This window comes from Mytilus galloprovincialis, chromosome 14 (assembly GCF_965363235.1).
Source record: "Mytilus galloprovincialis chromosome 14, xbMytGall1.hap1.1, whole genome shotgun sequence".
Taxonomy (NCBI): Eukaryota; Metazoa; Mollusca; class Bivalvia; order Mytilida; family Mytilidae; genus Mytilus; species Mytilus galloprovincialis.
In genome coordinates, this window is record NC_134851.1 from 71,056,797 (window position 1) to 71,168,079 (window position 111,283).

Genomic DNA, 111,283 nt, shown 5'->3' on the forward strand with positions numbered 1-111,283 from the left:
GGTGGACGTTTAATTTTGTCCTCGATGGTATCACCAACCCAGTATTAAACACGTGTGTGTAGACATGAAATATCATTGATATAAATGTGATCTGTTTATGTACAACAATTGTTTAAAAATGGTAAATTATTTAATACTATAAGATTTTCAAGCCCCGCGAATAGATTGCTTTAGTCGTATTTGGCATGTAATTTTCGGATTTTTTAATTTTAAAGCTTTTTAGCTTCGTATGGTAATGTTTTGGTTCAAGCGCCACATATGAGATTTGTGTTTGTGAATCGCGCGTCCGGCATACTAAACTATAAGCCTGGTATCTTAAATGAGTTTTTAATCCAAACTTCTGGTTGACATTATAGTTTGTGATCCCCAACCATAGAACTAATAACCATTGAACAAGTGAAAAAAATATGAGTTTTCACAACCCACATCGCAATACCCTTACAGATCTCCGAGACCGTTATACACTCTCCTAGTAGTAGTATGTCTGATAACACTCGGATCGTTTTACTGGATTGTGTGCACTAGCAAATGAGTTTTAGTCTAAAGCGGTAATTTTGATCTAAACAGGATCTGCAAAGACAGAACAAAAATTTAATTATACCCCACGCACCGTGTTGCGGAGGGTATAATGTTTTTGACCCGTCCGTCCGTCCGTCAGTCCGTCCTGTTTCTTGTCATCGCAACTCCTCTCAACCCACACATCAGAATTTCACGAAACCTTTTCAGATAATAAGGACATACTATGTAGTTGTGCATATCGACGAAAAATTGCGATTCAATTTTTTTTCTAGGAGTTACGCCCCTTTGAACTTATTGACTTTAATGTACTACTGCAACAGTTTGTCATCGCAACTCCTCTCTAACCACACAACAGAATTTCACGAAACCTTTTCAGATAATAAGGACATACTATGTAGTTGTGCATATCGACGGAAAATTGCGATTCAATTTTTTTTCTAGGAGTTACGCCCCTTTGAATTTATTTACTTTAATGTACTACTGCAGCAGTTTGTCATCGCAACTCCACTAAAACCACACAACAGAATTTCACGAAACCTTTTCAGATAATAAGGACATATTATGTATTTGTGCATATCGACGGGAAATTGCGATTCAATTATTTTTCTAGGAGTTACGCCTCTTTGAACTTGTTTACTTTAATGTACTACTGCAACAGTTGTGATCGCAACTCCTCTCAAACCACACAACAGAATTTCACGAAACCTTTTCAGATAATAAGGACATACTATGTAGTTGTGCATATCGACGGGAAATTGCGATTCAATTTCTTTTTCTAGGAGTTACACCCCTTTGAACTCATTTGCTTCAATGTACTTCTGCAACAGTTTGTCATCTCAACTCTTCTGAAACCACACAACAGAATTTCATGACAATACTATGCAGATGTGCATGATGGGCATATTGACTAGAAATTACTAGTCATTATTTTTTCTTATACATTTTTTTTACACTTATTTAATTTCTCCAATGCCAATTTGGGGACGTAGGGTATGTGAGCGTGCTCACTTAGGTTCTTTAATTTAGTCATGTTCAATTTTAAGTCAATTTAAAGTACCCTTGCAGTCAGTTAAGTTCTGTTCAGTATACGTAGCATATCAGTACTGAATTTACAGCAGTGGATAAGTCTTAAATGACTGAAAAACTGAAAAGGACATAACATCTCAAAGTTTAGTAGTTTTTTAAGTGCTGTGCAGGTCAAAATGACCGTGTTAGATCAAAATTGGTTTACCAGTGCAGAAATGATAAATTTAGGTTGCATTCAAAGGAAACGAGTCAAATCAAACAAATCCTTACCATAGAAAGAAAAGCAACACAGTCCCCAAGAAAAACCAGGCAAATGTGCAAATGAGATATTCCAAAATGCTAAGCAGTTTTTTCTGCAATAGTAACAAAATACAATGGCAAAACTAAAATACTTAATTGTCTTCACGACAAAAATTACTCAGCGATATTAATCTTTGACAGGGCTAATCCGAAATCAAATTTCCCAATAAACTTTTCCGGAGAGAACTTAAACCTTACTTAAAGAGGTTAGTCATGTTTAGAATACGACTCCGAATTATACTACTGTTTATAAAAATTACAATATCAATACCAATTGAGTCACTATTTGCACGCAGATATACCTTTTTTTTTAGCAAGGTCAATTTTAGGTCGATGGAGTGGTACTGATATTCGGTTAAGAGATAAGAATGAAATCCCCGATCTTACTTGATGCATTTCAAAGGCAATTTCAGAAGAGATATTCTTTTTAAAAATCAGCTGATTTTATCTATCCTATTTATGCGGATAAAACATGTTTTTGAATAATTAAAAAGTGCAGAAGCGACCAAGGGTACTTTTAACAATAAATATTAGCAACCTTCCACCAGCACCTGCATATGGTGTATAAAAAAGTAAAATAACAAAAATACCGAACTTCAAAGAAATTTCATATTCCTGGCTTGTTACAGGCATATATCCCCCAGTAGACACGATACTCCAGAGCGTGTATTTCGTAATATAAATTCCTTTTTAGAAGCCTGATTGATGCTAATAAGGAAGATTTTGAACCAAGAGTTCCAAGTGGTGAAGATGAAATCACCCTTTCTAAACTTTTATGCACGCCATCACTAGTTGGTTGACTGTTATTGAATAAATGTTTCATATACGGGTTTGTACCTACATGAGCATCACGATGAGTGCAACATGTGCAACAATATCATTACCCATCTGTATCACTTGAAATTACTTCCAGGGTTTGGTGGGGTTGCAGTTGTTAATTCTTTAGTTTTTTGTGTGATGTGTTGTGTCCTGTTGTTTGTCTTTTTGTCGTTTGTTGTTTTAATTTGTAATGACATTGTGAGAGTGATTCGACTTATGAGTTTGAATATTTTATTGGTTTCTTGTATCTCCCTTTTTCACTAATCGAACACCTTGGTAAAACAAAACTGACGAAAAGACGAAAACATTATATAAAAAAGCTAAATTGGCAGTTCAGAGCTAGATACGTACAAATACGAGGATGTTTTAACGTTTCAAAATCGATTGAAAAAAGACGGGATTGTAATTCTTTGGTATTCTATAAAGATCAACTTAAAATATTCAACGTCTGGAATACATTCAACTTAAGGTGGATCCCTACAGATATAGCAAATTTTTTTTCACCATTGAATTTTTCTTAAAATTTGCATACATATACTATGCAATGGCCTCTATGAAAATTTGAGTTAAAAATAGTATGTCACCAGACTCGTTTCCATGGTAACGGTCACCAAAGTTGGTACATCACGTGTATGCATAAATACATACCTGATGTAGAAACTCTGGATTTTTTTCAAGCCTTTGAAAGTATTTTGAAGGGTTTGTTCTTCATTTATTACAACATTATTATTTAAAATGTAAATAAAACACAAATAATGGCAGTTTTATTCATTTTCATTGATTTCGTCTCTAATTTCATCAACACTGCTCCACAAAAAAAACACAGATTTTGTTAAAAATTTCTATTTTTCTTAAATTTCCAAAAAAATGGTCCATTGAATATTTTTTTAAATTTGACATAAGATGGTCATAACAATGAGCTTTAAAAAGAAATAAAAAAAAATATGGGTCACCAGACTATTTTTTGCACAAAAAATGTTTTTGTGACCCCTAACGAAACAGTGATCAACAGCAGTTTTTTGTATATCTTTCATCATCGGTGATCAAAGTGTGACATATGTTGTCATATCCTTTGTTAAACTAACACAGAATAATACAGTTTCACAAGGCAATCAAATGAGAACAATTGTTTGGTTTCTATGAACAACGGTTACCATGGCAACAGGACATGAAGTTGGAAAATTCAAGTTTTTGCATTGTTCTGATGTGCAAGATTAACAACCTAACAGACAATGGCCGATCAAATACCATGATTTCAGACCAACAACACATGGCTTCTATGTAAATGTAAACAAATATTATGATACATTGTAATGCAGCTTATATTAGCATTACTGTGGTCTTAAATGAGCAAAATAAATTACTCAGAAGTTAGCGAAAATCACCAAATATATTTTTTTTAAATTATCGATTCATAGGTAACAGTCATGCAAGTAAATGGATTAAAAAAGACTTTGTCACCTTTTCCACAATTAATGATTTAAGTTTGATGAAGCATAATGATAATACATTATATATTTCAGTTGTCATAGTAACATAACCAAAAAATGATGAAATTATAACTTTTTCAAAGGTTTTTCAACTTTCTTTATTTTGAATGCCTCAATAATCAAGCAAACATATAACTGTTATATTTACAAATGTGTAAATAGTTTACTCCTCTGATTCAGTCAAGTACTTATTGATAGTCATAGCATTATTAGAGTTCACTGTGTTCTCAGTCAAAATTATCAATCCTTCCATATTGAATAGTACATGTTGCTCCCAGTCAGATATAGCATATTACTATTAGTGGCAATTCTTTTCTTTCAAAATCTTTGTTTTCTGGTTATCTGTTTGCCTCTCTAATTTCTTATTCATACTTTCCCAAATTTTCTACATAAATTTTCCAGGGGAACATTTTGTTGCTGCATTTACCTGAAAGTTTAATTTATTTATTTGTAATGAAAAGGTGTAATATATACTAATAAACTACTAAATCTATATAATATTTCAGTGAGTGCAAAATTAATCCAATCATGCATTACAACATCAATTTAAAAAGATTATATTATACCTGACTAACAAAGGTACTCATTAAGAGTTTTATAATATGATATATGGCCAGGTTTTTGAAGTGATTGCAATAATTAGGTCAGCTGATGGGTATGCATTTTATATTGCTTTTGCATATGATGGCCATCCTTTTTAGTGGTTTTTGTTTTGTGAACAATGGCAATTTGGAATGCAATAATTGACAATATAAATGATATAGGGAGCATTATAGGGTCCAATGCAAATAAATTCAAGGTATACATGTATATTTAATAGGTGTGACCTTTACCATATATGTGTACCTTAAATCAAAACAGTTGAACTGTTCTTTTTGGTAAAAATTTACATATATACAGCATGTGACCAAGTTTGAAATAAACATAAGTTATCTACATCACATAGTTATCTTCATTGTCAGAATTGTGGCACATAAGAACCAGTGGCAGTCTTGATAATATACTTTGTATTTAAATTATAAAATAAAGTACAAATCAATAGTGTAAAATGTGGATCACTGTGACCTTCTTTTGCCTGGAAGCTGAGTTACTTACTGAGACTGAGAGTGTATATATAAGTTTGCATGATCTGACACCTTTTAGTTGCTGAGATATACATTTGTTGTATATGAAATTGGATGTTTAATGTAACCAAAGTCAGTGAAGTGGAAAATGTAGGTCAGTGACATCTGTGTACAAGTTTACATGATCCTACATTTTATAGTTGAGTCTACTAAATATATTGTCCAAAAAGAAATGTTATAAATGCCTGCAAAACACCATTATCAGATTAAAAAGTCTCAAATGGAACCTAAGTTTTTTTTCAAAGGTAACTACATGTAATTATCCTAAAATGTATGTATTTACCATTGACAGTCATCCTTCATTTTTCTACAAAACTGCTGCTAATAACTTGCTGTTAAATGATGACCATGAGACCTACAATTGATAACAAATATAACAAAAATTAAATAAGTAAATTAATATAATCAAATAATATAGAATTCATAAAAAGTGAGAGTTTTATATTACTTTTTATCAATGTTGGTTGTTCAATATCAAAATAGTGAAAATAATGATAAAAAAAGCCATATTCCATATAATAACAAGAGCATTGCTAAGTATGGCATCCTCTCACCATAGAAGACTGTTGCTTTCACATGGGTGTTTAGAATCTACAATGTCCACTTTCACCTTGACATTTGGGAATATCTTTTCTATTAATAAAGTTAAAGTCTAAATTCTTTAAATTTACCTGTATTACTTTCATAGTTTCAACCAGTACCAAACATTTGCAATTCTGCAACATAACTAGCTTCAACCTAATGAAAAAAAGTGATAACAAATATATATAAATGAAAGTGCATGCAGTGTTCAAATACTATAGCTAAAACATATTACATTTAAAATTAACTGGAAACTCAGGCTGTTAACAATGAAATTTGTAATAATAATATGTATAAAGGCTTTCAAAACCAAATAGGTTTCATTAAATTTGTTGAAATTATACATTAATATAGATTTCATTTAATAAATTATACATATGTAACTAATTCTAGTTCAATATTTTTGTTGAAACAAATTCTGTCATGTTCTATACATGAAAGTCTTCAAGTATATATAACAATGCTTTACCACAAAATTGATTTGAAATATTGACCCTAAACTTGAAATTATTACCAAGATCTGTTAATTCATTTTTATGACTGCTTAAGTGCAAATATGAATATAATTATGGTCCTCATTATACTTTATATCTACTTAGGAAAATTTATGAATTATATGACTAAAGGTTTAATTACCTTCCAATTATTCATTAAATTAACCATGTTTAAAACTGTTTCTTCTTTTGAATTTATTTACAGGATTCTTTTGCAACTGCAAATATTTTCTTTCCAGTTTAATTCTCCTTTTTCTTTAAGTATGGCTGATGAATTCACAGACAGTACATTCAATCCATTAAGGAAATTGTTGAAATGTGTGGCACAAATTCCTGCATGTATCATTCCTGAAAAATATGATATGAAATGTCAGTCTGCACATGTATTGGTTAATTAGATAAACTATAAACTATTTAGACTTGAGTTCATAATTTTATTTGGAATATACAATTGATTTTTTCAATTTATATTTATATAATATGATTGTGAATTCATGTTTACCTTAATTTTATTCTTATAGATCACAGACTCACATTTATTTCTAATAATGTGGGATGAGGGTGGGTGCCCCCCTTCTTAATTTTCTTTTTTGCCTTCATGCATTATCCTGCATTCTACACATCATTCTAAATATGTAAGGTGTCCGACCACTTGGTCTCTGATCACATGCAAAAGATGACTTAATATGAAAATTCTGATTATAAAATAAAGAAAACTAATATTTTGAGTTTGTAAAACATTATTTTTGTGAATGAATCATTGTGACTGCAATTGTTTACTTTTTCAATTCTAATTTTATTTATGGTTATATAATTGCTACCAAATAAGTATTTACAAAATAATCCTCTCCTTTTGGATGCAAAACTAAAGCCCCTTATGTATAGATGTCTTTGTGTACATTGCAAAAATGATAAATAACTTCCAGGGGCAAAATTCCAGAAAAATTACTAAGTCCAGCTTCATAAAAAATTTGGGCAGCACTTCCCCTCAAAATAAAGCTTTTTACCCTCAAACCACATAAACCCCAGACCATAATAGAGGGGAATTAAAGAAAGAAAAAGAGAGGTGTGGGGCAGGTTCATTTATTCAAGACATGAAACCATACACCTTCTCCAACCAGTAAAATGTGTAAAGTCTAAAGAGAATATATAATAAAGAGAAAATTGAACTCTCTTACCATGTGCAGCTTTTGAATTGATAACAAATCCACCAGTCCCATTTTCCCCCTCGTTTCTACACTGTCACACATGATACGCAGGTTACATGCACTGCAGCTACAACGATATGGTATGGACAAAATGCTCCACGGCCTCCACCTCCTGGTCCAAGCCTTGAAGGTCGTATTTCCGTTCTCAGACAGTATCCGCAGGGGACAGTTTTGCATCTTAACGAACATATTCTGCGCTAGGTGATCATCAGAGCTAGCCGTCGACCTTCTTTCCAGGTTCCGTCAAACGAAACATCACTGTCTGTGATCGGACGCCGAATTTCTCCAACTCTCAAAAACTTATATCATATGATATTATAAGTTGAGAATCATTTAAGACTGTGTGAACTTTCAGGCTGAAGCTATTCATATTCTTTATTTTTAAAGAACGCATGCATTTATCCTTTCTTCTGAGCGATGAGCTGTAACTTGGAAGTTGTTTACACACGTTGACAACAGACGACATCGGAACTGTTACCGTGACCTAGATATACAGGCGATATATCCTAAATTTTTAAACGGGAACCAGTTTTACATCAGTAAAATGTTGTTATCTCCCTTAGTATCGGAAGTCACCTTAATCATTTGAAACCTATGTTTAAAATCATACTGATAATTAACAACTCTGTATCAGGAAAATCATAATAGATGACGCAAAATCTTGAAAATATTATTAACTTGTAGGTACATATGTAAACATCATTTGTGAGCTTTATTGGAATTATGTTACATAGAAATAATGAGTTTGTTAACAATAAGAAAGCTGCAATCAAATGTGTTGACATACAATTTAGCTTTCAAAAGACTACCTATGTCTGGCTTATATATTGATATAATACAAGATGTGAGGCACATATAACTGTATATGTTACCTATGATGCAAGATGGGTTCCACATAGTCACTTCGAATTATCAGTGAGAGGACGTAACCTTTGTAGCAGAACTGGAATGGGAAAGGATGAAATTAGCTTCTTTATACAAATCAACCTCATAAGAAAATACAACAAGGGGAAAACTACGAGCTTTAATATTCTTGCCGTTATGAGCATGCATAAGAAACCACAGAATCATATACTAGTACTACAAAGTACAATACTCAATGAACTTGAACTTGTACAACAGGTTTAACCATGAAACACATATGAATATACATCCAGCTTGAAATAAAATATAGTAGATATTGTAAAAAAACCACCGATGACGCAAACAATGTTAGGAACTTTATTCTGAAATGAATTAGCACAAGGACATCATGATGATTGTTATACAAGTCAGATTTATATATATCGATGAAGTCAAAACGAGAAAAATTGCTCTAATATAATTTCAAAATCATACATGAAGGACACCAAGGTTACGTGTGTCATGATTTGTATAAGAATATAGTTTGAATATTCAATCTTTAAAGTCATGTGATTTCATAAATTGAATCATGACAACAACAAAAAACATGTATGATTGCCAATCAAACAATTTTCAACCAAAGATAAAAAAAAATCAAGGATGTTTCAAGCTACAGATTACTGTAGAGTCTTCAGCAATAATCCAATGTATTCTTTACCGAAATTTACAAAATGACCAAGAAATATTGTGACGATATAAAATACGAAAAGATTTTCTCTCGTTGAAAAGTAATTATCCTCTGTCTCATTCAATTTGACGGAGACAATCTGTGTGTGTGTGTTTTGTTGGGAAATCGTGCTATAAAGACTACATCCTGTTTTCAGCATTTAAATATTGTGCTATAAATATTACTTTCTTTTTCAGCAAGACATATTCTGCGGCCATTTGTTGTAGAAAAGATTCTTCCTGTTATTAAAAAGGACTGGGTAGCATTGTGTGTCAAAATTGGATTTAACAAAAATACCTTATCACTAGCAAAACATAAAAGAGTGATTAATCCATTTTGGCAAATCCTTAGGTATTGGACAGAAACAGTTGAAACATCGCGTGCAGATCCTTCAAAGATACTTTACAAAGGTCTTAGTAAAGTAAATAAAAGTCTGAAGAAAGACCTATTGGAATGGATTGTACGTGATTCAGAAAAATACAACATACAAGGTATGGCAGATTGCTTAAAAAATTTACTTAACATATTACAAAATATAATAGATTACTAATACAATTTAAAAAGTTCTTATAGATTGCACTTTGTAATTACACGCCTCTTTGGGGAGATACATAATATTCATAGATATTTGTTTAGAATTACCTTGGGTTGAGCTCAGGTGCTTCGGAAGGGTAAGCATATCCTGTTCCACATGTTTTTTTATTTTGGAATTTGATAAGGAACTTTCCGTTTTGAATTTATTTGGTGTTCGGTATTTTTGTCATTTTATATTTTTAGTATTTGATGCATCGGACACAATAAAACCCAACCTCTTCCAACCTTTCAGATCTTGGAAAAAAAAAGAGAGCCTCGTATTTTTTTTTTGTTGGTGACTACCATCACAATCTAAATGTGGAATACAAAAATTTCCCTCTTTTGGGCATTCGTTCAAGTCCAACGATTAAAAGTTTTGTTGATAGGATGCATGTTGAAGGTTTTTTTTTTCTCTCAATGTAATATTTGAATTTTAATACAATTTCAATTGGCAATATAAAGTATTATGACCTTTTCATGGCAAATTCTAATGATAAAAATGAGAGGATATGTTAAAATGAAAATATTTGTTGGAATGGTACATTTGTTCATGGTTATAGAATAAAATTCGTTAATTTCTTAGTTTCCTTTAATTAATATCTTGTTTTAAGCGTAGCAGAAACTGAAATGATTTACATGTAGGTATATGAACTGTTTAAATATATATTTGTATTGGTCAAATTATCATTTAACGTTACATTTTTTTTTTATTCTTTTGTAGAAATAAAGGAATATTTAGAGGATAAGGAAATATGTGATTTCAAACAATTCAAATCGCAGCTTACAGAGTTTCAATTTTCAGAAGATGGTAAGACTTGAAAATTAAAAAGTTCTTAAAACAAACCTTGAAAACTAATACTGCACAAATGTGTGATACAGTCTGAAATATTAATTGTATATTCAATGATTTTCAGATTGTAACAGCAGATTTAAAAACTAGTAAAACCATATGTGTTGCCTATATCTACGTCATTTGGTCGCTGGTTGATGGGTGTCTAATTGACAATCATATCATATCTTAATTTTTATCATAATATGCATATGTCCATGCCAGTACCGAGGCACTTGCTTGTGATATCATACATCCCATCGGTAAAAGTATCAACCTAATTAATATAGTAATAAAATGTACTCGTACTACATGTATCAGATTGTTATTTTGCTAAATTTTGTAGTATGCGTGTTCGTTTTAAGTGCTATTTCGATGATTCAGGCCATTTTTCAACATTTTTGTTGCCATCACTTGGTGTCTGTCGTCTGTTTACTTGCATACAGATAATCTCCAATTAAAACTATTTTCCAAAAACTTAACCGAACGTGGCCAAGATCCTTTATGAAGAATCTTGTTTCAAATGACCCCCTCCTGCCAACAAACATGGCAGACAATGACCAGAATAAAACATATATTAAAATCGTTTGTTGAATCCTTATTGTAGAAATATTTTTTTAATGACGATTTTTCCCCATTTTGTTCCAATTTTTGCCTATCATTTTGAAAGCTGTGATACATGTAGATAGATAAACAATTTAAATAGCAAGCATTATCAGACAAGATCTGCAAATACGCTGTAATAACCGAAATTGTCAGTCGACTCGTTATTGGGGTTATTGCCCTTGAATAATAACTTTTGCCATTATCTATGCAGTTTAACCTATTATCTTGAAAACTATAATAGAAAAAAGAAACTTTAAATAGGAAACATGCAGAGCAGGATAAGATTTTAAAATAGGTCAATTTGACTGAAATGGTCAGTAACATTTGAATAGAGTTATTCAGCTTAATGTTAATCTTTACTAAAACGTTGCTATTGGTGGAGATGCAGATGAGGGACAATGCTTTGAAGAGCCTTTAGTTTACAGTTGGCTTGTGTTGTCACGCTACTGTTACTGATTATGGGGGTGTTTGATCACTAACAGAGAAACATGTAAACCACTTCACATCCTTTAATTTCTTGTCGCCTATTGCCACAGATCAAATACCACTGACTATTTGGAAGATGGGAAAAGCAGCAGAAGAACTGTACAGAGAAGTTCTACAAAGCGGTGTCGAAAATAGATACATGATACGTTTACCTGTTGTTGGACCATTTGGTGTAGGGAAAACGTGCTTAACCAGAAAATTGTTAAGAAAACAAATATCAGATGTCACAAGCACGAATGGCATAGAAATCATGACTCAAAAATGTAGAGTATGTTTAACAGATGATACTTGGATTTTTTCTCAAGGTAAGCATTTAATTCAATTCAATTAAAATTTGTGTTGCCATAAAACTACAAATTTATAGTATGTGACACAATATAACAACAATGAAAATAAAAAATAACAACAAGATCATTAATATACACAATAAAAGTAAATATGGCATTTAAATTTATAAAGTGGATATTTTTTTTAATGATTTAATTGTAATTCTTGTCTGACGTCCTGCAAACGTTATGAGTACACACCCGTGCTAAAATATGAAAATATTGCCTGGGCTGTTCCGAGCATACTCCCACATCATAAGTTTTTTTTTATGAATGAGGTACCAGACGTCATAGAACGATGATGCCGTTACAAAATAAGCATTTTACGGGAAAAACACGTTTGTGAAACCGAATATAATCACAACAAGGAAACGTAAACAAACGGTGCTGAAATGTGGTATAAGCCATTTTTGTTATACATATAAGACATATAAGTAAATCATCATCCAAAACTATCTAAATACGTTATTATAAATAGTTTAAGCATGTCACTATTTCACTTGCTCCGTTCTGTAACGCCAATTTAATACTGCGTTTATTTATGGGAACGGCAAATATTTGCCTAAACCTAGAGCGCTGCGATCCAAAAGAAGTGCCGTATTTGTTCTATTAGAATCGAAATAATCCATTGGGCTTGAATATCTCTTGAACACTTGTCATAAAGAGCCAACCCGTGGTGAAATCGCGATATATTCAAGCCCCCATGAATTACTTCTTTTATAGTACCCTTCACAGTATGTCGTGATAAATTCTGGACTGAATTTTTAGTTATTTACAAAGGATAGAACATATTACTTAATTTTATTGTCGGAATATGGATTTATTTTAATTCAGTTTTATTCGTAAACAACAGGTTTATAATTTAATATGAATTTTTCTGACATTCAAGTGCAATAACTGTAGTCGACTAGGGCGTTTGTCATGTTGCTTTAAACGTCTGGTATCTTTGAAAGGCCAAAGCCATAGCTGCTAGGCGTGACGTTGATGTGCAGGTTTTCAGACTAGTAGTTAGTGATCTTGTGGTAGCATTAAATATTATATTTTTCGGTACATTAACTGTTAATTTAACTTCAAATTATCAAACACGTTTAAGAATTTAGTAATCATGGTTTTAAATGCTCTTTAATTTCAAAATTTATTTTATCGATTCGATCGTCACTGATGAGTCGTATGCAGAGGAAACCCGCATCTGGCATATTAATTATTAAAGCATTGAACCTGATATATTTGATGAGTTTTTCCATTGTTATTGTTGTTCGGATATTAGTAAACCGAGTGTCATTTGTAAATTAACAGTATTCATTATGTTTTCCCAACCCTTTATTACTAGTACGGTATATAAAAATAGAAAACATTTTATAGATATTCGCTTTGATGTAAACCAAGGAAGACAATCAAGATTAGCAAAGAACCTATTGGTCCCTCCTTTAAAAGGAAAAACACACTCAAATACAACAGCAGATCTGGCACATATACCTGACCCTTTTGTCTCAGTAAAAGACGATAAGGTAGCAAACACCTATTCCGATGATCAAATAGATGAAATTACTAAACAATCTCCAGATGAAGAGATGATTGAGGAATTAATGAGAAAAACAAATCTTTCGACTTTGACTGCTGTTAGCGAAAAATGTGAAAACACAAAAAAAATTAACGCTAAACTGCAAGATAATGCTGTAAATCCTGCTCAGGTTCAAAAGGCTGATTTATATTCTGACCTGAATGGTTGGTCCGAATCTGAAGCGTCTTTAGAGGACTTCGCTGAAGTGGCACTTCTAGACTTCGCTGGTCAGTACGAATTCTACGCAACACACCAAGCCTTTTTAAATAAACATGCTATTTATTTGTTGGTTATTGATGTTAGTAAGAACATGAAAGGATTGATGACATGTGAAGTTGTAGATGAGAATTTCCTTGATTTGTCCGAGATTCCATTTGAGGACATAGGAGGTAAATGTTAATTAATATTTATGGAAGTCCTTGTAAACCTATGATAATGACTGCCTCTTTATAACCAGACTTTAAATGGTGTTGGTAAACTGTTCTACCTCTGCCAGTTAACACATGATTGGTACCAAGGTTGAAATGCTTTTGTGAGTGGACAATGTGGTCTATCATCCTCTCAGCTTTTAATCTATTTAATTTATTATTCTGAATGTCTTACCATTATTGTCTTTTACAGATGAATTTTATTTAAGAGTACTTTCTATAACGTCACGTACATAACAACGTTTCAGGTATTAGGAAAGCGAAACAAGATGTTTTATTATTTTTATTTTGACAGTCAAATACATTGTAATATAATCTAAGCCAAAAGGTAGAACTTTATCATCGTCTTTTATAACTTGATGTAAATTCAATTCATTGTTCTTTAAAATCATCAAATTTTGATTGGTCTGGACGGGGTGACATTCCAAAAAAATTGTCACCAGCTTAGCCATGTCATATTGAAAATAAACACCGTCGTATAAGCCAATCAAAATATGGCATTTTAGCGTGAAGTATAATAATAACTAGTTGTCCTTTATTAATTTATGTATCATTGTCATTTTGCTAAGTTTCTTTTATTAATATCTATTTTGACATTGGATTCGGACTTCTTTTAAACTAATTTTTACTGTGCGTATAGCTGTGTGTTTCTTTTTCAACATTGACTAGTGGTATAGGAGGGTGTGTTGAGATCTCACAAAACATGTTTAACCCCGCCATATTTTTGCGCCTGTCGCAGGTGATGAGGCTCTGACCTTTGTTTGGTTTATTCATAAGTTATGTCCTTATAAGTAACGTTTAATGTTTACATGCCTAACATAATTGTGCTATGCTTTCGTTTGATCACAGTAGTACAGGACATGTCATTTCTGTTCCAAATTGAATTCAATTATGTGTTTATATAAAAGCTTAAAAACTAATTATTTCATGTATATGTTAGTGATGTTGGTATCGTAAGCTTGAAGTATTTCATTTATATATATGATGGTCTTTTAACAGAATATATAAACTTTTGGATGGATGCTATCCATTGTTATGGTGATGAAGAACAGGAAATCGACAACACAAAAGAAGCGCTTCCCTCTATTATTGTCGTTGGAACATGTTGTGACAAATTACAGGTATATTATACATAACTTTAGTTTCGACAATTTAAATAAAATATGACATTGCTGGACCATATTGATATTATAGGTCGTTGTATATGTTCTAAACAACTTAAAAAGAAAATTAAAGTGAGAGGTTTAGCGCTATAAAACCCGGTTCAACCAACCATTTTCTACATTTGAAAATGCCTGTACCACGTCAGGAACATGACAGTTGTTGTCCTTTCGTTTGATGTGTTTTATCATTTGATTTTGCCATTTGATTTGGGACTTTCCGTTTTGAATTTTCCGCGGAGTTCAGTATTTTGGGGATTTTACTTTTTTTTAAGTTTAGTTTATGGGAACCACGAATAACTAGTCAAAAACATACGGTACGTAGTTGTACTAACATTTTCATATATCATGCCCACATAGATTGTGTGGTTTCTCAGTCATGTTTCATTGTCTTTGAACGATTTAACATGATAATGTATTGCCATTTGAATATCAACATTGGGATTTTATTATCATGATAAAATAAGGCGAGTCATATTTCTGTGTCAGCTGCCCCTTTATTAAAGTTGGTAAATAATTAAATATACTGCGTTTGAAATACATTATACATCAGTAAGTTATGATTTCATTTTGCGTGATATCATGTGTGTTATTAAGTGGTTAGCACAGACAACTTTGAATCTTTCCCACTTTAAGTTAATGCGTTGCCCTTGGTTTGGTGAATTCCCACTTATGTTAGCAACATCAGTATGTGACTATTGAATAGCGGTACACTACTGTTGTCTTTATTGATGTTTTAACTACACTATTTGTAGATTGATAAGGAAACAAGGAAATGGGAAATTCAGAAACAATTTGATGAAATACTAGGAGACCATCCAAAACGAAAGCATATAAAAGATTTTATCATGCTGTCAAACACTACTTCCTCTGAAACCGACTTTGACGTCCTTCGAAACCGTATTGTACAACTAGCTTCAAAAGTTGAAACATGGGGACAACAACTTCCGACTCGTTGGATAAAGTATGAACAAGTCCTGGATCAACACAGAAAAAACCAAGATAAAGTCATGACATATCAGGACATGAAATCTCTAGGGAAATCAGTTGGACTTGAAATCAAAGACATGAACGAAGTGAATTTGTTTCTTAGATATCAACATGAAATAGGAAATCTCATTTACTTTGATGACATTCCAGATTTAATTATTTTGCAACCTCAGTGGTTAGTTGATGTGTTGAAATGTCTTGTGTCAGCGAGGAAGTTCCAGATCCAAAGAAACATTGTTTACAACTCTGACTGGAAAGAGTTAGAAACAACAGGTAAATTGACAGAAGATTTGATTACACAAGCATTTAGAGGAGAAGAAGAGGGGACAGGTTTTTTTAAATACCGTAGTCACATTCTACAAATAATGGAAAAGTTTGATATAATTGTGAAACCTAACATGGCTGAGGAAGAATCTGTATCAGCATTAGAAGAAAATGACGTAATCAACAAATCACAAATACCAACAGTTAGTTATTATGTGCCATGTCTCATCAAATCGAAACCCATTAGAAATATAGTGGACAGTTTCAAAGTAGATGGGAAGGATTTTAACAGGACATCTTGGATATGTATGAATTTTGATTTTCTTCCTCCAGCGTTTTTCAACCATTTTCTTGTAAATTACATACGCCGTTATCAGATAAGTCTAGAACCATCAAAACATAGAAGTAGACCAGCACTGTACCGCGGCATGGGGGTCTTTAATCTCGATTCATCAGGCCGAACTAAGCTGGCAGTTTGTGTTAGCAAACACGTGATACTCCTTCAGATCTGGAAATGGGGCAAGTATTCCCAGATCTCATTCAAAGGTATCTGGGAACATGCAGAAGCCTGCATAACTGGCATAAAAGGGAGATACAAAATGAATGTATCGTACACTGTGAAAATGAAGTGTTGTAATGGAAGCTACGACAACTTAAATGGAATGATGGAAATGACAAAGTTAGAGTCTGACGAAGAATATTTTTGTGATGAGCACGCAGTACTACACAATTCAAAAGACTTGTTAGACTCTTGGTTTAAGGTATATATACATAATGTATTTACATTCCAAACATGGTTACATTATTAGATGTTTTGATTTTGTAATGCGTGTGGTTTTTAACGACTTTAACTACCTATAAGGATCTTGTACGGTCGGAAAATTTTAATTTTGTATACAGTTTATGTAATGTTTATGAAAGAACAGCATTTAAAAAATATTAAGTTGTGCAATAATCATTTCAAAGATTCTATCCTTCCATTAAACTCTTTAATTTGTGGTCATTTCGTGTCCTGTAATGTAATTCGCTTGTATTTTGTAGGAAGAATTGAATCCTGAAATGTTGAATTATGTGAGACTAGCAAAATCAGTTACAGACTTGATGCCGGAAATGATGGCAGAGCAATTAAAATCTGATGGATTCGATTTCGTAGGAAATACTAGCTTGACATCTCGATCTCTGTTCACCTCTTTCCAACTACAAAACAAATATATACCAACTACTGGAAAGTGGGCAAGTTCAAACTGTCCAAATGAAGACACGGAAATAAGTATTGGCGATGATGTTCAACGTTGGCGTTTTGTTCTCACTGAACTCAAGAATCATTCCAAAATAAGCGAAGAATCTTTCGTTGCTCTTGCAAATGTCTTGGCAAATGTGTTCATCAGATTTGAGAAAAAAATCGAAAAGTACTCATTCGTTAGAAAGTATGAGAAGATAATGACTGAAATGTTTGAAGCAAAAGATTATGATTTCTATCTCCAGAAGGTAAAAAATGGTAAGTATACTCCTAGCTTTAGCTTTCTACAGAAGGTAAACAATGGTAAGTATACTCCTAACTTTAGCTTTCTACAGAAGGTAAACAATGGTAAGTATATTCCTACCTTTAGCTTTCTACAGAAGGTAAACAATGGTAAGTATATTCCTATCTTTAGCTTTCTACAGAAGGTAAACAATGGTAAGTATATTCCTATCTTTACCTTTTAATTAACAACATAGATTGAATTGTTCACGTAGGCGAAATGCGCGTCTGGCTTATCAAATTATAATCCTGGTACCTTTGATAACTACTTCAATATTTATTACATTTATATTACTTTGTGTCGTGAATTTAAGAAGCAAATAGTTTCATATTGTTTCAAAGAGTTCGAGATTCGGGATTTGACGCGATCAACTGGGCTGACGTACTTCATGCCAAACCGATGTCTCTTTTTCGAAATTTAAGAGGTCCACGACCGCTTCTCTCTTGCTCGAATCGACCTCAGGTGACTTTTTACATATGACAGTTAATTTAAATGAAACATGAATTGCATACCATATACTAGGATCATCTAAGTTCATCCCACGATTCGTTGTTGCTGAATCTGAAGATTTGACTAGAATCATTGTATTTAGAATCATATTCAAAACAGTGTGGTCCTGGCCATTGATTGACGACCTAAATTATCCCATTGACTGGGACAGATTAGGTGAACGTTTGTCGGTAACAATCACTGCTCACTATGTACTTGTTAAAGACACTGAATCTGTGGGGTCACCAAAGGTTCTCAACACCTAAATAAAAAAATTCGAAAAACGAATCCGGAATAATACGATGTGTTGATTTATATCAATAATATAAATCAAAACATAAAGGTTATTCCTGAATAAATTTTCGAATAATTTTATTATTAAAGGCGTTAAGAACCTTTGGTGACCCCACAGTTTAAATTCTATAATAAGCAAGAAGTGAGCAATGGTCGTTACAGACAAACGTTCACCTAATCTGTCCCAGTCAATGGGATAATTTAGGTCGTCAATCAATGGTCAGGACCATTCTGTTTTGAATATGATTCTATTATTTATCTTGTCGTTTTATTTCTTCTGTTTTTTGGGCACTTTTTCGGTTCCTCGGCCTATAACCTGTATAATACTTGTTTATTAATTTGTGTTCTGATCGCAAGTATGATAAAAACATTATCTTATTTATTTTGTACAGATCGGCAAATTGAATTATTTCAAATGTTTAATAAACTTATAATCAATATTTATAGGACGTTAGTGCGTTCGAACGTTACAACATTTTTAGTTTATAATATTTCAGAAATCATCCCCGATACATTCGAAGTCAACATCAGACGCCATTACCAGATTATTATACAGGAAATATCGGTAAGCCAAATCTTGGACCAAATGATGACCCACTGCAGCTTATCCATTGATGACAGGCGCCATATTGAACAACATGTCCAACAGATTGAACAAAATAAAGCCTTGTTAGATTTAGTCATTGATAGGAATCGTTACACCTTTAATGTATTTATAGATGCTTTGAGGGAGAGCGAATACGATGATATGGCCGATCTACTCAGCAGCGATCTAGAAGATGTCACCGTTGATATACCATGTATACGAACGGCACAAATGGAAGGTATTCATTTGTTTATGATTCATATAGTTTCCCAGTTATTATTTTTCAAATAATTGCATTCGTATACATTTCTTATCTAAGTATATTTTTACAAATCTGCATGTCAATTTATGGCTTGGCTGCATGAACGTAGTTTAAAGTCTTAAATTATGGATTCGACAAATTTAAAGTATTTTAATCGAATAGTGTTTGTTTTCCATCAACTGACAATTCTACAATGGATGAAAACTAAAATGTAATTGTCTACTGGCAATACATGACATGAATGAAACATATTTTGTTAATGTTTAAATGTTGGACATTTTGTTTTTAGATTTCAACTAAACTTCGCGTCTTGTTTATTTACGGAAGTAAAAAAAAGCAACCAATACATCAGAGTTTGTTGATTGATACACAAATTGAAAAGCTCACCGTAAAATCAACAATACAGAATGTTCTGACATCGAGGAATACGTCAAAATTGTGATATTTTCTTGATTGCAAAAAAGATTTGTTCATATAAACATGGAGTCACGTTAGTTGCATTAATATATTGCTCTTTTCGTCATGTTTGAAATTAATGAAGGAACTTTGAAATTGTATTTGTATTATTGTAAATTTTCTATGTCATTGTGCTTAATATAATAATATTTTTCTTCTGACCTTTTTAAGGATTATCAGCATGGACTGTTCCATTACATAAGGTACGACTGCAAAAGAATTACGTAGATATCATATCTACTATCAAACACGAAGCCATAGTAGATCATTTGATATCGTGTGAAGTATTCACAATAGATGACCAGCAAACAATAGAGGCTTGTCCAGCACAGACTGAAAAGAACAGGAAGTTGATGGATCGACTATTGCATTGTGGAGAGAAATGCTTTATAGAATTTCTAAATGCTTTACGTTCTGATGACATTTATGCAGATCTTGCAAATCAAATAGAACACACAAATGTAACCAGTATTGATATTGCTTCTCTCCATGACTGCTATTCAAATCTGTAGACTATATAATACTTATGACCTGAGTAGTTATTCCAATACAACCATGTAAGATGTATATGTACATGTATTAAGCTTCAAATGGCAAAACACTTGACGTCCGTTGTCTGTTAACTACATATATTACCAAAACTCTTCATGACTGTTATTCCAATACAACCATGCAATATGTATATGTACATGTATTAAGCTTTAAATGGTAAAACACGCATCCAACATGGGTAATTATTATAGAACTCATTCTTCGTATGTTAATGCACCGCGCTAAAAGGAGGTAAAAATGAGTTTATCTCATCACTTGACGCCCATTGTCTGTTAACTATTACCAAAATCTGCTCCTCTGAAATTACTAGACCAAATTTAACCAAACGTCTATAAACCAAAATCATCATTGGGAATCTAGTTTTAAATTGTGTCCACGCTTGTCAAACAACATGGCTGACATAGTAAAAATTGAAAAAAGAGGTATGCGAGTGTTTTTCCAATTTTTTTAAAAAAAGGCATAAAAAGAAGACATAAATTTTCGGAATCTTGAGATTAAACTACAGTCCATTTAAGTTATAATCACAAGACGACTTTTTTCTCTTAAACGACGAGTTTTATCAATCTTTCTTTTTTGCCTATTGTGTTAAAAATCATAATACATGCATAAAAAATTAAAACGCAAAAAGGACCGGCAAGACCAGATTTACAAATATATAAAATGATCCCGAAATCGTCAGACGGCTCCTTATCTGAGTTGTTGCTTTTTAACGACGATTTTCAATTATTTTTACGTTTTAAAAACTATGATAAATAGAAACTTAAATATGCAAATATTACATGCAAGACAATGTCTACAAATAATCAATGCCAGAAATCGTTTCTAAGAGTTATTGTTCTATATTGACGATTTTTACTCATTTTAAGTTATTTGTTCATTATCTTACAAACTTAAGTATAAAAATAGAGCAGTAATTATTGGCAAGACAAGTTATTCTAATAGGTTAACTAGCTGAAATCGTCAGGCGACTTCTTACTAGAGTTTTTGCTATTTGGTTACGATTTCAAACTTTTTTTTTTACGTTTTTGCTTATCATCTTTAAAGTTATACCAAATATATAAACACTTTAGATATTAGCAAACATGATCAGCAAGACAAAATTGACATATAAGTCAAATTTTGTCAAAATCATTAGCAGACTCTTTAGAGGATTGAATGCCCTCAAATAAATAGTTGTTAAGGGTTTTTTTGTGTGTGTTTTATACAAAACTAAAGAGAATAGTGTGAAATTATTAACCAAAAAAAAGGATATTAAACAAGTAATGACTCCAAATGGGTTGTTGTTCTAGTCTACAAGGTTGAATAGTGTCCATTATTTAAGATGAACATAGACCTAGTTGAGCGACGAGCTGTTTAGAGCCTCTTGTTTACTCTTATGCTGTTTCATGATTTGAGCTGTTCCTCAATCTAAGAAGGCATGTCGATAGATTTGATGCATTAAACATAATCTAACTTTACTTAAAGATATATTAACACCTTTCACTTTTAAAACGTCCTTATAACAGGAGTCGTTACTGTTCTGGTGTATTTAGAGAGCAATAGCCTAGTTAGTAGATAGTGGTTTGTCTTTGCTAATAGTTATCAAAGGTACCAGGCTTGCAGTTTAATATTCTAGACGCACGTTTCGTCTTCATAAGACTCATCGGTGACGCTCGGATCAAATAGTTATAGAGCCAAACAAGTACAAAGTTGAATAATGTGATATTTGCGTTTTTTATGATTTATTTAGAAATTTTTCTTTTAGGTTTTTTTTTTCGGGAATATACCGAATGTTAAATGTCATTGTAATCCACAACAACACCCAAATTGCCTTCTGATCAGCACATGGAAGGTGGCCAAATTTTGACCAACAGGGGTTAAATAGTAAGCTATTGTCCCTTTTTTAACTCAAGAAATACACCAAGTTTTCAGCGGCGACACAAAGTCTAAGTCACTTTTAAAAATGGGTATTATCATAATCTCACGTAATTTTGTACAATTCCAATGAGCAAATTTTTTTCCCGGTTTTGTGAAAATTGTTCTTATCTTAATTTAGATTGAATTTTAGGGTGTAACATTAAAACTGAGATTAAGTTTGAAATACATTGAAATGAAAGCTATTTATAATCTCATATCTAACATGATCCCGTTTGATTTTTTTCTGTTATAGCTCATCTCTTCATGTCTCCATCATAAATTTCAACCAATGAAAATAAAACTGTCCATTTAAAAATGACAAATCACAATTAAATAAACCAAGTCTGAAATACTTAATGGAAAACATTTTAATAACCTTGGCCGAAATTTCATTTTTAATGTTGTAGTCAAATCTTAAACAACCCTACCAACTACAATCTCAAATAACTGGGTTTACAATGATATTGTTTCCATTTTATTTGAATTTACTTATTGATGTTGGTGTGCTCATGCAGTCTTTAGTTTTCTATGCTATATTTTGTATACTGTTGTTTGTCTTTTAGTCTTTTTTCGCTTTTGTCATAGCGTTGTCAGTTTATTGTGAGATTGAATTTCAATCTGGTATCTTTCGCCTCCCTTTGATACAAAATTGTATTGATTCAGTAAATGTCAGCTCTACTCAAACATACTCTACGTCCATTATTTTGCACATTTTGTACATGTAGTTGACCTAGTTTAAACATATTTTATTGTTCCAAAAAGAGACAAATGGATTAGACACATGTTTTTCAACTTAGTAACGTCTTCTCCAAGTTAGTTGACCTGATGTTGCTGTTACATTTTTTTTATATTTGCTATTGCGTAGTCACTGTTTTCACTATTTTTTGTTAGTTTTTAGTCCTTTCTTTGTACATGTAGGTGACCTAATGTTGCTGTAACTTTTTTTAATATTTGCTACTGAAGTCACTGTTTTGTTATGTCATAGAATATGAAATTGACAATGTGTTCCTTAATATGATACTGTGGTAATAAGTTGTGAGACATTCCAAAAAAATATATAGCTTTTCGTGAAAAAATATAGAAAAATTGCACGTTTCTCACATATAGCTTTAATAATAAAACAAGCTTGGCATGTAAATATGCAACAATAAATGATTTCTAAACTAGTCATGCTATTGTGTTTTCAATAGGTCCATAGGAAAAAGAAGTTTTTGACATTTTGAATGCAGTCCACTAACCTTTTATCAAATTAAGGCAAATCGATATAAAAAGATGTGGTATGAGTGCCAATGAGACAACTCTCCGTCCAAGTCACAATTTATAATGGTAAACCATTATAGGTCAAACTACGGTCTTCAACACGCCTTATCTCACATCGAACAGCAAGCTATAAAGGGCCCCAAAAATTACTAGTTTAAAACCATTCAAACCGGAAAAAAACATCTATAAAAAAAACGAGCAACGCATGAAATAAACCTCAAAGTGACAAGTGATGTAAAGGATAAAAAGATACCAGTTTACAAAAAGTTATTAAAGGCAACATATAACATTATTTAAAGAATTATTACAGGACTTCAAACCTTCCATACTCCCATAAAAAGGAATGAAACAAAAGACAAACGTCATCCAGCAGACAGTATAAATAAGACTTATCCTGAAACATATTAAACATTGGTATAGGTTTGATACTGTGATGAATGAACAGGCATTAGGACATAAATAGCATTCAATATCGATTTATGGACAGACATGTTGTCCATAAAAGAATTGTCAGCTTTGATTGTCTCTAAGGAAAAAGCAAAATAACAAAAATACCGAACTCCCAGGAAAATTCCAAACGGAAATTTCCTGATCAAATGGCAAAATCAAATGCTCAAACACATCAAACAAATGGAAAAAACAGTTGTCATATTCCTGACTTGGTACAGGCATTTCCTTATGTATAAAATGGTAGATCAAACCTGGTTGTATAGCTAGCTAAACGTCTCACTTGTATGTCAGTCGCATACATTTTTTTCATTCATTTATTCATATTTGTTTTAGATTCAGATCTATTAATAAATCGCCTTAACATGTTGGTGTTTGTCTATCATTGATAACCATCTAATTACCCCTTTACTTTATTTTTGCAAACTTATTGTGCTACTGTCAAATATTATGTATCCCACATCTCCTCTAGTTCATACACAGCAATCAATACCAGCAGAGACTAAAAATAGAGAAAAGTACTATTCATCTTAATTAAGACTTACTATGTTTTATGAGTCTAATAGAATAGAGAAAAGTACTATTCACCTTAATTAAAACTTACTATGAATTATGCGTCTAATAGAATAGAGAAAAGTACTATTCACCTTAATTAAGACTTACTATGTTTTATGCGTCTAATAGAATAGAGAAAAGTACTATTCAGCTTAATTAAGACTTACTATGTTTCATGCGTCTAATAGAATAGAGAAAGGTACTATTCACCTTAATGTCGTCTGATATGGCAGGTGTCCCCTCATCACCAGACATGACAAATATCTCAAACACGACTCATTCAGATCATCGTCCTAGTGACAATAGCAATATTACACATATACAGCCAATTTCAGTTCTCCTTAAAGACATTTTGGTTTTTGATGACACAGTACAACACTGTCGCATTTCAAAATGTGAGACCAAAGGCTGCAAAACTTGTGCTATTTTAATTACAGATGCTGAATTCACTAGCAATTTGACCAAGAAGTCATATTTTACCAGAAGTTACGATGATCTGAATTGTAAATCGATAAATGTCGTCTACGGATTAGAGTGCAACCTTTGCGGATTGGTATACGTCAGTGAAACGAAAGGAAGGCTAAACAAACGTATGTGCGGTCATAGATCAGACATTAACCTCAATGCTAACGACATTCTATACCAGCATTTCAATCAGCCCGATCATTCAATCGTTTCTATGACAGTTCGCATTATCGAAAAGATATACCATAGCTCTAACAATCCTAATCTTTCAACGACTCTCCGTAGACAAAAAGAAGACTACTGGATTAGACAATTGGGAACTGCAACACCGTATGGCTGCAATGACAAAATTGATGGTATAGGTATTATATCTAGTCCTTCGTGTAACTCGGTGAATGTGATGAATATTTTCAACTCGACTCCTCGACGTAGACGCAGTCATGGTCATCGTCATTATACATCACCTTCTCTGCATGATGTCTCTATTAATGACTTGCTGTCATTCATACAAAAGCCGTTAGGTATTCATCACATTCGCACAAAACTTTATTCATTACCCCTTTCAAAACTTCATTCTCTGTTCAATTTATGTTTGGAATCCACTGTTACAAACCCTCATTCAAACCAATACAAACTTCAAGCTATAATTTCGGATATTGCAAGTCACAGACTTTTCAAGCCAGTTCGCATTGGAAAAGATGAAAAAGAGAAAAGATCTTTTCTAAATCTTTCCTTTGCCAACAAAGGTCTCGATGGCGTCAACCTAGGCAATATCCTTCATCATAAATTAGTTCAATCGAAAATACCTCCTTCTTTCAAAGACCAGTCTGTACCAATAATTTCTTATACCTATACCAAACCTATTGCAACTAAAATTTTCAATTGCAAACGCGTTTTGCAGAATCTCGATATTGACGACTTCAAGTCTAAACCTCCTGATTGCACTTGTGCTAGTTCCCAATTCACATATAATCCTGCTGGCCACGTTATTACAAGTGACCTTAACATTGTTAATAACACTTCTCTACGAAATGTGTTATCGAAAGGTCCGAAATATCGTGAGCCTAAATCCATCAATTGGAAATACAACTTTAAAATTTTGATGGACTCAGTCGAGGATTATGCCAGGCAATGGGCTAAACGTGAAAAGGAAGACGTAGACACTCTATCCGAATGGATTAAGGCAGTGAGGTCGTTAATACAAATCAGAATTAAGAAACTGAATGGGTCCATCAATGCCCATGCTACGTCAATCTTTAAAGACCCAAATGTTGCTAAACACTTATCCGACCTCCATGATAAATATGTTGTTGTCCCCGCAGACAAAGCCCCAAATAACATCGTTTTTGTCTGTAAAAGTCACTACATTAATTGCTTGATAAACGAATTAGGTATAGACAATTCACTTGGAAACTCAACATATACCCTCACGACACTTACCAAAGAGGAAATCCTGGATAATCATAGGTCTCTTCTTTGTTCCTTTGGTATTATAACCAAAGATGAAGAACTGGATCTTCCATCACTGTATTGGATACCTAAACTACATAAGTGTCCTTACAAACAACGGTATATTGCTGGGTCTTCCAAGTGCTCCACGAAACCTCTTTCTAAATTATTAACATCTATTTTATCAGCAATCAAAGACGGGCTTCAAAGTTATTGTGAAACTGCCTATTCTAGAGGTGGCGTGAATCAGATGTGGATACTTAAAAATTCCAAAGATCTTTTAGAGTACATACAATCTAACTCTCTTTCATCTTGTAACAGTATTATAACATTTGACTTTTCTACTCTTTACACAAGTATTCCACATTCCAAACTAAAAGACAAATTGAAAGAGTTGGTATTACTTTGCTTCATAAAAAAGAATGCCCAACGTAGATACAAGTATCTTGTCTTAGGGAGGGATAAATCATACTTTGTAAAGAATCACTCTGATTCAAACAAAAAATTCTCTGAAACCGATATTATCAAGATGCTTGATTTCTTGATTGACAACATATTTGTAACGTTCGGAGGACGTGTTTTTCAACAGACTGTCGGCATCCCAATGGGAACAAACTGTGCCCCTCTACTTGCCGACTTGTTTCTTTATTATTATGAGGCTGACTTCATGCAGAAACTTCTTAGGAAGAAGGATAAGAAGTTAGCAATATCCTTTCCGCTATATAGACGACGTTCTTTCACTAAACAATTCAAAATTTGGTGACTATGTGGAACGCATCTATCCCATAGAATTGGAGATAAAGGATACTACAGATACAGTTAAGTCGGCTTCATATCTTGAATTACATCTACAAATTGACAATGAGGGTCGGTTGAAAACAAAACTTTACGACAAAAGAGATGATTTCAGCTTTCCAATTGTGAACTTTCCATTTCTAAGTAGCAACATTCCAGCAGCACCTGCATACGGGGTATATATCTCCCAATTGATACGATATTCCCGTGCTTGCATTTCCTATCATGATTTTCTTGATAGAGGGTTACTGCTCACAAGGAAGCTATTAAACCAAGAGTTCCAAATGGTGAAGTTGAAATCATCCCTTCGTAAATTTTACGGACGCCATCACGAGTTGGTTGACCGTTATGGAATAACCGTTTCACAAATGATATCGGATATGTTCCTTACGTCGTAACTACAATCCCCTTCCCTTTCATGAATGTGACCTACCGAATTAGACTATTTACCGGATTTGTAATCACATAAGCAACACGACGGGTGCCACATGTGGAGCAGGATCTGCTTACCCTTCCGGAGCACCTGAGATCACCCCTAGTTTTTGGTGGGGACAAACAAAATATCAAACACAATTCATGTACGTAAACATATACATATACAATTTAATATAGAAACAGAAAAATGTTGAGTATGTCGCCTAATTCTCAAAAGTAAACTTTATGACGATTAACCCATTATATGCTGTAATTGTGACAAAATCCTGCATGACCCGTCAGCAAATAATTTGACCGATTCGAATATTACATACAGTGAACTGAACAACGTGTTTTGTGTGTGAAATAATGTTCATGCTTATACATGTTATACTTTATAATCAGTAAAAATACTTATGTAAACTTTATTTAACAATGATTTTAAAATAATTAATTGTAAAGAATTTACTCTATGGGGCTTCAAACCAGCAAATATAAGTATTATATTTGCACGATAAATTTGATAGGAAATGTGTCTGACATTACAAATATGCTAAAAGAGGAAACATATCCGGAATTGGTTCCGGTAACACAACAGTCCCTTTCTGATATTTCTAATTGAAAAACGCTATGAATATTACCTATTTATCTTTAATCAAAATAATCAAAAGGTTTCTACTCCGTAACTTTGACAACATAGAGAAAAATGTGCGTTATACATTGTTACTCACAATACACATACAAATCAAATAATGTAACTACACTGAGTTTCTCAACAAATCTCGCAATGCACAACTTATCACTTATCAACTGAATAGTTTAAAATGCTTCGACTAATCGAACCAAGTCGATTATTGGTCTCAAATGCGACTTTCTTTGTCCATCAACGACTACAGACACTTGGATTTTTCTAACTTTAGAATCATCACTTTGGAATACTTTGTCAATACTGCCAATTGGCCAATGACTTCTAGGATAATCGGTCTTCCGCATGAGAATGACATCACTTTCAGAAAAGTTATCTCCACCAGATTTCTATTTCGAACGAGTTTATAGACTGTCAATGTATATATAAAAAAGAATATGTGGTATGATTGCCAATGAGACAATTCTTCACAAGAGACCAAATGACACAGAAATTAACAAATTTAGGTCACCGTATGGCCTTCAACAATGAGCGAAGCCCATTCCACATAGTCAGCTATAAAAGGCCCCGAAATGACAAATGTAAAACAAATCAACCGGAAAAACTGACGGCATAATTATTGTACAAAATATTAACCAAAAACAAATATGTAACACAGCGATAAACGACAACCACTGAATTACAGGATCCTGACTTGGGACAGGCAAAATGTACTCTGTTTGGCAACGGGACCAGCATATATAGGCTAGATACTGAACAAGTTTCCACTGGCTACGCATCGCATTCTTTGTTCCGAATTCGACTTGTCCAAGAGATCCACAAGACAACGCAGATTTCTGAGTTAATAGAAGAGACGGCCAAAGAACTGACGGGTTTTCGGGGTCGCTAGAAACTGAAACCAATGGCCTCGAATTGACCATAGCACAAACTCCGCGCATTAGTGTAGAAGGTACTTTATGCGTTAAATCCGTGAACTTATTTTGCAATAACAATGCATCCAGAATACGTCTACACGCCCCTAGCATGCACTCCTATACTTCACCAAAATCTGATTCGTGAGGCGGGTTGAAAATCCAAGCGATGTCATTGTCTGATAAATACTGTTTCATCGGAGCATCTTAGACGAATTCAAATACAACATTAAGTTCCTTTGCGGCTCATATAAAATTATTACCACGGCCTGACTCAATTGATGGATGGGTCTGTGTACGGCAATAAATCAACGCAATGCGTTAAACGAGGAAGCACTACTTAATTCCTCGATAAGTTCTACATGTATCGCACGATATTCCAAACATGTCAATAATAGACCCTAACGTTTATTTGAAGAACTTTCTGCGTGTGTTTGACGGACGATAACTTGACATGAACTAAAAATATCTAAGTCTACATACGTGAAAGGTGCATCAACTTTTAACCTATCAGCAGGCAGGTCTGCCATTTGAGTCCCACCTACTTTTCCTTGTAATGTCCTGCAAACTACGCAACAATTGATAACACTACTGACTTTTCGTCATGAACCAGCGCTTTCATTCATTGTTCTGCCCTGATGTTGACTTTTTGCATGATAATGTCTAATGAAACGAGTTGTCACATGATGGTTTCTTGGTAAAATATACGGATGTATGTCTATTGGCAAATCTGCTGTGTTACGACCCTTCTTAATGTTTATATGTCTTATACGACCTCCAACGCGCAAGATACCAATGTCATATAAGATTGGGTTGAGCGATATCATTGTATTACTATCTTTTTACCTATAGCAGCACAATTATTGTTCCATCGTTGTTTTTGGAATCGAGTGAGTTTAGAATTCCTGATAAGGGTTTATGAAGAAAATCTCTTTGGAAAACGCAACATTATATCGTCTTGTCTTATGATAGAAATGGACCTCGATGCTTTCAATTTACATTAAACAGTTAAAAGAATGCATGTGTTCTGCTGACCCTTCCTAAGCACCTGAGATCCCCCCAGTTTTTGGTGAGGTCAGTGTTGCTCAGTCTAGTTTTCTGTGTTCTTGTACTCTTCTTTGTCTGTTGGTCTTTTTCTTTTTAAGCCATGGCGTTGTCAATTTATGTTCGACGTATGAGTTTAAATGTCCGACTGGTATCTTTAAAATCTCTTTTGCTTCTCCCATGAATACTAATACAACCGACATGTACTGTTAGTATAAACATTCTGACAGCTTTTGCCTTGTTTTAAAAAAAGTTTAAAACGTACACTCATATTTTTTTAAATCACTCATAGCAAATGCATAAGTGAGGTATTGCTAATATTTCTTAAAATCTGAAAAGACCGTTTTAAGATTTGCCTTTACAAACATATTAGTGATAATTTGAATAAAATTGAGAATGGAAATGGGGAATGTGTCAAAGAGACAACAACCCGCCCAAATAAAAAACAACAGCAGAGGGTCACCAACAGGTCTTCAATGTAGCGAGAAATTCCCGCACCCGGAGGCGTCCTTCAGCTGGCCCCTAAACAAATATATACTAGTCCAGTGATTATGAACGCCATACTAATTTCCAAATTGTACACAAGAAACTAAAATTAAAATAATACAAGACTAACAAAGGCCAGAGGCTCCCGACTTGGGACAGGCGCAAAAATGCGGCGGGGTTAAACATGTTTGTGAGATCTCAACCTTCCCCCTATACCTCTAACCAATGTAGTAAAGTAAACGCATAACAATACGCACATTAAAATTCAGTTCAAGAGAAATCCGAGTCTGATGTCAGAAGATGAAACCAAAGAAAATAAACAAAATGACAATAATACATAAATAACAACAGACTACTAGCAGTTAACTGACATGCCAGCTCCAGACTTCAACTAAACTGACTGAAAGATTATGATTTCATCATATGAACATCAGGCACAATCCTTCTCGTTTGTTACTTGGTCGACGTGTCTGCGAATAAAATGTTAGCCCAGTAAGGAATCCATAAAGATACATTATGTAGCTTATATGGGCGAAAATCGTTACTATACAAATATTTCCTTACTAGATGTTGTAACACCTTCGAAAGCTTATTTAGTTGTAATATATAATATGATTATATTTATAATGAATCCAAAAACGTGCATCTTTTATTTATTATTTTTGATTATAAGATAAGAAGATGTGGTATGTTTGCTAATGAGACAACTATCCACTAGAGTTCAAATGTCATGGGTGACAGCTATTATTTGTTGTCTGGCAATATCTGATATTCCGGTCACTGTATTACACACAGGCACTGTGAGTTGATACAGTTCTTAACACTCCCAGTGTTACAGTCTAAGGTTGAGCATTCATTGACACTGCTACATGCTACAATTGTACAATTTTGTTTAATTAAAGAAGCAATAATAAGTTAACCTTTTATTTCATTTTCGAAAATTTAATGAAGCTATGTTTAGAAACATTTTTTTTCCTTTTCAAAGAAAACATTATGGCCGCTCAGAAGTTGTTTTTTGAGGCATAGCAATTTTATGTTGGTATGCATCGTCAACTTGATAAGACTGGTGAAACTATAATAATGATGAATTTTGCATATGTTGCATGAATCATTATCAGAAATTATACAACAATTTTCAATTTCTAGCTATTTACATTGAATTCCTGGCTATTATTATAGTCTCTACCTTGGTTATGTACACAAATGCACTTTGATTGAACACACGTTCCTATTCCACCATTGGTACAAATGTTTGACACACAATCAAAAAGTCCGGCACAAACTAAAATTATATATAGATCGGAAGTTATCATTTATTCAATTTGTTTGACATCAACATATAACAACAAATAATGTATGAAAAATATTTTTCTTAGTAATAACATACCATCTGGCCACTCGTATGACGTGTTCATATAGTTACATGGTATATACAATATGATACAATATTTCATCTTTACACACAATAAACTTCATGAACAGCGGTTTGCTCTTGACACAAAATCTTCTCTAACAGAGTTAAGGCAGTTTGAAATTGACACTACGTCAGTTTTATGGTCAACATCTCAAATTGGTTGACCGATTCGATATGGCTTTGTCGTAACTCACATGCAACATTTTTTCGCGGTCTTCTATCTTACATCAGAACATTCGTCCATCAGTTAATTTACCGACTTTGAACTCTTGTAACGCAAAAATATAAGTAGAAGGTTAACTCTGCACGAAGTCTGACTTATTTTGGGATTTCACATCATACAGCTTTAAACCTGAGATCACCCCTAGTTTTTTGGTGGGGTTCGTGTTGTTTATTCGTTAGTTTTCTATTTTATGTCGTGTGTGCTGTTGTTTGTTTGTCCTTTTCATTTTTAGCCATGGCGTTGTCAGTTTGTTTTAGATTTATGAGTTTGACTGTCCATTTGGTATCTTTCGTCCCTCTTTTTTAACCTGTATTTGTGTATTTGTATTTGTTTGAGATATATAGACAACTTGATGTTGGAAACGAATATAAAGTTTACCGTTTTGCCAGCTTTTTAATAGAAAACGGTTGACGACGTTGACTTTTTTCATTGTTTCATATTTCTTTTTGCTAGGTATTTTTGGAGCTACTAATTTCCAATGTTCTAATACAATTAAGTTCAACCTCAAAATGATTATTTTAATTTGAATTGCATACATAACAACTTTATATATCGACTGAATACCCTTTTGCTTCATGATATGCATGATAGAGGTTTATGTTATCTAAAAGAGGGACGAAAGATACCAAAGGGACAGTCAAACTCAAAACAAACTGACAACGCCATGGCTAAAAATGAAAAGGACAAACAAACAACAGCACACACGACACAACATAGAAAACTAAAGAATAAACAGCACGAACCCCACAAAAAAACTAGGGGCGATCTCAGGTGCTCCGGAAGGGTAAATGACATGATTGATAAAATGTAGTCTCCTTTTTGGTTAACTTCTAAATATTTTCTAAGGCAAACAGTTGTTTTAACCCTAACACGTGTTAGAATGTCTTTAAATAGATATGTATTATATTCTTTTTTTTCAAGTGATAACCATCAAGATATTAGGAGCATAAGAAATTGCATTAAATGTATTCGGTATTATTGGAATAACACATATAAAGGGAATGAAACTTGGAAAATATCAGGACAACGAAGAAGAATTGAGACATATTTATCATCGTCGTATGTACATAGGTTAGCGTTTTATGCATTTTATCCTCAGTAATATCGTTAACCGCCAGGAACCTCTATTCACACACAAAAACTTAAAAAATCATAATAGGCAATGCAAATGGTCGTATAAAAGTGACAGAAGACAAATTAACCAAACATAAACGAGGGTAATGGCAAACGAGTTGACAAGCACATGTGATTTGTTTTATCAATTTATCTTACCATTGGAAGTGTTTTCAACACAGCTACAGCTCCCGTACAAACATTGTACAGTGATGTTAGCTGTACATTTAGTTATATTACAGTCCGTATCCTTGCTGCAAAACTCTTTGCTTGTCACCATGCATATGCCTAAGATAAATGATATTGATTGATTGGTAAGTTATTTGATGTTTAACGCCGCTTCAGATCTTTTGCATTAGTTCGTGGTGGTCGGTTTTTTTATTAGTTGAGGGAGCCTCAAAGTAGAATAACCAGGACAATTTAACGTTTAAATTTCTTTCGCCGGATATAAACCTTTTTGCATCGCTTTAGTATGAAATAAAATAATTAACATTTGCATTATTTGGAATTATATTTGGTTTGTGAGTTAACAACCCATATTACTTAAACGCCAATAACAGATTAAAAATATATATATGAATAAAATCATTAACAAGTTTTAGATATAATAATTTCAGATATATATAATATATATATAATGTCTACGTTACCCATTAAAGTACACAACTGAAGGATCATGAATTTCATTTTTCTGGTGTAGTGCAATGCAGTAAACAATGTGTGAAGGATTGATTCTAACTTTATATTTATAGAATAATGTTAACCTTAACAAAGATAATATGTGGAACGTTCCCAAAGACACTTACGATAGGATTTATCTTGTCTCACGAAGGAAGCGAACAGTTGACAATGTAGAACGAGAAACATAATACATGTATGGACACCCAAAAGTCCTAACAGAAAACATAACGAACACAACTGTATCATTTGCTGTGTAGAAAGGATATCAAGTTAAATGTTAAAATTGATAACTTACACTAGTACTATTACAATTATTTCCGATTGCCTGGACAGAAGCTATGTACACTAGTTGGAATGTTTACAAGCCTTATTACACAATACATATACCTACATAAAACTGAAGACAGCAAAGCAAGTAACATGAATCTCAATTTTTCGAATTCTAGCTGCATTATTTTCTTTTTTGCTATGTTTCTCCTCACACTTGTCTATGAAAGATAACATTTAATTCTCAATGTAAATATATTAAGTAGTTTTGGAACTGAATTTTGAATTTGTATTTGTTCAATGTTTTCTACACCAGTGTTTAAATGAAATGACTCCTGCGCTTATATATATCCCCATGTGGATGATATAAGAGAAGAGTATCCAATCAGAGACCCTTTAGGTACCTTAACGGAGGAGCATAAATATAAGCTCCAGCGGGAGATGCGAGATATTGAGGAGGGTAGAAAACAAAGAGGTATAAAGAAGACAATTTAAACTACCGGTGACCAATAAAGTAAATTGTCCCGGGAACACATTTCCCTCTTGAAAATTAATCAACAAAACAACTAGTAAAATATATGAATCATAACCAGACGAATACACAAATAAATTAAAATATGAGCCAAAGATTAAATAGTTAACTGAATAGATATTTTTTATGGAATATAAAGCTTAAAGGTGTATACTTTTAATTATAACGAATACTAAAGCAAAGCCACAAACCTTTGCGTAAGCATATTGGGTACAGGGAACATAAACTTTCCACATACACAACAAATTGGTTTTTTTTAAATGAAAACAACACGACAAGTTTATTTAAAAGATGACCCCATACTCATTGTTTTGTCATTGATAAAATCAAGGACGTCAAATACTAAAAATAGTGTAACTGTGTTATTGTTCCTGATACAAGGTGATTCAGGCATGTTGCTACACAAAATCAACATTCCTGTAAAATATTAAACAAACAAATACAAGAAGACAAAAATTTAGAAGGAACATTTTTAGCTTTACTTCAAAGCAAAGAATGTTGATTGTGTTGAGGGATGTACTAATTATACCGTTTTTTACTCAGATATTGCCAAAATTTAACATCTTCAATGCGGTTAGAGCTATGTTTAATCGTCTGTAATTTAGTGATTAGGTAATGAATAATCTATAATTCTTTTCGAACATGACTTTATCATGGCGTGAAATTAATTCAGTGGAAATTAGCCCTACCTCTTTAAGCCCAAATTATATGTTAAGAAGTGTGTTAACATAAAAGGTATATTTTTGAATGATGGTTCACAGCAGAATATTTCATCTGACGAAAAACTGCGGCTCAAATCTAGAGATGCTATTTGATTTGGTACTCGTTCTTTGAATGAGTTTGTCTCGGAGTTCGGTATTTTTGTGATTTTACTTTTTATAGTTTCAGATTTTTTAAAAACGAAGTAGTTTGACCTACTATTCATTTACCTGTAATCGGCACACAAATTGAAACCCGTGTTACTATCAAACCTTTAGCAAGGGAATCATGATACATGTAGGAAACGCTAGTGTTTGAATTTCGTACTAACTGGGAGATATATACTCTATATATTGGAGCTGCTGGAATGTTTATACGAAGAAAGTGAAGCTTCATCATAGGGAAGCTGAAATTATCACTTTTGTCGTAAGATTTGTTGGCAACATACTCTTATTGAATATTTCTGAATATTTCTACTTCAGTAATGGAGGACCATATTTATGATTATTTAACAGATACATACAAATGTTCACCTTATTTGTTTGCCAAATGTTACAACTAATCGTACAGACCGATCCAAGTACCGTTTGTATTCGTACCTGTTTTGTACAAATCACTTTCTTGTTTCTCATATACATTCAAGCTTCTTTTAAACTGAGTTTTACCGTGCGTATTGATGTGTTTGTTTATTCTACATTGGCTAGAGGCATGGGGGGAGAGGGGAGATCTCACAAAACATGTTAAAACCCTCCGCATGTTTGCGCCTGTTCCCAGTCAGGAGCCTCTGGTCTTTGATAGGTTTTTTTTTTAATTTTAGTTCATTTATATGTTTCGGAGTTTAGTGTGACGTCCATTTTTCACTGAACTAGTACACATTTTGGTTTAGGGGCCAGCTGAAGCCGGATGCGGGATTTTCTTGCTGTGTTGAAAACCCATCGATGGTCTTGGGCTGTTGTCTGCTATTTGGTCGAGTTGTGGTCTCTTTGGCACATTCCTAATTCTATTCTCAATTCTAAGATACACTGTGACTAGAGCAGTAAGTTGCAATCAAGCTTTTTTGTTCATTTTAGAGGTAGTATTGTCAAAGCAGCCGTAGCTGTGTTTGTTATCTTTCCGTTGAACACATTTTGACCGTACTATCCAATTTATGTATTGCCTTTTAATCTATTGTTTAAATGTATGGTTATTTTACTGGTAGCTACACCGGGTAGTTTTTTTATTATGTGTTAAACTTTACTACACATGTTCAAGAATGAAAATGAGGAAGATTTGTGTGCACGTTAAACGGAATGTAACCTATCTTGTCTTGTGTTAGTACCAATAGTTATCAAAAGTACCAGGATTATAATTTTATACGCCAGACGCGCGTTTCGTCTACATAAGACTCATCAGTGACGCTCAGATCAAAATAGTTAAAACATGTAAAAAGCCAAACAAATACAAAGTTGAAGAGCATTGAAACCCAAAATTCCAAAAAAGTTGTGCCAAATACGGCTAAGGTAATCTACTCCTGGGGTAAGAAAATCCTTAGTTTTTCGAAAAATTCAAAGTTTTGTAAACAGAAAATTTATAAAAATGACCATATAATTGATAACACCGAAGTATTGACTACTGGGCTGGTGATACTAGTTATTCTATTTCAACAGTCTTTTCTTCGAGGCTCCTTTCTTTGTTTGATTGTTGTTGTTTTTCTATGGTATAACCCGGCATCGGTGGTTCAAATGTGATCTGTCGTTCTGTCCAATATGCTTCAGTCAATATATCAAACGTTCAAAAATAAAGTGAGAGGGTTATCGCTATAGAACCAGGTTTAATCCACCATTTTCTACATTTGAAAATGCCTGTACCAAGTCAGGAATATGACAGTTCTTGTCCATTCGTTTTTGATGCGTTTTGTTATTTGATTTTGCCATGTGATTATGAACTTTCCCAATTGATCTTCCTTTAAGTTCAGTATTTTTTTTATTTTACTTTTTATTATAACTTTGTGGTAAAAGATATTATTATTATTTAACTTCACCTGGTAACAGAATGCATCTGCTCCTCCTCCTGATCTCCTGAATTCATCCCAGTTTTTGGTTGGGGTTTGTGTTGATCAGTATTTAGTTTTCTGTGTAGTGTTGTTTTCACGTATTCCTCCTTTTGTTGTATTTGCTATGTTTGGCAATGTGTCAAAAAGATATGTGGTATCCTTCCATGACACAAAGTCAGTGAATGAACAGCATAAAATGTTCTTCATCTCAAAGTCACAGTTAGAGGAGGGACGAAAGATACCAAAGGGACAGTCAAACTCATAAATCTAAAACAAACTGACAACGCCATGGCTAAAAATGAAAAAGAAAAACAAACAACAGCACACACGACACAACATAGAAAACTAAAGAATAAACAAGACGAACCCCACTTCATAACGAAGCAAAAATTCGAACCTCACTTCAATTTTAAGACGCCCTTCTAGCTTGACTGGAATTCTTTGCTAAATGAGTTGGATAGACTTTGTTAGATGTTACACCACCAAATCGGGCCCAATCAAAAACGAACATACTGGAAACTAGTACATATTATCTAAAACAATTAGTTCCGATGCATATTAGATGTAAATATCAAACTATGTAGAAACTATTATAGTAATTGAGGTAAATGAAAGGTGAAGCACTGGTAATCCCTGTAGAACACATACTAACTATGTAGAAACTATTATAGTAATTGAGGTAAATGAAAGGTGAAGCACTGGTGATCCCTGTAGAACACATACTAACTATGTAGAAACTATTATAGTAATTGAGGTAAATGAAAGGTGAAGCACTGGTGATCCCTGTAGAACACATACTATGTAGAAACTATTATAGTTATTGAGGTAAATGAAAGGTGAAGCACTGGTGATCCCTGTAGAACACATACTAACTATGTAGAAACTATTATAGTAATTGAGGTAAATGAAAGGTGAAGCACTGGTAATCCCTGTAGAACACATACTATGTAGAAACTATTATAGTAATTGAGGTAAATGAAAGGTGAAGCACTGGTAATCCCTGTAGAACACATACTGACTGATAATTATGAATATTACAAAATGTATGAATAAATTCTAAAATTGAGGGCATATATTACCTGTTTATCATACATGACGTACCTGGTTTAGTGTACCTAAATTCCTGGTAACCAGTAAGAAATAATGTGCTGCAATCCCCCCCCCCCCACCCCCACTCCCAAAAAAAAAAGGTTTAAAAGGGAAACATTTAACGTGGATAGTAATGGGGAACAAAAATTTGTGGCGTGTGTCTTATGAAAATTGTATTACACAAAGTCAATTAGACTTGAAAAACTCAAAATAACACCAAACATTCATTATTCAAGGGAAGGACTCTATTTGACCCTGCTGATAAATCGTTTTGTGAAGTTTTCAAACTTAGTGTTTAAAAATTTCTGACATGCACCAATTCCAAAAGAGGGACGAAAGATACCAAAGGGACAGTCAAACTCATAAATCTAAACAAACTGACAACGCCATGGCTAAAAATGAAAAAGACAAACAAACAACAACACACATGACACAAAAGAGAAAACTAAAGAATAAACAACGTGAACCCCATTTAAAAACTAGAGGTGATCTCAGGTGCTTCGGAAGGGTAAGCAGGTCCTGCTCCACATGTGGCACCCGTTTCCAATGATTGAGAAAGACTTGAAAAACAAAAACAAAAAATCTTCATTTAAAGGTTACTTGTACTTTTATTCTTATCATTTGTATTTCAAAACATCAAAACATGAAAATATGATCATTTCAACTTTTGACAAATTGCACAACAAATGCAAAATTCAATTTCAAAATTTTCTGAGTTAGAAAAAAATATTTTTCAAAATGTCACTTGTAATAAGTGAAAATACATTAGGAAAATGAATACCTTAACATCAAATAATGTATCCAATTCTTACTGAACCTGTTGCAGCTTTATTCTAAAAACATAAATTTACACTACAATGTCATAATACCCAAAAATTTACATAAGATGGGTAGCTGATTGAGGTGCTCCTTTATTGCAGGAAGTTATGGAATACAAGTTACAAGGTAGAAGCAGAACAGTACCATGTCAGCATCAGAGGCGGTTTTAGTGGGGGGCCCGGGTCCCCCTTTTGGGGAGAAAAATTGGTTGCTTGTATAGGGAATCACTGAAGCGTGACTGGAGCTGGCCCCCTCTTAGGCAGTCAGGGGGCCCCTACTTATGAAAATATTTGGATCGGCCACTGAGCATGAATAGCTCAGCTGAACTGATCTTGTTTTTTTCTGAAAAGATTTTTTTTAAAATTCACTTAAAGTTTTATATTCTGTACCAATATTATCACAGTTAATCAAGAACAGGTTTTGAAATCTGATACAAAAATGTATGCATCAGTCAAAATGTATGACATTGGGTGGAAATTAAACTGACACAATTCCAAACATTTTTTTGGGAAAAACTACCTTGTGTTATATGTGAAATAAATGGAGAATGTGTTCATGGGACACAGATGATGCCCCCACTTGCATACAATGTTATAAAGGGACAAAACTTCAGAACAGTATTTTGTGGTAAACTAAAGTAAGATAACTAAACCAATTTAAGGATGTATGCACAGACAAGGGTAAACAGATCAGCAGATATGAAATTTTTTACATTATAACCATCAAATTTCAATACAAGTGTTACTCAACTGCATTAAAAAACACTAAATTATTAATTCTTCAAAATGAATTAAAAAATGGATGTCCTGTTGGACCAGGTAACATCATTAGGGTAATAGACACATAACAAAATAAATCTGGTTCTATAAAAATTAGCCAATAAAATCCTGTTATTGACTACAATAAATATACAATAAAAACTACTTGCTTTCAGCACTTACTAATACATAAATACAATAATTATGGACTAGATAAAATCCTTGGTTTATATCAAATGATTATGCAAAACTTGTATTTATTTTCCTATAAACTCATGCTCTGATTGGCTAAATGCATTACACTGTGTTTAAAAATGCCATTGAAAATTGATTTGATAATTAAAGATACACAAGATTATACTTTTGGCCACTCAATCTGTTGACCATAATTCAGATAATGAACATTCAATGGTATATTTGAACCTGTTGTAAATATGCAGTTATGAAAGATTTTTGAATTTTATTTGCAACAGTCAAATTAATTCTATTTATCCACAAAAATGTCAAATATTTGTAACTTTTGTATTACCTAATGAATCAGCATTTTTCTATTGTAAAATAATCAGAAAATTAAATCAGAAATCTAATTCATTATTTCAACTCGTGAAAATAAATACAAGATTATACCATAAACATGATAAAAGCAATATATGTACTTGTTAGCATGATATTCATACACACTTTAATCACTCATTCACACATAACAATGTAATATTTACAATACATGATCATCCACATGCAGAACTGTGTGGTCAATATCATTGGTTTTGTACATCACGAAAAAATGCATCAATTATATATTGCATGATAATGGAAAAAAAAGGATTTATTATTTTCCTATTATTTTGTACATAACTCTACAGTGAGATAACTCTGTAAAATTCATCTGAATGTTTTAATTACTTTCTATTTTTAAGGAAATGTTAAGTTTTCCAATGATTAATGATTTATATTTTTGCCAAAGGGTCAAAGTAAGTATTTAATGAAAATTTTCTCAAAATTAAACGAGCCAAATTAGTTTTAATCAGAGTTTGGTACCACACTAAGGACTCTTGCTTTTGATTTTTGTCAGATGTTAAGAACCCTACGTTTCTTTAGTCTAAAAATTCATATTTGAAATTTCTTAGAAAACCTTAATTATTTTTCAATTGTTTTTGATAGGAAAAGGGTGTTGATGTCAGATGCATGAAAATTCTAAGAGAAAGATTTACCACCATATCATGATTTCATCTCAAAAACCAGGACACAGAATTACTATTTATTAAGACCTTGATATTTTGAAACAAAGAAGTAAAACATCCTTAAAAAGTCAATAAAAGACCTAACCTTTAATCAATATTACATGGCAAGTCTAAGGAAAACAAATATAATGATCATGTGTATTTGGTAGCATTCCAGTCAGAAAGAATTCTCACAAGTTCCCCACATAGATCATTCAGCAAAAGTTGGACAGTACATTTTTATAGTGTATGAAAAATCTTAAGAATGCCCCAATCATAATGCATTACTAACTTATTTCAAATTTATCATAGAAATTCTGGTATACTTCCTTCATTAAAAAAGTTATACATATTTTCATGACATCCTAAAAATAAGCAAGCTGGACTCTCTGTATGCCTATTCTAACATTTGAGCCAAAAAAGTTCCTATGTATTAAGTATTAACATTCTCAAAATATGTTAAACATTTGGATAAGTTTGGTATGATATTAAAGCTTAAGGACCCAATATCTGATACCTTTTTAAATTGTATGAAAAGGCAAAATATGGGCATATTTTGCCAATTTTCCAATCAGAACTTTAGAAGTATATATTTGTGGATCACATATGCATGTTATCCTATAGAAAATTTGTAAACCTGATTAAATTTTATTTGCTCCGACTTGGAAATGGACAAATTTAAAATTGTAATTCATCAAAATAAAACTTCAACAGAATCAACTATGTTCTGAAATCTTCATGTATTATTTCTTTTATCTTTCTCTTTAATTAGAAAGCAAGTTAAAAAAGTTTTGGTGACCTATTTAATTACATTGTACAATTTATGGTGTCCTAGTATCTAAATATTAATGTTTTTTGGGGTAAAACAGTGAGATTAGTATAATTGGAATTGTCTACTATTGTCCTAGGATCTAAATATTTAATGTTTTTTTGGGGTAAAACAGTGAGATTAGTATAACGGGAATTGTCTACTATATAGGTAACTATTAAGACAATTACACATATAGTAAGTATTATGCATATGTTTTTATTTTCATTGGATCTTTATTTTCACAGAAATAAAGAAATGTACAATTATTTTTTTCCCAAAGCCATTCTACAACGATTTTCAAGTTTTCATACAACATTTTGGAAGCAAACTTTATAAACAACTGATATTGGCAATTTTGTAATATGTCTTATTTTTTTATTGGTCTAACTGTATGCTATTTTGTTATACCAAAGATTTCCTCCTGTCCAGACCATTGGTGTCAAAAAGCATTTTTACGACATTTTAGAAGCCCAGGGACAATATAGTATTATGCATATGTTTACTGTCAATTCAGTTTATATTAATACAGATAATGGGTGATAATCACAATACTTAGAACTCGCATTCAGATATCTTAGACATTCATTTATATGCAAATTCTCCTAAAATTGCAATAATAAATTTCACAGTTTTGTCCATATCTATTTAAATTTGTGCAATATTTCAGAATTTACAGCATATGTTTTCTGACTTTTAATTCAAGTCAAAGACACATATAGAATCATATTCAAAACAGTGTAGCTGTGGTCATTGATTGACAACCTTAAATTATCCCATTGACTGGGGCAGATTAGGTGAACGCGTGTCTGTGACGACAACTGCTCACTACTTACTTATTATAGAATTTAAACTGTGGGGTCACCAAAGGTTCTTAACGCCTTTAATATTAAAATAGATAAAAAATCAATCAGGAATAACTTGATGTTTTGATTTATATTATTGATATAAATCAAAACATGTTATTCCTGATTAGTTTTTCTAATTTCGTTATTTAGGTGTTGAGAACCTTTAGTGACCCCACAGTTTAACTGCCTTTAACAAGTACATAGTGTGCAGCGGTTGTTACAGACACACGTTCACCTAATCTGCCCCAGTCAATGGGATAATTTAAGGTTGTCAATCAATGACCACAGCTACACTGTTTTGAATATGATTCTATATAATACTGACCAATATCATTCACAAAAACAAAACTAAATCTTGGACTTTTTGTTTAGTATCACAGTTTTCAAAAAAAGAATGGAAATCTTTATATTCATAAAAACTCCACTGATTAAATATCAATGTAATAAAAAACTTACATTGTCATGCAAGAAAAATGGTTTCCACATATCATAGGTAAAAAGTAATTAGGAAAATGTATCTTGCTTATAAAAAGGAGCTCAGCTCTTTGAAAAAAAACCAGCAGAACACAACACCAACCATATAAAGCCAAAACAACTGTTTTATTAAATGTGGCTGATTGTTTTTCCTTTATTGCTTCAGTATAAAAGCTTTCCTTATTTTATTTTTTTACAATCTGCCAAAGCAAAGCCTTTTAATAGTGAACTATAGCAAGATGGCTGCTAAAAGTAAAAGGTAGACCTAAAGTGGATTATATTCTTGTGCACTGAACTTTTATAAATAGTTAGCAATAACTACATATTCTCAAATTATATTTCTCAATTTTTTGCACCTAGACTGAACATTGGAAAAAAACATCAGTTTATCCTGCAACCCTACATTTCAATTTTTTTTCCAGCACTACTTTCAAAATGGTAGCATTTAATATTTTTTTCGTTCAAAGAAGATGGAGTAACCAGAAAGAACCACAAACATTTGTCAACAAGATATTTTGAAATTTTTGAAAAGGCTAGACTAAGGGTTTATTTTCCCCATTTAAAATGACTTATTATTTATTAATAATAGAAACTTACTCCTTACCCTACCATACAAGGCATTGAAAGGCAACATCAAACATAAAATTCTTTAAGGATGTTCGCTAATCTGTTTCAAAATAACAAGCATTTAAAAGTACTGTTATATATTGAGAGTGTATAAATAAAGGAACTTAAAAAGTGTAAAAAATGAAGGTTATATGTGTTTGTTTTCGTGATATGACCCACGGAAATTTTGGCAGGAAATTATTTTCCTTGGACTTTTCATACTTTTACATTGACCCCTTTTTCTTTTAAAAAAAACATGAAAAAAGTACAAGGATTTTATAGGATTTTCAAATATGGCTTTTGAAACGATAAGAAAAGTAGGGGTTAGTGGGGAAATTTTTTCAATAACACTTCATTGATAAAACTGGAGGATTTCAAATATCTTGCAAAAGTTAAAAAAAAACCAAGAAGAGCAAACACCCTTATTGTAAAAGTATCTGAATTATCTGCCCTTGCATTTGAGTTGCCTCCCCTTAATTGACAAAGTTTGGGGAAAAAATGAATCAAACAAAGAATTCTTATTTTTGTAAAATACAATCATAAATATGATCAAACATGGCATTTTCTATATTATAATGAAAATTTTTACACATGAATTACCTACTACTATAAAAATTTGCACATTTTATCAAAGATCTAGACCTTGTTTTCTAGTATTTCAAAATCCAAAATGGAGGAAGACACCCTATCTACCTTCAGGGTGATCTTTGAAGGCATGACGTTATGAATGACAACATTATGGTTCAGTGGACAATATTAGAGACAATTAAGATATGATAACTATGCTCTGTCTTGGGTTACTGGTCATACCATCTAGACTGTTAGATCTAAATAATGACGGTTTCTGTAATTTGGCAAGGGTTTCTTCTGTAGACATTGCCTAAAAAAAACCACAACTATGTAAATGTATTAATGCAAAATTGTACAATGAATATGAATACTTAAAACTACAACATGTGCTTACCCTTCAAAGCATGTTACACGACGGTTGCCACATGTGGAGCAGGATCTGCTTACCCTTCCAGGGCACCTGAGATCACCCCTAGTTTTTGGTGGGGTTCGAGTTGTTTATTCTTTAGTTTTCTATGTTGTGTCATGTGTACTATTGTTTGTCTGTTTGTCTTTTTCATTTTTAGCCATGGCATTGTCAGTTTATTTTAGATTTGAGTTTGACTGTCCCTTTGGTATCTTTCGTCCCTTTTACATTGTAAGAGAAGTCTTAATTGAAATACGAGCATGGGGTCCGATACAAACCTTTGATTTAAATTTAATAAGAATTTATTAGGAAGTACATTTGCATAATATATGAGGTCTAACAATAAATGCATTTCAAAATTTGTCAAGCAGTTGCTGATTAAATCCTTTGGATATTTTATTTTAATTTGTCAAGAATAATAAGCATAACAGTGCTTACAAGACTGGACTGACTGACGTAGACAAGACAGATGGATGACAATCAATTATATGTCCCCCAAAACCTGTTGTTTGGAGGGGGCAATTACGTTAAGTTTGTTTATATTCTGCATCATTCAGAAATGTTTGCGACTTCATCACTATTCAGAAAATCATTTGTACTGAGTATTTTATTAAAAGGCACTGTTATGTTTACAAAATATGAAAGCATTGAAAAAATCAAAGCGCTGTAAGCGCTGAAGGCAGTTAACCAAAAACCAAGGCAACCCGTTTCCCTGGAAAGAAAACTGAGTTTGTTTTCTATAGTACAAAAGTTATGAGACACGAAGCAGACAAATGTTCACCACAACAGGGATCAAAGGTGAGGTCTGACTGACCTGCCCATAGTAAATGTAAATGATTTGTTGTTTTGTCCCATACATATGAATTTAAGGGTGGGGATCTCAACGGTTTTCAAGTTCTCAAACAGGTAGGGGTAGGCAGAGGATTTAGGGGGCAGGGGGCCCCCTTTTTGGGAAAAAAATTGGTTGCTTATATAGGGAATCACTGAAGCGTGACTGGAGCAGGCCCCTTTTCGGTCAGTCAGTGGGCCCCACTTATGAAAATTTCTGGATCCGCCACTGGGGGTAGGGTGACCCTAGGGACTTCCCCTTCATTTCATTTTATTTGTTATATTGTCCCATACATGAATATATATGGTTTAGGGGTGGGGATCTCATTGGTTTCCAAGTTCTCAAACAGGAGGGGTAGGGTGACCCCAGGGACTCCCCCTATATTTCATTTAATTAGTTATATTGGCCCATACATGAATATATATTGTTTTGGTGTGGGGATCACGACCATTTCCAAGTTCTCAAACAGGAGGGTTGGGGTGACCACAGGGACTTCCCCTATATTTCATTTGATTTGTTATATTGTCCCGTACATGAGTTATATGGTTTAGGGGTAAGGATCTTAACCGTTTCCAAGTTCTCAAACAGGAGGGTGAACAGTGACCTCAGGGACTCCCCCTATCTTTCATTTGAATTGTTATATTGTCCCGTACATGAATATATATGGTTAAAGGGTGGCAATCTCAACGGGTTTCAAATTCTCAAACAGGAGGGGGTGGGGTGACCCAAGGGACTCCCCCTATATTTCATCTGATTTGTTATAATATTATTGTCCCATACATGAATATATATGGTTTAATGGTGGGGATCTCGACCATTTTTAAATTCTAAAACAGGAGGAGTGGGGTGACCCCAGCGACTCTTCCTATATTTCATTTGATTTTTCATATTGTCACAAACATGAATATATATGGTTAAGGGGTGTGGATCTCGACCGCTTCCAAGTTCTCAAACAGGAGGGGGTGGGGTAACTCCAGGGACTCCCCCTATATTTCATTTTTTATTTATTATATTGTCCTATACTTGAATATATGCAGGGGCGGATTCAGACGGGGGAGGGTTGCGGGCTTGCACCCCCCCTTAAATTTGCAAAGCATGGGTTATTCTCAGCTTAATAAAGAATATTCCGATAATTTTACCTCAAATTTATTTTAGCTTCACTGTGCTCGGCGAAAATTTAAGTTTGCGCCCCTCTTAACCTAAAATCCTGGATCTGCCCCTTATATGGTTTAGGGGTGGGGAGCTCGACTGTTTCCAAGTTATCAAACAGGAGGGGGTAGAGTGGCCCAAAGAATGACACCTATTTATCATATGATTTACTTACATTAAGGTATATATAATATAGTTGCATTATTTGTGAAAATGAAGAAAGAAACTTTCAGCTACTTTAATTGACCCTTCAAAATTGAGAAAAACAAATAACCCTTCGAAATTGCAGTAATATGTTTACACTTTAAAAGCATCTCACATGCATTATCATCATTTATCATTTATAAAGAAAATTTAGACTGTGACCATGAACATGTATATTGTTAGATATACTGTTCCCAGCTGTCACGTTGTATTGGATTTTTAAATTAAAATTTGTCAAAAAGTAATTTTGAGTTTCTGAATAAAATATTTTTCTGCTTTTTCTTTCTTTTTTACCATGCATAGATGTATTTTTTCACCTGCATGGATTTATTTTGTAAATGATCGCCAAACCCGGAATTACCCTTATCCGCTTCCGGAATCGGGTCCGATATTGTCTTCACGGCCGCCATTGTTATGTTTTACAATGTTGTTTTTGTCTATCAGATACGACTTTACTCGAATTTATACAATATTTGTCAGCGATTTTCTGTATAAAGCTAGCGGTTGAACAAAATGAACATCGCTGTCATGAATAATAATGATAAAAATAAGTTTTTAGCTCGTTTAATTGGAGACTTTGGTGAACATGGTGGAAAGGTTTGCAAAGTAATTTCTTATTCTCTTTCAAGTGGAAGGTGACTACGTCGGACGTAGCTAAAAAACCCACTATCCTAGTCGAAATTCCGCTTGCAAAAGTGGAAGGTCGCGGACCTCGGACCACCGCTAATTTGCACACCTGCCTCCAAATTGAAAAGCTACGAAAATTTCTTTTTCTAATTTGAAATTGCCGCCAACAGCATGAACAGTTGAACATATTATATGATAGACTACTGATGTACTTGTACTACGTATTGATGACAAACAATATTCCTACGACTTTTGTCATTTGGGAAATCTAAACTACTTGTCTTAAGAGATTTTCGGCGATTAAATATTTCATACAGTTGTTCTTTGACATCTTAGCTAAAAGCACAAGTCATAATGAACTACACAAAGATTCTGAATAAGCACCACTTCCTATGTGTAACTTTAAAACTTTTGGATAAATCGACGATCATTTTAGGTTTTTCTGGTCATATTTTTTGTTATCCAGAATAAAAAGTATTAAAAAAGTGTTCAATTAGTTATATATAACATAGTAGCGAGCTAGATAATAACAATGGCAAGTATTTCAGCATTTATTGGGTAGAACACAAATCTAGGGTGCTCGCATAATGCAGCTTAACTGCATAAAAATGACTATTGTATACTGTGGATTTAATTACACATTTTGATAACATTTTAGTTCAACATACCTCCAACTTGATAGCTCTTTCTTTATTGAGGGGCTCCAGAGGGAAACTCAGATCGTTAGCATCAGCCAGCACTCTCAGATCAAAATAATATTTGGCATAAACACTAGCAGGAACATTGATATTAAAGTCTATCATTTCTAAAAACTTTCTTTCTAGATCATTTCTGTCAAAATATAAAAAAAACATTGATATAAAAGTCTATCATTTCTAAAAACTTTCTTTCTAGATCATTTCTGTCAAAATATAAAAAAACATTGATATAAAAGTCTATCATTTCTAAAAACTTTCTTTCTAGATCATTTCTGTCAAAATAAAAAAAACATTCATATTAAAGTCTATCATTTCTAAAAACTTTCTTTCTAGATCATTTCTGTCAAAATATAAAAAAACATTGATATTAAAGTCTATCATTTCTAAAAACTTTCTTTCTAGATCATTTCTATCAAAATATAAAAAAACATTGATATTAAAGTCTATCATTTCTAAAAACTTTCTTTCTAGATCATTTCTGTCAAAATCAAAAAAAACATTCATATTAAAGTCTATCATTTCTAAAAACTTTCTTTCTAGATCATTTCTGTCAAAATATAAAAAAACATTGATATTAAAGTCTATCATTTCTAAAAACTTTCTTTCTAGATCATTTCTGTCAAAATATAAAAAAACATTGATATTAAAGTCTATCATTTCTAAAAACTTTCTTTCTAGATCATTTCTGTCAAAATAAAAAAAAACATTCATATTAAAGTCTATCATTTCTAAAAACTTTCTTGCAAGATCATTTCTGTCAAAATCAAATAAACATTGATATAAAAGTCTATCATTTCTAAAAACTTTCTTTCTAGATCATTTCTGTCAAAATATAAAAAAACATTGATATAAAAGTCTATCATTTCTAAAAACTTTTTTTCTAGATCATTTCTGTCAAAATATAAAAAAACATTGATATAAAAGTCTATCATTTCTAAAAACTTTCTTTCTAGATCATTTCTGTCAAAATATAAAAAACATTCATATTAAAGTCTATCATTTCTAAAAACTTTCTTTCTAGATCATTTCTGTCAAAATATAAAAAAACATTGATATAAAAGTCTATCATTTCTAAAAACTTTCTTTCTAGATCATTTCTGTCAAAATCAAAAAAAACATTCATATTAAAGTCTATCATTTCTAAAAACTTTCTTTCTAGATCATTTCTGTCAAAATATAAAAAACATTCATATTAAAGTCTATCATTTCTAAAAACTTTCTTTCTAGATCATTTCTGTCAAAATATAAAAAAACATTGATATAAAAGTCTATCATTTCTAAAAACTTTCTTTCTAGATCATTTCTGTCAAAATCAAAAAAAACATTCATATTAAAGTCTATCATTTCTAAAAACTTTCTTTCTAGATCATTTCTGTCAAAATAAAAAAAAAACATTCATATTAAAGTCTATCATTTCTAAAAACTTTCTTTCTAGATCATTTCTGTCAAAATAAAAAAAACCATTGATATAAAAGTCTATCATTTCTAAAAACTTTCTTTCTAGATCATTTCTAACAAAATATAAAAAAAAACATTGATATAAAAGTCTATCATTTCTAAAAACTTTCTTTCTAGATCATTTCTGTCAAAATAAAAAAAAAACATTCATATTAAAGTCTATCATTTCTAAAAACTTTCTTTCTAGATCATTTCTGTCAAAATAAAAAAAAACATTGATATTAAAGTCTATCATTTCTAAAACTTTCTTTCAAGATAATATCTGTCAAAATCAAAAATAAATAAGATTTAATTATTTCAGTCAGCTGCAGAATACTCAGAATATTTCGAAACTCTGTTCATACAAAATCACTAAATTGAGGTTCACAATATCATCTCAGTATTTTCATCTCCTTGATACATTGTGGATTCATTTTTTTTCGTGGATTTAGGAGAACTTGTATTATCCTGGATATTTGATTTGCATCATTTTGTCATAAACATACAAGCATATAGCATATATATAAAACCTGTACTTTGTTCAACATTTAAATACATGAAATCCACAGAAATTGTTATCCCACATATATATATTAATGAATCCACACTATATCAAATAGTGCCTTTTTAAACCTTTTTAAACATCTAAACCTGTTGCATTTTTGTGCACCTGTATTAAGTCAGGAGCTTGTTGTACAGTGGTTGTTGTTTGTTAGTGTAGTTTGTATGGGATTACAGTTGCTCGTATTTTATATAGATTAGACCGTTGGTTTTCCTGTTTGAATGGTTTTATACAAGCCATTATAGGGCCCTTTATAGCTTGCTGTTCGGTGTGAGTCAAGGCTAAGAGTTGAAAGACTTTGACCTATAATTGTTAACTTTTTATACATTGTGACTTGGATAGAGAGATGTCTCAATTGCATTCATACCACATCTTCTCATTTATATTACATGTTTATAACATCAGTATACAGCTGTCCCTAACAGCTATACCTCTAACTATACACCAAACTTTGATGCCTATTTTAATCAAATTCCTGAGTAGATTTCTAGATGTCTTAATTTGTTGATTGTAGATGCCACAGTACATTCTTTATTTGTTTGTTTGTGTTATTGATACATTCAGTACCTGTGAGAACCTTTCTTGACATACTTGCCTTCTATTGAATTTCATAATGTAACATAGCAATCATTTTGATTTCCACAAAAAATCATACAAAACAGGTCAATTTCCATTCATTTAATTTTTCAGACAGTAAAAAAACATAATGTTTGTTATGACAATTTACATTTGGTATATGACTTGCATATTAAGTTTGTCTATGAATGAGTTCTATGTTTCGAAGGCCTTAATTTGGTTAAAATCTTTTTTACCTATTTAAATCCAACACTTCTTTCAATGTCTCGGTTGACAATGATAGAGAACACTAAAATATTTTATTTTTTTTGTAAACATGTCACAACAAATGACTTCTATAAAAGTTCGAGGTTTGCCCCCAATAAGAATATTAAAACAGGTTTTAACGAACTTTCTGTGGAGAGGGATATTAATGAATTCTACAAATTAGCATGCGCATCTCAAAATTCTGTGTGTGCATGTTTATATCAGTCATAAAACTATACTCAGTACTTGGGTTACAAAATGTGTGCTTGAAACACTGAAATCCAATAATTTAATCGCTTGAATTCTGAAACCTCAATCCAGTATAGTGATAGGTTGAACTCTGAGTCTGAGGACAATATAATGGGTTTTGCTCATTGTTAAAGGTTTAATTCTGAGTCTGAGGACAATATAAACCACACCTGATGGGTTTTGCTCATTGTTAAAGGTTGTACAGTGACCTATAGCTGTTAATTTCTGTGTCGTTTAGTCTATTGTGAAGAGCTGTCTCATTGGCAATCATACCATAAGTTTTATATTGAACTTTTTATTACCTACAGGCCTAAAAGCCATGTTATTATTAGTTTTTTTTCCTTTGACATATACATACATATCTTCAACTGCAATGTCTTTTAAGATTTGACAATAATCCACATTCCAGACGGCTTGATCGTCCCATACTTTAGACGAGAGAAGGATAGCACCTAATACAATACGTCGCCAGTTAGCCGGCATAATGTTTATCTCAGCATAGTGTAAAAGTCTTTCTAAATATACCTGTGCAAATGAAAAATTATTAAAAAATGTTATTATTAAAAATATGCACACAAAGAACATGATGAATGCATTAATGAACAAATGAACGATGTAAAACACTTTGTGAACTTAGTGGTGTGAGTCTGGAGTATTTTTTGTTCTGTCTCTGTGTGACACGGGTGCTCAGAGAAAGGAGGAATTTACTAAGAGAAGAAGATAACAATCTAATATTTAAACACATTACTTCAAGTTTGTTTCATTTCTCTTCTTTTTTTTCCAAAGTTGAAATGAACCAGCTACTAACTTTGCTTGGGGTTTAATTAATTAAGCTACATTAATTAAAGCAATTACTATGTGAACTTAAAAATGACATGACATACTATTTATTGTTATATAATACTTTAGAGGATCATCGGCTTGGAGACAAACCAGATAATTACAAGAATGTGTTCAAAGTACACGGATGCCCCACTCGCACTATCATTTTCTATGTTCAATGAACCATGAAATTGGGTAAAAAATCTAATTTGGCATTAAAATTAGAAAGATCATACCATAGGGAACATGTGTACTAAGTTTCAAGTTTATTGGACTTCAGCTTCATCAAAATCTACCTTGACCTAGAACTTTAACATGAAGCTGGACAGACTACCTTGACCAAAAACATTAACCTGAAACTCGCACTTTCATTTTCCATGTTCAGTGGACCTTGACCTTGGGGTCAAAAGTCTAATTTGGCTTTAAATTTAGAAAGATCATATCATAAGGAACATGTGTACTATGTTTCAAGTTGATTGGACTTCAGCTTCATCAAAATCTACCTTGACCTAGAACTTTAACCTGAAGCTGGACAGACAGACGAACGGACAGACGAGAAAACATTATGCCCCTCTACTATTGTAGGTGGGGCATAAAATTGGTCTATTGTGACACACATTATGGGAAATTACTGAGTATCAGGTTTGCTATAATAAAACCTTGCATTCATAATTTACAATAAAATATTAAATTCTTATATGATTATCTATTTCTTAATTTATCAAATATTTATGGCAGGGGCTCTTTCAAAATTTTGAGTATGGCTTTTTTTTAGACAAATTCCACGCATACTTTTTGTTGTACATATATTTTTTTTCAAAAATATTGAAGTCTGTAGGGTGACAATAGTTGTTAATTTCTGTGTCATTGTGGAGAGTTGTCTCATAATGATACCACATCTTCTGTTTTATACCCACTGATCCAATTGTCATTTTGAGCTAGAAGAAATGTTTAATCTAACCACTCACTTAAAATTTATTTCAGTGCTTTTTTTTTTACTGCTACAATATATTGATTTTGGAACAGTCCCAATGAACACTGCCCATATGGACCATACCCTCTAATAGATTTTTGAACAGTCCCAATGAACACTGCCCATATGGACCATACCCTCTAATAGATTTTGGAACAGTCCCAATGAACACTTTACATGTGGATATACCTACCAATGTTACTATTGCACATTCTGCAGTAAGTTGAGCAGCACTAAACAAATTCCGTACAAATCTGTATATATGTTTATGTTCAGGGTCACGTGTGCTGTAATCTTCAGGAACTAATTCCTTCTGTGAGTAGAAAAATAGATACAATTGATTGGAAACAATTTTCTAGCATAAAGTTACATAGTATGCTCTTTGATGTTCTACAGACCTATATATATATGTTTTTGTTTCTGTCATAAGTTCAAAGGTTATTATCTATCTGTATAATCAATTCTTAACTTTGTGTCATTCCATTATTTGAAAGTTTTTAAATTCTGTATAGTCCAGAGCTCTATTGTGGATTGAAAATGTTTAATCCCGCTGCAAATGATTGCACCTGTCCTAAGTAAGGAATCTGATGTACAGTAGTTTCTAGTTTTTTTTTTTACATAGATTAGACTGTTGGTTTCCCTGTTTGAATGGTTTTACACTAGTAATTTTAGGGGCCTTTATAGCTTTTTTCGGTATGAGCCAAGGCTCTGTGTTGAAGGCCGTACATTGACCTATAACGGTTTACTTTTTTTTTTAATTTGTTATTTGGATGGAGAGTGGTCTCATTGGCACTCACACCACATCTTCCTACATCTATCAAAATAATTGATTTAGTAGTTTTTATTATATTTTCTTATAAAAAGCATAAAAAATATAAAGCCTTTAATTTTGAACGGCACTAATATTTTTAGCTTAATATTTCCAATTGAAAAATAGAAAATTATTAAAATTTTCAGCTGATTTTTACAGAGTTATCTACCTGTAGTGTTATGTACTTCCTTAAAGATAATAATTTGTTCAGGTTACTTTTTTATTGTTATTTTTGTCATAAATTTTAATAATAAATATTAAATTAAACAAATAAGTGATTTTTGTATTTCATTCAAAAAAAACAACAACTAGTCAAAAAATAACATAAGGACCTAAGAGCTACGGTTCCGCAGCTACACAAACCCCATCAAAAACCAGGGTCCATTTGAGGTGCTCTGGACGAGTAAGAAGTAAAAATATGAGAAAATCACACTAATAATATTATGTCCCTTTATAATAATAATATGAAGTGAATAATGTTGATGTACTTTCAAGACTTAATATAATTTACACATTAAAATTTCAGGAGAATACATACAGATAGCGGATGTGCCTTCTCATCAAATATCTCCAGAGTTCGGTTACTTTCTCTGTTTCTGATGTGGAAGTATACAGCATAAGCTACGGCCTTGATTGTGTTTTTAAGGTTTGGTTGACTGACGGTGGAATCATCTATAAATATCGTAGAACACGAACTACACTTTCTTAAAGCATTCTGAAATAGAAACAAGAATAAGACTTTCTGACTGGATATAAAAAGTAGAAGATTTACAAAGATATATATTTATATACAATTTTGAATCTCTTTTACAAATTATTCATATAATTTTAAAATACTTGAGATAAGTTATTTTTACCTGCAAAAAGTAAATTTGTCAAATCTCAATTTTCTTTTCAATATTTGAATTATCTCCCCTTATATGCTTCTCTAAAACTTCTACTTTAAAATGTAACAACCATTAAATCTAAAGCTATAGTCATAACATGTCTTCAATTGCAACTCCTGGTTTGAATCATATTTTTTAACAAAATCTTTGATCTCAAGATGCTTACAAATAATTCTACAACTCATTCATGTTATCTAAAACAAAAGTGCTATAAACATGATAAAATTTACAAAATTGTTGTCTTGTAGTATTTTATCTTCTTCGAAAAACGTGATTTCATTGTCAATAACAAACTATTTCATATTGTAAAGAGAGACCCTTTAATATTCAATTGCAGTATTTCGGTAAAGAAGATTTCACAAGGAGATCTAGAGAAACAATATAATTTTCGAACAAGTAAATAAAATCTAGTCAAAGGGAGATAACTGTACTTACAAAATTAGTTACCTGTTCCAGTAAATTGTTAAAAGTCTTACAACTGAATTTATTCTCTAAACTTTACAGGAATCTCGTATATGTCTAAATCAGGCATATATAAAAATGAAAGCAACTCTCAACGAATACAACGGATCTATTCTTATATGGCAATACATTATTTTAAATAATTACAGTACAAAAATTGTGTTTCAGCTAAAAATAACTCAGGTGATGGAACAGGGTATTTTTATAATAACTAATTCAAGAATTAAAATAGAGAAAAATATTCAACGAGTGACAAAATAACACATTAATTCACAAATATGTGTAGCAAATGAGTTAATTATCAGTGATGTTCAGCCAAGATTTGAAAATATTTATTTCAGATGTGAAAGTATTGGTTTTTATTTCACTGGGAAAGCAACCAAGGTTATAATTTCTATAAATATGTTTTAACTACCAAATGTGTAACCCCTTTGTGTATATGTGTAACCCCTGTGTGTCTATGTGTAACCCCTTTGTGTCTATCATTTACTGTCAAATGTGTAACCCCTTTGTGTATATGTGTAACCCCTTTGTGTCTATCATTTACTGTCAAATGTGTAACCCCTTTGTGTCTATGTGTAACCCCTTTGTGTATATGTGTAACCCCTTTGTGTATTTGTGTAACCCCTTTGTGTCTATCATTTACTGTCAACATCATCATTTCACCAACTGATCAGGGGTCACCACACTTCAAAATTATAGGGAGAAGTCACTTCTCCCTGGCAGCCAAACAGGGAGAAGTGAAGACCCAACAGGGAGACTTCAGGGAGAAGTGAAGTCCCAACAGGGAGACCAGGGAAAATCGACAGATCGCGTTTATACCTTTTATGAATAAAATATTCTAAGAATCTACACCTTTTTGTTACTTTTCATTTTTGCATGACAATTGCTAAGGAAGTTCATTTTGTAAGTCCTTGTCTTGCCATGCTTGTAGTCTGAAATACTTTTTTATTTACATGTACATGTGTACCTATGCAAATTGTCATAAAAAATCATGACATAAGGACCATAAGTTAATGGCATAAGAGCTATGTTTATTCTGGTAGGTCTAAATGAATTGAAGATTTGACATGGATCAAATTATGCTGCATTTCAAAGACTTTAAAATTAAACCAAGTCCAAGAACCTTTTAAAACAAAAATAATAATCAATTATGAAAAGTTAAAATACGGTTTCACTGTCTTTCATAGCTAAAATCATGATTCAACCAGATGCTCCGCAGGGCGTAGCTTTATACGACCGCAGAGGTTGAACCCTGAACGGTTAGGGCAAGTATGGACACAACATTCAAGCTGGATTCAGCTCTAAATTTGGATTGTGATTAAATAGTTGACACAGCATAGGTTTCTGACACAGAATGAATGTGTTCTAATGAACTTAAAATTTTTGTTTCTCTTAGAGCAATTCACTATGCTGTTGAATATTAATCCTCTCAAAAAAATGTTTGAAGAAATTTTCTTTTTTATTTATGAAATTTCAAATGAGAAAAATTGAACCCAATTTTTTTGATCACATCCCCCTTTCCCTTATTCCAAAACTAATCTCAATTAAAATTTCTAATGGAGTTTGCAACAATAACAACTCATTTAAATACATCATAAAATATTAAGATGTAAAAAAACTGCTTGTTATCACTGAATGGTAAAGATTATTTTAATTTATCAGTTGGTAGTAAAAAGTGAATATACATTGTATATTGTATATAACAAAGATTTAAGTTGATTCTGGACAAAGAAAGATAACTCCAATTAAAAAAAAATCTTGCTATTGCACAATATTTTGCAATTAGATATTTCTTGCTTACTATTCTGGACAAAGAAAGATAACTCTAATTAAATTTTTTTTTGATATTTCACAATATTGTGCAATTAGATATTTCTTGCCATTGCGCAATACTGTGCAATTGAAAAGACTTGCTATTGCACAATACTTAATATAATAATTTTAGATCCTGATTTGGACCAACTTGAAAACTGGGCCCATAATAAAAAATCTAAGTACATTTTTGAATTCAGCATATCAAAGAACTTCAAGATTTCAATTTTTGTTAAAATCAGACTAAGTTTAATTTTGGACCCTTTGGACTTTAGTGTAGACCAATTTGAAAACAGGACCAAAAATGAAGAATCTACATACACAGTTAGATTTGGTATATCAAAGAACCCCATTTATTCAATTTTTGATGAAATCAAACAAAGTTTAATTTTGGACCCCGATTTGGACCAACTTGAAAACTGGGCCAATAATCAAGAATCTAAGTACATTTTTAGATTCAGCATATCAAAGAACCTAACTGATTCATTTTTTGTCAAAATCAAACTAAGTTTATTTTGGACCCTTTGGACCTTAATGTAGACCAATTTGAAAACGGGACCAAAAGTTAAGAATCTACATACACAGTCATGACAGTTAGATTCAGCATATCAAAGAACCCCAATTATTCAATTTTGATGAAATCAAACAAAAGTTTAATTTTGGACCCTTTGGGCCCCTTATTATGTTGGGACCAAAACTCCCAAAATCAAACCCAACCTTTCTTTTATGGTCATAAACCTTGTGTTTAAATTTCATAGATTTCTATTTACTTATACTAACGTTATGGTGCGAAAACCAAGAAAAATGCTTATTTGGGTCCCTTTTTGGCCCCTAATTCCTAAACTGTTGGGACCTAAACTCCCAAAATCAATACCAACCTTCCTTTTGTAGTCATTAACATTGTGTTTAAATTTCATTGATTTCTATTTACTTAAACTAATGTTATTGTGCGAAAACCAAGAATAATGCTTATTTGGGCCCTTTTTTGGCCCCTAATTCCTAAACTGTTGAGACCAAAACTCCCAAAATCAATCCCAACCGTTCTTTTGTGGTCATAAACCTTGTGTCAAAATTTCATAGATTTCTATTAACTTAAACTAAAGTTATAGTGCGAAAACCAAGAAAATGCTTATTTGGGCCCTTTTTGGCCCCTAATTCCTAAAATGTTGGGACCAAAACTCCCAAAATCAATACCAACCTTCCTTTTGTGGTCATAAACCTTGTGTTAAAATTTCATAGATTTCCACTCACTTTTACTAAAGTTAGAGTGCGAAAACTAAAAGTATTCGGACGCCGGACGACGACGACGACGACGACGACGACGACGCCGACGACGCCGACGCAAACGTGATAGCAATATACGACGAAAATTTTTTCAAAATTTGCGGTCGTATAAAAATGTATCTGTTCTTAAAATAATTTTTTTATAAGAATTCAGAGAGAAAACTGTTTGACATGTGTTGAACAGTTGAAAACGTTAATTTCAAATCGTGTACATGTAATCGCACACGTTTGCGGTATTTTTATGGAAATGCCGATTTCCAAAATCAAGTTGCCGTTAGAAATGTATGTAAATGATTCTAAAACACTACACGAGTGTTTAAATATGACTAAATCACAAAAAGTAACATCGGAAAAGTGGTATTTTTCATAACCGGAATTGAATTGATACTTGTACATGTTGTAAATTAAAAACAAATACGGTGCGATCCGCATCAAAAATTCTTACTTTATATTTTTCAAAAATATACGACTTTGAAAGTAAATATTGTCGTTCCTAATCAAATTCATGAGCAGATGTTCATTGAAATACTGTTAAAGGACCTTTAGCTGAAACAAAGCACATGTATCAGTCTGCATGGTCTGTTAAACAAAATCCTGAACAATAAACTGACTTCGTTTTGTAGTTTATAATCGTTGTGCTGGTTCCCGGCAGTGTACTAAACTATGTACGTAGTAAAAATACAAGCGGATACTAGTTGATAATATTCCGTTTTTGAAAAGAAATCTGAAATTTTTTATGGGGCATCACATATTGTCAGTAAATATAAGAAAATCAAAATTAATAGTGCATATCAATATGGATTAGGTAAATGATGAGAGTTGAAAAGATGAAATGGCGCCATCTACAATTTTCAATAACAAAGATGGCGGACAATAAACAATCATAACAAAATCGAGATTTTTCTTTTTTCTTGCTTATAGTACATCTGGGCAAGCAATTTTTATGTTGAAGTATGATACTATCGTGGAGAAATCAGTTCTGAATTTGAGGAAAACATGCTTTGTATTTCAATACCTATCGGTCTTTTACGTTTGAATCGAGAATTTCTCAAAAACCATGAGGTGACATTGGGGAATTTTACTGAAAATCGAGGGCGACATAAACTTCTCCCTGGAGCTTCTCTAGAGCGAAGTGGGGAGACCTAGAGCGACTTTGTCGCTCACTTCGCCTGGTGTGGTGACCCCTGACTGATGCAATTTTTTTTTGCGAAAATTGCAATAAAAATTTGGGTTTAGCAAAAATAAAAACACATTTAAATTTTGATTGTATTATTTGTGTGCATCAAATCACCACAATTAACTTTGTAAATTTGTCAATTTTCCAACAAGCTCAATGAAAAGGAATAATTTCTCTGACTTCCTGCATACAGCAAAATGATTGAAATTGAACTATCAAAATTCAACAGCATTTGAGGTGAAAAAACCCACAAGCTGAGTTTTTGCAAATTCAGAGAGTGTCCAAATATTGGACATAAATTCAATCTAAAAGTACTGATGTTACTTGACTAAATATTTACATACATTGTGAAGGTGTTCTGTTTGATAACTTCTGGGTTCATACTGACTTATCCTTCTTTTCTTATAATCTACAATCAAATTATTACAATACATGTATCTTTCATCATGTTCATTATAATACATTATTTTGATTGGCCACTAGCAATCTCATATTGTTCTGAAATTAAAGTTCAAAAATTCAAAAAGGAATGTAACATTCCTGAATACACTTCAATCCACAATAAAGAGGTAAGGTAAATTAAATGAAACTGGATGGAAAACGAGTTTTCATCAATACATGATCCTAACAAAAATGTAATGATTACCTAACACTACAGGGAGATAACTCTGTAAAGTCAGCTTAACGTTTTTAATTACATTGTGTCGTAAAGGGAATATTAAGCTTCTCAATGATCAAAATTGGTGTTTGTCAAACTGCTAACCAGTGTAGTTTTTCTGACAAAACGGTTGGTTCAAAATTTTTGAAATTTTTATACTTTTGTTAAAGGGTCAAAGTAATTTTATGAAAATTAAACGAGCCAAATTAATTTTAGTGAAAGTGTTGGGTACCACCTTAAGGTTGTATAAGCGTTGACTGTGAGCAAATATTTAGATTAGAACTTTTATACCCCCAATAAATTTACAAAAAGAAGCATTTAATTCTTAAAAAAATAATCTTCTAACGCTCTTGAGACCACACACTGCTTTTTTTGTAGGGTTTGTTTTGCTCTGTCTTTTGCTTCCTATGTTTTGATTTTACACATACTGTTGTTTGTATTTTGATCGATTTATTATGCTTATTATATTTTATCCCTTTGGTATTTTCCAATTCTCTTCTTACTATCTTCTTTCTCTCCTCCTTAAATACTGTAAATTCAAAAATTATGATTAGAATCCCAATAATGTAAACTCACATTTTGAATTTTTTTATAATTGTATGAATTTAACAGGATTTTTCTCAACATCGCAAAATGTTAAAATCGCATATTAGTCTAAAATGACAAAATTGCAATAATAAATGCACGCAATAATTTTTTGAATCATCAGTATAACATGATAAACTTACTTTTTGCTATCTCACTTTGGGACTTTGAAGAAAACAAGGTTGTAGCTGTAGGATGAATTGAAGGGTCAGCTTCATTTTCTGTAATTATAAAAAAAAAATCAATATATTATGGCCCAGCTAAATTCGTATACATATATCTTTTGATGAGAAACACTGAATTTTATACACAAGATAGTTTTTAATTAAATTGTATTTGATGTATTATAATTTCTTTACCTTTTTGAGAAAAAAGAAATCTTTTTAGTGCTAGATATTTAGTTGGTAGTTTCTCACAAGAACCTTAACTTAAGCAACTTTGAATTTGAACTGTTACTTTAATTGTATACTTAGATATGAATTGAACAATATAAAAAGAACATTAGTTACATATGACCCTCTATACTATAGTAAAATGCAAACATTGTAGCGCAGCGCGGGAGGGAGCATTTCTCTTTCAAATCTCACCACTTCTCCCTATCAGTTTTAAAAAGAGAAGTCACTTCTCCCTATGATTCTGAAGTAGTGTGAGCCCTGACAATGTATATACAAGTCATCAGTATTGAAGAAATAAAGAAACTGTCCTCTTTAAGGTACAAAATAGTTTTAATAATGGTGCTCACTTCATGACTAGAATTCTAATCTCAAATTAACATATTAAAGGGATATCCTTTAGCTTCTGTTTAGTGGGGTTCAATTAGCTCTAGATCTGAAAACGCATTTCCACCCCATACTGCATCACTTCTGTTCCTTCCCTGTATCACACCCTATTTTTATTCTTAATGCTGGTTTTAACTATTCATTATTGTTAAGATATGTGTATCCTACTTTTTATCATGTTTATATTGTCATGAATAAAATTTTGTGAATTTTCTAAATGACAAATTGTTTTTTGCAATTAAATGATTTAAATGTTAACTATACAGATATACATGTACATGTATATATAAAATTTACTGTTAATCATTGTGTTAATTGGTGTTATGTAGCTAATTTAGCATTCTTGTTATCTACATGTAAGCTTCCCCCTTTATTTTATAAATCTTAGACATGTTAAATGAGTAAACTTGAACTTTGTTCATCATGACAATATATAAATAATATTATTCATTTCTTTCTTAATAAAATAATTCACAAAACACTTAACATGCTTAAGGAACCTAGTTTACGTTTTTAAAATGTCACTTTATTTTAAATCAAAACTAATCATTTCTATTATTATCTTAATTCAATGGCAATATTCAGGACTCATCATGCTCATTTCACAACAATTAATAGGCAGGGGTGTGGAAATATTTGTTGTGAGCACTTGTCCCTGGGCAAGTAAAACTTTAAATTTTACTTGTCCGGAAAAAAAGTTACTTGCCCTGATGGTCCCAATAAATATTGAAGTATTTCATTGTTAGCTAATATATGATTCTTAGCACTTTTTTTGCATCACACACAAATGAAATTCAATTGTTTATATTGTGTGAAAATTTAGGAAAGTAGGAAATGGGTTAACATCAAAGGGACAGAAACCTGACAGCAAACCAACCAATGAGATAACATGCAGAGGACGATTTTACAGCAGTTTTTGTATAAAAATTGTAGCCAGTAGGTACATATACTAAATTAAGAGGACAGTGAGCAAAGCAATGGAAACTAAATTAATAGATTAACTATTTATTTTTGGTGTTTCTCTCAACTGACACACTTGTTTTTTTCCCTTCTATTTACCACTTTGACAATAATAATGTTGACCTTTCTTCTATAGATAAGACAAAAAATAATTTATTTTCCGAATTTCCATCCAAGATAGCCAGGGGCAATCCGATATCCACGATGTCTGAACTTCTCACTTCCGTATCTTTTTTAATATACATCATGTACATAGTGTTTTTCTGAGTCTCAATTTGCGTTTTAGGTTTTCTACTCGACTCATAACTCTTTTTGTCTTGCTTGACCGTTGTTTTATTAAATATTAATCAATCTGAATCTCGATACAAAATCTACAGAAATGATACTCCAGTGAATAATGGATAAAACCTTATCGGCAATCCCGAGTCACTGGACAAAGCCATGGCAATGTTACGTGACTGGGGTTGGCATATATAACTGCTAGTCATGCTAGTAGTCTGTTGTTATTTATGTATTATTGTCATTTTGTTTATTTTCTTTGGTTACATCTTCTGACATCAGACTCGGACTTCTCTTGAACTGAATTTTAATGTGCGTATTGTTATGCGTTTACTTTCTACATTGGTTAGAGGTATAGGGGGAGGGTTGAGATCTCACAAACATGTTTAACCCTGCCGCATTTTTGCGCCTGTCCCAAGTCAGGAGCCTCTGGCCTTTGTTAGTCTTGTATTATTTTAATTTTAGTTTCTTGTGTACAATTTGGAAATTAGTATGGCGTTCATTATCACTGAACTAGTATATATATTTGTTTAGGGGCCAGCTGAAGGACGCCTCCGGGTGCGGGAATTTCTCGCTACATTGAAGACCTGTTGGTGACCTTCTGCTGTTGTTTTTTATTTGGTCGGGTTGTTGTCTCTTTGACACATTCCCCATTTCCATTCTCAATTTTATACTTATTTTTATCTATTTTGGTATAAATCAATCTATTTCCGTTATTATGTGATATTTATCGTCATGAACATTGATGTTTTTACTCGCTGACCATAAGTTTCTTTCACATAAATTAAAACATTTTTATACGTTTTGGAAATAATTCTATATTTTAGTTGGATTTGAACTTTGTCTTGAATTTATTTTTAATTGTCCGCCGGCAACCGAGACAAAAATAATTACTTGTCCAATTGTTCAAATGTACGAGTCAGGCGAGTCAGACATAGCATTTCCACACCCCTGATAGGAGAAAATTTTTTGAAATTTGTGAAGTTCTTTTACAATCAATTTTAGTCCAAAGATTATAGTGGGATGAGCCATATACCTATTTTAGGTTTTGAGAATGGTTAAAGGATACATGTATGCAAAATTCATATGAAAATTAATATTGAAAAAAAACTTTAACCCTCTTGCTGCCAGATGGACACATGTGTGCACAAACTCCACACTGACTGTGTGGGAGGGACACATAGGTCAATGTTTTAATTTATGAGCTTTTTTGCTGTATCTTTTTCAAATAAAAAATCAATAACAATGTGTCCAGAATGTAACTGTCATCATGGCGTGACGTCATACATCGAATGATGTCATTGTTGGACATCTAACGTTAACTTAGACATAGAGTTGTCATATTTTCTGGCACATAAAATGCAACCTTGAAAAATAACTGGCAGCAACAGTGTTAAAATCCCCTTTTGGTTGTAGCCTCAGTGATGAAAAACCCATTCTGCTTTAATACTGGTTTCTTATCTTTTGATTGATTGCCTTTATCATTGTTTACCAGTCAGGGGACTTACTTAAATAAGTGATTTTCTTAATCACTGATTCAAGTAACATTATTTCCATAACGGTTGGAAGTTAGAGTTGTCTTTCTTAAATAATCACCTATTTAAGTAGTACAAATTAATCACTAGAAGAAGTGATTTAATTTTATTGTAGCTTTAAATATAGAATACAAATGATCCAGGGACTAATTATGTTTCTGAACTTATCAGAACCATTATCTGTGTTGTCTAGGATGACCAGGTCATTTCAGGTGATGACCTTGTACTGAATCTAGGATAATGACATAAAATTCACTTGTTTAAGTATCAGACCTCAATTTCCTTCCCAATAATCACTTCTTTAAGTATCATTCTTTTAATAACCCCTACTAATTTCAACACCCCTGAACAGTGAAATTTTTATCGCCAACAGTAGAATTTTATTACATAATCTGAAAGATGAAACCTTGAACTTCACAGGAAAAATACTCCCACTGCTGGGAAAAATCTTTTAAGAAAGTATCAGTTCATTATGTAAAGCCATTATTATATCATTTTTTCAACTAAAATAGAATTTTCAGCTAAATGATAGCATCAAAGGCATAAACCTTGGTACTTGAAAGAAGCAAAAAGTTCATTTTTTTTTTTAATTTTACTAATTAAAAGATATTATTTAAACCTATGTGTTTAAAATTTTGAAAAAAATACAAGATCCCAATTTGTGACAAAACCTTGAATTTGCTACTCAAATAAGTGATTTAAAAATCACTTATTTCAGGAAGTCCCCTGACTGTTTACATGTATGTTTTGTCTGTTTAACTAACATTTAACATTTTCCTTTTTTATAATAGCAGGTACACAAGTAGAAAGATTTAAAAAATGGTGCAAAGGGAGTGAATGTTGTTTTGGACGAACAGAGCCGGATATTTTCAAGTAAAGGTGTCAGGTTTTAAAAACCAATTATATGGTGTGACATATGTTCAATACCTTCAGGTAAGATTTCCCTGTCACTTATGTGTGGTACCGCTGACAAAGAAGGTGTACTCAGGTTATTGTGTGTTAACGTCACACGTACATCATCTTGTCTGTGATTAGCAGACTGAGGTGTGGTTGAAGTCCTGTATGCATCCTCAGGTCGTCTCGGCTTGGACCCTCCAAATGAACAGCATGATTGCTTATTCCCCATTACTATACTTTAAAAGTTACTGCATAGCGACCATGTATCATGGTTAGCAATATATAGTCAGTTCTTTGGTATCAGCTGATTTTTCTAAACCAGCGCACCCAAAAAGATGCTCGTGCCGGGTCGGTATTCTGTGTGAATCATCAATATGAATTAAAAAGCAGTTTACTTTGTGGGAAAATAATGTTGAACTATTGAATTTGTGTGGTTACAGGTACAGTGTTTATGCTATTTGAACCCAATTTAGCTCAGATATATTATATTATTATCCTTCATTTGTTCAACATCACAACGACGGAAATGTCGGAAGTGGTCCAGACAACAGTAATGCAGTTAATTTATAATGCGTTTTGATTGGACAAAATTAACGGAAGTATTTTAGCGGGAAAATTCAATACAGTTTTAGTTGTTAAAAACAAAATTCTTTCGCTTTTCAGTATTTTTTTACTTATTGCTTCATACTATTTATAAAATTTTCCATCAAAAAGAATTTCAACTAATTTCTTCATCCAAATATTCATGAAACAGATTTTTTTCAACGACTTGAGTTTAATAATCTAGCAATTTTGTTTACTGATACTGAACTACCCGATAAAATTGTGCATGCGGGTTCTGTAGGCTCTGTAGAGGCATTTAAGACCGACCTTCAACTAACAAGAGGACCACCCATAACAACGGCGCTCTTCTCCACCGTGTATAAAAGCCTTTACATGATTATACATGTATCAATCAAAGTACAGATACATAGACAATAGACAATATTTATTAGCACAAACACATTTACATTAAATGGTTATGGCATACAAAATTAAGACAATAAATTGACTATAGTTAAATTGATTATAATTATATTAGAGTGACAGTCACAGCGAAGAAGAAAAAGACTATAAATATCAACAGTTAATAACACATTATTAATGTTCATGAACAATTAAAAAAAGAACACAAACAAAAATTATGTTGCATATTAAAAGAAATACAAGTTATACAGATGTTCTCAATAAAAAACAATCATTAATATACTTTATGGTGATTTTTATAATGACTGGTAGACTGCTATTAAAAAGTGCAGTCAAATGCTTCAGTGTTTATAGCGGACTTCAATTTAATAAAATTGAAATTAAGATTTTTATCAATATTTTGTATATAGGTATCCCTCAATGATTTATAGAATGGACAGATTGAGAAGAAATGGTATTCATCCTCAATTTCTTGTCTGTTACAGGACAAGCAAATGCGTTTACTTCTTTCAATGTTGGTATAACGTACGCCCTCTTTCAATTGCTAAGGAATGGGCACTTAGTTTAAATTTACTGAAAACTGATCGGTCAGTTTTGAGTTTACATATCAATATCTAATTTCTAATTCTTTTAGTATTTAGACAAAAGAAATTTAATTTTTCACATTTATTTGTAGAGCAATTCATATATAATTTGATAAGCCTGGTCATAGATTCTTTGTTGGATAGTATTTATGCGATATTTTAAATTAACACATGGCAAGAGTAAAATCTCTTTGTTCTTACTGTGCTATAATCTGGATAATGCACAGCAAAGGTGTGCATTAACTACCTCAGATATACTGCACAGTTCAAATCTATTTTTACCTTAAGGGGCGGTTCCTGGATTTTGAAAGGGGCGTTATTCTATCAAATTAAAAAAAAATATCAGCGAGTGTAGCGCGACTAAAGACAATATTAACGATTTTAAGCTAAAACACGATACTTTGTCCAATCAAAGGGTTAACGACCTGTTCGCCCCCACCCCCGAATCCGCCATCTGCCTTGAAATTACGACAAAGTTGAACTTCGTACAAACATCGTAGTTTCAAAATAGGAAAAAGAAAGGTTTCTCATTCCTTTATTTTGTTTTATCTAAGCTGGGACATAAACTATTTTATTATATTTTGTTTACAACGTAAATCTAAATCAGTGTTTTAAAGTTAGAAAGATAGTTAAAACATTTTTTGGTAATTTCTGCCAAAGAAGAAATGTATATCTAAGAATATCCAAATAAAAGAAATCTGATTTGGATTAGTTTCAGACTCAATGGAATTTATAACGACTTTTTGGATATCTATTCCTATAAACTAAAGGGACTATTTTTGGATCGAATTTAATGAGGACCATACTTAAGTTTGTGTTAAAACAGGGGAATTAGCTGGATCAAGCAGACTTCATTTAGACGGACGTGTGTTAAAAAGTAATACAGTTGATAAAAAGATTATTTTTTTTTTGGGGGGGGGGGGGGGGAGGTGCGGGGAGTAAAAGGTAAAAGGTTTTGAAAGAGAAACGTATTTTCTATTTATTTAACATTTAAATTTAGGTAATTTAACATCTTCCTCGGTTCTTTTTTCCTCTAAGCATATCATTGACGGAAAGAAATTCAAAAACAATTAATCTAATTTAAACTCAATAACCCTTGCAGTTATGTTTTTTTTTCATACACCGATTTGAAAGTACACAATTTGTCAAAGTCTTAATCGTCACCAATTAAATACAAAATTTGGAATAAATTTAACGGAAACGATAAAAAAAAAATAGACTATTAAATCGCAATTTTAGAATGAGTCTAAATATAAAAAATAATATTAATTTAAAACTTACCACAGTCGTATTTCCCCCTTTCGTTATCCTACAAGAAACTTTCCTAGGATCCGTGGATTGCGGAATAACGTCCACATTTCTTAAACGTTCACGTAAATTGATTGCGTCATGTGTTAAAACAGTTATTGGCCAATCAAATCGGTATATGTAATTTAATCTGCACAGCACGAGATGACCAAATAACCCGAACTCCTACGTCGTTCGGATTATTGTGTCATCTCGTGCTGTGCAGATTAAATGACATATACCGACTTGCTTGGTCAATAACTATAACATAATAGTATCAAAAGTGAGATGACCAAAACCTAATTTATTTAACCAATCTTTTACAATGTTAACCCATTTACTTGTTTTCTCTACATTATTATATATTTTATGGACTAAAGTGTTAGGCGAGTTCACAATGTGGTTTAGAAATTCTATAGCTAAAAGCTGAATTTTAAAGTACAAAGGGGTTCTGTTTGTCTCAGTTAAACAGGCTACATTTGTTGTTTTGCACTGTACTCCTAAAATTTCTTTAATAAATTTAATATGTAAATGTTCAAATGGATCTGAATCTTTGAACACTTGGCTTACACCCCAAACTTCACTTCCATAAAGAGTTATTGGAACAACTAAAGTATCAAATAACTTTTCAAGCATATCGCAGGGATTATCTAAAGAGACTGTTTTTTTTTAATTTTAAACCAAGCTTTTCTTCCTTTTTCCATAAGACTTTTTTTTTTGAATGACTTAAACTTCCTGACTGAACAATTAATAGTTATTCCAAGGTAACAATAAGATTTAACAGTCTCAGATGTTCGTTTTCTACTTTAAAATAATTACAATGAGATTTTCCATTAGAATTGAATATTATAACTTTTGATTTTTGTTTGTTTACATCAAGTTTCCATAGGGAACAACATTTAGTTAACTCATTAAGTGCATTTTGTAGCCCTTCTTGGGTTCCAGACAATAGAATAATGTCATCTGCATATATATAATAATGATGTTAGTTTGACATCTCCTATAATAATTGTTTGAGTGTTTGCATGATCAAGGTCATTTACAAGGCCATTTATATAAATATTAAACAAAGTGGGGCTAAGTACATCCCCTTGTTTTACTCCACAATTTGATATAAATCCATAAATTTAATTCTGGATTTGTTTTCATTATACATTGATTGGATGACATTAAAAAGCTTGCCTGGAAGTCTGTTTTGGAGTAGGATGTAGAATAAACCCTCCCTCCAGACAGTATCAAAGGCTTTTCGCAGATCTATAAATGCTGCAAAAACTTTCTTTTTTTTTAGTCTTACATTTGTCTACAATTGACTTTAATGAGAAGATATGATCTGGTGTTCTAGCTTTTTCTTTGAAGCCAATCTGATTTTCACTTATCAAATTATTAGTGTTAATAAACTTCATAAGTCTAGTGTGTATAATTTTATTGAATATTTTTCCCAAATTTGAAGTCAATGAGATACCTCTATAATTAGAGGGGTCAGATTTGTTCCCCTTTTATGAATTAAAGTGATCAGACTTTTGTTCCATAATTTTGGGAAGCTGCCTTTCATAAATATTAAGTTGAAAAGTTTTGATAGGGGTTATAACAATACTGGCATACCGCATTTAATCATTTCATTAGAAATTAAGTCCTCAGCTGATGTTTTACCATTTTTAAGTGTTTTAACTGCATTTAAAATTTCAACTGGCTGAATTTGCTTATTAAATTCGTTGTCAGAGTTGCATGTATTTAGTGTCTTTTTTAAGGTTGTTAATTTTTCAATAATTATGTCATGGAATTTATTGTTTTGGATATTAGAAGTACTGTTCATTTTTTAAAGTAGTTTATAAATAATTCTTGATCGAAATGGTTATCCTCTTTTATTTCTGATAGAGAACTTAATTTGTTAAGTAAATTCCAAATTGTTTTGGGGTCTTTTTTCATATTTAGTGAAATTTGGTCACAAATTTGACTTTTGTAACTTCTTTCTTCTTGTTTACACCTTCTTCTTAATTTAGATTTGAATGAGTAAAATGATTTTCTATAGGATCCATTGTCTGGAAACTTATTTACAAGTAAACAGTATTTTTTAACTGTAGTATAGAGGTCATGACAAGAGTCTGAGAACCATGTTTTTTTTTTTATTTTTCTTAATAGGCCTATTCATGATTTTCTTTTGGACAAATTTAGTGGATAAAAGTGCTGTGTGTTAAATTTTTCAATAGCTGAATTAGAATCGATCTGTCTATTACTTACGAGTTCACCTAGTCTTTGTTTTACATGTGAACTTTGAATGTTTGTAGTATAGCAATCAATTGCTTTGTTATCCGAAAAACATTTACCAGGGAAAGGATCTAATTTTGTCCCTATATTTTTACATTTTTGAAAGCAAGTAAGTTAAGAGCAACTGATGGGACAGTGATCTGATATTGGAGTAAAATCAAGTTTCCAATGCATTGTAATATATTAGAAGACACAAGTGTATACATAGTCTACAAGACTGGAACCACATATACAGATCATTGACCAAATCCATACAGCGTTATCGGTCGGGTCATACTTCCCTTTCTCTGTAAAGAAGCGTAGCTAGATGTCACCACTGTTTCGGAGTTTGATACAGATACGGCATAATTTTTTTTATGGTATAAAAGGTATATTAACTATAGAAGATGAGTAAATGACAAAGGTCTTGTTAAGGAAGCTACCTCAGATTGAAGAGAAATTCAGTTGTTTTTTAGTTGGTGCTCGCTCTCTTTTTTTTTTCTCTTATTATATTTATCTTTTTGAAAAATTCATGATCCCCTTTTCTTTTTTCAGAAAAACACTTCTGACCCCGTTTTGCCATATTCCCTCCCCCAAAAAAAGAAGCTTTTTGTCGCCCTCTGGATATATATATATATTGACCGGTCCCTAAATTGTAGCGCTTTGACAACCATCAAACAACTGAAATGAATAATGTAATGTCAAGCGCTCACAAAACATGTTTAAAACCCCGGCACATTCCGTTTTATGTACCTGTCTGAAATCAGAAGCCTCTAATCCAGTGATTGTCGTTGGTTCGTGTCTGTTAGATTGAATTGATTGTTAATTTTGTTCAGTGCTCTTTATCACGAATTATTCCGATAGTAGTCGTTTTTCTCATTGTGGAAGGTCGTACGGTGACCTTTGATGTATTACTTCAACATAGTTTGAACTCTGGTGGATAGTTGTCTCTTGGCAACCATTCCACATCTTTTTATTTTGTTAGGTTCAATTTCAATATGACAGGAAGCGAAATGAAATGAAATGAAATGTACGATATAATAGTATATATTGTTCAAAATATTAAGGATATTCGACGGTCTGGATGAGGTTCCTCATTTCTCTATTCTTAAATCTTTTAGGCAGATTTTTTCTATTCTTATATCTTTTAGACAGATTTTCTCTATTCTTATATATTTCTGTCTAAAAGATATAAGAATAGAGAAAATTTGTGTAAAAGGTATAAGAACAGAGAAAATCTTTCTAAAAGATTTTAAGAATAGAGAAAATCTGTCCATAAGATTTAAGAATAGAGAAAATCTGTGTAAAAGGTTTAAGAATAGAGAAAATCTGTCTACAAGATTTTAAGTATCTATCATAATAAACTTTAAGAAAATATGAATATTATGAAAATGTCTTTAAAAAAATAATTTTTGCTTCAACGATATTCAAATATTTTCATTTTTCCATAATTATTATAAAGAAATATTATGATTCAAATTTTAATTCAAATGGATTTTTTTATAGGAAATTCAACGAGATTTCATTGCATATGATTTATTTTTTTAATTCTGAATCAATATTTTAAGCTAAATCCAGGCATTCAATCAATCTTTAACATTTGTAAAAAATAGTTTATTGTTTACATTTAAACAGAGACGTATAATACGATTGCTCTGATTTCAACAATATTCTATACCCTATAATGTCTATCGACAGAGTTATCGGTCCTAAATAGGACTGATATAGTTGGGTATGTACACACATTCGTCTCACTTCGGCCGATTCCGTACCCTCATAGAAGGAGAGTAGCGGATTCTACCGAGGATTGCCGAATGTATGTACACACTGAGATTTGTGCGCACTTTTTATGCGCACATATCTAATTAGCATACTTAATCTGAATCTATTACAAGCTTGAAACAACTAGGGGACAGAACTCGTTATACAACTAGTCCTTCGATTTGGTTCCGAATTATTTATAAAAAAAAACTTTAGAAATACAAGAAAAAGAAAAATACCCACTTACTCTTATTACAAAATATAACCAAATGGTGAAAAACTTTATTAAAATTATATGAAAACATTGGAACAATCTCCAAAAAACCAAAGAATGCAGTGAAATTTTTACTCAAGTGTCTATTATAGCATATAAACGCAACAAAAACATAATAGATTACCTTGCGAAATCAGGGTATAAGTTGGAAGACGTTTGAAAAGGGACCTATGCTTAAACGGTTTTAAGTTAAAAAAAAAACCCGATACACAGGTAGTAATAATTTTAATTATAGGCAACAAACTTATGAATATGAGCGATGTTAAGTCTTGAAATTTATTACGAATGTTGTTTGAAGGAATCGCATTTCATTATAATGACGAGAGTTCTTGAGATCAAGCTATTAATCTGTTGAATTATTCATCTCATGAATATTCATTAATAATTTGCATATTAATCTCAGTGTGTATTTTTGAAATCTCAGTGTGTAATTAACAATTCACAATGTGTGTTTTTCAATTTATTTCATCTCAGTGTGTCTTTTTAAAATCTCAGTGTGTAATTTTGAATTCTCAGTGTGTGTTTTTTATTTTTTTAAATCTCCGTGTGTAATTTCGATTTCTCAGTGTGTTATTTTAGGTTTTAAAATCTCAGTGTGTATTTTTTTTTTCGAAAAAAGGGTTTAAACATAGTTTTGACGAGAACGGCTTGCCATACGGAGCACTACGTAGCATTATTTAGCTGCTAGGATGTTGAACGCAACCCTGGATTTGGCATACCTACGGGACTTTCGGTCCTCGATGCTTTGTACAACTTCGTCCTAAATTTGGCATTTTAATCGGTTTAATTTGAGCACCACTGATGAATCTTATGTAAACGCAACTCGCATCTTAAGTACAAAATTACGAGCCTATTTGGTATTTTGATTTAGTAAAACAAAATGTATAAAAATTTCTCACAATCTTATACTACGTGTACCTAGCTGCGTGTGTAATTGTATGGGTTACGTTCAATATCGTAGCAGCTACATATATAGGGCAACTCGATTTTTTCTACTGAACATGATCACTATTCTAGGCTAGCTACACGTTTAGTAGTCAAATATCTATGTAGCTCCAGGCCTATTTAGATCTATGTAGCTGCTACGATATTGAACGTAACCTCAGATTGACATTAATAATAATAATTTATTAACAACAGGGTTGAGTTCAATATCTTTGTAACAAATAGTCTATGACACGGAATATGTTCTTCTAATATATGTTATGATGGTATGATACTAAACCCCTAACGGGAAGGATTGTGCCTGATATTCATATGATGAAATCATAATCTTTCAATCAGTTTAATTGAAGTCTGGAGCTGGCATGTCAGTTAACTGCTAGTAGTCTGTCGTTATTTATGTATTATTGTCATTTTGTTTATTTTCTTTGGTTACATCTTCTGACATCAGACTTGGACTTCTCTTGAACTGAATTTTAAATGTGCGTATTGTTATGCGTTTACTTTTCAACATTGGCTAGAGGTATACGGGGAGGGTTGAGATCTCATAAACATGTTTAACCCTGCCGCATTTTTGCGCCTGTCCCAAGTCAGGAGCCTCTGCCTTTTGTTAGTCTTGTATTATTTTAATTCTAGTTTCTTGTGTACAATTTGGAAATTAATATTGCGTTCATTATCACTGAACTAGTATATATTTGTTTAGGGGCCAGCTGAGGGACGCCTCCGGGTGCGGGAATTGCTCGCTACATTGAAGACCTGTTGGTGACCTTCTGCTGTTGTTTTTTCTATGGTCGGGTTGTTGTCTCTTAGACACATTCCCCATTTCCATTCTCAATTTTATAGCTACACGTTCAGTAGTCAAAATCTACGTAGCACTGCGTAACTGCTACGATATTGAACGCAGCCCTGTTTATAAATTAGTAGATTGCTATCAAGATGAAAACGTGTTTCCATATAATGGGAATATAAGCCTCAAGGTGGATTTTTTTCTGGTAAGCGACCGGTGACCAGACACTGTAATCAGCAAAACCAATTAATAATTATACAAATGTATATAATTCTCAAACTGATCAATATAAAACCCAAGGGAATTTTTAACTTAATTTAATCAATTAGGCTTCCTCTCTGAAACCGTTTTCTCTATTCTTCCAGACTTGAGACAGGCGCAAAAAATACGGATAAGACAAAGGGAAAGGGGTTCCAACTATTCCACATTCAAATGCATTGATCGCCCAAAAAAGGGGGGTTTCCACCCCCCAGACCCCCCTGGATCCGCGCAAATACTAGATTTAGATATAAAATATTTCAGTATTACAATAGAAGCTCTTCACCCAAAATTACGACAAAAGGTATGGTTTTGCTTTCCCTATTATTTATTTTCCCTTTTTAGACGTTGGTGGTCCTTTGTCAAAGGTATTTGTTTATCCTTAGTCCTTCGCTTGGTCGCATCTGAAGAGACGTTTCAGATTTTAGTGAGTAATCTATGTATAATTTTTATCTATCAATGTATAATACTTAATTATGTAATCTATGTATAATATTTATGTACGTTTCGTAAACAAAGTTTTCGGCAAGTTGTAGGTATTCAAGTGGGTACTAATTGCATCCCTTCAATAATACCTGTTTTGGTACTGTTATGAGTATGACTGTTTTTACACTATATCCATTGGATGTTGGATGTGTACTGATTGATGATTTAGTCTGAGATACATGATTGTTTTTATTAGTTGTTATTGGCTTTGAACTAGCTGTCCATCAGTAACTGCGAGTACTCTCAGATAAGTACTTATTTTTTTTTAATATGCAAGTACCCGGACACGTCCACTCTGTGTTTTTGTTATTTATATTTCTATAAGCATCCATCTGATGAGTAAAGCTTTTTTCAACTGATTTTTATAGTTCGTTGTTATGTTGTACTGTTACACCACTATCCTAGGTTATAAGCGGATGGTTGGGATCCCGCTAACATTTTTAACTCCGCCACAATCTGTATATATGTGCTTGTCCCAAATAAAGGCAACAGTAGTATACTGCTGTTTGAAATTCATAAATCGATTGAGAAAAACAAATCCGGGTTACAAACTAAAACTGAGGGAAACGCATCAAATATAAGAGAACTACAACACAATAGAAACACAACATTAAAATGTAACACAAACAGAAACAAACTATCATATAACATTGGCCCTTTTCCTGACTTGGTACAGGACATTTTAAGAAAAAAAAAACGGCGGGTTGAACCTGGTTTTGTGGCATGCCAAAACTCCGGCTGTTATGGCAATGTTAAATATAAAATTAAAATGACAACATTACAACGAGACTACAATACAAATAAATGGTAGAACATATATGACAGAGAAACACTAGAATAATAGCTAACAAAAGATACCCGGTTTAAAATTTAATACGTCAGACGTGCGTTTCGTCCACACAAGACTAACAAGTAACGCTTAGATGGTAAAAGTTCGAAAGCCAAAACAAGTACAAAGTTGAAGAGCACTGAAGACCAAAAGTTCTCAAAAGTTGTGCCAAATACGGCTAGGGTTTTCTGCCTGGGATAAGTACATCCTTATTATCTAGAATAATTCATACCCCTGCAAATAGTAAATTTTATAAAATGACTTTATAATAGATATACATGAAAACACCGAGGTGGTGACTAACTACAGAATAAAACGGATATATAACATAAAACAACATAAACCAGCACTTAGAAAAATACAACCGAGTTAGCCAAAGCCAACAACGTACAAAGTGACGTCACATTTGAATTTCTAAAGAGATTTCCCAAACATAAGATAGAAATAGGATAGAATTCAAGATTAGATTTGTAAGACTGGTATAACATTTATTAATAACATGCAAATTACTACACTAATTAATATCAAATTGTGGTAGTAATTAGATAATTAATTATATTATCTAGCTATGTCGGTCGTGTTTCTTATGAATCAAACTGTAAACCAAATAAATCGTATAAAGTTCGTTGATCCAAACTAAAATCTAATAATTTAATTTAATTTTGGATGTAACGCGTCTTTTGATTGGCTGACGTTATTTTGTAATCAGACCATAGACATAATTTAGTCATGTGACCGTAACGTCATGGACGTTTTTTCAAGGTTTTCTACGGTTTAAAATGGAATTTAGAATTAAATTATAAGAAATGACTGTAATAATTTTTATGTCTATTCGAAATAACATAAAAAATCTAGTGCACACTGTTAAATAACCCGCTACGCGCGTTATTCAGTGTGCACCAAATTTTTTATGTTATTTCTTCATAGACAGAAAAAATATTACAGTCATTCCTTAAATAAATGAACTGGATGATTATTATTTCCATGTACCATAACACACGAATACAACAGATAAAATAAGATTTATAAGTACAAACGTTAAGAATTTGACAAAATCCGATGTCAGGAGCTTGTAATTCGGTGGTTGTCGTTTGTTGATGTGTTATATATTTGTTTTTCGTTAATTTTTTGTACCTAAATTAAGGTTTTTCGTTTGAATTATTTTACATTTGTCTTTTAGGGGCCTTTTATAGCTAACTATGCGGTATAGGCTTTGCTCATTGTTCAAGGCCGTACAGTGACATATAGTTGTAATGTCCTGTGCCATTTGGGCACTTGTGCAGAGTTGTCTCATTGGCAAATCATACCAAATCTTCTTTTTTATAATAACTAGTGAATTAAGTCAAGGATTCGTTACCACAAATTACTAAAAGCATTATCTAAATTATTTCATAGATATAAAGATTTAGTTTGCGAGTTTGGCTGACATGTAGAAAACTTATTTCTAACGAAATAGCACATCCAAAATTTGACGGTGATGTTGTAAACTGGGCCCACAAACTGAGATACGATCCGGATGTCCCTAAACTTATGAAACCTTTAGTTTGTAACCCGGATTTAGTTTTTTCTATCGATTTATGAACTTTCGAACAGCGGTATACTACTGTTGCCTTTATTTATTAACTTATTTTAAATTTCTAATTGTAATTGAATCTTTTAAATTGTTTTATTGGTACAGTTATTGACTTTATTATCATTATATTAAACCCATACTAAATAAAACACACATATACTTTAACCGTACTACAATCTGTCTATACCTTTAGTATGGCATTGCATAAGATCAAGTTTTTCTCTGACGTCTTTATACTGAATTCATTGGATTTTGGAAGTGTACTGAATGATATTTAAGACTTAGATACATGTTGGTTTTTCATTAGTTGTTATTGGCTTTGAGCTAGAAAAAAATTCAAAAAGGCAAGTCCCAAATCAAATGGCAAAATTAAAAGCTCAAACGCATAAAACGGAACTAGCTGTCAGTAACTTCGTGTACTCTAAGATCTGTTCTTTTTGTATGTATACGTACCCGTCCAAGTCCAATCTGTGATTTGTATCCATCTGATGAGTTAGGTCTTTTCAACTGATTTTTATAGTTTGTTCGTATGTTGTACTGTAACACCCCTGTCCCAGGTTAAGATAGGGTTGAGCGCTCATAAACATGTCTAACCATGATAAGAAATATATGAAACATTTCAATTCAGAAAAATAACGGCCTAATTTATAACAATACAATTTACGAAAACAAATATGACAGAAATGAACCAGCAACAACAATTAAACTAAATAAAGAATGTGGCGGAGATATAGACATATAAAAAAGAAGATATGGTATGATTGCCAATGAGACAACTCTCCACCCATAAGAGACCAAATGACACAGAAATTAACAACTATAGGTCACCGCATGACCTTCAACAATAAGCAAAGCCCATACCGCATAGTCAACCTTTTTGTGAGCGTTCAACCCTCCTCAAACCTTGGACAGGAAATTTACAGTACAACATAAATAAAAACTTAAAAATCAGGTAAAAAGGGCTTAACTCATCAGATCAGTACAAAGAAGACAAAAATATAACAAAAACACAGACCATAAGTTGAACGGTATTTAGACACCCCTTTCAACAAATATGACACAAAGTACAGATCTGAGCGTACATGCAATTTTTAAAAGCAAGTTCAAAGCCATAACAACTAATAATAAAAAATCATGTATCTTAGACTAAAATATCAATCAGTACACATCCAATATACTATGGATTTAGTGTATAGACGAAGGACAGAGAAAACATGACCTTGTGCAATGCCACAATATAGGTAACGAAAAAAGTAAAATCACAAAAATACTGAAGTCAGAGGAAAATCAAATCGGAAAGTCCATAATCACATGGCAAACTCAAATTATAAAACACATCAAAAACGTATGGGAAAGAACTGTCATATTCCTGACTTGGTACAGGCATTTTCAAATGTAGAAAATGTTGGATTAAACCTGGTTTTATAGCGCTTAACCTCTCACTTTGTTGCGGTCTCATCAAATTCCGTTATATTTACAATGATGCGTGAACTAAACAGACATACTAAATAAAAATAGTCAAAATATGGGTACAGCAGTCATCATCGTGTAACAATTTTAAAAGAAAAACATTGAACAGAACACAAAAATATCTAGCTGCAAACACATTCATTCATTCGCGTGTCTGACGTCAGAACATTTTATACGTCACATATTTTTTGTCGTTCAATGTGTATACAAACAATTTTAAATTTCACATGGGCAATGTTAGCATACAGGGTTAAAAAATCAAAAGTATGTAACTTAAAGAATTAATTTCAGAAATAGACCGAGATTTAGAATAGTCCAAAAGTTCTATAGAATTTATAAGAATCCACAAATAGTTCATTCCACTACGCGATTGAATAATATTGACGTTTGTGGTTTAACGTATTTTCAAATTCATAATACATGTAATAGAAATATATCATAATGACATATAATAGAACAATACCATACTGACAGGATCTTTTAAAGTACAGAGTCACGTTATAAGAACCAAAGAAACACAAAAAGTCGCATATATAAAACACACTAGCAAAAAATGAAAGATAATACAAAGACATTCAGGAGCCTGTAATTCAGTGGTTGTCGTTTGTTTATGTGTTACATATTTGTTTTTCGTTCATTTTTTTTACATAAATAAGGCCGTTAGTTTTCTCGTTTAAATTGTTTTACATTGTCTTATCGGGGCCTATTATAGCTGACTATGCGGTATGGGCTTTGCTCATTGTTGAAGGCCGTACGGTGACCTATAGTTGTCAATGTCTGTGTCATTTTGGTCTTTTGTGGATAGTTGTCTCATTGGCAATCATACCACATCTTCTTTTTATACATTGACGGGATGTTTAAGTACCGAGCCATGTTAAATGAATATCACATAAAACAATCCAAGAGTATAAGTAATATTAATAATAGAACAAAGACAAATTAGGCGAGTGACTTTAACCATAAAAATAAATTTTTAATGCACCTACCTAACACACGGCTAAATTATATATCATTTGAAAGCTACACATCTGTACTATCTGTTTTGCCCGGTCGTAAAAAAATCGTACGGTGCAATTTCCGTCAAATCAAGATCAAAGGCCAAGGACGAATAAGTGCATATTTTCTAAGATTTCAGCCTGATTGCATAAGATGACTTTTATATACTAAATTCACATATGCAAACAATTTAAACTTTAAGCAGAGAGATTAACAGTCATTATTTAAATGCATTTTTTAATATTTAAAGCGTGTTTTTGACAGATAGCACATGTTTCCTGAAATTCGAGTAAAAGTTAACAAAATGTGTGAAAACCCAAATTTTTCTTTCTGGTGCAAATGCTAATCAATTAAAACTAAGTAAAACCCTGTAATGACTATCAAAGAAGTTTTTGACATCATAAAATTTCCTAAAATTATGCTTACTTCTAATCAAACAGCAAATCATAACAACTCATACAGTTGCCCAAAATACCGCCATCTGCGAAAAAACAGCTTTTAAGCATTTCTTCCTATTTAAACATTGTATGTGGTCAATATAAGATTTAATAAACAAATTCTTAAGAATCTGAAAAATTTAGAGTAGAAAAAATATGTGCGCGAATCATCTTATTGCTTGAAATAAAGGGGTGAAACTAAGAGATTGCAATCTGCATTGTAACTACCAGACTGAAATAAACATATTTCGACTTTTCTAATTGTTTGATTTGTAGCTTCATTATAAATATTGATGTACTGAAAAGATCTTTTATTTATTTAATGTGAATAGAAAATTTAGACCAAAATAAATAGAAAATAAATTGATGAAAATTGAAATTTCAAAGAATTTCAAAAACTAGTAAACACATTATAAAACTTGACTACTTGATTGCTTAAATTGCGTTGTTCATTGTTTACATGCATTAATTCGTCAAATAAGAATAATTTTGAAGAAAAAATATCCATTAATACGCAACGATTCTAGTTACAACTAGACTTCCTGAATAGCTTGAATGACTAGTTCATTTTTCATACGAGGATGACTTCATGCAAGAGTTTCTGATGACGACTGAAAAGAAGCTATCATTATCTTTAAACTTCACGTTCCATTATATAGATGATGTCATCTCACTGAATATCGCAAAATTTGTGACAATGTTGGACTCGTATTTTTAATAAAAATAAAAGACTCAAAAGATACAGTTTACTCTATCACGTATCTTGAAATCGATGATGAGGGTTGGTTGAGAACAAGTTTTACGACAAAAGAGATGAGCATAAAACAACCCATAAAAACACCCTTACTTCCAAATTATACACTTTTCATTTCTATGTTACAACATTATAGCAACGCCTGCATATCTATACTACTAAAGGAGAGACCGATATGAGCCTCAACTCCTCTGAAATAAAGGCAACTATAGTATACCGCTATTAAATAGTCATCAATCGATTTACTAGTAACTGAAATAAATCCGGGTCACAAAGCAAAAACTAGGAAAACGCATCAACTATAAGAGGAACACAACGATATAACAGAAACACAGCACTGCTACAAAAACAAACGCCAACATACAAAGAAACAGATTATTCGATATCAACTGCCATATGCCTGACTTGGTACAGGACATTTGAAGAAAAATGGTGGTTTAAACATGTTTTAAACCAGAGTTCAAATGCAAAGTTGAAATCATCCCTTTGAAAATTTCATGGACGCCACTACGAATTGGTTGCAATTATGAGATATCTGTTTCGCCAGATGACGACTGAAAAGTTCCATCGACGTAACCAAATTGCCGTCATTTCTGCCGTGAATGTCACCAACCGAATAAGGCTTGGCACCGAGTTAGGAAATACATGAGCCACAAGACGGATAAAAGAGAGTCGTGGTGTCGTGGTTAGTGCATCGGACTACTAACACAAAGGTTCCTGGTTCGTTTCCGTTCCGTGATGAAAATTTCAGGGACTGAATTTTCAGCTCTTCCTTGACACCATTTGTGAGTATGGTCTTGAGGAAACGATGAAAGTCCGTCGGAAGGGGACGATAAATTGCTGACCCGTGTTAAGAGAGAGCCATATCTCTTGCACGTTAAACACACCTTTGTAGATTTCGAAAAAGAGCAAGCTAATGCCGCTACAAGGCAGCACTCGCACCCGCAAAGTGGAAAGCGATTAATTTAAGTTGCAAAACTTGTTTCCCAATCCACTATACATGTTTAAACTAAGACGGGTGTCACTTGTGGAACATGATCTACCTACCCTTCGGGAGCCCCTGAGTTCACTCAAAAAATGTTTTGGGGGTTTGTGTTACGCAATCTGTAGTTTTATATGTTGTGTTTTGTATACTGTTGCTTGTCTTGTTCGTTTTTTGCCTGGCTTTGTCAGTTCGTTTTTAATTATGAGTTTGATGTCCCTTTGATATATTTCGTCACTATTCAAGTAGTAAAAGGTTTAAAAATTATAGATCAGTGTAGCTAAATGTATCATGATAACGATTTGGTTCTATATATATATATCATCGTTAGCAAATTAAGTTATTTTCGCGGATATTTGTCTTATTGCGTTAATCTTCTTCACTTTACTGTGAGGTGATTTTTTGGCTGATTTTCATTACTGCAAGTTAATGTGTTTAAAGTAAAATAATACCAAAGGGACAATCAACATCTCAAACCATGAATCAAATAAAGTTAATTAAAACCATGAACAAAATAAGATTAAAGTCCAAGAGATTAACAACAGTCCAAAAAACACAGCATACCATGAAAACGAACACTCCTAAAACAGCGAATGATCTTATGAGGTCAGGAAGGGTATTTAACTTTTTCATTTTGTTATTTCACAACTGCTTATAGTGTTTTACATACACAATGACATGCATTTGTATTTTTAAAGCTTATGTAGAAAATACTCAAAGCATATTTTATTCAAATAATTAAAGCGATTAAACTTCTAAACACATTTAATATGACTTACTATAACACGATTTTAAACTAAATAAGAAGCAGCCGCATTTTATTTAGTTCGTTTACATCCCACTTTAGACAACCAAGTGTTTCTAAACAAGGTTACTTATTTCAATGTTGTCTACGATTTAGTCGCAAAGTAATGTTTGCATTTAAACAAGATTACAAAAAGTAAAACAGTTTGACTTCGTAAAAAACATATTTTAACCTCAATTACCTCGCATATATTCTTTTCTTACTTTAAATACCCCTTTTTATTATGGAAAATCATTCTCCTCCCTGATATTCACAATTACCGATGTGCTATTTTAATATAGATTAACAAAATGATCGCTAGTTGCAGATGGCAGATTTTTGGGCAACTGCAAACACTTCAATAGAAGGCTGTTCCATGAACAATAATTAATAATTGCATCTTAAAATTACAAAACAAATATTCCTTGACCTAAAACATATACATTTATCTATTTTTTTAGCATTCAAATATCGATTCCCAAAGATATATTTTGCTTTTTGAATAATTTTTCATTTTTTTAGGATTTGTGATAAATTTCAATTTTCGGGAAATTTTTCGCATCGAATCTCTTATTTTTTGTTTGATTTGGAAATTATGTATCATGTTCCATAAAGTTCATATGATCTTCTGGAAAATGTTATGGTACAAGAATTAGAAAATGGCGTTTTATTTAGTAATCGCAAAAATTGGAATTTTTTTTCATGACCTTTGACCTTGATTTAACAAAAATTGCACCGTACGATTTTTTTTACGACCGGGCAAAACAGAAAGTACAGATTAACAGCTTTCGAATGATATATAATACAGCCGTGTGTTAGGTGGGTGCATTAAAGTCGTTAACTAAGCGTCTTTTTGAAATAAGTCACTCGCCTAAATGAAAGAACAATACGGAACACGTTGTTAAGATGATAAACAACATTAGTACGCAGAATCTATACATCAAGACCATCATGTACACAGATTGTAGAACAGTAACAGTACATGTGTGTACTATTTAGTATGCTTTTAATTTACTGATAACAAAATCAATATGTATACCAATCAAAAAAATATACAAAAGTGTTATGCAGTGTTGAATTGCTAAACTTTTAGAATAAGCTTAATTTAAGGATTGATAAGTTTATCCGCATCATATATAAAATTCCGAGTTCGGTAAACAACATTATCGCACAAATTAGGATGTATCATTCGGGTAATTTGCTAATTTGCATAGCGGCCATTTTGCCTTATCATTATGGCAGTCATTACAATAGGATTATATAAGCCCCTTGAATAAGAATGCCAATATGCCAATACCTATCTCGAATGAACATTTTTTTTTGCATATAGGTGAAATATACATGCTATTAGGCTTCTGTCCGTGTACAAAATTAATGGACATTGTCTACTCTGAAATCTTTCGGCCTTTTTAGTTTAAAAATCGGAAGCGTAGTAAAAGCATAATTGCTATGCAAGATCATAAAAAATTACGGAAAATCGTAAAATAGCAAGATTCAAAACAGAAATACATATGCAAGAAGGTATTGGTCATGATTTGTTCGCATATAGGGAAACACCTTGTAGGTTGAATTTTAAAGTTAAATAACCTTAAACTTATCTGCTTTCTTAAGTTTTCGGCCAAATTCTTTTAAAAACATGATTTCAACCTTCCCGTAAGGCGTTTCGTATAAAGTCAAATTTTAATCATTTTCCCTTAGAATTGCACCACATTTTTGTAAATATTCGCCAAAGGAAGTTTTTAAAGATACATTAGTTTTAGATACATAACGGGAAAAGACTAAAATGAATTATATTTTCAATTTTAAGCTTTAGGAAGTAATTTGACCAAAAGGGACAAATTCACGTGGGTGAAAATCATTTGAATAAAGTACCTTTGATTTTGCCACATGCTATTCCGTTCGAAATAAGTTTTTCACAGGTACAGCCAAACTTACAACCCACATTTGTGTACCTATGTATGAATTTGGTCTTCGGTAATTTGCGGTAACGAAAATCCTGATTGAATAATTTACCAGTTATACATAGATTACGCTCATTGAAATCTAAACACGCCAATACAGATACCGGCATAGCGAACACATTTTTATATATCAACACCGTAAGACGTTGACAAAGGAACCAAGTCCAAAAAAAGAAAAATCAACAATAGGAAAAGAAAAATTTGTCGTAAATTTGTGTATGCAGTTTGAGAGTGTAAATAACTGAGGGTACGGATGAGGCTCCTTGGTTTCTGATTTGTTTAACTTTTTATACCATTATTCTCTATTTTTATATTTTAGTACACCATGTATTATTTATTTCATTGGTCCATTTGTCTCAAGTTTATTACATTTTGGCCCGTTATTCTGCACGATTTGCCTTTAATTCTCTATTCTGCATACCCCATTCAGACTTTCATAACTAATAAACACTTCGAGTTATGTAAAAACGTCTTGATGCATTTAGTAAACTAAAACATATTCTAAACCCCATCCCTGAACTTGTTTGTCATATTGGAGTCTTCATTAAGCAATCCTTAGAACTGAGGGAGTCTGACCCATGTCACAAGCTTATGGTGGTGTTTTTTACATAAATTTATAAATGAACTCTTAAAATATATCTATTATTCTATATATTGTATTGGATTACATTGTATTGTAGTTGCATTGTATTGTATAAAATTGTTTGGTTGTATTGCTTGACCCTTATGGGTGTAATTTTGCAATAAAGATTATGTATAATGAATTATTACAATTTATTTTAAATTTTATATTGATACAACCCAACAACAACACATTATACATGTGTACAACACATATACAAATGAAGTATAATTATACATGTGTACAACACATATACAAATGCAATATAATTACACATGTGAGCAAAAAGTAAGATCACAAAAATACTGAACTTAGAGGAAAATCAATTCGGAAAGTCCATAATCACATGGCAAAATCAAATAACAAAACGCATCAAAAACGAATGGACAAGAACTGTCATATTCCTGACTTGGTACAGGCATTTTCAAATGTAGAAAATAGGGGATGACACATACAACATATATACAAATGTAGTATATAAACGAGTGATAACATGTTCAGATTCGCCATCAAACAGATCAAGGTGAAAACCAATATATAATTCCACAGTTTCAGCTTTCCCTGGATTTTTGTTTTGCTTGTTCATGAACAATGGAAAAAATCTCATTCACAATCAACTACGACGAAAAGTTATCAAAGGTACCAGGATTATAATTTAGTACGCCAAACGCGCGTTTCGTCTACATAAGACTCATCAGTGACGATGGGCGTCAAGTTGGTTACCTATTCCCTATTCCCTATTCGTTACCTATTCCCTATTCCCTATTCGTTGCCTATTCGTTACCTATTCCCTATTCCCTATTCGTTACCTATTCGTTACCTATTCCCTATTCCCTATTCGTTACCTATTCGTTACCTATTCCCTATTCCCTATTCGTTGCCTATTCGTTACCTATTCCCTATTCCCTATTCGTTACCTATTCGTTACCTATTCCCTATTCCCTATTCGTTACCTATTCGTTACTTATTTGATTTTTAATATCCTTCCCCCTTTTTAATTATGGCATGGAATAGTTTAATATGGCTGCCGTTACCATGGAAACGGCACAATTGTGAAAAAAATGAGCTTTTGGTTTTTGGTGAACTGTTTGGATATGCTTCAACTCAGAATCATCATATTTTAAAACAATGTAGGTGCCCACTATATACAGGTGTTGGATGATTTTGGCGATCATTGGAACTACTATGTTGCCATGGAAACTACACCAAAATTTTCAAAATTCTCAAAATGCTCAAAACTTCATGAAACTTCACAGTAATGATGAGCAACATTGGAGTTGGAATTTCCAAAATAGGTCTTGTTACCATGGAAACAATGCAAAAAGGTCAAAAATTTCAAAAATAAGAATTTTCCGCAAACTGGATGAAACTTTACAGGAATGGTAACTGGCATAGGCAGAGTTGGATTTTGAAGTTAGAATTTTCAAAATGGCCGCCGTAACCATGGAAACAGCAAAAATATCAAAAATTCAAAATGTTCAAACTTAATGAAACTTTGCAAAAATGTTACTAGACATCTGTAGATGCTCTCTTTGACTTTGGAATTGTCAAAATGGCTGTCGCTCACCTGGTAATAGGGGGAAGGGGTGCCTTCCGTTATTGCTAGCAATTACAAATCTAGTTGTTAATAGTCTTACATATGGTAATAGTTCTGAATTGGTTGAGGTAAAATGATCTTTTTATGACCTATTTATATGTGTTTGTGCTCAACCGATCCTTTTACTTCATGTTCGATACGCATTTGTTCCTTACTTGTTTTTTATACGTACTACCTTTTAACTGCTTTATGTCCGTATGTTTGAAGATGGATCTTGGTTCGACGGGATGAAATCACCGTGTTAGCGCTTGCGTAAAAACGAAGATGTGGTATGATTACCAATGAGACAACACTCCACATTAGACCAAAATGACACAGAAATTATCAACTATAGTTCACTGTACGGCCTTCAACAATGAGCATAGCCCAAACCGTGTAGTCACCTATAAAAGGCCCAGACATGACAACCTCATACAATTCAAACAACAAAACTGACGGCCGTATTTCATATACAAAAAAATAAACGGAAATATGTAACACAAAAACAAACGATAACTACTTAATTTCAGGCTCTTGTCTAGGGACAGGCACATACTTACATAATGTGGTAGAGTTAAACATGTAAGCAGGGTGTACATCGTTTCGGAGCATGCTATTACCTTGTTCAATTCGTTCCATCACTCGCTTATAATTCGCTTATAATACGTGTATCTTACGTTGCACCTTTTAAAACATGATTTTCAATTGTTTTGTTGTCTCTGGTGGAAGATTTGGGCTCTTAGAGGTGATATAACTCTATAATTGCATTTGTATCCGTTTCAGCGGTCGGATAATACCCTGTTAAATATTCGTTACTAATTCGCTTTTAAAAAGTTTGTTGTACGTTGCACCTTTTAGAAAAGGATTTCCAATTGTGTTCATATCTCTGGTGGTAATAATGTGTTCTTATAGATGAAATACCCCTATAAGCGCATATGTACTCGTTCCAGCGATCGGTTAATACCCTGTTACCTATTCGTTACCTATTCGTTACCTATTCACTTATAGTACGTTTGTTGTACGTTGCACCTTTTAGAAAAGGATTTTCAATTAAATTCATATCTCTGATGGTAACAATGTGTTCTTAGAGATGAAATGACCCCATTAGAGCGCATGTACCCGTTCCAGCGCTCGGTAAATAACCTGTTACCTATTCGTTACTTATTCGCTTTTAATGCGCGGGGTATACGGTGCACCTTGAAATAAATCGTTTTTTAATTGTGTTCAGGTCTCTGGTGGTAAGAATGTGTTCTTAGAGATGAAATTACCCTATTAGCGCGCATGTACCCGTTCCAGCGCTCGGTTAATACCCTGTTACCTATTCGTTACCGATTCGTTACCTATTCGCTTATAATACATTTTTTTATACGTTTCACCTGTTAGAAAAGGATTTTCAATTATGTCCAGGTCTCAGACGGTAACAATGTGTTCTTAGAGATGAAATGACCCCATTAGAGCGCATGTACTTGTTCCAGCGCTCGGTAAATAACCTGTTACCTATTCGTTACCTATTCGCTTTTAATGCGCGGGGTATACGGTGCACCTTGAATTAAATCGTTTTTTAATTGTGTTCAGGTCTCTGGTGGTAAGAATGTGTTCTTAGAGATGAAATGACCCTATTAGCGCGCATGTACCCGTTCCAGCGCTCGGTTAATACCCTGTTATCCATTCGTTACCTATTCGTTACCTATTCGCTTATAATACATTTTTTTATACGTTTCACCTGTTAGAAAAGGATTTTCAATTATGTCCATGTCTCAGGTGGTAACAATGTGTTCTTAGAGATGAAATTACCCTATTAGCGCTCATGTACCCGTTCCAGTGCTCGGTAAATAATCTTGTTACCTATTCGCTCTGAATGCGCGGGGTATACGCTGCAACTTGAAATAAATCGTGTTTTAATTGTGTTCATGTCTCAGGTGGTAACAATGTGTTCTTAGAGATGAAATGACCCCATTAGAGCGCATGTACCCGTTCCAGCGCTCGGTAAATAACCTGTTACCTATTCGTTACCTATTCGCTTTTAATGCGCGGGGTATACGGTGCACCTTGAAATAAATTGTTTTTTAATTGTGTTCATGTCTGGTGGTAACAATGTGTTCTTAGAGATGAAATTACCCTATTAGCGCGCATGTACCCGTTCCAGCGCTCGGTTAATACCCTGTTACCTATTCGTTACCTATTCGTTACCTATTCGCTTATAATGCATTTTTTTATACGTTTCACCTGTTAGAAAAGGATTTTCAATTATGTCCAGGTCTCAGACGGTAACAATGTGCTCTTAGAGATGAAATGACCCCATTAGAGCGCATGTACCCGTTCCAGCGCTCGGTAAATAACCTGTTACCTATTTGTTACCTATTCGTTACCTATTCGCTTTTAATGCGCGGGGTATACGCTGCAACTTGAAATAAACCGTGTTTTAATTGTGTTCATGTCTGGTGGTAACAATGTGTTCTTAGAGATGAAATTACCCCATTAGAGGGCATGTACCCGTTCCAGCTCTCGGTAAATAACCTGTTACCTATTCGTTACTTATTCGCTTTTAATGCGCGGGGTATACGGTGCACCTTGAAATACATCGTTTTTTAATTGTGTTCAGGTCTCTGGTGGTAAGAATGTGTTCTAAGAGATGAAATGACCCTATTAGCGCGCATGTACCCGTTCTCGCGCTCGGTTAATACCCTGTTACCTATTCGTTACCTATTCGTTACCTATTCGCTTATAATACATTTTTTTATACGTTTCACCTGTTAGAAAAGGATTTTCAATTATGTCCATGTCTCAGGTGGTAACAATGTGTTCTTAGAGATGAAATGACCCCATTAGAGCGCATGTAACCGTTCCAGTGCTCGGTAAATAACCTGTTACCTATTCGTTACCTATTCGCTTTTAATGCGCGGGGTATACGCTGCACCTTGAAATAAATCGTGTTTTAATTGTGTTCATGTCTGGTGGTAACAATGTGTTCTTAGAGATGAAATGACCCCATTAGAGCGCATGTACCCGTTCCAGCGCTCGGTAAATAACCTGTTACCTATTCGTTACTTATTCGCTTTTAATGCGCGGGGTATACGGTGCACCTTGAAATAAATCGTGTTTTAATAGTGTTCAGGTCTCTGGTGGTAAGAATGTGTTCTTAGAGATGAAATTACCCTATTAGCGCGCATGTACCCGTTCCAGCGCTCGGTTAATACCCTGTTACCTATTCGTTATTTATTCGTTACCTATTCGCTTATAATACATTTTTTTTATACGTTTTACCTGTTAGAAAAGGATTTTCAATTATGTCCAGGTCTCAGACGGTAACAATGTGTTCTTGGAAATGAAATGACCCCATTAGAGCGCATGTACCCGTTCCAGCTCTAGGTAAATAACCTGTTACCTATTCGTTACCTATTCGCTTTTAATGCGCGGGGTATACGGTGCACCTTGAAATAAATCGTGTTTTAATTGTGTTCAGGTCTCTGGTGGTAAGAATGTGTTCTTAGAGATGAAATTACCCTATTAGCGCGCATGTACCCGTTCCAGCGCTCGGTTAATACCCTGTTACCTATTCGTTACCTATTCGCTTATAATACATTTTTTTTATACGTTTCAACTGTTAGAAAAGGATTTTCAATTATGTCCATGTCTCAGGTGGTAACAATGTGTTCTTAGAGATGAAATTACCCTATTAGCGCGCATGTACTCGTTCCAGCGCTCGGTTAATACCCTGTTACCTATTCGTTACCTATTCGCTTATAATACATTTTTTTTTATACGTTTCAACTGTTAGAAAAGGATTTTCAATTATGTCCATGTCTCAGGTGGTAACAATGTGTTCTTAGAGATGAAATGACCCCATTAGAGCGCATGTACCCGTTCCAGCGCTCGGTAAATAACCTGTTACCTATTCGTTACCTATTCGCTTTTAATGCGCGGGGTATACGCTGCACCTTGAAATAAATCGTGTTTTAATTGTGTTCATGTCTGGTAGTAACAATGTGTTCTTAGAGATGAAATGACCCCATTAGAGCGCATGTACCCGTTCCAGCGCTCGGTAAATAACCTGTTACCTATTCGTTACTTATTCGCTTTTAATGCGCGGGGTATACGGTGCACCTTGAAATAAATCGTTTTTTAATTGTGTTCAGGTCTCTGGTGGTAAGAATGTGTTCTTAGAGATGAAATTACCCTATTAGCGCGCATGTACCCGTTCCAGCGCTCGGTTAATACCCTGTTACCTATTCGTTACCTATTCGTTACCTATTCGCTTATAATACATTTTTTTATACGTTTCACCTGTTAGAAAGGATTTTCAATTATGTCCAGGTCTCAGACGGTAACAATGTGTTCTTAGAGATGAAATGACCCCATTAGAGCGCATGTACCCGTTCCAGCGCTCGGTTAATAACCTGTTACCTATTCGTTACCTATTCGCTTTTAATGCGCGGGGTATACGCTGCAACTTGAAATAAATCGTGTTTTAATTGTGTTCATGTCTGGTAGTAACAATGTGTTCTTAGAGATGAAATGACCCCATTAGAGCGCATGTACCCGTTCCAGCGCTCGGTAAATAACCTGTTACCTATTCGTTACTTATTCGCTTGTAATGCGCGGGGTATACGGTGCACCTTGAAATAAATCGTTTTTTAATTGTGTTCAGGTCTCTGGTGGTAAGAATGTATTCTTAGAGATGAAATGACCCTATTAGCGCGCATGTACCCGTTCCAGCGCTCGGTTAATACCCTGTTACCTATTCGTTACCGATTCGTTACCTATTCGTTTATAATACATTTTTTTATACGTTTCACCTGTTAGAAAAGGATTTTCAATTATGTCCATGTCTCAGGTGGTAACAATGTGTTCTTAGAGATGAAATTACCCTATTAGCGCTCATGTACCTGTTCCAGCGCTCGGTTAATACCCTGTTACCTATTCGTTACCTATTCGCTTATAATACATTTTTTTATACGTTGCACCTGTTAGAAAAGGATTTTTAATTCAGTTCATATCTCTGGTGGTAATAATGTGTTCTTTTAGATGAAATACCCCTATTAGCGCGTATGCACTCGTTCCAGCGCTCGGATAATACCCTGTTACTGATATGTTCCCTATTCGCTTTTAATGCGCGGGTTTTACGCTGCACCTTGAAATAAATCGTTTTTCAATTGTGCCCATGTCTCTGGTGGTAACAATGTGTTCTTAGAGATGAAATGACTCTATTAGCACGCATGTACCCGTTCCAGCGCTCGCTTTATACCCTGTTACCTATTCGTTACCTATTCACTTATAATACGTTTGTTGTACGTTGCATCTTTTAGAAAAGGATTTTTAATTCAGTTCATATCTCTGGTGGTAATAATGTGTTCTTTTAGATGAAATACCCCTATTAGCGCATATGTACTCGTTCCAGCGCTCAGTTAATACCCTGCTTGTTATTCGTTCCTTATTTGCTTTGAATGCACGAGGTATACGTTGCACCTTGAAATAAATCGTTTTTTAATTGTGTTCATGTCTCTGGTGGAACGGGTACATGAGCGCTAATAGGGTAATTTCATCTCTAAGAACACATTGTTACCACCTGAGACATGGACATAATTGAAAATCCTTTTCTAACAGTTGAAACGTATAAAAAAATGTATTATATGCGAATAGGTAACGAATAGGTAACGAATAGGTAACAGGGTATTAACCGAGCGCTGGAACGGGTACATGCGCGCTAATAGGCTAATTTCATCTCTAAGAACACATTCTTACCACCAGAGACCTGAACACAATTAAAAAACGATTTATTTCAAGGTGCACCGTATACCCCGCGCATTAAAAGCGAATAGGTAACGAATAGGTAACAGGTTATTTACCGAGCGCTGGAACGGGTACATGCGCTCTAATGGGGTCATTTCATCTCTAAGAACACATTGTTACCGTCTGAGACCTGGACATAATTGAAAATCCTTTTCTAACAGGTAAAACGTATAAAAAAAATGTATTATAAGCGAATAGGTAACGAATAAGTAACGAATAGGTAACAGGGTATTAACCGAGCGCTGGAACGGGTACATGCGCGCTAATAGGGTAATTTCATCTCTAAGAACACATTCTTACCACCAGAGACCTGAACACTATTAAAACACGATTTATTTCAAGGTGCACCGTATACCCCGCGCATTAAAAGCGAATAAGTAACGAATAGGTAACAGGTTATTTACCGAGCGCTGGAACGGGTACATGCGCTCTAATGGGGTCATTTCATCTCTAAGAACACATTGTTACTACCAGACATGAACACAATTAAAATACGATTTATTTCAAGGTGCAGCGTATACCCCGCGCAATAAAAGCGAATAGGTAACGAATAGGTAACAGGTTATTAACCGAGCGCTGGAACGGGTACATGCGCTCTAATGGGGTCATTTCATCTCTAAGAACACATTGTTACCGTCTGAGACCTGGACATAATTGAAAATCCTTTTCTAACAGGTGAAACGTATAAAAAAATGTATTATAAGCGAATAGGTAACGAATAGGTAACGAATAGGTAACAGGGTATTAACCGAGCGCTGGAACGGGTACATGCGCGCTAATAGGGTAATTTCATCTCTAAGAACACATTCTTACCACCAGAGACCTGAACACAATTAAAAAACGATTTATTTCAAGGTGCACCGTATACCCCGCGCATTAAAAGCGAATAAGTAACGAATAGGTAACAGGCTATTTACCGAGCGCTGGAACGGGTACATGCGCTCTAATGGGGTCATTTCATCTCTAAGAACACATTGTTACTACCAGACATGAACACAATTAAAACACGATTTATTTCAAGGTGCAGCGTATACCCCGCGCATTAAAAGCGAATAGGTAACGAATAGGTAACAGGTTATTTACCGAGCGCTGGAACGGGTACATGCGCTCTAATGGGGTCATTTCATCTCTAAGAACACATTGTTACCACCTGAGACATGGACATAATTGAAAATCCTTTTCTAACAGGTGAAACGTATAAAAAAATGTATTATAAGCGAATAGGTAACGAATAGGTAACAGGGTATTAACCGAGCGCTGAAACGGGTACATGCGCGCTAATAGGGTCATTTCATCTCTAAGAACACATTCTTACCAACAGAGAACTGAACACAATTAAAAAACGATTTATTTCAAGGTGCACCGTATACCCCGCGCATTAAAAGCGAATAAGTAACGAATAGGTAACAGGTTATTTACCGAGTGCTGGAACGGGTACATGCGCTCTAATGGGGTCATTTCATCTCTAAGAACACATTGTTACCACCTGAGACATGAACACAATTAAAACACGATTTATTTCAAGTTGCAGCGTATACCCCGCGCATTAAAAGCGAATAGGTAACGAATAGGTAACAGGTTATTTACCGAGCGCTGGAACGGGTACATGCGCTCTAATGGGGTCATTTCATCTCTAAGAACACATTGTTACTACCAGACATGAACACAATTAAAACACGATTTATTTCAAGGTGCAGCGTATACCCCGCGCATTAAAAGCGAATAGGTAACGAATAGGTAACAGGTTATTAACCGAGCGCTGGAACGGGTACATGCGCTCTAATGGGGTCATTTCATCTCTAAGAACACATTGTTACCATCTGAGACCTGGACATAATTGAAAATCCTTTTCTAACAGGTAAAACGTATAAAAAAAATGTATTATAAGCGAATAGGTAACGAATAAGTAACGAATAGGTAACAGGGTATTAACCGAGCGCTGGAACGGGTACATGCGCGCTAATAGGGTAATTTCATCTCTAAGAACACATTCTTACCACCAGAGACCTGAACACAATTAAAAAACGATTTATTTCAAGGTGCACCGTATACCCCGCGCATTAAAAGCGAATAAGTAACGAATAGGTAACAGGCTATTTACCGAGCGCTGGAACGGGTACATGCGCTCTAATGGGGTCATTTCATCTCTAAGAACACATTGTTACTACCAGACATGAACACAATTAAAACACGATTTATTTCAAGGTGCAGCGTATACCCCGCGCATTAAAAGCGAATAGGTAACGAATAGGTAACAGGTTATTTACCGAGCGCTGGAACGGGTACATGCGCTCTAATGGGGTCATTTCATCTCTAAGAACACATTGTTACCACCTGAGACATGGACATAATTGAAAATCCTTTTCTAACAGGTGAAACGTATAAAAAAATGTATTATAAGCGAATAGGTAACGAATAGGTAACAGGGTATTAACCGAGCGCTGAAACGGGTACATGCGCGCTAATAGGGTCATTTCATCTCTAAGAACACATTCTTACCAACAGAGAACTGAACACAATTAAAAAACGATTTATTTCAAGGTGCACCGTATACCCCGCGCATTAAAAGCGAATAAGTAACGAATAGGTAACAGGTTATTTACCGAGTGCTGGAACGGGTACATGCGCTCTAATGGGGTCATTTCATCTCTAAGAACACATTGTTACCACCTGAGACATGAACACAATTAAAACACGATTTATTTCAAGTTGCAGCGTATACCCCGCGCATTAAAAGCGAATAGGTAACGAATAGGTAACAGGTTATTTACCGAGCGCTGGAACGGGTACATGCGCTCTAATGGGGTCATTTCATCTCTAAGAACACATTGTTACTACCAGACATGAACACAATTAAAACACGATTTATTTCAAGGTGCAGCGTATACCCCGCGCATTAAAAGCGAATAGGTAACGAATAGGTAACAGGTTATTAACCGAGCGCTGGAACGGGTACATGCGCTCTAATGGGGTCATTTCATCTCTAAGAACACATTGTTACCATCTGAGACCTGGACATAATTGAAAATCCTTTTCTAACAGGTAAAACGTATAAAAAAAATGTATTATAAGCGAATAGGTAACGAATAAGTAACGAATAGGTAACAGGGTATTAACCGAGCGCTGGAACGGGTACATGCGCGCTAATAGGGTAATTTCATCTCTAAGAACACATTCTTACCACCAGAGACCTGAACACTATTAAAACACGATTTATTTCAAGGTGCACCGTATACCCCGCGCATTAAAAGCGAATAAGTAACGAATAGGTAACAGGTTATTTACCGAGCGCTGGAACGGGTACATGCGCTCTAATGGGGTCATTTCATCTCTAAGAACACATTGTTACTACCAGACATGAACACAATTAAAACACGATTTATTTCAAGGTGCAGCGTATACCCCGCGCATTAAAAGCGAATAGGTAACGAATAGGTAACAGGTTATTAACCGAGCGCTGGAACGGGTACATGCGCTCTAATGGGGTCATTTCATCTCTAAGAACACATTGTTACCGTCTGAGACCTGGACATAATTGAAAATCCTTTTCTAACAGGTGAAACGTATAAAAAAATGTATTATAAGCGAATAGGTAACGAATAGGTAACGAATAGGTAACAGGGTATTAACCGAGCGCTGGAACGGGTACGTGCGCGCTAATAGGGTAATTTCATCTCTAAGAACACATTCTTACCACCAGAGACCTGAACACAATTAAAAAACGATTTATTTCAAGGTGCACCGTATACCCCGCGCATTAAAAGCGAATAAGTAACGAATAGGTAACAGGTTATTTACCGAGCGCTGGAACGGGTACATGCGCTCTAATGGGGTCATTTCATCTCTAAGAACACATTGTTACTACCAGACATGAACACAATTAAAACACGATTTATTTCAAGGTGCAGCGTATACCCCGCGCATTAAAAGCGAATAGGTAACGAATAGGTAACAGGTTATTTACCGAGCGCTGGAACGGGTACATGCGCTCTAATGGGGTCATTTCATCTCTAAGAACACATTGTTACCATCAGAGATATGAATTTAATTGAAAATTAAATTTTCTAAAAGGTGCAACGTACACCAAACGTACTATAAGTGAATAGGTAACGAATAGGTAACGAATAGGTAACGAATAGGTAACGAATAGGTAACAGGATATTAACCGATCGCTGGAACGAGTACATATGCGCTTATAGGGGTATTTCATCTATAAGAACACATTATTACCACCAGAGATATGAACACAATTGGAAATCCTTTTCTAAAAGGTGCAACGTACAACAAACTTTTTAAAAGCGAATTAGTAACGAATATTTAACAGGGTATTATCCGACCGCTGGAACGGATACAAATGCACTTATAGAGTTATATCACCTCTAAGAGCCCAAATCTTCCACCAGAGACAACAAAACAATTGAAAATCATGTTTTAAAAGGTGCAACGTAAGATACACGTATTATAAGCGAATTATAAGCGAGTGATGGAACGAATTAAACAAGGTAATAGCATGCTCCGAAACGATGTACACCCTGCTTACATGTTTAACTCTACCACATTATGTAAGTATGTGCCTGTCCCTAGACATGAGCCTGAAATTAAGTAGTTATCGTTTGTTTTTGTGTTACATATTTCCGTTTATTTTTTTGTATATGAAATACGGCCGTCAGTTTTGTTGTTTGAATTGTATGAGGTTGTCATGTCTTGGCCTTTTATAGGTGACTACACGGTTTGGGCTATGCTCATTGTTGAAGGCCGTACAGTGAACTATAGTTGATAATTTCTGTGTCATTTTGGTCTAATGTGGAGTGTTGTCTCATTGGTAATCATACCACATCTTCGTTTTTACGCAAGCGCTAACACGGTGATTTCATCCCGTCGAACCAAGATCCATCTTCAAACATACGGACATAAAGCAGTTAAAAGGTAGAACGTATAAAAAACAAGTAAGGAACAAATGCGTATCGAACATGAAGTAAAAGGATCGGTTGAGCACAAACACATATAAATAGGTCATAAAAAGATCATTTTACCTCAACCAATTCAGAACTATTACCATATGTAAGACTATTAACAACTAGATTTGTAATTGCTAGCAATAACGGAAGGCACCCCTTCCCCCTATTACCAGGTGAGCGACAGCCATTTTGACAATTCCAAAGTCAAAGAGAGCATCTACAGATGTCTAGTAACATTTTTGCAAAGTTTCATTAAGTTTGAACATTTTGAATTTTTGATATTTTTGCTGTTTCCATGGTTACGGCGGCCATTTTGAAAATTCTAACTTCAAAATCCAACTCTGCCTATGCCAGTTCCCATTCCTGTAAAGTTTCATCCAGTTTGCGGAAAATTCTTATTTTTGAAATTGTTGACCTTTTTGCATTGTTTCCATGGTAACAAGACCTATTTTGGAAATTCCAACTCCAATGTTGCTCATCATTACTGTGAAGTTTCATGAAGTTTTGAGCATTTTGAGAATTTTGAAAATTTTGGTGTAGTTTCCATGGCATCATAGTAGTTCCAATGATCGCCAAAATCATCCGACACCTGTATATAGTGGGCACCTACATTGTTTTAAAATATGATGATTCTGAGTTGAAGCATATCCAAACAGTTCACCAAAAACCAAAAGCTCATTTTTTTCACAATTGTGCCGTTTCCATGGTAACGGCAGCCATATTAAACTATTCCATGCCATAATTAAAAAGGGGGAAGGATATTCATAATCAAATAAGTAACGAATAGGTAACGAATAGGGAATAGGGAATAGGTAACGAATAGGTAACGAATAGGGAATAGGGAATAGGTAACGAATAGGCAACGAATAGGGAATAGGGAATAGGTAACGAATGGGTAACGAATAGGGAATAGGGAATAGGTAACGAATAGGTAACGAATAGGGAATAGGGAATAGGTAACGAATAGGCAACGAATAGGGAATAGGGAATAGGTAACGAATAGGGAATAGGGAATAGGTAACCAACTTGACGCCCATTCAGTGACGCTCATATCAAAATATTGATAAAGCCAAACAGGTAAAAAGTTGAGCATTGAGGATCCAAAATTCCAAAAAGTTGTGTCAAATACGGCTAAGGTAATCAATGCCTGGGATAAGAAAATCCTTAGTGTTTCGAAAACAGGAAATTAAGAACATTAATACAATAACCATGGTAACGTTATTATGTGTTATATATATAAGTCTGAAAATTGAACCCAATTGTGTTTTAGTTAGTTTTTTATGCTGACAAATTTGTGTCCGTCCCTCAGCGGGATTCAAACTAACACCTTTGATACACTACATCACCACTGAATCGCGTAGCCTCATTTCCAGCGCTTTAGACCACTCGACCACATATGCTATGTTTTAATATCTATCCCCCATTGCATGTGATATGTTCGAAGACCTTATATTATGCATATATTGCTTCTTGATGAGAGGGCAGCAACACTTCAAATGTCGTGTTAAGTTAGAGCGGAGTTGTTTGCTTATTGATAGGTACACAAAATAGTTTGCTGCAAAACCTACAACCAGCGATAAGTCACTGAAATCGTAAAATGAATTGTTACATAGAAAATCAGACTTAATTAAAGTGACTTGAACCATACACATAATTGATAATAATTCTGATATGATGAAAATAATTACAATTAGGGCCACCATGACAGCAGATCTTGTATGTAAATTTCGTGTACGTTCGTTTTCTGTTCGTTGAATAGTCGTGCTACGGCAAGTTAATTTTACGCTGATGTAAATTGAACATATTGTTAGCAGAACAGTTGTAGAGATATAAATTATGGACCCTAGAATGAAAATATATTTTGAATAATACTCGATGACCCAGTTTTCATAACTAATTTCACAGAACTCTCCTTTCTCCTGGAAATGAAACATCAATCCGAAAGAGAGATAATTAATTAACAGTATCATAAAAGTTAAGAGGACACTTATTGTTGATGTCTTTCTTGAAACAAATAACCTGCTCTTGATTGGGAATGCTATAACAAATGTTTTCTGTAGGACAAGCAATGTTGTAAGAGTCAGTGATATAGAATGAAATGCACCGATAAGAACAGTGTCCAACCAGAAAACGAATTTACAATATGGATATCTGGAAATAACCCTGACGGTCACATTGTACTCGTCCCCATACTCTAACTGATGGAATAAAAATCCAAAATGTTTTGGAAGGAAAAGACAAATGGCGCCAATGGAGTCTGAAAACGCTAATGCTGCAAGAATTATTGTTGATGGGGAAATGAAATCTCTTCGTAGGAAGGCTGATATAACGACAGCATTTAAAGCAATAACAGTATAAGTTGTAACAGCTCCAGTATGGATGATCCACAGATCAGGAGTAACTGAGATACTAAGTATAAAGACATCCAATGGATTAATCACGTGATGTTCTTCTGACAACGAGGAAATATTCACTTCTGACAATGACGAAATATTCACTTCTGACGAAATATTCAAATTTGCTGCTGACAATGACGAATTCTTCATAGTCATATTTGCTTCTGAAATTTATGAATTAATTGGTCAGAGTTCTGTTTCGGAGACTGATGATTTAGTCGTAGTTATAGTTGATTCTAAATCTTACGCAATGTTTGTAATTTACAGGCTAATATGTTTCACAAAAAAAGTCAAATTTAACCTCCACTGCGCCTTTCACTGCGCATATTTACATCATAGCATCTATATAATTCGTTGTATTTGTAGGTGACTGTTTTACATTACAATTCAATATCGCCATTATCCACCATTACCATCAGAAAGGTTTGCGTAAAATTGTGACGTCACAATATAGACAAAGTTTAACGCCAAAAAGGAAAAGTGAATGATGTCAATAGTCCAAGTGTCGCAGATTCCCAAATAGCGATAAAGTCTATACCGATAAGAGTTCGTCTGTACAGTTTATAATACAGTGAAACCTGACTAAACCGAATCCTGCATAAACTTATTAGTGCGTTGTGAACCTGATAAAACCGAACAAGTCCCGAGGAGGTTCGGTTCAAACAGGTTTTACTGTAATATAATTGTTTGAATGTATGTCTTCCACTGAATTATTCTGACTTCACAATTTCCTCTACATCAACGATGAAATCGAAACACTGGACCTAGTCCATTATTGGAATACACAATTGAAATATAACATTATAATGACGTTGATAATTTATGTCTATACTTTTTCAAACTACCCGGCAGTTCCAGCTTCGATCCGCATACTAATATCTACACAATGATGGCAATTGTGCAGTAAAGGACAATATTTTCGGAACAGAAACGATTACTGTACGGATCCGGAGTTTGTTACTTTTGCACAGAATGTCCAACTGCTTTGTATGGTTTGACTGTTAGTACTTGTGTATATAAACACGACTCTGTTCAACTGCTATGTTTTTTACAGCTATAGTACAGGTATATATACACGCCTATTGGTTATTGAACATGTTGAAGCCTTATTGATTAATATTTCAAACTGACTGTAAGGCATGTGTTTAATCTGTATAAGTGCTATGCTGATAGATTAATGATTACGTCATAAATAATACAGGAAAATGTAACCAATTAAAAGAAGAGCGAAAGATACAAGAGGGACAGTCAAACTCATAGATTTAAAAACAAACGGACAATAACACTGTCTGGTTCAACTTGTCAATTTTCTGATTTGTCAAATCTCAAGGGTTGAACTTAGTAGATATCTTATTCATTATATTATACCATTTAACATTCAACATTGTATGCAATGTGCATAATTTCATTTCCATTTTATTTAAAACGGATTAAAACGTCAACCGTGGCAAAGAAATATTTTCATAAATACTTTATTAGTATTATCAACTTACAAAATATGAAGAAAAAAAACAACATTGTATTGTTATTATTATTTGAGTGACTGAATTCAGTCACTCGGTTTCATCTTTATATCAAAGAATTCAATCAGTATATTAGAAAGTAACATAACTCTTATTTGTACTTGTTGCTTCTTAAATAAAATCCAAACTGTAAATTCAGATAAAACAGAATTCGGATTACAGATTAAATACAAACAACATATAACAGAATAACAGCTAAATGAAATTAACTCTGTATCCTGTTCATTATTTTCACAAAATGTTGACTGAATTCAGTCACACAACATTTGTAAGAAGCTACAAGAAATTGAACTAAATAAGAGTGTTTTATAAGACAAATTACACCAAGTGAGATTACATAGTATTAACATCTATAAAACAGATGACTGAATTCAGTCAACACAAATTCAGTAAATATTTGTTGAAAAGACCAATTCTGCAAAAGTAAAAAATAGAATGACTGAATTCAGTCACAAAATTAGGTTTACACAGTTATATTCAATAGAGCAATAAATGCACATAGTTAGTTTACAGGTCAATGTTTGTGATTTGGTCAGTTTAAGGCTTGTCACTAACGATGATTAAATAAGATGTACTAGCTTTTGCATGATGATTATTTTTCCTCCCCCATTCATGATTCATTGACTTTTTTAAACTTTTGCAAAGGGTCGATTTTTATACTTATAGTGTTCTGATATATATATGATAAAAATGGGTAATTAGTTATTTAAGTATTGTAATTTAAATTTCAACATTTGTATTATACATATCCATCAACATTGCACCCAGGTGATTCAATCTGTATTAAATTTTCCATTTTGAATGATGTGGCTAAATAATAAAAAGACAAACAGACAAACAAAAGTACACAACATAGAGAACTTTCCAGCTACCTTTATATTCCGACTATGATACTTTAAAAAATTCAAAACCTGCCTAATATATTTTGTGTTTCTTTGTTGTCGTCCTGTATATGTATATATGAAATATTTGCCACTGTTTTTTTTAACAATCTAAACTATATATGAAATCAAAGTACTGAAGTAATAAACATCGGATGAACGCAAGTTCTTGTGCATGGATGATAGAGTAATGACAGGGAATTCAATCTCACCGTTATTATATTATGGTGATAAAAATCTGTATACTCTGGTTTATTGTTATTTATTGTTTATTCACGGTTATATATTATATTAATACTTGTATATTACAGTTACATGTATATATAATTGTCATGCATTTGTATATCATGTTATTCTACTATATTAAAAATAGTGCAGTGCAAGTGCATGATGGACACTCTTCTGTAATAAATCGATTTTTCTAATAGAATGGATTTGGTTAGGCTTTCGTATTTTCCCGCAATTTATTTTTTAATCTTTCATATAGAGTTATCTTTTCTTGAGATTGCAAACGTTCACGAAATATTCTTCCGCATGCGTGTGCATAGATATTAATGAATTTTTACTTTTATGTATATACATATAACAAAACATTTAATATTATTAATTTGTCTTTAAAAAGTATTTGGTGAGTATTCATTGAAGAAATGAATGTATAACAAGCGATAAGGAATGTTAGTTTGCTCTTGATGATGTCTACGTATTCATCATCTTTATAGATCGGTTAAAAACCCAAAAGGAAAGTTGTGTAATGGAAATCTAGGCGATAACAATACACCGGAATGCCTTCACGGTCATATGCTGTAAAAACAGCCAAATCCTACATTGTTGTCGAAAATTGTGTACAGTTTGATGATGGCCTTTAAATAATGAGTCAAAACACAGTCAAAATGTTTCATTATCATCCCGTCACCCCTCCCCTCCCTCAACATGAAAAAATATTATGCAACATTTTCCTTCAAAACATAGTCTGTAAGTATAGAGACAAAATTCATAATACAGCTGTCTCTAAAATTTCATTTGAAAGTTAGAACTTTTTAGCGAAATGTAAAATACATTTGTCAAATAAAAGACGTCTAAGATTTGGTCCTAAAACTCATACTTATAATCTTTCAAATCCTGTGCGAAATACGGAAGATAGCAAACTTTTAAAGTCTTTTTACATGGGCGTTACATGACCTCGGGCCACATACCCTCGGGCAACATATTCGTAATTTGACTTTTTACCTGACACTGTTCCCCACTTATTTCTTATTTTTTTTAATCGACATTTTTATTTTGCTGTTAACTTTTCCATTTAAAACACTTATTCAATAAATAATACCTCTAAATTGTGACCGTCAAAATCATTACATTGATTTTGTAACTTTCATTCTTGAGCCATCTTTATTTAAAAAAATAATAACACATTTAGGCATAGTCTTCTAACTTAGATGACTTTATTAGTGAGGTGAAGTTTGAAAATTGATTTTGTTTTGTTTTGTTTTGTTTTGTTTTAATCAATTTTTTTCATTATTATTCAAATCATATCAAGTTTATTGTACAAAACAGACCTCCAGTTCCCCGTTCATTTAATAATTACCCCTAATTGTAACCACCCAAAAAAAAAATTGCTTTCACTCTTTAGACATTTTTATTTAGAAAAAATATGAACTCACTAAGGCGTAGTCATCTTCAAACAAAGACGACCTTATTTGTAAGGTGAATTTAGAAATACAAATGTACAAATAAATTGCGTTAGATTCCTTAATTGTTTTGTAGTTGTATGTTTGTTATACAAACCAATTGACATCTCTGACCAGGTTGATCTGATAAAAAGATATATACTCAGGTAGCTACAGTACGTTCACACTTATTTTATAACATTAACATTTTTGACATTTTACCACGTTTCACAATGGGTATTTAAGGTTTTTCAAAACAGTTTATGTTCAGTAGTTGTCGTTTGTTTATGTGGTTAATAAGTGTTTTTGCACTTGTAATTTTTTTGTGGCCCTTTTTAGTTCACCTTAATCATCATCGTTCTTTCCAATTTCTTGATTTTACTACCATAGTATTGATAAAGCTGATTTTCTTCTATTGAGATGTAAAAGTACCCGTCCACGTCCACTGTGTTTTGTGTTAGATATTTTTTTCTGATTGAATCTATCTGGTGATTTGACCCTTTCTGTTCCAACAGAGTTTTATAGTTTGTTCTTATGTTGTATTGTTACACCACCGTCCTGGTAAGGGAGATTTTTTTTTATCTCCACACCATTCTGCATGTGCCTGGCCCAAGTCATAAGTCTGAAAATCAGTTGTTGTCGTTTGTTGCTGTGTTACATATTTGTTTTTAGTTCATTATTTTGTACATAAACTATGCCGTTAATGTTCTCGTTTTCTCGTTTGACTTGTTTTACAGCAGACTATGCGGTTTGGGCTTTGTTCATTGCTAACGGTCGTATGGTTACCTATAGTAACAAGTTGTTAATTTCTGTGTCATTTTGGTCTCTTGTGAAGAGTGTTCTTATTGGCAATCATTACACCTCTCTTTTTTCTTAAATAGAAAAGAAAGAACATGGGGTATTCATTCATGACAAACAACTTGTACTTGCACAGCAAAACACACCAAAAGCAAAGGAACAACGCTTTTATTGTTGTTTTTCATTTCAAAGTTAACTTGAGTAAAACCTATCACTTAACTGCACGTTTTAAGACGGCCCATATAGCACCGGTTTTAGCGGAATACTTTACAAACTTACTAATTGACTACAACTCAAAATACTAGCAGAGAAACAGCTAGAGACGTTTGTTTCTACATATCATGATTAAGGGAACCTTCATGCGTTTCTTTATGCTCTATAGTTTTTTGTTACTTATGGTGAGTTTTAAATGCTCGTTAAATGGGTTGTTTAATGCTAGATTAAAGTAAGAATTGTATCAAACAATTTAAAAAATAACATAAATATAATATATGTGCTACTCAATCTGAAAAAAAATCAGCATATTTCTGCTGCAGCCAAATTTTTGTGTTGTTCGGATATTTCTCAGTATAATTTTCGCTCAGAAAGTGATTAAATCGGGGATCAATCATTTATCAAATAAAATATTAAACAAAATTATTAAAGTATTAATATTATCAATTTATTCAAATATTTGTTTCATACTGTAACTTATGAGTAGGGGTGTATTTCAATAAAAAAAAAAGTCTCCAGTGACCACTTTTATAAATGATACAGATATTTACAGATATGATTTTATTCGCAGACGACCAAATATGTGAAGCAGCAGTAAAAACACATTTCGTACAGGATTATTGAAGACGGGTTGATAACTTTCACGTGTGGTTTGACGAGATTATATTTTTCTAGATGCATTTGATATTTTGATCGACTGTATGGATGAACAGAGAAAAATAATTTGAACTGAAAAAAAACTTCTAAAAAATGCGTGCAGATTTAAGTGTTGAATAGATATAAGAAGACATATTTTTTGTTTATTTGAATAAATATAACTTTCATAAATTTTGAAAAGTTTGAAAAGTTAAAAGTGAATTTCATAACATCATTTCATCAAAATAAAAAAAAGTAAAACTGCTTTGTTAGTATTTTTTTATTTGTGCATAATCCGTATTTCGCGTTCTTTTCATGTTAAATGTTTATTGCATCTGTAAAAAGTAAACATCATTATCATTGTATAGATGTCTTCTGCGTTGCCACCTTATTAAAACATTTGCAGCAAATTCTTTAAAACAAAAGGATTATGATAAAGTAGGTTCGGAAGACTACGTTAAAAGTACCGAAAATAACCAACCCATCCAGTCAACTTTGGATTTTATAAGATTAACGTACATGTACATGTTTTATCTATACAACGTTTGATACAGAGAGTTATTACAAGACCAATTGCATCCTGAAACAATGTTTACATTTCGACAAAAGTATCTTTAGGCCGTTATCTACCTTTAAGGACAAACAACGTCTTTCGGTTATTAGTGATACCGGCATGACATAGATCGGCTGGACAGAAGGGAAAGTATCTATGACAATTAATAGCACAGATGCGGATAAACAATCGATTTGGACCGCAAAAAGTAAAACTTGATACAAGTCTGGCCTCACCCAGTCTTCAATACGGAAACTGAGGGTATATGTTCGGATTATTTGCAGAAGCTTGAAAAAAAATTATTGGAAAAGAACTAATACTATTACCGAATGTAAGTAAAAAAAAAGTATATTTTTCTCTTTACTTGAAAAAGCGGTTTTCTTGTTCATAACCAAAAGCTATGCATAGCAATTGCAATTTACAGTAAAGAAAACTATATAGAACTCACACTTAGTTTTTGTAACAAGCGCTGGTACATACATTTTCTTAGAACTAATTTAAAACTTTTCTTTTGTTTTCTTCTTCTTCGGGTTTTTTTACTTATTTTGTAATAATTTTTTATTAAATTTCTATTGATACTTTCATTTATTTAGTGTGTTCTTTGTCTTATGCATACAATATTACAATTTATAAAGTTTATATAGGTTCCTCGGTCTATTCTTATTTTCCGAAAGAAAAAGGGGTCCAAGCATAAAGCACTTGCGCGTTTCCTCCGTTGTGAACATTTCTTTTTCGTTTTTCGACTTAAAAGGAACATTAAACTAGAGATGTTATTCTTTTTCTTACTTTTTTTTCAATCTGCGGTAAATTTAAGTGGAAATGCCAAATGACTTCAATAAATTTAACATACTAAGAGCATTTATACAAAACACAAACAAATAAACAAACTTAAAAACATGCATCAAAATATTTATTCAAACTACCTAGTAAAGTAAAAATTATTGATAAACACGCATACTTGTAGTTGCTATATAGTATATGACATTTAGTATGAGATTTAGAAATATGCACTAATTGATAAAAATAAGTAATAATAGTTGAGTAATACAATGAAGGGATAACAATTTTTGAATTAATCAACAACCTCCAGTCAGTCAGAAAGTATACTAGTCAACTAAAGAAGCGATACGTATATAATGAAATTGGATACACTATTGGTGTACCAAGGTAAATAATTGTTCAATTGGTCTAATGTTCTTGATATTAACTTGATTCCCTTCAGGTAATCAGCTAAGTAGTCGATCTGCAATACAGACATGATTAAAAAATATCTACAGAGTGTTATTTTCTTATTAAAACCATTGATTTACGGCAAACAGTTTTATTATTTCAACCCCAAAATTCAAAAATCGACATTAAAATTTTAAACTTATTAATCATGGTCTGCTTAAAATTTTGAATTCCTTTGCAAATGTTTGAACACTTACAATGTAAGTTTCATCTTCGAATTTAAGTGCCGACTTTTGTCATCATTTGCCGCAAAATAATTTTGACCTCTATGTGCAGTAACATAGTACTTTCTCACTTTCTAATTTAGCCAGAATCTTTTGGTGATATGCATGAATGTTTTTCATTGGATAGTTGGACAGCTTTTCCTTTTTATTATATTCTATGAAAAGTTGGACTTCAATCATGTTTCGTTACTTTGGTTGATTAGTATATTACAGAAATATATTCATTCTTTGTAGCACTATTATTTTTTGTCTAAAGAAACACAATTGGTTGATGTTTACTTTATGTCCAGTGACAAATAGTTCATGCTTAACACGACGAGAAAAACAATATATGTTCATGGCATGCAATCGATTTAACATCTCAATTTGAGATGAAGAAGATATGTTCCTGGGTATCCTAATACATCCTGCAAAGCCACTTTCTTTAAGTGTGGATTTTGCTGTCGAATAGGAGAGGTCCCGAGACCATATTCTTACAAGGCTGAAACACAATGGGACGGAGTTGGGCTTTTTTGAATGGTATTTAACGATCAAGCAACCTTTATATAAGTTTAATTCATCGAGCGAAAATAAAGTCGATTTACATGTACAAGGGCTTTTACTGGAACAAATACCTTATTTTTTTTAACTGATTATTAATATGCATATATAGAAAAGATGTTTAAATTATTTTAAGTAGCAGAAATAAGATCAAAATTGACGGTACGAGTTGTTGCGTAAAATGTAGTAATTTCCGTGTCTCGATTTTTTTGATGGAGGAAGCCCGGGTTCCAGTAGGGAATCACCGAATTTCTGTAGCATCGAAATCTAGCAATCCTATTCAGTTCAGATCTTAATCGAACGTTCACGTCATGTTCGAGTTTCGAACTCACAACCTCGGTATTGACAGGCTGGCGATAAAGTTTAAACTTTTGACTTAAAGTTTAGATTATTTGGTATAAAGTGCCAATCAAACAATCAAACAAAGATGTGAACAACTTCAACAAGTAAGAACGAGACACAGTTTGAAATATGAAAACATAAAAAAAATGCAAAAAAAAAAAAGACCGTTTGAGAGCATAGTGCTTTAAGGGCCTCAACTGAACAGCCTCGCATATTAGGTCAACATTGCATAAGGCAGTTGTAACCAAAATTTGCGAGTTTTTATCGTTGCTAAATCTATTCCGACGAATTTTCTGTTATGAAAAAAATACCAAAAAAATATACTCAACTCGAACAAAAGTGTTATAAAATGCATGCAATTGCCCATATCGTTAAATTTCTAATGTTCAATTAATAAGCGAACTAATTTCGACGTTATTATCAAAAGTCTTTAAAAAAAGTCTATGTTTAATACTATTTCAAATATGATCTGTATTTTCCTGTAATATTGACTGAAATGAAAGATTACTTTTTTGGCGCAAATTAAATATGGTTTGTGGCTGAAATGAAAGATATTTTGGCGCATATGAAATACCAATTGGCGCAAAAGCAAAGCACCGAACAACACGTGTCAGAATTAAAGGATTTTCATGATTAATTTAAATGTTCAATTTTACTTTTTTTTTATACAATAAACATCAAATTGGTCATGCTATAAAACTAATTATAGGCATGAAATATTTACCGCTGGCATTCATGTTATAAAACAAATAATAGACATGAAATATTTGCCGCTGGCATTCATGCTATCAAAAATTATAGGCATGCAATATTTACCGCTGACATTCATGCATGTCAGTAACTGCTAGTAGTTCTTTGTTAATTTATGTATCACTGATTTCTTTTGAACTGAATTTTACTGTGCGTATTGTTGTGTGTTTTTTTTCTACATTGGCTTGACTAAGAGGTACAAATGTATATGGAGAGGGTAGAGATTTAAAAAAAAACATGTCAAAACTCGCCGCATTTTTGCACCTGTCCCAAGTCAACAGCCTCCGGCCTTTATTAATCGTGTATTATTTTTAATTTTAGTTCTTTTTAGGCCTTCGGCTTATATCTGCTCTTTGGTCGGAATGTTTTTTCTTTGACACATTCCCCATTTATATTCTAAATTTTATAAAACAAATTATATGCATAAAATATTTGCCGCTGTCAAAAATCTATTAAACGATTTATAGGCATGCAATATTTGCCGCTGGTATTCATTCTATAAAACAAATTATAGGCATGAACTATTTGCCACTGGCAAGAAAAAAATTGAATAAAAAAATGATACAGATCCATGACAATCACACCCCATCTTCTTGATTTTATAAATCACAGCTGCGTTGCTGTTAGTTTTGTTTTAATCATAATGCGTTCGAAGAAGATTTCTTGATTTCACTTGAAACACGAAAAGCTACCACTGGTGGATTTAAGCTAGGAGTAATAGAGGAAAAAAGAGAGGAAGAAAAACGGAAGGGGGTGTGTATTGGGAGGGGGAGTGGTGCACCTAGTGAGTTATTAAAGAATTAAACTTCAGAGAAATGTTAGATTCAAAGTTTTTTTTTTTTTTTAAGAATCCGCTCTTTTAGAGTCCCACGTCCCCTTCTATAATAAGGTCCTGAGTCCGCCCCTATAGGCATCACACCATCTCCATCTCACCATTACCATTAACGACATCATCACCATCATCTGGTATGTGAACAATTCTGTATCCAGGTCACCAAATCGTTTATTTACATATATTTCTCACCTGGAACCTTTTATCTAAGCATTAGCGGCTGACCATCTTGTTAAAACTGTCCCTCATATTTCTCTTTTTATCAAATTCCTTTAATCCTTTGTATATTCAATTTAAAATTCTTTCTTTTCTCTTTATGTGGTATATATTAAGTGGTAAAAATAATGACCCACTTTATTGGAGTCTATTTATCTGTTTGTTTTGACAAATTATACAATTTATTTAAGGATAACTTTTACCTGCTTTATGCCATAT

The 111,283-nt window shown here is 33.0% G+C and overlaps 2 protein-coding genes and 2 long non-coding RNA genes across 4 annotated transcripts; 1 reads left to right on the plus strand and 3 right to left on the minus strand.

Moving 5' to 3' along the window:
• Positions 1-4,227: 4,227 nt before the first annotated feature.
• Positions 4,228-7,963, minus strand: LOC143058665 (uncharacterized). The gene is made up of 5 exons (XR_012973179.1): positions 7,533-7,963; positions 6,497-6,702; positions 5,950-6,016; positions 5,562-5,633; positions 4,228-4,581 (listed from the first exon to the last, which is right to left on the minus strand). It is a non-coding gene; the product is annotated as an uncharacterized LOC143058665 (long non-coding RNA).
• Positions 7,964-9,335: 1,372 nt separating this feature from the next.
• LOC143058043 (uncharacterized) lies at positions 9,336-23,139 on the plus strand. The gene is made up of 9 exons (XM_076231506.1): positions 9,336-9,623; positions 10,427-10,513; positions 11,677-11,931; positions 13,315-13,902; positions 14,941-15,062; positions 15,857-17,116; positions 17,397-17,853; positions 19,159-19,485; positions 20,137-23,139. The coding sequence occupies exons 3-9, from the start codon at positions 11,703-11,705 to the stop codon at positions 20,475-20,477; spliced, it is 3,324 nt and encodes a 1,107-aa protein (XP_076087621.1). The 5' UTR covers positions 9,336-9,623; positions 10,427-10,513; positions 11,677-11,702; the 3' UTR covers positions 20,478-23,139.
• Positions 23,140-31,520: 8,381 nt separating this feature from the next.
• LOC143058306 (uncharacterized) lies at positions 31,521-34,409 on the minus strand. Its single transcript, XR_012972995.1, has 4 exons — positions 34,286-34,409; positions 33,795-33,923; positions 32,072-32,167; positions 31,521-31,757 (listed from the first exon to the last, which is right to left on the minus strand). It is a non-coding gene; the product is annotated as an uncharacterized LOC143058306 (long non-coding RNA).
• A 5,114-nt stretch (positions 34,410-39,523) lies between these two features.
• Positions 39,524-66,481, minus strand: LOC143059193 (cyclin-Y-like protein 1). The gene is made up of 8 exons (XM_076232683.1): positions 65,976-66,481; positions 61,639-61,716; positions 60,597-60,661; positions 55,166-55,342; positions 54,010-54,129; positions 52,380-52,546; positions 48,922-49,084; positions 39,524-45,348 (listed from the first exon to the last, which is right to left on the minus strand). The coding sequence occupies exons 1-8, from the start codon at positions 66,172-66,174 to the stop codon at positions 45,235-45,237; spliced, it is 1,083 nt and encodes a 360-aa protein (XP_076088798.1). The 5' UTR covers positions 66,175-66,481; the 3' UTR covers positions 39,524-45,234.
• Between the last annotated feature and the right edge of the window lie 44,802 nt (positions 66,482-111,283).

What these genes read in the sequence shown, in the direction of transcription:
- LOC143059193 (XM_076232683.1), bottom strand. Translation starts at nt 66,174, where the DNA reads ATGGGGAATAAGCAATCATGCTGTTCATTTGGAGGGTCCAAGCCGAGA. An exon ending in CCAAAGTGAGATAGCAAAAA is followed by an intron (nt 60,662 to 61,638) that starts GTAAGTTTATCA and finishes ATTTGATTGTAG; the next exon opens with ATTATAAGAAAAGAAGGATA. An exon ending in GACATTGCAGTTGAAGATAT is followed by an intron (nt 49,085 to 52,379) that starts GTATGTATATGT and finishes ATATTTTGACAG; the next exon opens with AAATGATCTAGAAAGAAAGT.
- LOC143058043 (XM_076231506.1), top strand. Translation starts at nt 11,703, where the DNA reads ATGGGAAAAGCAGCAGAAGAACTGTACAGAGAAGTTCTACAAAGCGGT. An exon ending in CATGTTGTGACAAATTACAG is followed by an intron (nt 15,063 to 15,856) that starts GTATATTATACA and finishes CACTATTTGTAG; the next exon opens with ATTGATAAGGAAACAAGGAA. An exon ending in TGTTAGACTCTTGGTTTAAG is followed by an intron (nt 17,117 to 17,396) that starts GTATATATACAT and finishes TGTATTTTGTAG; the next exon opens with GAAGAATTGAATCCTGAAAT.